This window comes from Neltuma alba, unplaced genomic scaffold (assembly GCF_004799145.2).
Source record: "Neltuma alba isolate B1F8T4 unplaced genomic scaffold, ASM479914v2 tig00010924_pilon, whole genome shotgun sequence".
NCBI classification, from domain to species: Eukaryota; Viridiplantae; Streptophyta; class Magnoliopsida; order Fabales; family Fabaceae; genus Neltuma; species Neltuma alba.
In genome coordinates, this window is record NW_021635700.1 from 1 (window position 1) to 112,171 (window position 112,171).

Sequence of the window (112,171 nt, forward strand, 5' to 3'; positions counted from 1 at the left end):
AAAACTATGTTTAAAATTTGGTTGGGAAAAAAAAAGAGAACTAAAATGGTGTTCCTGTACAATTTCCCTACCAAGAAGTAACATATCATTTACAGAAATGGACAAACAAATCCAATTTTTGCGTGCCACCACATATCAAACCTATATATTCTCATGAAGTATCAACTTATATATGATTTATTATATTATGTAAAGAATAAATAATTACTTTACCAAAAGTAAATATATTGCATAATATTTATAGATAAAAATTTTTAACTAGCTTCAAATTTCATGTAAAGTAGATGAGCCTGCAATTCCATCAGAAGAAACTATATTAACATTCAATATTCTGTACACATGATAGAAATAATATAAGGCCTCACAAGCATTCAACTGAAATTATCTACTAACCAAAAAAATTAATATAGTATTAATTTTAGAAATCAACATTGAAAATATTTTTTATAAAAAAATGAAAATATGATGGTGATGATGATAACACAAAAAAAATTAATAATTTTGAATATTCAAAAGAAGCCGAATTGAGAGAAAAAGAAGTGAAAAAGAATAAATAGGAAACTCCAAAAGCGGAGTAGATTCCGAGCCAGCGAATTGAAAAGAAAGCTTTTGTCTGTGGCCATGTTAATGTCCATACGGTGCCGTTTCTTGTTATAAAGAGTTAAATGCTTCTCGTCCCATTGTGATATAGAAAATATTATTTTTGTTAGGAAAATTAATATTTTCTCCATATAACTTTGGTTGATTATAATTCAGTCCTTTAATTTTGATGCAGAACAATTTTCTCTCTATAATTTTGATTTAATTGAAACTCCATCCTAAATTTTATCTCATTACAATTCAATCCTCATGGTTTAACAATTAAAATTTAACTCACAAACCTCATGAAATATATAATTTTATTTTCTAAAATATGATCATTAATGTTTTAAATGGTTATATTATATAATTAAGTTATAATCAAATCAAAATTCAAAAAGTGAGTTACAATTGAATCAAAAAAAATCAAATTATACCAAATTAAAATTTAAGAACTACGTCGTCTTCATAAACGTCATAGCAGTCCAAATGTTTACTATGTTATTTTTACTAGAGGTGATGACTTTTTAGTTAAAAATGATATTATATATGCAATTTATTTATAAGAATGATATCATTTTTTTACAGCGTTTTTTTTTTAATAATCGACGTGGATTGGGGGCGTTAAAAGCATTCTTTTTTAGTAGTGAGAGGACTAATTTTTCCTATCATTTTTCTCTTTTTTCTTTTTTTATAATTTTGAATGGCTTATTGAGATTGTGAAAAATTTGTGATTGAAAATGCAGCAATGGGACTCAGATCTGGTGGAAGCAAGATACATAAAAGACTTGGAAGACAATCTAAGCATAATTCGTTTGAGATTTGGAGATAACTCAAAGCCTCTCTTTCGCAATAGAGAATTCATTGTTTATGAGCGTCGTGAAACCATGGAAGATGGCACCTTGGTTAGTTCTCTCTCTCTCTCTCTCTTCTTTTTCCTCACATTAATTTCCTCTTCATTCTCATTAATTTCTGTTTCAGAATAACTGTCACAAAAAAATTGAAAAACTCCAAAAAGATACCATTTGAATTCCAAATACCAAAAAAAAAAAAACCACTTGAATTTTAAAATCCCAAATTAGTTTTGTTTCCTATACTTTAATAGTAATTAACTATACTTGAAAATCAAATGACAACATATTTTGTAGGAATTCTTGATTTGAGGTTTTGAAATTTAAGTGGTACTTTTTTAGAATTTTCTCAAAAAACTTATTTGTATATAGATAATAAATATCTTTTTCATATTTTAATATGGTATTAAACACTTTGTTTTCTGTTTTGTACATTAATACATTCATTAGGGATCAATTAGTGATCAAATAAGATTTATTTGAAAAAAAACTTGGAACATTTTAGGAAATAGATATCTACCTTATCAATACATTCATTAGTCATCAATTAGTGAACATTAGTGATCACATGAGAAAATTTTGGCTAACAATTTGAGTTTATCTTTTGGTTGATAGGACTTAAGAGGAATATATATATATGTATATGTAAACTTTACCAAAAATTTACGGTTGATTTAAAAATAAATATAAGTCCATATAATTTTAATAAAATAAATTTGATATTAATTAATGAAAAATAATTATATCCATTAATCATTAAAGTTACATGTAAATATCCCTTTTAGCTTTTCCTAAACTTTCACCTTTCACTTTTCCTTTTGTTTATTCTTTTTACATGGGATGCCATTTCACAACCCTACTCGGACAGCCCATCTTTATCAATGAAACATAGGATCCGGTTGTTACTTGTTACCCAAGGTAGAATAAAATGAGGAAAAAATAAAAACAAAATTAATTTTATAAATATAAAATGTCCTGCTTATCTTTAAATAATACAATAAAAATGATAATGATAAATCAGTAAACCACTCTAGTAACAACATCACTTGTCACATTTGCATGAGATAGACATTGCATATAGTGATTTCAATACAAAAATATTTCTTTCCTACCCCATTTATCCCTATAAATAAAGATAATGCTTTTAAAGAATAAATCTTTTGTTTCATTTCTGTTTTGTCTTTAGTCTCACTACATTGGTTACTCCATGTTCCATTTGCTCATTCTCTCACTTACCCTCTTTCATTAGGTTATTATTATTATTTTTCCATATTTATTGCCTTTAATCGATTTCAACCAAATTATGTTATTTGTGCCTTATAAAAGAGAGGATTGAAATGAAATTGTTGTGGGGCATACCATTGGATCAAAGAGGACCCCAAGCTAAAAGCAGAAAAGAAGAAACTTTTGTGGGCAAATGACAATATATAAACCCTGGCCCTAGGATTCACAAATGCTAAAATGATAAAAACTTATAAAGTCTCTTTTAGTGTCTTTGGACGGACCGACGAAAATACCTTGGATGATCACGTGTATACAAAACTTTCAGTTAATTCTCAACTTCTATCCACGTCTCATCTCACTGTTATAACTTGAAATAGCTTCATATGACTCAAATTGCAAATGTGTTAAAATTAGAATGAACATAATAAAATTAATTAGTTAGGATCAATTTTAAACATAATTTTATTGTGATTGAACCAATACATAAAATTTAAGATAATATTTTCTTGATGCCATTATTAGTGCAATTTTTTTTTAAAAAAAAGATGAATTGAAATGGGAATGAACTATTATAGGTAGTGGCAGTAGCATCACTACCAAAGGAGATAGCAGCAGGGTTGCATCCAAAGCAAAGCAATGCAATTAGAGGATTACTGTTGCAGTCAGGATGGGTTGTGGAGAAGCTTGAAGATGATTCTTGTGTTGTCACTTATGTTGTTCAGGTATCTCAATTTCATGTTATTTCTTTTTCTATTAATGTTATGAAGGAAAAATTATTTTCTAAATCCTTATAGTTTTACCTTACTTTTAATCAAATCGTTACTAAAAAAATTATAAGAACCTGATTAAAGTTAGTGAAAACCATAAGGATTGATAAAACAAATTGTAGGGATTTAATTAAACACAAGTGAAATGATAAGAATATGGTAAATAGGTGAAAAAAAAAACTATAGAGATGTTATTAAAAATCAGGTAATATTATAGTAACTTACATGTGGATTTTTTTTGTATTAAAATGGGTTAAACTTTGGTAGACTGGTTCAGTTAACCACAAAAAAGAAGGTTGGATTTTTTTTTTTGTTGGGGGAGAACCCGAATATGGTGGATCATGGACTGGGTTGACCCATTGCCAAACGTACCTATTCCCAATTATATGCATGTGACGAATCATATTTTAAATTCTGTTATGAGAAGTGTCCATAAATATTGTTATATTAGCTCAAACAGGACTACATTTAATAGGAAAATAGCTATGTGTTGCAAAAGAAAATAATAAATAATATGAAAAATATTTTTTAAAATTAGATCATAGTTTTTTTTTGGTTGAAAAATTGGATCAATATTTGGATCAACTTCATTTTTCACTAATTTTTTTCCAAATTTGGTTTGTGTTGTTTCAGTTGGATCCAGCAGGATGGCTGCCCAAGTGCTTTGTGAATCGACTCACACAAAACTGGTTATGATCATTGAAAACCTTAGGAAATTAGCCCAAGCTTCTCCAACTCATCATGCCCAAATATGATAAATATTTCTTTGTATAAAGTTAAATCAATATCAATATTAATATAAAATATAAAAATTATAAGATGTTTGTACTATCCATAGGTTATGAATAGTGCATTTTCTTTCAAATTCTGCACAACTTTTTTTTAAAAAAAAAAAATTCTCCCCCAACTTCCTCCACAGTTTTTTCACACCATTATTTTAAGTAGAGCACTTTATTTCCAAGAAAGTTTCAGGTTATTATCCCTCATACATTCTCCGATGAGAATAGATATATATATATATATATATATATATAAGGAAAAATATCTTCTTGTGAGAAAAAAAAAGGAAATGCAAAATTTCGAAGGAGATTATTCCATGGGAGTTTTTGGAGCGTACCTGAAAGCATTAGTAACCTTATATGCCCTCGTACAATTCGATCACAGAGGGAGTCGGAATTTTGCTTATACAGCAATGCACCGAGAAAGAAGAAGAGAATTTGTAGTAAAGACATAAAGGGGTAATTTATACCATTGACCCTAAGCTTTTATTTAATTATAATCAGACCCCAAATTTTATGGGCCTGGCTGATCCGCCAAAGGTGGATGAGGTATGATCCAACATTCCAATTATTAATTATTCTTTTTATTTAATAAGCCTTTTCTTTTCTCTTTACTTAAAAGAGAAGAAACAAGAGCTATGCGTAACTAAATTTATAACGTACCAAACCATAATCTCAGACTCATAGCTCCATCTTCCATGATTCACCCATGCTTTAGTGAAACGACCTAGTGGACCATTTTCTTTCTATAATTAGATTTGAGGATTTGCCTTGCAAATTTTATAGTCATTGTGACTATAATTTAATGTAATACCATATGGTACCAAAGACTAAAGAGCCATATATATAGTCTAGCAAAACTGTAGTATGCATCATTCGGTGTTCCACAATTCTATTTGAGACTTAGTATCAAGTTCCAAATTGATATTTGGATTCCAATTCTCATTATCATAACAAACCATTTCAAATCATGATCATCATGCAAAGAAGGGGTGTTTGGATAACCCCATAATCACTTTTTAGAAATATATTTACTTCATATACCTTAAAAGCACTTTTGAAATTATAGTTTTGTTCTTATCCAAAATATCCCCTAAGAGAAATTGTGGGTAAAAACCCAATTACCTCAACACTCCAAAAACGCTGATGTTAAGTTACCTGTTATATTTGGATGAGGTCTTAGGTTTAAGCCCAGCATTGACAGATTTGTGTTTGTATATGTATCTAAATTATATAAAGAAACCAATGAGAGTTGGGTTTATTGGAGTGAGCTAGTTTCTTATAATATGACAAACTAATATTCAAATTTCTATTGAGAAAAGTGCCCACACTTAGTGTATGACAGTGTCTCAGACCTTCAATAAGAGAATACTTATGCATAACAATAAAATTATGTGAAATAAAAGAAATAAGAGAACCAAAGAAAAACTTTTAGAGTGCCACCGCCCAAAAATGGGAAATACCATAGAAAAGTCAACTAAGGATCAAGTACCAATTAAGAAACCGATGAGAGTTGAGTCCAGTAGAAAGGACTAGTCCTTCATAATGTGATGAATTAAAGTTTGAATCCCCACTAAAAGAGTTACCCGATAGTATCTTGAATATGATTGTTTTCAATAGAAGGATATCTATGAGTAGTAAAAAAAAAAAAAACCAACTATGGATCAAATACCAAATCAATGAGTCTAGAGCAATTTCACCAATTACTCCGAAAGAAACGTATTTTAGAAGTAAGAACCTTGGGTAAATTATGATAACTCAAATTAAATTTATATAAGGTGAGATTTCAAAAATCAATTCCATCTCATCTAAAGTTTTAAATGATAAGAGTTTATTTGGATTAGCATTGGCAAAAGTTACTTTTATTCTAAATGACTTTTGCAGTTTAATGAATTTTGTGTGTGGATAAACTTTTGTTAAAAAACCTACTTGACAAACTAAAATAAAAAAAAAAAAACATAAAATGATTACGTTTACGAATCGTATCACCCCATACTTTTCCTCTTTGGACCCAATCTTAACCTATTAAATCCCCAAGCTAGCCTTGTAGATTAACCTCATAGCAGAACTATTCTAACCTCTAACCGTCAAGATGCGCCATATTTCCAATAGTAGTTAATCACTCATAATTAATACTACTATATCTCAAGGCCATAAAACAATTCTTAATGAATGTAGGATATTGCAGACCGCATCATGAATGAATTTGGATAATTTCTTTAGAACTGATAGAATAGATCATGCAAAAAAATATTTATTATTTTTGTTGAAGTATCTCTATTGATTGTCCACATAGATAGACGTAACTAATTGGGATAGTTTTTATATATGATTATGTTAGGAAAACCAACATGCATTATGTAAATTAGTTTACCCAACTCCTACATTTAAGATGGGAAAAAACATAAAACTTGACCTCTAAGAATTGACACAAATATTTATGAGTAAAGTAACATCCAACACTCTGATATTATTCTTCAAGTGCATTCAGTAGCACAATATTATTTTTCTAGTCCATTTAACACCATGATGTTATTTTCTGGTGTAGTCAAAACCCTACTTGTTTATGATGTAGGTGTTAGATGTGCTATAAATAAGATTAGGGTATAAGATGCATAAAAAATAACATCAAGGTATTGGATACACTTGAAAAATAAGATAAGAGTGTTAGATTCTACTTTACCTAAAATTTAATCCTCGTTACCAAAAATTAGCCTCCAAGCGTGTGTAGTAGCCATAAGGAGAGCTTGTCCTGTCTATGAAAAAAATTCCAACCTTCATATGCCTTCTTGAGATTTAGCCAAGCACAAATCATCCCATCATCTCAAAAGATGCAACATTCTAATTTTTTTTCCCAAATTACCATTAAAGGCCCAAAAGAAAGTAGCCATTAGAATTTCCAGCTCATGATATTAACCATTTAGGCATTAAGAAAAGGGACATTGGATAAACCACCGAAAGAGCTAAAGCACAAACTTTAAATATGGGCATGTAATTAAGTCTACCCTCCTAGGATAATGACATGGCTTCTGCTTCTAATTTTTTATCAGTCTCCCCTTAATCAGTCTTGAGGCAAATTTGGCCACAAATATGCATCCATGGAACGCTTTAAGTTTCATTAATTAAATATGTTAAAAATATTATTGAACCTCTAAAAACATATCTTAATTATATGAAATTTTACGCGTATACCTTTTTTTCCCCACAATCCATAATCCATGAACTTATTATGACCTCTATATAGGATTTGAACTCACAATTTCATGCTTAAGAAAATCTTATCTAAACCAATTGCATTGTTTATGATTTATGTATCTATTTATTTAACATTTTTGGTTCAAACATTCATGTTACCACGTTGATTATCATCTTGATTAGTGTCCTCTAATGATAAATTCCGCAAAACTGTAAAAGCTACCACCCTTTATTAATCTCCAAGTTGTCGCCCTTGGTTCCTAATTAAGCCATTTCACTGATTTTCTAAGTTCCCTTGTGAACTACTTCATTTCTAGCATCTCACATTGTAAATTAAAATTATAATCAGAACATTCATTCTCTAAAACATCGTTCAATCTTTCACAATTATTCTCGCAAATCATTCTGTCAGGTTTTATCATCCCTGCTTATTATTATAAGGTGTCATTCAGAAAAGTTTCTTGATTTAAAACATAAAATGTCCATGTTTCTTCTTCCAAAAGAAACTCTTTGTCACCCATCGTACTGTGGGTTTAGTGGTCAAAGGGTCAGACACTCTCACCAAATGAAATGATTTGATTTCTGAGATCGTCGCAGTATTTAAAAAGGCATATTCAAAGCCAAGACTCAACTCGTAACATGTGATGACTCATGTGGAGCTTCTCCCATCCCAGTTTAAGTTATGGTCCTAAAATTTGTACCACCAAGGGGGAAAAAAAGGAACTCTCTTGCCGAAATACTTGGACACTTGGGCGGATAAGAGAAGAAATAAGTGTCTCCTGTATCAAGGCCTCATCATTATTGTGAGGCATCGAATTTCCTCATGGAAAGGCAGATTGTTATCTCACGTTTCGAGACTCACTCTCATCACATTTGTCTTATTTTCAGCCAATATTTATCAACTTTAACGTTTCAAGCTCCCTCAAAAGTATCGCAACCTTGTTGATTCTGCCTACCTTTATTTCTTTTAGGTTACGTTTGGTAGGGAGCATTGAAAATGAGGGATTGAGATTGAGATTACAATTGAAAAAATCTATTAAGAGAGTGTTTAGTATAAGAAATGTTTGATATTGGGATTAGCCAAAGTCATGTATGTGGGATTGGAGAATACCATGGGGGGAAGTGGTATTCTCCAATCCCACTTTATGAGTTTGTCTAATCCCATATAACAAACAATTACTCATGCTAAGATTATTTTAATGATTTTTTTCAATTGCAATCCCAATCCCAATCCCTCATTTTCAATGCTTCATACAAACGGGACCTTAGGGTTTTTCAGGTGATCAAAAGAAAATTCACCTCTCAAACGGGAATGACTTTTTTACCCCAGTGAGGGAAGAGATATTAGGGCAAATTAATTTCTCTCTTTTGGCACAGCAAGTTTGAAGGATTGTGAGTGCATAAGAACATTCTGTTCTTGGTGCTACTATGAAGATCAAGTTCATAGATATGGATTCAAATTCCATCATTAATATTTTAATAAGGCAGATTGTTCTTAAACAATTAAGATAGTCATTAAATTTGTTCTAAGACGGTAGAATTTTCCTATTTTACTTATAAAAATAATAAAATTGTCTTTAATATTATATTTTTATTATCTTTTATTTTTCTCATATATTTATTAGAGGGGAAAGTGAGAAAATTATATTAATGATTTTGCCTAAAATTTCTTCACCTAAACAAAAAGTCACAAAGCCAGAGGCGGATAGCAGTTCGTTGATTCCACGGGGGAAGAGAGTGTGTGATTGCCTCGAGTACTTCAAACCTCAAACTTCAAACTTGAAAGTTCTCGTCTCGCACATCCCCAAGAAGCATCGTTGGTGCAAGCAAGGCAGAGCGAGGCATGGCCAAAGCAGCCCAACTTTCTGGCACTACTGTTCTTCTTCTTCTCTTTTTTCTTTCGCTCTCTTCTCTCTCCTTTTGAATTAAATGCGCTCGAGAGGGGGGGGGGGGAGAGACAGTAATATTCCAATCCCTCCAAATTCAATAACAAAAAAACCCCCAGAATTTAATGCAGCAGCTGAGATTCCCACCCACCCTTTGCCCTCCAAAATCTCTCCCCAATTTCCTCCTCATTCCCCTTCTCCCTCTCCTCTTACTTCTTCTTCACCTTCTCCGTCAAATGGACACTTTCAAAATCTCACTTGGTTCTTCTGGTTCTTCTTCTTATTTGTCTTTTGCTTCCCTTTTGCCCCCATGTCCCTCTTCATCAACATTGGCTTCGGCTATTCCATTGCCATCGCCCTCGCCTTCCTCGTTCTTGCCTCTACGCTCATTCTCTCTTTCTACCTCTGTTGCCGCAACCGCAACCCCAACCCCACTTCGCATTCGAACCCGAATCCGAATATGAACCCATCTGGGGCGAATGTGGAATCCGAGGGTATTGTTCTGCCTCGGGTGATTTTTGTGGCGGAGGAGGAGGATGATAACGAGAGCTCCGTCGTGGGGCTCGACGAGAACGTTATAAACTCGTACCCCAGGTTCCAGTACAGTAGGGGTGCTATGGGTGTTGGAAGCAGTACGATGTGTTCGATCTGTTTGTGTGAGTATAGGGATTCGGAGATGCTGAGGATGATGCCGGAGTGTCGCCATTATTTCCACCTCTTGTGCCTTGACGCTTGGCTTAAACTAAATGGGTCGTGCCCTGTTTGTCGGAACTCGCCGCTCATGACGCCGATTTCGACGCCTCTGCAAGAAGTGGTGCCGCTCTCTCAGTACCCGGCTGACCGGAGGCGACGGAGGTGACCATTTTCCTTCTTGGACTCTTCTGGGTTCGCTTCTCAAGAATGTAAATCTTCTGGGTTATTGAAGATGATCAAGTTTTTGCCTTTTTTTTTTTTTTAAATTGGGTATTTTCTTTTCTTCATTCGGAAGAGAAGAAAATAGAAGAAGAGAGTGAAGGCGTAGAAGTAGTGGTACTCACAGTTAAAGTATCATTTTGTTGGATTAAAATATTGAAATGAGAAATTAACTGATGCTTTATCCTAGCTGTTTGAGTTTGCGTTTCACATGAATTAGCCTCAATGGGTTTGTTCCTCAATTCTCTCTGTATAAAATTTTGTGTCGCTGCCCAGAAATGAATGTTTGACAAGGCATCATTCTCTATAATCCTTATGGTGGATTGCTATCTCTGCATTAAGGTTGTTGATGTTGATTTCCCGTTGGTTACCTTTTTGTTTTCTTCCTTCGTTGACTGGTTACCTACCAAAGTCTGCATCAATTTGACTTCTAGTTGAACATCGTTGTTGATTTGTAATTTAGTATTCATCTTCAACTTCATTCTTTGCACTTTCCCCTCTACTCAGGGAAAAAGAGATTTTTGCTTTTGCTTGCCTTTTTTTAACATTCATGGCTCCACTTAGTTGTCCTCATTGTAGACAGCTAGGATTTGGTCCCTTGTATTGGGACAATGGCTTCTGTTCCTGTCTCCCATAATGCTTGTCACTAGGACCCTTTTGTATTTTAGAGGTTTAGAGATTCTATGCTCTTTTTCCTTTTATTTTGAAGTCCGTTTTGTCCATGTAATTATTATATACACATTGGCTTCTAGTCCCTGCACGGAGTCCTAGAGCAAGCTATCTGTTCTTTTTTATTATCACTTGTGAACAATATGGCTTGCCAAAATTCTTGTTGATACGTAGATAGATATTGATAGATTTTCTTTTCTAATTTTTCTCATTATTTTTATAATAGAACTGTTAAATGTATTCAAAGTCTTCAAGCAGGTCAATGAAATTGAAACTGATAGCCTGATAACATGGAGCCAGGTCAAGAAATTTTTTTTTCCCCTAAAAAAACTGACCATGTGAACTTGAAACGTTACTTTTGTTTAATATGAGGCAGTTTCATTTTTGAAGCAACTACACGATTTTGCTGACAAGTTTGTCTGTATGATGCATGTGGTTCAATCTTGGAGTTAGAGCAGTGTCACAAGTGAATGGAAGACTTAAACATGTGAAAAGCCTTGTTGACCAAATATTATATGCTGATGCTAGAAAATTAAGTTACTTGACCAAATAGTGAATTCTATGGTTGCTTTATCGTGTTTTCTGCTATTAGCTCTCCTTTAGATCTGTAATAATAAACCGTTTATCTTTTAGCAAGTTGTGAATACCTGAATTTAAGATCCACGCGTTGACTTGCTCTCTTTTTGTGATTGACTTTAAGTATTTGCTAAGCTAGCGCTATAGAATGCTTGAATAATCCGTTAGGTCAATTTCCAACTCCATATTATGTCAAGAGATCTTCTAGATCCACCTATTCATATTTTTGATCACCAATTTTCTTTCCAAATAAACGATTACCCCATATCTCCATGATTAGCTTTCCAGTTCTTATCACTGTTTCAGTTCTCATGCTGTGGCTCTATGAACATGTTTCCCTTGAGCTGCAAATGTCAGGTTATTTCTTAGTCTGAAACAGATTATGTTTGTGTGGGTTTTTTTTTTTGCCCCCCTTTCTCTTTTTGTCCTGATGTTTTTGGTTTGAGGATATATGAAAGCACTCAATATCCTCAGTTCAGAAAATACAGAAATGCCAAAACTGAATGGTACTCCTAAATTTGCAATATGGAGAAGGGCTTACTGCACAATCTTTGTATTGGGTGCTCTTGCTCTTCTCTCTGTTGCTACCTTGTCTAAATTCTTTATCTCTAAATCCTTTCTTGACACTGAATCTCTATGCAACCACTTGAATCCTGAGGAGCCAAAGGAAATTCGAAATAGTGTGATTATAACGGCTCAAAATGTAATTCAGAAAATTCAACAAGAGTTGCAGAACTTGAGAGATGCAGAGTCAGATACAGCTTCTGTGATGGAAATGAGTGTCTTTCTTGCTGACATTTTAGGACTCCTGGAATCCATGGAAGCATCTCTTTCAGATTATAAAGGGATTGGTCAGCATAAAACCAGTGCCACAACTTCTCTTCCACTTTTGAAAGAAAAGAAACAGCCTGATGAGCCGGCTGATTACTTCTTCCGGGAGGAGATTCGCAAGTATGTGAAGATCAAGCCTAATAGGTTGGGAAAACAGAATTTCATGGGGGCTAATGGAACCTTCACTAGTATTGGCCATGCTTGCTTTGCCATGAGGGAAGAGCTTGAGGAATACATGGATTATGACATTGGTGAAATGTGCAATGATGACTGGAAACTGGCTCAGAAGCTCATGGTACATGGCTGTGATCCTCTCCCAAGAAGAAGATGCCTTGCAAGAGCACCTCGGCTATATATGCAGCCATTGCCAATCAACGAGTCCATCTGGAAACTTCCAGATGACAGAAATGTCCGGTGGAGTCAATACCGGTGCAAGAACTTCACTTGCCTCGCTGGGAACACCACTCGTAAGGGATTCTTCAAGTGCTCAGATTGCTTCAACCTCACTCATCATGAAATGCCCAGATGGGTAACATTGGATCCCAGTTCTGAAAATCAGACTTCTGATTTCCTCATATCTGATGTGCTTCAAATCAAGCCTGGAGAGATCAGAATAGGATTGGACTTCAGTGTTGGAACTGGTACTTTTGCTGCTAGAATGAAAGAATATAATGTGACTATAGTTTCTGCAACTATCAACCTAGGAGCACCCTTCAATGAAATGATAGCTCTCAGAGGACTTGTTCCTCTATACTTAACCATAAATCAGCGGCTTCCATTCTTTGATAACACCCTCGATTTGATCCACACGACGAGGTTTCTGGACGGGTGGATTGATTTTGTGCTGCTGGATTTTGTGCTGTATGATTGGGATAGAGTTCTGAGGCCTGGTGGGTTGTTGTGGATTGACAGCTTCTTCTGTTTGAAGGAGGATTTGGATGATTACTTGGAAGCTTTCAAGATGCTGAGGTACAAGAGACGCAAGTGGGTGGTTGTTCCAAAGATTGATAAAGGTGATCAAGAAGCGTTCTTTTCTGCTGTCTTAGAGAAGCCTCCTAGACCATTCTGACAATCTCACAGCATGATATGATGTTCTTTTTTGCTCCCCTCAATTTAGGTATAGTTTCAAGTGATTACTAATAATCGAGTTCTCTAATAAGAATGACATGAGATTATTTCTTTACAATTCATGTCTTAATTAAAAACTTCACAGTAAATATATATTTTTTCAGGGAGTGTTTGGATGAAATCTAAACCATAGTTTCAAAAGTGATTTTATGACATACAAAGTAAATATGTAAAGGAGTTTGTCTCACTTTCTCAAATGCCAAACACCTTTTTTTTAAAAAAAAAAAATCAAGTTCAGTCCTAGTTCTAATATTCGTGTGCCTCAAGTTGATGTTGAAGACAAGTTTAGCTTTAATTTCAATACTGTAGAACTTGTGTTATGTTTTGTGTTAAATGAAAGAGATGTCAATAGTGTTTTTCCCCATTAATTTTTGCGGACCGTGTTGGATATTACGTTGTGCGATATATATGCCTATATACATATATGTGTGTGTGTGTGTGTAAATACTATTTTTCGGACAAACTAAAGGTGGCCAAGTTGATCATAATGTTAACTGAAAAATTCGTGTCAACTGGTACCTCTTTCAGTACTTATTAAGATCTAGTTGCTTAATTTAAAAAAATTAGTTTAGTTATTGTTATTTCTCTAGTTTTTAATGTAGGATCTAATTGAAGAGTTAATATTGATTTTATATATAAGACTTATTTTATATGTTTATCAATTTTTTTCTAAACTAACTCTCTTGATATTCTTCCAATAATAATCAAGTAGGAGTAGGAGGAAAAGAGTTAAGGAAGTGCTTAGGTTATTTTAGGAAATAAATATCATATTAACTAATTTAACTAACATTCTTATTTTCATGTATATTGTTTAAAATTACTATTCGATGAAACCTTTGATATGTGCAACTATAATAAGGGTCACTTTGAGAAAAATAAATGAATATGTAAAATAAAATGAATTGAGATCTTTTATTTAGAACTAAATTAAATATCGAATTCGTTTTTATATTAAACACCAAAGGCAGTATTGTTTTTCACATCTTGAAATTATTGGACTTGCATGTGTTCAAATACTGACTACAAAAATAGAAAATATGCGCAGAGTCAGTAATGATACATCTTATATAAGGGCGTGTGTACAAGTTACATTACTAAATATTTTGACATCGTGTAAATATTTTTATAAACGTGTGTACATATTTTCATAAACATCTAATAGTAAGCCCTCATACTTAAATCACCTAAACTCTGCCAAAAAATAATTATATAAATTTTATGATATCACGGATAAAAGTCATTGAAGACAATTATACATTTCTCCACCGATAGATGTCTAAATCACACAGCATTCTCTTTATTATCAAATCAAAATGAATAGAAATATCCTGATTATAACCTACTCCTCCTGTTCTTAATATAAGACTCATTTAACTAATTTGATTAGATTAAAGAAGTTAGGTAAGTTAGTTAATTATAAAAAAAGTAACACATTTTTCCTAAAACACCATAATCATCTTTCTTAATACCCCTCTCTTTTCTACTTGATTATGGTTGAGAGAGTATCCATAAGAGTAATTTAGAAAAAATCGATAAATATGATAAATGAGTCTTATATTTAGGATCAAGATTAACTCAACAATTGAGTTCTATATTAAAGACCGGAGGAGTATAACCAAAGTATTTTTCGAGAATATGAATATACCCACACTGCTTGTTTTATTAGCATTAAATAACATATATAATATTTTAATCAAAATAAGTATATACTAGTTCCGATTTTCGGGCAACTTAATATTGCACTCTATTTTTTGGCCGCTAAAATAACAATGTAATTTAAAATACGTGGGAGAATGTTATATTCACATATAAAAAAAATAAAATAAAATAAGCAACCGTACACATTATCATGGGATTGGACTGTGAATGTTGGGGGTAAACAATTACTTCCAAGATGGGCCAATGATATCTAAGAGAGTATTGGACGTGCTATCCATCCATTTCATTTTTAAAGGGAAGGAAAAAGAAAGTATATTGCAGGGCAAATGTAGCCACATGACAGTATTTTTGAAGCCAATAATGACCCATCACACAAACGATTATCATATCACTTTATATCATTCTGGCAAACTCCGTAATATATACATTTAAATGGTGAGACAGCATTGCATATGCTTGGTACATCAATAAGATTTTCGGAACTCTTTATTGTATGAAATAATCCACAAAAGCCCAAGATGATGGAGAATACCTTTCACTCATTGAAAAGAGAGGAGAGACATTTTGAATGTGAAAGAATAAATTGAACCAGATTGCATTGCCACTAACAAACAATGATCTACACTTTCTACCAATTGCATAGTCCAATGTATAATACTCAGTACCTTGTAGAACTGCTATCTGATGGTGTAAGAGGGACTGTTGAAAACTCAGAGCTAAGACGTTCAGAGCGCGGGAAATATCCGTGTCGCGGAGGGCTGTAATTATGGTTCGGGGATGAATTAATTGATGAAGCAGATGCTGTTCCAGTGGTCAACCTCTGATTTGAAAATGGTGGTACAGTAGCATTTGGACTTCCATGTGAGCCTTCTGTGGGTTTGCCTGCACTACTATTTCCCCCTGAATCCCTCTTCTCTCTTTCTTCTGTTTCCTTGAGCAGAAAATCAACCCACATATCTGCAAATGACTGAAAGAAGTGGAAAAGTACTTAGAGCTAAACAGAAGATACAGAACAAAAACTTGACATCAAAACAAATATATGAAAAACTAAAGTCACATTTAGATTTAGTCATACGACTGACATTCGTGAGAAGGGCAAAGTCAAATCACAGGCAGGCAACAGTTTGGTTCTTCACTTCCCCACTTGTTAAACCCCAGTAGAAAGAACATGTATCTTAACCAAACTCACATGAATTCACATGACCGAATCTCTTCCTCTAAAGTTTCGTACACTATAAGGGGAAGAGGTGGGGCAAATGACAATTAATGGAAAAGACGATAGGTGGCAAATGCAATTAGATAATAACCAATCATGCATTATGGTAATTTATTGCCCAAAGCACACCCTTGGCATGAAGGGTTATGATGCGATGTTTGGGTCAACTGCACCCTTAGTAGTGGTAAAAATGATGTAATTAAATGTTACATGTCTTGATTTTTGTTTTGGAGAAAGGAGATGCCTTTCCCCTTGGCTAACCAAACGGGGTGTAAGTGCACGGAATTTAAGCAATTATGGTACTGAAAGGAAAAAACATAACGGACCACAAGAAACTCACCTGGTTTTCAGATCCCACATTTGCAGCTCCTTCAGTAGGACTACCAGACAAGATACCTCCAACCAGGCGCCCAGGTAACCCAAGAACTCCACGGACGACACCTTTACCAGCACCCTGTTGAGCAACACCTATCCTTTGCTTGTCCTCATCAGAGAATCCTAGCATCCGAACCATGAGATCCAAAACCTGTCCCCAGCGCATCACAATCGTGAAAAAATAATGTAAACATGACTTTATAGAGACCGTAGATATAAGAACAGAAGTAGCAACAGTAGCAGAAGGGAACAGAAAATAATAATTTTCATCATTAAGTAAAACAAAAGGTCAGGTTCCCAACACATCAACCAACTCTACAATTAATGCGCCAATCTCAAGGCCTATTTACCTATTTCTTTTCTCCCTAGAATTGGGCCTCCTGCATCTAACTACATAAGAATAGAATTGGATAGAATGCTAGTCACTATAAGGACGAAACCTATATCAGGTTCCTTATATACCATCAGATTTTCCAATCAAAATATGACAAACACGTGATTCTCCACTAATAACATGACATGATAGTCAAATAAGTAAATAACAACACAGCCAAGTGTATAATTTGACGGAGAAACTAAAACTGTTTGCAAAGAACTGTACGCATTGGGGAACTGGACGATTGATGTAGGAGTGGAAATCTTGACTTTAAGAATGCAGGGATGTATTTTTTAAATTTTTTATACGAAGTAACTCAGAAATACGGAGCACAAAATACAAGTCACTAAATGGTCACCCTCGGATATAGAGATAATAAATAGATAAAGCTGTTAATAGCTGTTAAGTCTATTCCTCCATCCCTATCTCTCTTTTCTATCTCATTAACAACAGTAAAATACGATGGCCTTAGGGACTTTATTCATAGTCCATGGCTTCTTACCTGCCCTTAACGGTTATTAACAGCTTGATTCAATTATTTATTAATACCTCCGATCCTTAATATAAAAACTCATTTGATTTTTATTTTAGTCCTAAATATAAGACCCCAATCTACTTTATCTCTCATATTTACCTATTTTTTTTCAAGATAGTCCTTATAATAATGGTAGTCTAGTAAATACACTTGATGAACAAAGATATCTTAGGAAAAACAACACTTATTTATTACAAATAACTAACTTAACTAGTTTCTTAATTTACTCAAATTAGTCAACTATCTTTTACACTAAGGACTGGAGGTAGTATTTCTAGATCACCTACATGCTATTAATGGAGGGGTAATGAGAAACGTGGGTTCCCTTCCCATCCTTCCAGTTCCACAATGCATAAAAAGAAACTGTGATACATACCTCTTTGCTGTGATTCCTCTGGAAATAAGTTACAAGTAACTTTATGACAATGCGCCTGGCAACAATATAATTCAAATTAGTATGACAATCACCCACAAATAGAAGAAGCTCAACTACTTGCATCCAAAAAAAAAAAAGCAGCAGCAGCTCAACTACAAATTAGAAGTCTAAATTCATATCTAGAGGACTTCAGTGACGAACTTGATAGGTGCAGTAAGAACACAAGTGCCAACTTATGTAGTAGAGAAAACACTGGCGAGGTGGCTCCATGGGAGAAAAATAGAGAATAAACGTAGCATGGCATAATTAAATCTAGGGGGGGCCATATGATTCAAAGTTGGCCCACTGTTTATGCGCCCATCAGATCATTCAGGCATGGAGAAGGTGAACAGACCGGAGAACAGAGATGGCACTTAGGCTGAAACCAAGACTGAGATCCCAACGCACTAGTGCCACCAAAATACACGTAAGGAGACATGGGTGGGGGTGGCAAAATAGCGGAAAATTGGGTGACTATTGGTCCAGAAGAAAACATGGAAGTTAATATACAAAAAAGAAAGAAAAGTGAAAAAGAAGGGAATAATGATGAAGGGCAGGAGGGAAGAGTTAAAAAGCTGAAAGCGAGTGCATAAAGAGAGTATCTGAGAGCATGAAAGGCAAAGAACTTTGAGCCAACCCTCTTGAAACTGGGCAGAACTGTCAGGTTCATGAGGTCCTAGTTCTGGTCCGTTGTAAGTGTGCTTTTATTTAGTAAATCTCAGGTCCTTCAGTTTCTCCTGCTTGCCAGTGTTTTGAATCTGTAATCTGTGTTTTCTCTTTGTCAGCATCATTTCCGTATTTGTGTGGTTCAATATTATGTAGCAGAGATATATATACATGACCTTTGCGTCAATCTTTGTTTGTTTATCTGTAATTTGGGTGTAATATGGGTGTTGGGTTATGGGCTGGCTCTTGTAAGCTGATATAGCGTAATATTTGTTAAAGTGGAACAGTAACAATGTTCCCCGGTTTGTTTGCTTTCTGTTTATAGATGTTTGGGTTTTGAGACTTAAGTGGGTCCTAACGATGAGTAATTCAGAGATTGCTCAAATGCAAATGAAGAAAGAGGACGACATGAGAAAACATGATGAGTATGTTGAGGAGTGGCACATAAAAATTTTGGTGAGTCCCAGCTAGAAAAAGCATGAGATAACCATCCATGTGTTCTAAAAAGGTGTTGTATTAGAAAGGGGAATTAGGCTGTTTGTAGATAGACTAAAACCTAGATGGCTAAATTCCTTCATCTTATTCTTACCCGGTTCCTTATTTGCATTCTGTAACCCCACTGCTATCATACACAGTGCAAGAGTTAAATTCAGCTTTTGTCACAGATGACATATAAACGGAGTAACATTCATCAGAACCTTCTCGTGAAATAAAAGATCAATGTACAAATTTGAAGATAAATACCCTTGCATAAATTTGTTTTGTGTAAAACAATCAACTATAAATATGCACGAAAACCAAATCATAGTCAACCTGATATGCATGTAATTCAAACCCACAAACAGGCTAACCTGTCAACAAGAAAATCTGAATCCACTGACATTCTGTTTAGCCGTGTCATGCTCTGCTCAAGAGCTCGCCTCAGTTTGGCATTGTCTTCTTCAAGCTTGCTTAGTCTACTTCTCCATTCTGATTGAGCTTTCTCAGATTGTGAAAGCTTGGCCAAAATTTCATCCCTTTCACCCTTCAACACTTCTGCTCTCTGATCGGCATCCTGTCAATAGCATGAGCAAATATATTATGGAACTAGAAACTTCATCAATATTTCCCTATCAGTTGTAGTAAAAACAAATATATCAATCCGCTAATATGCTTGAGAAGAATTTTCAAGAGGATAAGAGAGAATGATAACCACAACCCTGTCGAGCTATCCTGGTAGCTAAGCAATAATGAATTAGTTCAAAGTTTTTCGATTCACAGCATTTGTGCCCATGCAAAGCTACCATGGGGGGAAGCTTGATCCTCGACCTACCAGATGCATTTCTTTTGGTTACTCACCCACACAAAAGAAATACAAATGCCATAATCCTACCTCACGCAACACATTCTACACTGCCTGTGATGTTGCCATCTACAAAAATCAACCATTTTTTTTTCCCAAACCACCCATTCATGGAAGCATCAGGAAACACAAGAATGGCTGTTTTGGAGTCCTAACAGCCAAGTAACAATAGTAACACAAGAATACATGATAAAGATAAAGTTCCAAAATTAATAACTAGATAAGAAATAAAAATAAAATAAAACGCACAAGTTCAGCACATATGTGTGAACGAAACAGCCCTCTTACCCCACGATTCCCAATATAAATTCAGTGTAAAGGCTGTGGTGTTAACCTAACAAAATTAAATAAAGTGAAGCTGATTATAGATCACATTTCAAAATAATAAGAAAGTCATACTTTCAATTGTTGAGAAAGTCTAACTGATTCTTCTCTCGCATGAGCCAACTCTTCTTCCAAATGTTCCTAAACAAACAAAAATGTAGATGTCAGATACCCCATGCAACTATGCACAGAAGCACACAAGCTTTGGCACAATAATGAGGCGAAAGCATCAATAACACAACTAAAATATGTCAACTAACAGAATAACTGTCAAGTTTCAATACCTTGGCTTCAATTTCAGCATAATACTGCCCAAGAGCTGTCTGTAGATTTAAAAGCTCAATATTCTTGGCATCTATTATGCTTGTACAGTTTGCAAGCTTCTTGTTCAGATCATCAATGATTTCCCTGGACTTAAAAACTTCACTGCTATTTGCCATCTTCAGTTCCTCATGACTTTCAATTGCCTGTTTTAGACTCTTTTCAAGATGAGAAATTTGAGCCCTTAGAGAGGTATTGCTTTCACGTAGTTCTTCAATGATTTTGCTATCCTCATCCATCTTTTGTGAATCTTCAGATTCCTGGAGAGCAGCAACCAACAAGGAAATCCTCCTTATGTCTATCTTCAAACAGGTTAATATACTGAATCCAATACGAAATTATGCAAACTTAACTCTTCTAAGATCATCATATGTAAGGGGATAATATATTATAGAAGCGGTACATAGTAGTCTGAGAAAGGAAGCTTGTAAATGGCAAATTTTGAGGTCAAGAGCATAGCAAAGAAATGAAGTAGGTCAATACAACATTATTGAACAAAAAAAAAAAAAAAACTCAACCAACTATTATATCAGAATCAAACCAACAGGGCTTGCAATTATATTAAATCGTCCCTCTATTTAGCATTACAGAACTGATTAACTTATCTTTCCATGGTTAATAGGAATCTAATCACATGCTATATCTAAAATTCCAGCTTCGATGGTCCTTCTGGCATATTGTCTTCGATTCCATACATCCCTCCAATATCTAGAATTTGAGTATTCCCAGTTGAGTCATCACTAAGATCAATAGAGGCACATTTCAACATTCTTATTGCCATATTCATGATCGCAGTGAGATTGAGATAACAGGAATTGACAAAAAGCAACTCTCCAAACACTAATCAACAAGATTTTAGCTCTATCTAATTGTACAAACACAACTGTCTATTAGTCTGTTAACGCAGATACGAGCTGGTTTAGGTTCAACTGGAACAAAAACACTACATCTATATTGAGAGATATGTAAAAATGACAGTATCAAGATAAATTTTACTCAGCTGGTCTATAATCTGCCATAATTAACTCTTCCTTAGGGGAAAAATATACAAAAATAAAATAAAACAGAACCAAAAAAAAGTACAAAGAAGGAAACCTTTTCCAACAAATGCTGCTTAAGACGGGTCAACTGCTGTAATGCTTTGTCCCTTTCACGCTGGGTTTCCTTCAAATCATTACTTAGCTTTTGAAAGGATCTTTCCATTTCCTCCTTTTCCGGAAAAGTTTTGGAAGAATCTGGCATCTGTTCCAAAAAGTATATGCCAAAAGGCATGTGTTGTTAACATCAATTTTAACAAGTAACAGTAAAGTAAATAATGCTATGAAGTAAAGGACCACCTCACTCATATTCCTTGAATCCTTCTGAGAAGCTTCTGCTGACATTTTACCAGTGGAAGACTTCTTGCTTGTTTCCAGTTCAGCCTCAAGCTCCTTCTTGTCCACCTAGTAACAATGGATAATAGATCATGTCCGAAAAGCATGACATACAATGGCAAAATTACAGTAATAGAAATAAAGCATAAAAAACTCCCAACCTTAAGTGTGGCGTTTTCCTTCTCTAGGCTTTTGATTAATTTTTTCAAGCTATCCACAGCACCTGCATCTTCATCTTCTTGTCTGCTCAACTCCGTTTGAAGACGTTTTATTTCTGATACTTTCTCATTCAATTCATTATGTATTTTGTTCATCTCCTTTGATGTCTTAAAGCAATAATACAATTATCATGTATTAGACAACCAAAAACTAGGAAAATCAAACCATAAATATAAGCATGGCAAAACTATCAATGATTCTACAATATAGCTCATTCACATAAACCGGGGATAGGTCGAGTTATCCTTCCTCAGATTCAAAAACAACATCTGCAGATAGAGGCTAGATGGAGAATTTGAATTTTGAGGCAGTGGAGAAAGCTATCAATAATTTCAATTCAAATTGGCAACGTTAATTGCAGAAGCAATAAGCTTTATTCCCTTAGATGAAAGGCAAGTAACATGTAAAGGTATTTTGAAAGAAACTAAAGGGTTACATGTCTAGAATGAGTTATTATTACAAGTAAAATCAAGGCAGTCCAAGGGGAAAGACGTTCTGCAGAATGCCTGAAGTGAAAACTGCTAGAAAGGTTCTTGGTCCAAGAAAGCAAAGCAGAACAATAAGGGAAAAAACGATGAATCGACAAAATGTAGATAAACTTTTAATTTTTGTTTGAAACAACCTTCAAATATAATATATATTCTTAAAATGTGTGACATATAAATAGAAGATATGGATAATTGTGCCTTGATAATTGCTGACTCTAGTGGTCCCAACTCTTTTTCTCTGGCTCTTGGTTTGCTTGCATTACAAAAATGCAAAAATCTTAAAAAATATTATCTAATGTGATATTTAAAATACAAACTATCCTATCTTATCCAATATTTTAAATTTAAAACTTCCTTTTTATGCTAGAAAACTCTTATCTAATATTTCAAATTTTAAATTTTCCTATATTCTACTATAAAGCTTTCCTATCTTAGATTTATATTTTAGATATAAAACAGTTTTCTATCTAAACACCTAAACAGGTATTAACAGGGATCAACAGCATCGTCCTCATTTAATGCAAAACAGGAGTGTACAGCAGTGTTATTCCTCAGAAAACAAACCATCAACTGACAACATCAGAGAAGCCCCAAAGGCACTCGCCTTATACCTATCAAAAGGAGCCCAAGGCGTCAAAGGGCAACTGCCATTTGGTGCCTGACGAAAGCTAGCACCTTTCATAATATGACAGGTGCTATGGCTTCACACCTCGCTCTAGGCATAATAATACTTGATAAAATGAATAAAAACCCACAATTTGAAATGGTATTCCAGAAGGACCTACAACTTCTCCAAAATAAAACTGCTTTTGATCTATTGTTTTTTATCATTATGTCATAATATGTAAGGATAGACCTGTTTAAAAGCACCAAGACACTGAGAAAAATTTAACTATGACAACAGAAAGTGAAATCACAGAATGCACAATACGCTGTACCTATCATTTTATAACTTGCATCTATAATTTTATCTCAACTTCCCTCCTTAAGTTAATATTAAGATATCTTAATAAGATAAGCATAAGCTGTGTAGTATCTCAAGAACAAGAAGCTTTGATAGAGTTAATTGATCACGCATTCATGCTACATATAAATATGACAGAGACATAACTCACTTTGTCCATTTCCACCTTCAATACTTTAAGCTCCTCCTGAAGGGACTTGTTTAATGTCACTTCCGCTGTCATTGAAGAAAAACCGATTATGCTTTTAAATACACATTCAAAATTTTGACTAGATATTCCAAATGCAGAATAAAGAGACCTTGGAATTGTAGCTGAATTTTTGCCAATTTATCACGTTCTTGCTCCAGTTCTGTCTTCAATTTTCTAACCTCAGAAGCATGTTGCGCCGCTACTGTTGAGCTATTTCTTCCATCCACCAAATCTGCAACCTCCTAGAAGGCATTCATACATCTGTTGTCAAGTTCACTCATTACTAAAAATAAAAATACAAATATAGAAACCTAGCAAAATAAATGAAAATGACCATACAGAAGAGAATCTGCATATGAAGATGAACAGCCATTCTCCTAGGTTAAAAATAAAATAAAAAAGGAAAAGTCCATGTCAAGAACTTGAGAGAGAGAAAAGGTAAGCTACAAAAGCTATTTTATAAAAAAGTCAACTTTGGCAAGGCTTATAACTAACAGCACCTCAGTTAATCTTTTATGTACGTTGTGTAATTATGAATAAATAGAAACCTAAGGTCATAGTACCTTGTCCTTTCTTCGAAAATCAGAATGATTAGGTTCGATCTCATTTTGAATGGCATCAGAATCCAAAGCAGGAATGATTCCATTGTTCATAGAATCCTTTCTTGAAACAATGCCATTATGCTTTAAATTTCCAGCATGACGATTTTTCCCATGAGATGCAAACTTATGCTGTCGATTGGAAACTTGATCACTACTTCCCTGCAGAAGTATTCCAAAGTAATCAACAAGGATTGACATAATTTGGCAAAGACTAAGTAGTTTACAACCAAATGCTTTCACAAGATTAACAACAAACCCTCTGGAACACCAAAACACTTCCAAGTCCAACCACATATCCTACCATAAACCACTCTATTTCTTTTAACTCTTGTGACTACAAGTTATTTCCCTTGAAGTTCAAACTGTAACAAATAATTATTTAGAAAGCTTGCAGTAGCATTTGAAGTAGACAAAGGCCACAAATAGTGTTGACCTCACACCAATACCAATACCAATCCCAATAACGCTTCTTCTTACCATGACTATGTAATCTTCCTACCCTTTGCCAAATATTAAAAAAGGAAGAATGTTTACCATAAAGCAGTAATCCATCTCAAAATACAAGACATGGCATGACTGCTAATCTCCAAAACTCAAGAAACGCATAAAGAATAAAACCTGAATACTGTAACCATATGAGATAATTTAATGTTATAAGGCATCATATCATTCAAAATGGGTGCATCAAATATCTAAAATTTCACGCATGCATCATAAAATACCGAGACTACAGGTTTAAAAAAGTTGTATAAATAGTATAAAGTATATTAAACGCTCCACAACAATGTTCGCACCAGAATGGAAGTCTACCTTCACTGGATCAGCGCCCTTTGAAGATGCTGCAGAACTATCATTTCCGGAGACACTTAAAGCTTTACTTGTTGTCTCCAAATTTTGCTTTAATGAGCCATTTTCTCTATTCAATCTAATAATTAGGTCCTGTTAAATTGAAATGAATGGATAGTGAGAGATATTAATTATAATCAAAAACCAGCAAAAGACAATAAGGAAATAACAATAATTATATTGTTGAACGAATGTTTATCCATGCATGGATATTAATAGCATTGTGTGATCCATGAAATTAACTTCACTTGGTAGGATAAGGCTTGTTATTGTAGTTGTTGTATTGTTAACCAAATGTTTGGGACATATCATTCTCTAATGTTTTCAAGCGAATAAACTCATGATTTGGGCAAGGGAGGACCATGGACGCATTTAAAACACCAAAGCCGAAAATAATAGCAATACTTATTCCTCCAACGATGCATTCCAGCAGAGTTCACTTTATTTGAACAGACCCAAGGCTACATTTGTCAGGATATCAAAAGCCAAATCACACAAAAACAGTAACAGTGATCTGGAATAAGTAATTGCTCTACCTCTTTTTCTTTTAGCAAAGATGCATAATTAACAGACAGTGCTTTAATTTCTGCCTCAGATGCCTGAAGTCTCTTAATCTCTGATTTGTACTGTTCAATCTGCAATAAGAAGATCAAAATGAAAGAAACTCACCGCATCACTTCATAGAAGAGTCAACGAAAGATAGAAAAGACAAACCCTGAAAGCAACAAAGTACCTAAAAATTGGCACCAAAATTTCAAACAAACATGTGGCCATTATTTCATGTCGAATAACAGCAAATAATCGCAAAAAGATAGAAATGCAAAACTGCTTTTTGTTGGTAAATGAGCAAATTTGCGGAAAAACAAGCAAAGCCATTTCTTCTTGACAGGCAATTTGGGAATTCAGAATCCAGAGTGTTCTTTGATCCCCCATATACTTAGTTCACTTCTTCCTTTATAAACTCCTAGAATAAAAGCAACTATACTTAGTTTGACTTTTTAACAGCAATGATTTAAAATATAATAATCACATAACGCAGAACTTCAGATCTAAAGGGAGAGATCTGTGTTTTAGTTTATACTGATAGTTGGTTTTACTGTAAAACTAACTCAGATAAACTAAAAACAATATTATGATAGCTAACACTAAATAGAAATGCAAAACCTCTAACATTTTAAACAATGTGTAATTTTACCTATTTTCCATCATTAAATTATATATATTTGGAAACACAATGCATTGGTTTATTTAATATTTAATAATTTCACAGCCATAAGTGACTACCTGAACACTTTCCCAACATAAGTTCATTGCAAACAATTATGATTGGAAGTGAATGGACTCCCAATATAAAACTCACATTTTGAATTAATTTTTCCGAAATGCATTCTCTTCAAGATTACTCTCCACCAGTTCTCCAAATAAGTAATAGGATTTTAACAGAATGTTATGCCTAAATGGTTACATCTACTGAAGAAAATGTGACACTGATCAATCAGTTCATGCTATCATGGACAATTTACTTTCACAGTCGATCCTAATAGTAAAGTGGTAGCTATTCTGCATATAAAGGAGAACCAATTTTGAAGCAAAACTCTCAACCTTATTCACTCCAAACCAAAATAAAATATAATAATAAAGCTAATTTATAATTTATAATTTATAAGTTGGGATAATAATAGACAAAATCAAAATAAGTCGGCCTAAAACTTAGTAAAACCTAAGTGAGACTTGATGATCAGTAAACATTAATCACCTACTCATTAGCATGAATATGACCAACTGAATTCATAAGAATAAGTTCATAACTTCATCGATCTTTTTTTGTTTTTTCATATTTTATTTACATATGCACCCGCCGACCCTCTACACAGGAACGAAGTCATACAAGACATCTATGAAACATAATGATCTGTTATTTGCCACTACGGCTCCTACTTCTCAAGCAACAATGGGGAATGAATCAGTGAGCCAGATTGACCACCAACAAACTCCAAACATAAATGAATAATTAAAGTGCGCCGGTTTCAATTCGAAAACACGTCATTCGAGAACACCCTACATCCATTTCATCCCCAGTCGAATGTTGTAGTCTGACGAAGCAGCGGAGGCCCAACGAAATCATCAATGAGCGTCTTGATTTCTTTCTTGATAAGATGTTCCGGTTCCGAAACCTAGTCAGCATTCAAAAACATATCCAATGCTTTCCATAAACAGATTATAGCAAGCAAAGGGGAAAATGACTAAAACCCCAATGTTCAATAGACTGACTCCAGCATATTCATCCAACTTAAATCGGGCAAGCGCCAAAGAGATCCAAAAAGTATAAACATTAGCCAATCTTTTATAAAGTATTCAATAGAATACAAGCTCAAGAAAGAAACCAAGAAAGAAGTGGCACCTCAGAACTAAACGCGGCAGGATCATCCATCCCGTTTGAGAGCGGTGACCTTGGACCCAATTTCGAATGTGCAAAACGGTGAGAATTCCGCCGATCGGAGATGGGAGAATCGACTCCATTGGGCCTGCCATAACTCTCGACCTCATCCCCGTCGTCATCGTCATCTTGATGAACATCAAGAGCGATCTTGTTCAAGTTCTCCTTCAAATTCGCAATATTGCCCCACATGATTCAAGCTCTCAATATCCAATCCGACTACCAAATATAAATAGAAGTGTCGGCACAAGCCCCTCTGGAATTTGCAGGAGATGATAAAATCTTCTACGAAATGCCTCGGAAAACGATCCAAGAAAAAAATTTACTCCGAAAAGCTTTTTAAATTTTCGGGATTGAATTTGTATAACAGTGTTTGCGCGTCGAACGAGTGAATCTTTTGAAGTTGGAAGAGCAATTCCGTAGATCTGAGATTTGGGGAAGGAAGAAGAAGAAACGTCTCTGATTTTCGTTGGAATGAAATTTAATTTTAGTTTCTTATGAATTAATTTTTCCTCTAATAAAAATTAGCCACGTCACCTGATACGTGCAGGAGCTCTAATAGGAAAAACAAAATGACGTGGAAGTGGAGAGTACAACTTAAAGTGCGTTATTTTTTCGTTACCAGAAGTTAAGTGACAATATTTGTGAAATTCGGTTTTTTTTTTTTTCGTTATTCGGACAATAAAGGGATGGCTGCTATTGTTCTGGTGATGGCATGGCTATTGATCCGATTTGACAAATTTTCATAATACTTAATATAAAAATTAGTTGATTAATTTAAATATATTTAAAAAATTAGTTAAGTTAGTTATTTATAATAAATAGGTGTTATTTTTCTTAAAATATACTTGCTAATAATGTGTGTTAATTAAAATTATCATTTGATGAAACTTAAATAAATAAATAAATATAAAAAACAAAATAAATTGGGACATTATATTTAGAACAAATTAAATATCGAACTAACTCTTATATTAAGTACTGTATTGCTCGGTTACTGTATGTTTGGTTGTTTTTTGTGAATGTACTTTGCTTTTATACGTCCTCTCAATGCTAACGATAGCAACTTTCTATTTCGTTAGTCTTGTAATAGGATTAAGGTTTATGCTTTTGATCTGTTTTAAGCTTATTAGCCTTCTACTTCAATCTATTTTGAGCTTTGTACTTCATCTTAATGAAAATGTCATCCTACTTGGGTTAGGACCCCCCCGGGGGGAACAAGTTCATCTTAGGATATCAGGGGTCACAAAAAGCAAGCACTAGTTTTTTCTTCTACTTCAATCAATCTCTAGCTAGCCCAAATAAAACAAAGTCCAGAAAAAATGAGCAAGTGGTAGCTAATTTGCTTTTGGATTAGTTTGTTTCCTTAAATTTTGTTACAAAGCCGTTCCATGAGACAATTTGTTGTTATAATGAAGTTTATCTTCCATTTGACCAAAAAAGTCTCATACCTTGGTAATAATGGGAATCTTGTTCTTTGTTATTATGTGGTCCGCTTTTCTTCTATCAGACGACGAAATTGGGATATCTTGTACTCTCTCGATCCTTAATATATGACTCATTTAACTAATTTGATTATATTAAAAAAGTTAGGTATGTTAGTTAATTATAAGAAAAGTGACACATTTTTCCTAAAACATCATAATCATCTTTCTTAATACCCCCTCTCCCTCTTCTATTTGATTATGGTTAATGGAGTATCTATAGGGGTAATTTAGAGAAAATTAATAAATATGAGAAATGGGTTTTATATTTAGGATCAAAATCAACTCAAAAATTAGGTCCTATATTAAGGACCAAAGGAGTATTAGAAGATCTGATTTTTGGGGGGATAGGGTACAAATAATTATTCAGGATAAAACCAAATTCCAATAATACTATTAAGTTAAAGGGCCATGTTGTTTAAAGGGAAAACCAATATCTCCCTCCTTATAGTTTTTCCTACTTCTGATTTCATTAGGTTTTTACGTCTTTTTTATTGGGTCTTATATGTTTTTTTTTCCTCAGATCCATTAGTCCTTAAAGCATAAAACGGTTGAATAAGGACTAATGGCATTAAAAAATCTGTTAGTTATTGATGATATGGGATCCAATTAGGTATATATATGTTGCTAGGGTGGACCTAATAAGGCATCTAGCCAGGAAATTTGAACCACGTCTGGAAAAGAAAAATTATTCATCGGTCAAGATCATTGTGAATATTGTGTAACTTAATTGATGGTATTTCTTTTGACATACGAGGGATTGTTGTGAATATTATGTGTAAGTGCGTCAAATGAAGAGTCCAGCATTGCTTTGGAGAAAGAGTTCAAGTGCACGTATATAATAACATGTGATATTGGACTAGTAAATGGGCCAAGATAAGGAATAGGCTCACACACACAACAACAAGCTCCCTGAAGCAAACCCAGTTGAAAGTCGATGATCCCCCACACAAGTCATATGCTAACTAAGTATATTTTTTTTAGACCTTTTTTTTGTGAAAAATTCAAAATTAATTTTGTATAAATGAGCTTATCAAGAAATCTTACTTTTAATAGCCTTATTGTGGAATTAGAACATTGCCCGTCATCGGTTACCACCTCATTGTGATTATGGTTGCCTTAATGTTCAAAGAATGTGAGTTTAATTTTTAATGTGATTAATTCACTACCTAACATCTCTAGTATATATGACCTACATAAGGCGAAGTTTGCAGAAGGTCTAGATACACCGCTCTCTAAGTAGGGGTGTGTAAAAACTCAGTGGTCCAGTCCAGTCTAGTCCAACCCGAAGTAGTCTTGTCCGGTCCAATCCAGTCCAAATTAACTATATAATGAAATTAGACTAGACTAGACCAGACTAGTTGGTCAGGCTGGACTGGGTTTCAGACCAAGTGATCATATCACTTAGACTGGTCCAGTCCAGTCTAGGTGAATTTTTTATTTTTCAATAAATTGTAATTTAGATGGTGCCTTTAATTGTTTTTAATGTTTTTAGATATTTTTATGTATTTATGATAAAGTCTTAATATTTTAGGACGAGTTTCATATGATTATAGGTATTTTTTATTATCTTAATTGTACTTATCATGTTGAAATCTTATTTCTCATAAAGAAAAAAATTTAAAAAAAAAAAAGAAAATTGGACAACTGGACTGCCTGGACCAGTCCACCAGTCCGGCAGACCAAGTCCAGTCCAACCCGACCTCGGGTCGTCACTAGACTAGACCAGACCACAGACTATCAAACCCAATCCAACCAAAAAATCAGACTAGACTTGGGGTTGGGCTCTGGTCTAGTCCAGTCTGTCCATTGTGCAGCCCTATCTCTAAGTTTTGAAGTAAATCTCTTTTATCCTCTAATTTTTTGCCTTATTTACTTTTATTTTTCATTGTTCTACTTACCCAACCTTCATTGTGAAATGTGAACATTACCCATCATTTTATCATCTAAATATTTTCTCATTAAACTCTCATTAATTACATCTTAAACATTCTATTGCCGAACATTCAAAAACGCATCTTTAGTTGTGATTGTGATTGCCTTAACGTTCAATGAATGTGAGTTTAACCACAATCGATGTGATCAATATGTTGCTCGACAAAATCCAATCAAGTCTAACCTCAAGCACGCTCCTCCACTTCTAAGGATTCCTTTTCCTTTTTTTTTTGTAGCCTGCCTTGTTTGCCTTTCTTCTTTCTTTTCTCCATTTTAATTTTGATTCTTGTTCCAAGATAGGGCTGTTTGTAAAACCCGAAACCCAATCCTATCTAATCCAACTTAACAAAACCTAATCCACTTTAACCCTAAAAAAAGTAACAAATAAAAAAAAGTTTGACCAAATCGGGTTGGTCATCGAGTTAGATTAGTTCTTAGGCACATTTATTATTTAAAGAAAATTATATTACCCTTTTACCAAAACCCTATCCTTCCTTGTTTCCTAACCCTAACGGCACTTCCTTCTCACCTCCTCCTTCTCACTCACCTCTTCCATCATATGCCCTCTCCTTCTCTAATCCATCTATCGCTTCTTCACTCTACAACTTCAAAGACCTCTCTTAGACTCTCACAATCTTCATAGCTACTTCCTTTGCGTTCCTAGTTTTTGAGATTCTTCCAAAATCTGAAGAGGGAATGTCAAAACTATTTACAAGCCTTGAAGTCCAAATGCCTCCTAGCATTTAGATCTGTGCTTCTTCTTCATTCTCGCCATCAATAAATGCCTATTCTTTCTCCCTTATCCCTAATTTGTTGTTTATATGTTTAATGCTTCATTCTCCTCAATCAATTCTTTATGTGTTGAAGGAGATATAGTTTCTTCATTCTCTTGATTTGTTGTTTAGGTGTTACAACAGAACATAGGCTTGTATTTACTTTGTTTTTGCTTCACGAATTAGGTGCAGCAAATCCAAACTTGGGAAAAAAAAAAAAAAGTCATGCAGTCTAGTAGACCAATCGCCAACCCGAGAGACCAAACCTGATCTGGTCTAATGTTAGGTTAAGGTCGGGTTAGACCAAACCATGGGCCACCTTGCTTGGCCCGAGCCTATTCCCATACCAGACCACAAGTTGGCCATTAGCCTTGCCTGCAATCGTATTTTTTTTAGCCCTATCCCTAGATTAGCAAGTTGCCAAAGATGTCATTGAAGATGGGCTCCTTTTATTATTCTTCCTTGGAAATTATATCTTGCAATGACATTACGGTCTAGTTAATATGGAGTTAGCTCATTACTCATAAGATCATGAGTTTGAATCCCACTATCAATATGAGAATCTTGTTGATAGGCGATCTGTAAATACTTCTGTAAGCATTCTTTAAGTCTAGAGGTATATCTGACTTGGTGAACCCCCAATACTCAACTCAACTAAACTGTTTTATAGAAAAAATAATGATAATAAAAAAAATAACCTCCATGGCAACATGCACAATTGAAGGAATGAAGGCTAGTGATGAGGATTCATCTCAAGAGGGGAATCATTTTCATTCTACAGATAAGATTATCATGCCCTTTTTTATGTTTTCATTCACTTTTGTCTTTTTTCCCCTTTTGCCCTTCTCTTTCCTTTCCTCTGATACTTTATGATGATGTTCTGCATTTAACTGCGCCGTTTTTCAACATCTCCTTTGGCTTGCAGCTTAACCCCGGCTCCTATTTGAAAAGGTGTTTCTCAACAATTAATCTCGATCTGTTGCAAATGTTTTCAATTTCATGTTGAATAGAGTTACCCTGGGATCATATTTTTTTCCATTAAATTCATTTCGGTAGTCACTTGAGGTTTTGATGAAATTTATCCACCAATATGTGGCCAAAAAAATTCTCAGACCTTAATAGATAAATGTTTGGTAATGTTACTGTATAGTTTAATTTTCTTCTTTTTAATGAATTTGGGGTTTAAAATTTTAAGAAAACCAGAAAAATATAGGATGTCCAAAAACTAGTACAAAACATTAATTTTTCCAACAATATTAAGTTATGAGGCTTTGAAAGTTTCATTTTAGAATATAGAATTTCATTGTTGATGAAAAAATAATATATAATTTTAATTGACTCAAAGAATGGTCGACCAGATAACTTTGTGAAAAATAATGATTCTTTAATTTAAATTCATTAATAATGAGTTCATCAATATTGGTTCACAACTTCAGTCTTCAAACCAATCAAAAGCTCTGGCTAGTACGATGCCAAAAAAAAAAAAAAGCTCTGGCTAGTAAAAAGTAATAAGATGTACTATAATAAGATCAAGAGAACTAATTGTAATATATGAGACTTAATTTATTTATGCATTGATTTGAGTTCAAATGGAAAGGATCATGAAAATCCAAAACATTAATTTCCTTTTTTAATGTGCATTGATTTGAATTCAAATGGGAAGGATTTTTCAAAATCCCAAAAATTAATTACCTTTGTTTATGTGCATTGACTTGAATTTAAATGGAAAGGATTTTTAAAATCCAAAACATTAATTAGCTTTATTTATGTGTGTTGATTTGAATTCAAATGGAAAGGATTTTGAAAATCCAAAACATTAATTACCTTTATCATGCATTTGTGTGGTGTTTTTTTTTTGGCGGGGAATGTTCGTTGTGGGATCAAATAAGATTGGAGGTAAATTTTAATTGACTCATTATTTATGAATTCAAGATGAAGAATCATTAATTTTTTAAAATATTTGGTTAATCATGCATTGAGTCAATTAAAATTATTTATTTATTTTATCAACATTAAAATTTTATCTTGTAAAATAAAACTTCCATAGTCTTGTACCTTAATATTACTATGTATACTCTATTTATTTACATTTTTGTTTGAAATTTAAATTCCAAACTCATTGAAAAGAAGAAAACTATACAACACAATGACATTAACAAACATTTATATATTAAGTTATGAGAATTTTTTTGAATAGATAAAGATAAACTTCATCAAAATCTTAAGTTACCACCAAAATGGTACTGTAAATCTGTAATAAACAAAATTTATGAGAAAATCTCATCTAAAGTTAACTCTATTCAACACCAAAACATTTGTAAGAGAATATATTAGAGATTAAAAATAATATGTTTGTTTGTTATTTGGGTTAGAGATTGATGACATCTTATATGCTGAACAAGGTGGTGAAAGCTTGTCATATTTTCTCTGAAAAATTAAAAAAGTAAAAAAAAATATTAAATGTGGACATATATCTGTGTGTTAATATATGTTATCAATTACTTTTAAAAAAAATTTAAAATTTTTACCTGAAAACCTACAGGCCAACTCTCAAGATGAAAATATAAATTTTTATTACAACGAACTAGGTCTGCAGTATTGTTCAAATAACAAAGTCTTCCTCCACTATCATCGTCATCTATCCAAAATGAATTTTTAAACAATGGATCCACGGTATCCCATCATGGACTTCTCTCGCTCCAATAAGTTCACGCTATTCGTTATTAAGATCATTAAAAGCCTTTATATTTCTTCCTATTTGGCTCAAGAAATCACTAGCCATGCATGAAAGTCTCAATGCTCTTTCAGGAATTTAGAATAAAAGATACAATATATCTTCATTCATTGTAATCCTAAAATCATTAAAACACAATTTATTTTATCAGTGAAATTCTATATAATAAAAATACATAGATTTATGTAAGTAAAGAATAGGTAAAAACTTGGCTGTGATATCAGTTAATACAGGATAGGGGAGGTCAAAACAGTTTTTGAAAAGTTTATGCGAAAATAAAAAAGATAGGAAATATGGTTTTAATGCCAATTGATATATGTTAGGAATATTAAAGAGATTGATTTTGAAAGGTTCCAACAAGAGTAGAAGAGAAGCGAAAATTAGACTCTGATATCAATTTATGTAAAACGAAAAATCAAAATGGTGTATAATCATTAACAATTCCTCAGCTAGTATCAAACAAAACTTAGAAAAACAGCAAGCAATCTTTTTTATTTTCTAGAATTCTAAACTTTACGTCTTAAAGAGATCACTACCATGATGATACTAAATAATCCACCATTTATAGAATTCAAATAGAGTCTAATTAATTTCAATTTGCATTATAAATCACATTTATCATACATATTTCTTAACTTTTCCTTTTTAATCCTAGAGTAGTACACTATCTAAGTTTCATATCCTATTCTAAATATAATATATGATGTTTTAGGGAGTATCAATGCTTCCTTCCACGTCTTCTACACAAAAGCAACATCACCTCAAAATGAGAGGCCTATATGAGGATTAATATAAATATAGTCATGAAACTGCTTGGCATTTCACACATGCCCTATTAGAGTTACTATAAGTATAGTGAATAGTTTCAGAAATCTGTGTTTCAAATATTCTACATATGAGTGAAACTTGTCATATTTTTTCTGAAAAATTAAGAAAGTAAAAGAATATCAAATGTGGATATATATGTGTGTGTGTATATATTAATATATATTATTAATTACTTTTAAAAAGATTTAAAATTTTTCTTTGAAAAATCTATACATCAACTCTCAAGATGAAAATATAAACTTTTATTATAACGAACCAGGTTAGCAATATTGTTTAAATAACAAAGTCTTCCTTGACCATTATCATAATCTGTCCAAAACGTATTTTTGAACAATGGATCCATGATATCCCATCATAGACTTCTCTCGACCCTATTAAGATCATTAAAAGCTCAAGAAGTCATTAGTCATACATGAAAATTTCAATATTTTTTCAAGAATCTAGAATAAAGGATGTAATATGCTTTCATTCATTGTAATGTTAAAAATCATTAAAACACAATTTATTTTATCAGTGATATTTTATACAATAAAAATACATGAATTTATTCAAGTAGAAGATTGGTAGAAATTTGACTCTGATACCAGTTAATCTAGGATGTGGGAGGTCAAAACAGTTTTTGAAAGGTTTATACGAAAGTAAAAAAAAAAAATATAGCTTTAATACTAATTGAGGTATGTTGGGGATATTAAAAAAATTAATTTTGAAAGATTTTAACAAAATTAAAAAAAGAAACGAGAATTAACCCCTGATATCAATTTATGCAAGAAAAAAATGTAAAAAGAAAAAAGAAAAAATGAGAACAAAAGACTTATAGAAAAAAATATTTAATGCAGAGGATTGTAAAAATTAGAATTATTTTAAAGGGCCATATATTAAAATATAATTTTAGAAAGACAAAATTGTCTACAACTAATCTTCTTATATTCTCTCATATGATATTTCAAAAATTGATGGTTAGTGAGTTCCTTTAAATATTATTTTAGTCAATGAATTTTTATAATTTTATAATTTAATTAAAAATAAATATATACAATTGTAAAATATTTTTAGCCAACGCATATATATTTAAAATATTTTCACAAGCAAGTTTTAATAAATAAATGAAATTAAACAAAAAGTCAACACCATGATTTAATAAGTCAACACTGTAATGTAATGGTTATGAATAAAAGTTAAATCTCAAAATTAGAAAGAAGGCTTGTGCAATATATATTTTAATTTTAAGGATATTCATATAGATTTTCAAAACAAAAATGAGATCTCTGTAATTTAAATAGAAAGGATATTGATATATTTTACTCTTTTTTTATTCTTAAATGTAAACAAAATCAGAAGAATCACAAAGGCAACAAATAAAGTGGAAAAGGTAATTTGGTATTTTAAAATCTATATTTGAACAGTTGGTTTTTTTAAATAATTCTAATTTTATGGTTCTTCTTACTAAATATTTTTCTCTACAGGTCCTTTGGCTTAATTCTCCCAAAAAATAAATCTATAATATTCTTAAAGATATACTAAAATTTTTTTCTTAAATAGAAAGATATTTAAAAAGATTCAAACTTTTTATTTTTTGCCAATTTAATTAATTTATATTATAAAATATGAAAGTAATGAACTAGTTAAGTATTAAATTAAAAAACTGAAAAAAAATATTAACCAAATAGATCCTTAAAAAATTTCTTCTATCATAATTCGTAGTAAAATTCAAAAGTTACGACTTGCTTATGAAGCTAAAAGTTAGAGGTAAAAAAAATGAAGAGCAACAATTGTTTTGATGGTTCTTTATCCTAAGTAATAATTTTAGTTAATTAAATTTTACTAGAAACATTTCAAAGATGTTTCAAACCGTTTGGAAATAATTTCAGACTAATTAAACAGAGATAAAATTTCAATTGACTCAATAATTTAAGAAAAATAGTTATTCTTAAACTAAACTTGATAAATATTGAGTCAATCAAAATTTATTTTCAATTCAATTATGTTGTGATTTCAAAAGTAACATTATTGCTTATTTATAAATACACAACAATGATAAGTAATGTTTTGGATTTTCATAATCCTTTTCCTTTAATACTAAATCTGATTAAGGAAAGAAACTAAGTCTCATAGTTAATTAATGATTTATATTAAGATTATAATGAATATTATTTTAATTTGACCAGCCAATGAAAATTATGGCTAATGATGTGACTCTCATAAGTATGGGTCTAAGTTCAGACTTAGCTATCAACATGAGGACTTATTGATAGGTATTATTTACGGTCCTAATTATAAAACCTCATTTATAATCTATAAATAAGATCTTATAATTAGAATCAGAAATAATATTTTATAAATAGCTTTATAAAATCTATCTAGCTTAAAACTTGCCCTGATCCAATTAGCTATAGAGACTCAAGAAGCTTTTGCATAATTGATTCAAAATTCAGGAGATTTTGTATAATTTAGGGGGGAAAAACTTTGACTAGTGAAAAAAAAGATGTATTATAAGCTCACGAGATCTATAATGGTTATATAAGACTTAATTTATTTACTTAAGTGCATTGATTACCTTTATCATATATTTGTCTGGGTAGCCAATGTTACTTGTGACTTGTGATAAAAGAAGTTAGATCGGAACTTAATTTTAGTTGACTCAAGATTTATGAAGTTAAGTTGATGAGTCACTAAGTTTTTTTTACTTTTTTCAAAAAAAAAAAAAATCACCATGTTGCAATACACAAGTCACATGTGGTAGAAAAATTTCTTCTTAAATATAAAACACTCGTAAGATAACCAATGACTCTTGCTTTAATAGAGGCAAGTATGGATAATTTTATTAATTTAATGTATTTTTTGATATGTGAGAATGAATTACAATTAACTTATATATAAAAATAGAGTCATATTTGATAAGCTATGGAGTCAATTAAAGTTCTATATTCTTTTTTAACAACATTAAAGCGTTATATTCTAAATTGAATTTTTTAAGTCTTATAACTTAATATGATTGGAAAAATTTCTTGTCCTAGTTATTGGGCATCCTATATTTTTTTCTTTTTCTTTTTTGGAAAATTTTAAATCCCAAAGTCATTAAAAATAAGAATATTAAACTATACAATACTATTAACAAACATTTATATATTAAGGTATGGGAAACTTTTTCGGCTACACAAGGGAGGATAAATTTGGTGCTTTCTTTTGAGATTGTTGATATCTTATATATTGAAAAAGGCTTTGATACTTTCTTTTTAGAGATAAAATTTCAATATGCTTAATAATTTATCAAACAACTTAAGAAAAACAATTGTTCTTAAACTAAACTTGGAAAATATTGAGTCGATCAAAATTTATCTCCAATTCAACTATACTGTGGATGGCCCAAAAAAAAAATTACCTATGTTGGGACTTGTGATTCCACAAAGTAAGGTTCAAATGAAATGGATTCTGAAAATCCAAAACATTAATTCTGATTAATGTGTTTTTGTATATAAATAGGCAAGGTCACTTTGTGAAATCACAAATCCCACCGTAGTTGAATTGTTTTGCCACCCACAGCATAGTCGAACTGGGGATGAGTTTTGACTGACTCAATATTTATCAAGTTTAGTTTAAGAGAAAAATTATTTTTCTTAAATTATTTGATAAATTATTGAGTCAATTGAAATTCTATCTCCAAAACAATTTTATCAATCTCAAAAAAAGCACAAGTTCTTCTTCTGCATCAATCTCCCGGCCAAACGATAGAGGAATAGATTTTTCTAGTCCCCAACATATTCACTTGCAAATGTTTCGGTTCAATAGAGTCTCCTTTGGATAATTATTTTTCTCATTAAATTCTGTTTACAAAACCATTTTGGTAGGCAGTTAAGGTTTTGACGAATATTATAATACGTTAGAAAAAATGATGGAATTTTGTTGGAAAAAATGATTATAAGAATGCATAATAAGAACGCTGGATTTGTTGGCAGACCGCAGACATTGTCGCCAAGGAAGCTTTCAAGTTGACGTCTGATCTTTCATCCCCCCCTCCCTCTTCTTTTATTCCCGAAGAAATTTGCAGAGACGTTGTGTTTTTTTTTAAAAATAAAATATATGTATTTTTTTTTATTTGAGGTATTATCGGTATGAATACATTTTTTAATGAGGATTCAAAGTAAATAATTTAAAAGAAATCAAAGTAAATAATTTATAATGAATGCCATAAAATATTAAAATTATAAAATTTTATGATTTAGATTAAAAGTAATAGATTTTATACCATATTAGAAATTTTAAAAATATACATATTAGAATTATTTTTTATTTTATAAAAAATATTTTTTAGAAAATATAAATGTCTAAATAATTATTAAGTTAAAAAGGGGTATTTTGATGGAAAAATAATTTAAAATTAAACTTAACGGTCAACTAATGGTTTGAGTGGATAGAAATTAAATACTAAATATAAGAAGGAGATTTGTGTAACATATATTTTAATTGTAAAGGAGGTTTATATACGTTTTCAAAATAAAAAAAAGTTTTTATACTTGAGATAAAATAAAAAGATGTTCGGTGTATTTTACTCAAAATTCAACATGAATTATGTTATTACTTATTAGATTAATGAACTAGTCATGTGACTGGTCTAGTTAAGAATTTAGGAATTGAATGTAGACTGTTATTAAGATGTTTTAAAAAGTAATATTTTTTCTATTTTTTCACGCAGTTTGAATTATTCATATTAAATTTTAGTGATTTAAATTTGTTTATATATATTTTATATAAAATAATAATTTTATAAAATACTTTGAAAAAAAAAAAAACAGAAAACCAGAAGAAAGAAGGGAAACAAGTGGGGAGACGGACCAGGCCCAAAAATCCACCTTTATATAAGGAGTCCACTGGCCGCCTCCTAGCGTTCTGGTAGTTAGGGTTTCGAATCATTCATCGCCGGCCTTGCGGCTTTCTCTTTGATTTAGTTGTCTTGGTTCAATTTCAATTCCGGAAAAAGTTTTAGATGTGATGAAGAAGTAAACCATTGATTACTTGGTCGTTTTCGTGGCGATCAGGCAAGATGAAGATGATTCTTTACATATGGTTCGTATTCACTGAGCGTCGATCTGTTTAGTATTACCTTTTTCTCATTTTTATCAACGAAGGACCTATGGAGGAGGCGCTATGATTCAGTGTGCTTTTATCCAAGTTTGCCTTCGGAAATAGCACCGAAATCTGATCGCTCACCAATTCCCTGATTCGTTGGTGAGGTTAATGTTCGTGTCTGATTTTCGCACATTTTTATGCAAATCTCTATTTTTCTTGATGCGAAGGTCCCAGCAGGGGAGCGAATTACTCTTACAGTGAGGCTCCTCTAACTATTTATTTCAAAGCCCTTCGCAGATTTAATAGCCGAATCGTAGGATGCCCAGAATGTTTTGATTTTTGGTGCATCTGGAACCCTCGGCTAAATGTCAACCTCGTTTTAATGTTTCTCTCAAATGTTTTCTGGCCATCTCTCCACATTTTATTGGCGTATGAACTTTGGAATTTTGTTTTACGAGCATCAGTGATGAATACTCTAAATTGTTATCCTTGCACTTTGATTGCCAGTGAAGAATCTTATGGGGAATGATCATTCTGAGATGCCATTTCATTTGTAAAACATTACTCTAAAAAGCTAAGCTTTTGCAGATTATCTGTCATAAGATTATTTGAATTTTCCCAGTGTTTCTATCTCTATTAACATATATAGTTATACGGACTACTACCGTCTATTTATCGATCTTTCTCTGTATCGGTTTATGCTTAAATGTACTCAGCTTTCATTTACTATGGATCCATGATGCTACAATGAAACTGCGTTATCTATCTGAGTTCCGAAAAGGGATTGAAGATAATGATGATATGCTGAGATCTACTGTTAGGGTTTGAGTTACTTTGGCTAAACAAAATGCTATACTTGGTTTCTCCACATATATGAACGCATTGTGGGTATTATTGATCTCCACATTTTTAGTGTTAAGGATTTCTTTTTCTTTTTTTTTTAATATCTTCACAAGAGGAAGACAACTGTTCTTGAGTGTGATGTTGAAGATGCATTTCGTATGAAGATCATATAGGCATCATGGAGATGCATTATGGAAAACTTGAGGCAAAAGTGATTGCAAAGTCCTTTTGTAAATAGTCAATTTTAATTAAGGCTCAACTCATTTTGCATTGTTGATCTTTTTTTCAAGGTACTTGGGATTTTCTATGGTTTTATAATGGTTCTCATGCTAAGGTTTTATATCTATCTATCTGAGTTGAATTGAAGATATTTATAATATGTTGAGATCTTATTGGCATTTTTTTCTCTGATGTTAGATATGACATGGTCCTCCTGTTGAAAACTTAGGACTTGTTTGGGTATCCCAAAACTGTGGTTTCAGAATTACTTTTCCGTAAAACGAGATAATCTCCTCCACATATTTACTTCGTAATTCGTAAAAACATTTCTGAAATCATGGTTTGGTTTCTATCCAAACACACCTTTAATCAGTTAAAAAAGTTGATTGGATATTGAATCAGTGCAGATAGTGGGACGGTAGTCAACACAAGAGTTTGGTCATTTATAATAAAAGAATAAAACAATATTCATAAATGATAATTAGTCAACAAAATACAAAACTACAAAAGTAATTTAAATATTTAATTATATTAAACTAACATAAAAAAAAATACATATCTTCATCACAGCTGAAATAAGAGCACATATCTGAGTGTATATGTACATGAAAAATTAAAAACGACAGCCAAGTCGCACGACCATCTATTAAAATTCAACTCCTGTCATATGGTAAATTCAAGGAAAAATTGAGAAGGACCTATTTTTGGAGAGGGATCTTAAAAATTATAATTAATTTGAAGGACTAAAAATTTAAATATAAATTTACAATTACGAAATTATTCTCAAATTCCTATATTATCTCCAAGATCAATATCAATATTTGACTATCAGTTATCAATTGAAATATAAATTTATAATTACTAAATTGCCCCTCATTAAAATTAAAAACTAAATAGAGCAATTAACAAAAAATAGAGTCTTATTTTTCAGTCATTCATATTTGTATCTACTAGCCTTTTATTCCAATATAGTTGGAATTTCTAGCTTGCACAACTGCGATTTTGCCCCTCATTCCGATGTGGTTGGAAAAATTATTAGTAAAGCTTAGGTTACGAAGAGGTACTATTTACTTATTTTCATATTTTGGTTAACACAAGGAACTATATTTATATTCATCTAAGAAGCTTTGTATAGGTAGTGTGATTGTATTCATATGTATGTATAGTTGGGATTGAATGAAGGCACAACTATATACTTTTATATTCATCCAAAAAGTCTTTATATAGAGGCGATGAGAAAATTAGAAAATATTCAGTACAAATAAATTAAAAGAGGGAAAATAATGTTCAGAATATACATACCGTCCAATAAATAGTCTGCTAGTTGATTCCTTTTAATTTGTCTTCTTTGTTTTGGATTTATAAGAAGACAATTGCTATTGATAAAAACTTTGGGTGCATCAAAAAGAGATACAGAGAGAGAGAGAAATAGAGAAATCAAGTTCAATTGATAATTAACTGTCAAATTGAGATAGGAGGGTGTTGGAGATAATATAGGGATTTGATAAGGGATAATTTGGTAATTGTAAAATTTTATTTTAATTTTTGGTCTTTCAAATTAATTACAATTTTTAAGATCCCTCTTAATAAATACTAATTTTTTAGGTCCTTCTCCCTAATTTTCTCTAAATTCATTTCTATCACTCTCTTGAGTGGACTCGTCCTCTTTTTTCCCCCTTATGTTAACTCCTTATCAACATTTGCTATTTTGTCCCACTCTTACAAGGTAACTCTCGTAGTTGTTTTCATCTCACATGTTTATTATTTGTGATATTATCCAAATTTAGTCTTAAATATCTTGTATGCATCCAATAACTTCTACATCCTTTTTTACTATCTTCTTAAATCTTAAAACGATAAATATTATGTCATTAGTAAGTATACTAAACAACACATTAAAATCCATAGTATTCAATTTCATTTTTTTACATAAACCCTAAACTTATAAATACACTATTGTAAATTTCCTAACTTCACTTATTAGAGGGCAAAATATGAAATTGTTACAATTAAGTTGTAAATGTATTAATTCTTCTTATAAATTGTCTAACTTAAATTGTAACACTCTTAAATATCAAATTTCTTTTTTTTTTTTATGAGATCAAATTTCTATATTCATCAATTTGTAAATGTACAAATTCTTCTTGTAAATTTTCTAACTTTAATTGTTAGACTACTAAATATCAAAATGCGACAATGAATTTCTAAATGCACGTAATCTTTTTTTAAATTCCTTAACTTCAGTTGCTTAACAAAGCTTTAATGTTCTTTTAATGAGTTGTCATCTTCTTGCTTCTATAATAATATATTCGATTCTAATTATAAAATTTCGTTTGCTTAACAAAGCTTCAACCCAAGCCGGATGAGTCTAGTAGAACTAACTATATCTGTAAGTAGTACAACAATAAATTTCCTTTTATACATTTAATTGCATTGACTAATAATTAAGATACTTTTATGATACAAACAGTTATATGAAGGAGTGATGGGCTAGGCTATATGTGACGAGCTCCTAAGCAATTTAGGGAACTAACGCTGCCTTCGACATGGCGTGACCTTGCTCAATAAGAGCCGGATTTAACAGCACAAGATTCTAATTTTGATGTGTTCAACTTAGGTTGTTTGCTTTCATAAGTTTTTATTCAGAACCACTTGATTGGGAAGGGAAGTTGCTTCAAAAAGATATCCTAGAAGGTCAAAGGGAATATTAGATTGGACTCCCAAACAACGATGAGTTTAGAAGCGTGATTGAGGAGATGATAAAATTAAATACTGATACTAGGTATATATGTGATGTGGTTTTGAATTTGTTTGATTTGTATAGAATTTGACCGACAAAATCAATTGTGTTTTAATGGTTTTTGGGATTGCAATGAATGAAAACATATTACATTCCTTATTTTGGAGTCCCGAAAAATCATTGAGGCTTCTATGCGTGGCTAGTGACTTCTTATGCCAAAAAGGAAAAAACATAAAGACTTTTAATGATCATAATAACGAGTGGCGCGAACTTATTAGGGTCGAGAGAGGTCCATGGTGGGATACCAAGGATCCATTGTTCAAGAATTTGTTTTAGACAGATGATAATGATGGTCGAAGAATACTTTGTTATTTGAATAATATTGCTGACCTGGTACGTTATAACAGAAGTTTATATTTTCACCGTAAGAGTTGGCCTATAGATTTTCGGGTAAAAATTTTAAATTATTTTTAAAAATAATGCATAATATATATTAACGCACACATATCCATATCCAATATTCTTTTACTTCTTTAATTTTTCAGAGGAAATATGGCAAGCTTGAATCACGTGTAGAGCACTTGAAAGACAGATTTCTGAAGCTGTTCACTATACTTTTAGCAACTCTAAGAAGGCATGTGTGAAGTGCCAAGCACTTTCATGATTATTTTTACATTAATCCTTATGTAGGCTCCTCATTTTGAGGTGATGTTGCTTTTTCTGAGTAGAAGACATGAAATGGAGTATTGACATTCCCTGAAGTATTATATATTATATTTTGAACGGGATGTGAAACTTAGATAGTGTACTATTCTAGAATTGAAAGGCGCAGGCTGGGGAATACATCTGGTAAATATGATTTATAATGCCAATTAAAATTAATTAGACACTTTTTAACATATATTTTGTGTTAAAATTTTACTACGAATTATGATGGAGAGAATTTTTTTAAAACTATATCAAGTTAATATTTTTTAAGCTTTTTAATTTTATACTTAATTGGTTCAGTACTTTCGTATTTTATAATATTAATTAAGTTGGCAAAAACTGAAAAACTTGAACTTTTTTTAACGTCTTTCTATTTAAGAGAGATTTTAGTATATTTTTAAGAATGTTGCACATTTATTTTTCCTTTGCATCTCCTTTGTCTTGTATTAACTGGTATCAGAGCTTGATTCTCGCTTCTCTTCCACTGTCGCTAAAACCTTTTAAAATTAGTCTCTTTAATATCTCCAACATACATCAATTAGTATCAAAGTCACATTTTCTTTATTTTTTTTTACTTCAACTCTCGCACAAGCATTTCAAAAACTTGTTTTGATCTCATCCATCTTGCATTAGTTGGTATCGGACCGAAATTTCTACTTCTCCTCTACTTGCATAAACATTCTAAAATCAATTTTGTTTGTTTTGAATTCTGAATTCGTGAAATGTTACAATACTGCTATGAGAAGATGAGTATGTTATTGTCAAGATTTGTGATTTTGCAAATCGATATGACAACCCAAGCCGGATGAGTCTAGTAGAACTAACTATATCTGTAAGTAGTACAACAATAAATTTCCTTTTATACATTTAATTGCATTGACTAATAATTAAGATACTTTTATGATACAAACAGTTATATGAAGGAGTGATGGGCTAGGCTATATGTGACGAGCTCCTAAGCAATTTAGGGAACTAACGCTGCCTTCGACATGGCGTGACCTTGCTCAATAAGAGCCGGATTTAACAGCACAAGATTCTAATTTTGATGTGTTCAACTTAGGTTGTTTGCTTTCATAAGTTTTTATTCAGAACCACTTGATTGGGAAGGGAAGTTGCTTCAAAAAGATATCCTAGAAGGTCAAAGGGAATATTAGATTGGACTCCCAAACAACGATGAGTTTAGAAGCGTGATTGAGGAGATGATAAAATTAAATACTGATACTAGGTATATATGTGATGTGGTTTTGAATTTGTTTGATTTGTATAGAATTTGACCGACAAAATCAATTGTGTTTTAATGGTTTTTGGGATTGCAATGAATGAAAACATATTACATTCCTTATTTTGGAGTCCCGAAAAATCATTGAGGCTTCTATGCGTGGCTAGTGACTTCTTATGCCAAAAAGGAAAAAACATAAAGACTTTTAATGATCATAATAACGAGTGGCGCGAACTTATTAGGGTCGAGAGAGGTCCATGGTGGGATACCAAGGATCCATTGTTCAAGAATTTGTTTTAGACAGATGATAATGATGGTCGAAGAATACTTTGTTATTTGAATAATATTGCTGACCTGGTACGTTATAACAGAAGTTTATATTTTCACCGTAAGAGTTGGCCTATAGATTTTCGGGTAAAAATTTTAAATTATTTTTAAAAATAATGCATAATATATATTAACGCACACATATCCATATCCAATATTCTTTTACTTCTTTAATTTTTCAGAGGAAATATGGCAAGCTTGAATCACGTGTAGAGCACTTGAAAGACAGATTTCTGAAGCTGTTCACTATACTTTTAGCAACTCTAAGAAGGCATGTGTGAAGTGCCAAGCACTTTCATGATTATTTTTACATTAATCCTTATGTAGGCTCCTCATTTTGAGGTGATGTTGCTTTTTCTGAGTAGAAGACATGAAATGGAGTATTGACATTCCCTGAAGTATTATATATTATATTTTGAACGGGATGTGAAACTTAGATAGTGTACTATTCTAGAATTGAAAGGCGCAGGCTGGGGAATACATCTGGTAAATATGATTTATAATGCCAATTAAAATTAATTAGACACTTTTTAACATATATTTTGTGTTAAAATTTTACTACGAATTATGATGGAGAGAATTTTTTTAAAACTATATCAAGTTAATATTTTTTAAGCTTTTTAATTTTATACTTAATTGGTTCAGTACTTTCGTATTTTATAATATTAATTAAGTTGGCAAAAACTGAAAAACTTGAACTTTTTTTAACGTCTTTCTATTTAAGAGAGATTTTAGTATATTTTTAAGAATGTTGCACATTTATTTTTCCTTTGCATCTCCTTTGTCTTGTATTAACTGGTATCAGAGCTTGATTCTCGCTTCTCTTCCACTGTCGCTAAAACCTTTTAAAATTAGTCTCTTTAATATCTCCAACATACATCAATTAGTATCAAAGTCACATTTTCTTTATTTTTTTTTACTTCAACTCTCGCACAAGCATTTCAAAAACTTGTTTTGATCTCATCCATCTTGCATTAGTTGGTATCGGACCGAAATTTCTACTTCTCCTCTACTTGCATAAACATTCTAAAATCAATTTTGTTTGTTTTGAATTCTGAATTCGTGAAATGTTACAATACTGCTATGAGAAGATGAGTATGTTATTGTCAAGATTTGTGATTTTGCAAATCGATATGACAACCCAAGCCGGATGAGTCTAGTAGAACTAACTATATCTGTAAGTAGTACAACAATAAATTTCCTTTTATACATTTAATTGCATTGACTAATAATTAAGATACTTTTATGATACAAACAGTTATATGAAGGAGTGATGGGCTAGGCTATATGTGACGAGCTCCTAAGCAATTTAGGGAACTAACGCTGCCTTCGACATGGCGTGACCTTGCTCAATAAGAGCCGGATTTAACAGCACAAGATTCTAATTTTGATGTGTTCAACTTAGGTTGTTTGCTTTCATAAGTTTTTATTCAGAACCACTTGATTGGGAAGGGAAGTTGCTTCAAAAAGATATCCTAGAAGGTCAAAGGGAATATTAGATTGGACTCCCAAACAACGATGAGTTTAGAAGCGTGATTGAGGAGATGATAAAATTAAATACTGATACTAGGTATATATGTGATGTGGTTTTGAATTTGTTTGATTTGTATAGAATTTGACCGACAAAATCAATTGTGTTTTAATGGTTTTTGGGATTGCAATGAATGAAAACATATTACATTCCTTATTTTGGAGTCCCGAAAAATCATTGAGGCTTCTATGCGTGGCTAGTGACTTCTTATGCCAAAAAGGAAAAAACATAAAGACTTTTAATGATCATAATAACGAGTGGCGCGAACTTATTAGGGTCGAGAGAGGTCCATGGTGGGATACCAAGGATCCATTGTTCAAGAATTTGTTTTAGACAGATGATAATGATGGTCGAAGAATACTTTGTTATTTGAATAATATTGCTGACCTGGTACGTTATAACAGAAGTTTATATTTTCACCGTAAGAGTTGGCCTATAGATTTTCGGGTAAAAATTTTAAATTATTTTTAAAAATAATGCATAATATATATTAACGCACACATATCCATATCCAATATTCTTTTACTTCTTTAATTTTTCAGAGGAAATATGGCAAGCTTGAATCACGTGTAGAGCACTTGAAAGACAGATTTCTGAAGCTGTTCACTATACTTTTAGCAACTCTAAGAAGGCATGTGTGAAGTGCCAAGCACTTTCATGATTATTTTTACATTAATCCTTATGTAGGCTCCTCATTTTGAGGTGATGTTGCTTTTTCTGAGTAGAAGACATGAAATGGAGTATTGACATTCCCTGAAGTATTATATATTATATTTTGAACGGGATGTGAAACTTAGATAGTGTACTATTCTAGAATTGAAAGGCGCAGGCTGGGGAATACATCTGGTAAATATGATTTATAATGCCAATTAAAATTAATTAGACACTTTTTAACATATATTTTGTGTTAAAATTTTACTACGAATTATGATGGAGAGAATTTTTTTAAAACTATATCAAGTTAATATTTTTTAAGCTTTTTAATTTTATACTTAATTGGTTCAGTACTTTCGTATTTTATAATATTAATTAAGTTGGCAAAAACTGAAAAACTTGAACTTTTTTTAACGTCTTTCTATTTAAGAGAGATTTTAGTATATTTTTAAGAATGTTGCACATTTATTTTTCCTTTGCATCTCCTTTGTCTTGTATTAACTGGTATCAGAGCTTGATTCTCGCTTCTCTTCCACTGTCGCTAAAACCTTTTAAAATTAGTCTCTTTAATATCTCCAACATACATCAATTAGTATCAAAGTCACATTTTCTTTATTTTTTTTTACTTCAACTCTCGCACAAGCATTTCAAAAACTTGTTTTGATCTCATCCATCTTGCATTAGTTGGTATCGGACCGAAATTTCTACTTCTCCTCTACTTGCATAAACATTCTAAAATCAATTTTGTTTGTTTTGAATTCTGAATTCGTGAAATGTTACAATACTGCTATGAGAAGATGAGTATGTTATTGTCAAGATTTGTGATTTTGCAAATCGATATGACAACCCAAGCCGGATGAGTCTAGTAGAACTAACTATATCTGTAAGTAGTACAACAATAAATTTCCTTTTATACATTTAATTGCATTGACTAATAATTAAGATACTTTTATGATACAAACAGTTATATGAAGGAGTGATGGGCTAGGCTATATGTGACGAGCTCCTAAGCAATTTAGGGAACTAACGCTGCCTTCGACATGGCGTGACCTTGCTCAATAAGAGCCGGATTTAACAGCACAAGATTCTAATTTTGATGTGTTCAACTTAGGTTGTTTGCTTTCATAAGTTTTTATTCAGAACCACTTGATTGGGAAGGGAAGTTGCTTCAAAAAGATATCCTAGAAGGTCAAAGGGAATATTAGATTGGACTCCCAAACAACGATGAGTTTAGAAGCGTGATTGAGGAGATGATAAAATTAAATACTGATACTAGGTATATATGTGATGTGGTTTTGAATTTGTTTGATTTGTATAGAATTTGACCGACAAAATCAATTGTGTTTTAATGGTTTTTGGGATTGCAATGAATGAAAACATATTACATTCCTTATTTTGGAGTCCCGAAAAATCATTGAGGCTTCTATGCGTGGCTAGTGACTTCTTATGCCAAAAAGGAAAAAACATAAAGACTTTTAATGATCATAATAACGAGTGGCGCGAACTTATTAGGGTCGAGAGAGGTCCATGGTGGGATACCAAGGATCCATTGTTCAAGAATTTGTTTTAGACAGATGATAATGATGGTCGAAGAATACTTTGTTATTTGAATAATATTGCTGACCTGGTACGTTATAACAGAAGTTTATATTTTCACCGTAAGAGTTGGCCTATAGATTTTCGGGTAAAAATTTTAAATTATTTTTAAAAATAATGCATAATATATATTAACGCACACATATCCATATCCAATATTCTTTTACTTCTTTAATTTTTCAGAGGAAATATGGCAAGCTTGAATCACGTGTAGAGCACTTGAAAGACAGATTTCTGAAGCTGTTCACTATACTTTTAGCAACTCTAAGAAGGCATGTGTGAAGTGCCAAGCACTTTCATGATTATTTTTACATTAATCCTTATGTAGGCTCCTCATTTTGAGGTGATGTTGCTTTTTCTGAGTAGAAGACATGAAATGGAGTATTGACATTCCCTGAAGTATTATATATTATATTTTGAACGGGATGTGAAACTTAGATAGTGTACTATTCTAGAATTGAAAGGCGCAGGCTGGGGAATACATCTGGTAAATATGATTTATAATGCCAATTAAAATTAATTAGACACTTTTTAACATATATTTTGTGTTAAAATTTTACTACGAATTATGATGGAGAGAATTTTTTTAAAACTATATCAAGTTAATATTTTTTAAGCTTTTTAATTTTATACTTAATTGGTTCAGTACTTTCGTATTTTATAATATTAATTAAGTTGGCAAAAACTGAAAAACTTGAACTTTTTTTAACGTCTTTCTATTTAAGAGAGATTTTAGTATATTTTTAAGAATGTTGCACATTTATTTTTCCTTTGCATCTCCTTTGTCTTGTATTAACTGGTATCAGAGCTTGATTCTCGCTTCTCTTCCACTGTCGCTAAAACCTTTTAAAATTAGTCTCTTTAATATCTCCAACATACATCAATTAGTATCAAAGTCACATTTTCTTTATTTTTTTTTACTTCAACTCTCGCACAAGCATTTCAAAAACTTGTTTTGATCTCATCCATCTTGCATTAGTTGGTATCGGACCGAAATTTCTACTTCTCCTCTACTTGCATAAACATTCTAAAATCAATTTTGTTTGTTTTGAATTCTGAATTCGTGAAATGTTACAATACTGCTATGAGAAGATGAGTATGTTATTGTCAAGATTTGTGATTTTGCAAATCGATATGACAACCCAAGCCGGATGAGTCTAGTAGAACTAACTATATCTGTAAGTAGTACAACAATAAATTTCCTTTTATACATTTAATTGCATTGACTAATAATTAAGATACTTTTATGATACAAACAGTTATATGAAGGAGTGATGGGCTAGGCTATATGTGACGAGCTCCTAAGCAATTTAGGGAACTAACGCTGCCTTCGACATGGCGTGACCTTGCTCAATAAGAGCCGGATTTAACAGCACAAGATTCTAATTTTGATGTGTTCAACTTAGGTTGTTTGCTTTCATAAGTTTTTATTCAGAACCACTTGATTGGGAAGGGAAGTTGCTTCAAAAAGATATCCTAGAAGGTCAAAGGGAATATTAGATTGGACTCCCAAACAACGATGAGTTTAGAAGCGTGATTGAGGAGATGATAAAATTAAATACTGATACTAGGTATATATGTGATGTGGTTTTGAATTTGTTTGATTTGTATAGAATTTGACCGACAAAATCAATTGTGTTTTAATGGTTTTTGGGATTGCAATGAATGAAAACATATTACATTCCTTATTTTGGAGTCCCGAAAAATCATTGAGGCTTCTATGCGTGGCTAGTGACTTCTTATGCCAAAAAGGAAAAAACATAAAGACTTTTAATGATCATAATAACGAGTGGCGCGAACTTATTAGGGTCGAGAGAGGTCCATGGTGGGATACCAAGGATCCATTGTTCAAGAATTTGTTTTAGACAGATGATAATGATGGTCGAAGAATACTTTGTTATTTGAATAATATTGCTGACCTGGTACGTTATAACAGAAGTTTATATTTTCACCGTAAGAGTTGGCCTATAGATTTTCGGGTAAAAATTTTAAATTATTTTTAAAAATAATGCATAATATATATTAACGCACACATATCCATATCCAATATTCTTTTACTTCTTTAATTTTTCAGAGGAAATATGGCAAGCTTGAATCACGTGTAGAGCACTTGAAAGACAGATTTCTGAAGCTGTTCACTATACTTTTAGCAACTCTAAGAAGGCATGTGTGAAGTGCCAAGCACTTTCATGATTATTTTTACATTAATCCTTATGTAGGCTCCTCATTTTGAGGTGATGTTGCTTTTTCTGAGTAGAAGACATGAAATGGAGTATTGACATTCCCTGAAGTATTATATATTATATTTTGAACGGGATGTGAAACTTAGATAGTGTACTATTCTAGAATTGAAAGGCGCAGGCTGGGGAATACATCTGGTAAATATGATTTATAATGCCAATTAAAATTAATTAGACACTTTTTAACATATATTTTGTGTTAAAATTTTACTACGAATTATGATGGAGAGAATTTTTTTAAAACTATATCAAGTTAATATTTTTTAAGCTTTTTAATTTTATACTTAATTGGTTCAGTACTTTCGTATTTTATAATATTAATTAAGTTGGCAAAAACTGAAAAACTTGAACTTTTTTTAACGTCTTTCTATTTAAGAGAGATTTTAGTATATTTTTAAGAATGTTGCACATTTATTTTTCCTTTGCATCTCCTTTGTCTTGTATTAACTGGTATCAGAGCTTGATTCTCGCTTCTCTTCCACTGTCGCTAAAACCTTTTAAAATTAGTCTCTTTAATATCTCCAACATACATCAATTAGTATCAAAGTCACATTTTCTTTATTTTTTTTTACTTCAACTCTCGCACAAGCATTTCAAAAACTTGTTTTGATCTCATCCATCTTGCATTAGTTGGTATCGGACCGAAATTTCTACTTCTCCTCTACTTGCATAAACATTCTAAAATCAATTTTGTTTGTTTTGAATTCTGAATTCGTGAAATGTTACAATACTGCTATGAGAAGATGAGTCTGTTATTGTCAAGATTTGTGATTTTGCAAATCGATATGACAACCCAAGCCATGAGTCAATGTTCTTAGAAAAATAAATTGGCTTTTAATGATTTTTAGAATTACAATGAATGAAGACATATTACATCCCTTATTCTAGATTCCGAAAAAAACATTAAGATGTAAACCCCATTTGAACTTTGTACATGTTGGATTATTTAGTGTCATTAGGGTGGTAATCTCTTATAAGATGTGAAGTTTAGAATTCTAGAAAATACTAAAAATTGCTTGCTGTCTTTTTAAATTTTGTTTGATGTATGATTCAGAAGTTGCTAATGATTGCACACTATTTTGAGCTTAAAATCTTGATTGATTATCAAACTTTAAGCAGTTAGTAATGATTACTTGGTTTAATCAATTAAACTTGTGAAAACCTTTTTTTATATTCACTTGTCTTACCACTGAAAATTCATGGTTATTTGAAATTAAATTTGTTGCTTTCATGTTTGTGCTTAGTGTAGATCTGAAAGTATTTATTGATTACTATTGAATGAATTTGCTTAGACTTTATTATAAGCACTTTTTGCAAAAAAAACTACTTTATGGTAAACAAAAATGTTTTGAATAGTACTGTTACATTTTGTATTGTTGATCTTTCTTTAAGGTGCTTGGGATTCTCTATGGTTCTATAGTAGTTCCCATGCTAAGGATCTATGATGCTAAGTTAAAATTATCTATCTGAGTTTCAGAAAGCAATTGAAGATATTTATAATATTATGAGATCTTATTAGCACTCTTTTTTTTTGATGACGTAACAACTCGTATTAAATATGACATGAGTCCTGCTATCATACAGGATGAATCCAACACACAATAGAAAAAGGTGTAAGTAATAAATGGTGTGGAGAAAATTTTTAATGAATTTGATTTTAAAAAGAAAAATTTGTTTGCAAACTTAATCTGGTAAAAGAATTTAAATTTGAGAGCGTGTAATTATGCATATTAAGCTAATTAAGCTTTGAAGTAAGAATTTTTAACCAAATTTTGTTTTAAAAAAAAATCAGAAAATGGGGTTGTCATTTTTTTTTTTCCGGGTGATGTGGTTATGCAATTTTGATAAAGACAACGTATAAGATAAAAGGTGAAAAATTAATTAAAGATTTTTAACTTCACTTGTTTAGTTTCTAGTTTTTCAAATCAAACTTACTTAAATATGATCTTTATTTTTAAGTTAATTGGATTTTATGTTATTATGTAAAACTAGTTCAATGCCTGTGGATTGCATGGGCATTGAACATAGGGTATGTTCAAGGCAAATAAATTTTTTTACAACTGGCACTTTTTATCTTTTTTTTTTTTACATGTAATAATTGTTGGGAAGAAAAAAAACCTGATAGATGGAAGGATGATAACTCAAATAGAAAATCAGTTTAAGTCCTTGATTTAATAATATTTATATTTTCAGTTAGATCTACACAAAACTAAATGGTCAATTGTAGCTCAACATTTAGCTTTAAGATGTTGAGAAAGACGTGGAATTATGATCAAGCAGGAGACCATGTTGGTAAGTATGAAACTATTTTCTAAGCTCAAGAGCGCCCATTTAGTCACAATCTGAGACCAAAGTAAGCATAGTGATCAAATTAGGAGCATAGAAGTCAGTAAATGTTATTGATTTACCAAACAAATTTGACTCAAACCCCTTGGCAAAAATTCAAATGGCATAGACAAGATATATTTATTACTTGGGAAGCAAATAGACTACTCTTTTCTGACCATATTGAAGCCATTTGAAGACAAGCATTTATTTTCTTCTAACAGCATATCCATAGCAACTTTAAATTTAATTCTTAGCCATTAAAAATTCAATTGTCATGAGCTGAAATACTCCATTCACAAGACAAATCTAACCTGCCCAATATGGCTAGTTTTGTTTTAGTACCTCAAGAGCCAAGTAAGGACTTCTAATTATCTCATTAAATATTTCACCTGTAGAAAATGACAAGCATCAGTAAATGAATCTTGAATAGAGGCAACTGATTGATAAAGGATAGATTTCTTGTAGTTATAAAATCTTACAATGACTGTAGTAGATATAAATTCATAATAAAATCTTACAATGACTGTAGTAGATATAAATTCATAGTACTCTGTCAAAAGCAACTTCCAAAGGATCGTCATCCACTGGGTCCATCCTTTTTTTAATTTTCCAGAATTAAATGTATACCTATGTTTGATTAGTATTTCGAGGTGCATGGTAGAAAAAATTGAAACAGCAAGGGACAAAAGAAGAAACTTTTTAGAATTAAAAATCTACAATACTAATCAAGCAGATACCTGAATGGAAACCAAAGTTGAATTAGCACTTGTCGCACTTCTAAATAGCCTTACGAAGACCCCTCTCTTATAATAATAATAGATAGATAGATAGATTAAATCACACTAAGAAATTAATGCAGAATTGAAAATATGTACTCTACGTCATAATTGGCAGAGTCTCCATATTCACAAATCGAATTTGAAATCCAATATAGTCTTCACGTTCATAAATCGAATTTGAAATTACATAACCACCCAAAATTACTTGCCTTCTAAAATAAATTCCTCTAAGTTATTCTGAAGTGTTATTAATATTTCTCCATTTTATCCCTTTTTTTGCCCAATGTTTTTATCCTTTTTACAAATTATGAAGAAGAGAACTTGATTCTATCAGCTTGAGATGGTTTTTTCTTTAATTATATGATAGCAGAAAAAAGCAAGCCAAAAAAAACATTGTCCACAAGGCGTAACAACACAAGGTGAAACATGATTAGAGCAAATTTAGGTGAAGAGTCTACCCTTTCAAATCCAATCCTACTCGGCGAGCTGGTAATAAGCAGGCCCAGCCTATGAGCCCGGTATTGAGTTGGTAGAACGTCAGCTCGTCAAGGAAGTACCACTTTGGGCCTACTCCACTGGCTCTTTTTTTTAAATAAATCAATCTGCCGGCAAATTTATATTTTCATAGGGAGAAACACAAATCAGGTTAATCATATTTCAAGTCACTCAATCTCTGTATCTGGATTATAAATAAAAGAATGCGTTACATCGAAAAATTTCTTCCATTTTATTATATATAGGCCACACGTTATGGTGACGCCGTCCGATATATAAATCCAAATTATAAATCTTTATTGTTAGGAAAAAAATATATAAATCTATATGACATGATTATCATTTTGCAAATCCTTACAGGATTGTTACATGCAATTTTATGCAATAAAGTGCGCGTGTATTCATGCATCCTTACAGGATTTATAGTGCTTTGTTATAAATTTTATACTTTATATATTTAATTATTTTAAGTGAAAGAGTCTAATGTGTAATTTTTTAGTTAATTATATGACTTCGTTCATGCTGTATAACATAAATGTTTGGCACCAAAAATCCCGTCAAAAGGACATATATAAATACAATACCCGTAATACATTTTTATAGGAAAAAAAAAGAAATACTTTAAATTTATGATTTTTTTTTGCAAAAAAAAAAGAAAAAAAGATACAGGTGGCCATGGGTTGGCCTGTATCTGTATTGCCAGCCTGCTCTATTAGCTCTCCTCGGAACAAGCTACTTTTTTTTTTTTGGATAGAGAGGCTAAATTGCAGGCATGAATATTTGAAAGTTGTACAACATACCAAAGTATACAGAAGAAATATGATTAGAAAACAGTGTGGTAAAAGCTCCTAACGAAATGATACGAATTGGGGATAAAGAAAAGTCATGCAGACAAGAATGAGTTCAGTAGGATCATAAAAAAGATAAAACCTTCTCAATGCCTTTAACGTATCTGTGTACTTACACTAACTCAAATTCCCCCTATTCATTGAGGGACACACTCGTTAGTCTTTTTTTTTTTTTGGGGAAAAATTTTATTAAAGAATCACTATAGCAGCATAATTTTCTTCCACCCCAAATAATTCTGAAATTTTTTGTCTTCCATCTTCATCGCCATTGTTGAAGTTGCGTTAAGCCTGTTACAATTGTGGTCCTTGTTCTCCTGAGCTTCTCAATCTATCATCGTTGCTCACAGCTGCTTTGTGGAATTCTCCGACAACTCCATTGCCCCCCTTTTCACTGCTTACCCCTACTCTCACCCTCTCTCATGGTTTTTCAGTTTTGCCTCTCTTTTTACTCTCACACTGAGCTAGCTTGCCACGGTGATTTTTAATTTAATTAACTTCTCATAATTGTTTGAACATGAAGTATCTAAAATAGTGTTTCCCATGAATCCCTTATTCTTGCATTGGTTATCATGATTTCGCATAGCTGGAAGTCTTTCTCACATTCACCTTTCTGATGGTACTGTTTTCCTTTCACCAGTTTCCAATTGTGCTTTGTTTACATGTCTGCGCATACTTTGTTATCTTCGGTTACTTTCCCCGGGGATGACACAGTAGTTTGAAATATGCTTATTTTGTAAATTTCCCGTTTCTTAATGCTTTCAGATTGTCTGCAACTGGAAAAACTTCTACTTAATCTCTTCCTGTATTTAAGTTTTTTTTTTCCACCTTTCTTTTTCACTTTAACTCTTCATGCATAGGTGCAATGTGGAGAAGATGAACTTGAACAGAAGATAGATGACAAGATTGAGCAGTTCATCAGGTGGGTTGAGAAGCATCCAAACCAAAAAAGTCAGGTTAACAATTTGCTAGTAGCTTTTCTGTACCTTGTCTCATGTTAAAAATCATTCAAGTATACTTGGAACACTGCTGCCACTAGGGAAAAAATAACTATGCTTAGTAATGTTATGGGCCTGCTTACTTTTAGTGCTGTTTTGGGAGGGCTTATTTTAGGCCGAAAGTTACTTATTTTGGTCAGGAGCCCGATTGAAAAATCAAATGCTGTTTGGGAGAGCTTATGGGCTATTGAGCTTGATGGCATAATCTGGACCAACCGTGCGTTTAAAATTAAGCTGTGGAAAGGAGCTTATTTGAAGGGCTTATGTACCGGGTGTGTCGGAATTATTCCCCTTTTTATTTTTCTCTCACTTTGTCGTCTCCTCGCAAGATAATCAAGCGCAAGTCTTCATATATATCGCAAGTCTTCATATTCACTCTCTAGTAAAAATTATATTTACAATAATTTTTTTATTTCTCTAAAGTTTTAAAATTTAATTTACTCATTAAATTTCACTTCTTCATATTAAATTAATTTAAATTCATTATATTATGTAAATTTATTTTTTTTATCATGTTTCACTTTATATGTAAAATATTTTTTTTGTGATTTCTCTAAAATTTTAAAATTTAATTCACTCATTAAATTTCACTTCTTTATATTAAATTAATTTAAATTCATTGTATTATGTAAAATCATTTTTTTAAATCATGTTTCATTATTTATTAAAACTCATACCCATTTTGGTAATTTTACAAACAATTTTTTTTTATTCAATCATAATCTAAATAACCTTTTACCAATCTCACTTTACAAATTAACTTTTTTAAACTCCAATCCAAATGCAATTCACTTTATCCAATTTAACTTTTACCTAATCTTACTTTTCTAGAAGTCAGATTGAAAATAAGCTACTTTTATTTTTTTATCACTAATCCAAACGGACCCTTAGTAGAATGGCCTTGTAATTATCTTTCGTTTTAGGCTTGCTATGACTAAACTTAAGCTTTAGAGTGGTATTTCCCATGTTTCAAGCTGCTCATTTGTTGTCCAATTGCGAATGTTTGGTATTTTGTAATTCAACAGCTTTTCTAACAAAATCATCAGACTTGTGTTAGTGGTTCTATTTTTTGCGGGTTCAAGATATTAATTGAATAAAAATAATGCAAGGTTTTAGCATAGTCTTAATATATCATATATATTCTCCTATTGTATCGCAATAAGTGCTATCTCTATATATACTTATTCTAATAGGCTTATGAATTTTGATGAAGCAGATATGCTTATCTTTCTATGAAGTAAAAAACAAACATGTATTCAGTGGAAGTTGCGTGTTCCACAAAGATGCTGAGTCTTCGTGTGGTTATGCGTCCAAGGAAGGTTGCTCACTAATCTGTCAAGATCTAAGCTAGGACTACACCCCACTGGGGAGTGCAACTCGTGTGAGGGCAAGCAGGAGACTGTTTTACATGTTCTTCGTGACCGCTAGCATAGCATGCAGGTCTGGCATGCTCTCTTGCCTCATGAATGGGGAAATAAATTCTTTTTTGTTTCTGATCTCTCTGCTTGGCTTACGTGGTGCACTCGTAACGGTTTCCAAACTAATGGTTATGACTTCAGGCTCTGGTTTCCTCTAGTCTGTTGTAACTTATGGTTGAGTAGGAATGGTTCGATCTTCAATGATCTAGGCTGGAGAATTGAGACTCTTATTGCACGAGTTCAGGCTTGCCTAGCTTGGGGCAATCAGAACCCACTACAGCAAAAAACAGGGGTGTCTTTATAGCCCATTTGGAAACCGCCCCCTTTAGACGTGGTGAAGATTAATGTGGATGGTTCTCGTCACTTAGATTCTAGCCTTTGTACCTGTGGGGGCATCTTCTGTGACCATAATGGAACTTTCATGCAAGGTTTCATGCACAAGGTCGGTCGGGGTTCAATCATCACAGCTGAGGCTTGGGGTCTTTTGTGGGCTCTAAAGGTTGCATTGGACAGCGCCTTATGTCACCTAATCGTTGAGTGTGACTGCACTGAGTTAATCTCCCTTGTTCATTCTTCCATTCCCTCGGAACACCCGGACCACAGTGTTGTGACTAAAATCCAACAGATGATAGATCAGGACTGAGAGGTTGAAGCGGTTGTTTGTTCGTGAGACATGAACATCATGGCGGATGCTTTGGCTGCACAAGCATGTAATATGGGGATTGATTTTGCTACGTTTCGTAATCCCCCAGATCCCATACGGGACATTCTTCAATGAGAAGCTCTCTAGAGTCTTGTTTTAGTGGGTGCTGATACGTAGTAGTTCCTATTCCCTTTGTCATAAAAAAAAAAAAAAAGTATCTTGATTCAATAGTAAGATTCCCTATGTGTATTGTGAAAACTTGTATTCCTATTATAAATTCATAAATTTCAGTTGTAAATTTATATCGCGTTTAATTTTTTTAATAACTGATTGAAATTGATATATGAATGATATACAAGAATGAATGATATATGACTAACAACAGTACAGAACAATTATTTTATATCTTTCATGTGGGAGGAAAATTTGTGAAGATCCTTAGAGGCAAAATGATATATGATTTCAGAATGTGTTTAAATTTGTATTAAGGCATTTTCATTTGGAAGACTACTATATGTTTTGGTGACATGAACTAATTTGTATATAGAAAATTTGCACATCTTTTATAAGGAAATATATATTATGAGTTTATTATATATGAATTAAGACTAATCTTCTATTTTTTGTCTGCCAATTCTAATTTTCTATTATGAGTTTATAACCAAAGTGTATCACTAGACATGAGAATGGATTTCATTTATAAAATAAAAATAATACCTTCATTGTTAGTTTTATAAACAAATAATTTAAAGTTAAAATTAAAAAGTAAATATAAACCATCCAAATTAAATATGAATGTGGAATATGATACTACTCTGGTCTTAAATATAAGATATATTTTGCAGTATAAATTATACTACAAAATAGATCTTCTATTTAGGACCAGAGTAGTAATTTGCAAATATGGGACCTATAATTCACAACTGGAATACAAAATTTTGCAATAAGGAGATGTAGATTAACAAAAGAAATATATTCATTTGCAAGTGGAGTAAAATAATTCAAAAGTGAAACATAATAATCTACAAGTTTGGATCTATCATTCACAACTGTAATACAACAATTTGCAATGAGAATATGTACATCAACAAGTGGATTAAAGTAATTCACAACTGGAACATAATAATTTACAAGTCTGTGACCCATCATTAACAACTAGAATATGCCAATTTACAACTATGAGACGTAGATTAATAAGAGAAATACATTTATTTGCAAGTGAATTAATTTAATTCACAAGTAGAACATGATAATTTATAAGTCTAATACCTATCATTCACAATTGGAATGGTTGGGAAAGTAGTTATGACAATCCATTTAGATTTTTTGTGTTAATTGGAATCTATTTGTATAGTACTGTGAATAGATAAAAAAATTTCATGATAGTACTTAGTGATAAGCTGTTCTAAGTATTGCACTGAAAATAGTCTATCGACTATGTACATGTATGAACAAATTAATTCACTCACAAAAGGATGTGTTTCTATTGTTAAGCTGTGTATACTTGTTACAAATTGGTAAATTCTAGTTGTGAATAGTCCCTCCTAGATTTGTAAATTATCATGTTCAACTTTTTCAATTAAATTATACTGCTTGTAAATGGACGTAATTTTTGTTGTTAATCTTTGTATTTTTGTTGCAAATTAGCATATTCCAGTTATTAATAGTATCTCCCATTCTTGTAAATGATCAAGTTCAGGTTTTCGAAATAAATTAGGTTACTTACAAATGGACATATTTCTATTATGAATTTATGCATCCTTATTGCAAAATCGTGTATTCTAGTTTTGAATAATAGCTCCAGACTTGCAAATTGGTGAGGGAAAAATAGAATATTAGAATTAATTGACATGTAATAAACTGATAATATATAACTCCTTACACCGAACTTGTGCAAATTCCCATATACACAAATTTGTACACATTTTGAACTAACTAAAATCACATATCAAATTAAAATATAACAATTGATATGTTATCGCTTTCTTTTTGGTTGTGCCTTTATTTGTTCAAGTAGTTTCGCAACAGTAGTTGACTTTGTATTTTTTTTCTGAGTAACAAGCCACCACAAGAGTGACCTCAGTGGAGTTACTCTTATAGCATAACAATAAGTACTGTCATTAGATTCACACATTCGTAACAATGAAAACTCAAAATAATATATGAACTCATAAACATATAATTTAACTCCTATTGTTGTATAATAAGGCATGGTAAATTCTATTCCATCATTCTCTTGAGTGGACTCTTCCTCTTTTTTTCTATGTGGCTCCTTATCAGCATTTGCCAGGTTGTTCTGCTCTTATAAAATAGTATTTGTAATTGCTTTCATCCCACATGTCTAGTATTTTTTACGTTCCCAAAATTTAGCCTTGAATGCCTTACATCCGGTAACTTCTACATCTTTTTTCACCATCTTCTTACGCCTTCAAACAATAATTATTATGTCATTAATAAGTACATTAAACAACGCATCGAAATCCATAGCATGCAATTTCACTTCTTATATAAACCCCAAACTTATAAATACACTACTGTAAATTCTCTAACTTTACTTGTTACAAGGGCAAGATATAATATTGTTACAATTAAGTTGTAAATGTATTAATTCTTCTTATAAATTGTCTGGCTTAAATTGTTACACTACTAAATATCAAATCTCTACAATCAACTTTTAAATGCATTGTTTCTTCTTATAAATTTCCTGACTTTGGCTAATAGACTACAAAATATCAAACTGCTACAATGAATTTGTAAATGCACGTAATCTTTTTGTAAATTCCCTAACTTCAGTTGCTTAACAAAGCATTAATGCTCTTTCAATGAGTTATCATCTTCCTAACTCCCCAATACATTTGAAGTAATTGAATATTCCCTTTATAAATCCACACCACAAAACAATTATTTAAATGATTTAAGAGAATATTTATTCTGATTATGTATATTATTTGCAATAAAGAGAAGCTTTATTAACTCCCTCTGCATTACATGGAATTAAATGGATGATTCCATCATTTTCTACCTTGCATAGATTATTATATCTTATAGCGATATTAATAATGATTGAAATGGTCCAAGATCTTAGCCGTAAATAAATATTATGATATCAAGTTATGGAATAAAATACACTTCTATTTTGAAGAAAGAGCTGTTACCCATTTTAAAGAATTTTATCCGTTGTTTGTGATGAATTTTTCTTGATAGATATTTGACATTTTCCTTTGTAAAGGACAAACTACCCTATTTCTAATTATGGTTGTAGTTGTTTTTTTTTTTAAGCGAATAGGCAAATAAAATTAATGTACACGAGATGTGCATCAGAAAATCTATTGAGCATATTATAGTTAATATTTCATCTCAAAATACTCTGTTGAAAGGTTGAATTAGTAAAAAATGATTAGTTACCAACCTTAATAACCTATTTAAAAACCCTAGTTTATATAAAGGGTTACTTGTCATTATATTGACCCAGAAAGTTTATTACTCACAGTTATTGGTGGCTTGGAATTAAACCCCTCTAGTACAGCATTACCTGTTTTCAGCACATATGCTATCTTGGATATTTTCACTGTGCATTGACTGAGTCTTTTTCTTTAGTTGTAAGCGTTTTTTTTCCTTCTTGTTACAAGATCATTAGAGTTATTGTCATCATTAACAAAACAAATGGATTTCACTCTGAGAGACCAAATTATTAACATAATTACTAGTTTCATGCTAGAATTTTTTAGTGGCCGTATGTTTATGTTTTCTTATCAATTGAGAAAGTGTCTCTTGCTCATCTGTAATAGCTCTGTCATTAGCCATGAAGTATAATCATCTTTTCATGATTTGGAAGATGAGTATTCCTCCAAACATGATATCAGAGCATTGCTGAGTTAGAGCTTCAGAAACACTAAATTATGACTTCTATTTCTGGGACTTGTAGTTCTTGACCACATCAAGGGTGGCGAGTTAGTTGTTATTAGTCATACTATCTCTTCACAAGTAGATGAATAAGATTTTCTTGTGTGAAAATAGCAAACCAAATTTGGCTTCTTTCATTTTCTTGAGATAGGTCACTCATCATCACAATTCAAATCTTTTGAAGATCTTGATGTAGGGATAGTTTTCTTTGAGTATCTCCTCTGTTATAACCAATATTAGTTATTTTTTCTTAGTTTTAGTCTACTATCTATGACTTGATGCTTTCTGAGCTTGTTGATTATTCCACATCCCATGTTTCCGAGAAACATATTTAGAATTTCTTTCATGCACATAGTCATGCAAGAATCTATCAGTTTAAGTTCTCTTTGTTCACCTCCAGTTTCATCACATAATATTTATTTTATAGAATAAGGTTGGGAATGAGGGAAGAAGGGGATAGGATAGAGGAACATAGGAGAATGAGAATAACAGAGTAGGACTAATGAACTAGAGAGACAGGGAGACTGAATGACTTTTCCATAATATCTACAAAACTAAATCGATCCACTGCAGCTAATTTGGGCCTTTTTCTTGAAAGAACGACCCAATTTGACTGCCTATTCTTCAAATCTTCCGAAGATCATGATGCAGGAATAGTTTCCTCTGACTCTCTCCTCTGTTATAAACAATATTAGTCATTTTTTGAGCTTTAGAGGCATATTCAAAATTTCTTTCATGCACACACTCATATCAAGATCCATCAATACAGGAAGGAGCTTCGCAACATTAAGAAGATTGGTCGCATAATTTGAGTTTATTCTTCATGTTGAAGCCTTAGCCGATGCTCTCATTTCGATTAGCTACTCTATTAGTGAATGGGACCAAATTAAAGTGATTTTGGATGGACTTCTTGATGGGTATGAATAAGTTATCTTGTCTGTCAATTCTCAAATCGATCCTTTTCCTTTAAGCAAAATTGAATCTCTTATACTCGCTGATCACCTTAAACTTGTACGTTGCTTGAAGTCTATGATCTGTGAGGGACTCAAGTCTATTTCATATATCGCCCAAGCATTAATGTCGTTGCTTGTCAATCTTCTCAGCCATATTGTCTACCATTTGAATCATATGACTGAGGTGGTAGCGCCTTTGGACGTCACAATCATGAAGGTATTCGGAGTAAATGTTATGACAATGGTAATCAGCCTACCCTATTTTCTCAAATATAATCAAAGCTGTCTTGAGATGGAACATGACACCTCCTTTTTGATATATTATCCTTTTTTTAATTTTATAAATTTCTTTTACTTGTCATTTATTACTTTGAGTATATTCTTTACAATGTCCTTTGTATAGGTTATATGATTTTCTTTTTGGACATTTTGAGCTTATTTATTTTCTATATTTTAAAATTGTAAGAAACTTTTTTCTTTGTCAAAATTCAATTAGTACAAAATTTTTGGCCAATTTTTTTATTTTCCGTACAACCTTTTTATTGTGATTTTTATACTTTATGTACAGTTAATTTTCAAATTAAAAAATTTATAAATCTTTTTTTAAAATATGGGATGTCTTTATATTGTCCAGGTTATGCTGGGATAAAACACCATCGAGATAGGATGGGACATAGGGTGAAAAAATTGTTTTGTTTCAATTACTAAAATAGAGTTGTCTTGATCTTATACCATCACCTCTATTTGTAAGGTAGAAAGAAAATGTTTTTTGTATTACATACAAGGCACATCATTAAATTTTTTTATTTGAATATGTATTTTTATCATTTATTATTGTGTAGATTATGTTCTTATGAGGTATGCTGAATATTAAATAAAGTGAAGTTGGAAGATTGTTAAATTTTTTTTGCTGGCAAAATTTGTTAAATTTTAAGACATAGTTAATGAGGTTTAAAATTTTTGTCTAGTAAAACATGTTGAAAATTAATTATAAACAGGATTAAAAAAAGTACTCCCCAGTCTTAATTAGTTGAAAAATTTGTTTTAGTCATAAATATGAAATCTCAATTTTATATACTCTTTAAATTTGTTTTTTGCTCACAACTTAATTCTTTTTTAGTTTAACCTCATAACTTATTTCTATTAACGCACGTATTAAAGTTATAATTATTCAATGTTGCTGTCAATATAAATAATTAAAAGAAGAAATAGTTTAAAAAAAAATTCACATTTTCTATAAATAATTAATTTTTTTAATTTGTATAGATTAATTATTTAATTCATACATACGTTTTGAATAAGATGGAGAATATGCTTTTGTGAGTTTGGTGAATTTTAGGCTTTGTTTGCTTTCTTATTTTGAAAACACTTTTTGTTTTTTAAAAATTAAAAAATTATTTAATAATTTATTTTTAGTTAAATGTTCCTAAAAAATAAAAAAAAACTGAAATATGTTTTTAAAAACTAAAAATCTAAAATAATTTTTATTTTTTATCTTTTTTTTTGTTTGGAAAATTTGAGAAATTATTTCTTCCCTGCTTTGTGACTTTTCTCTATTTGAGAACTTAAGTTTTTATCAAAACTTTAATCTCTGATGTCAGTATGTTTATTTTCAACTATAATTTTTTAGAATAATTATCTAAACAGATATTTTTATTTTTCCTTTTTAAAACTTGTTTTAAAAGATAATTCTATAAAATTTATTAAGGAAAAAAACAGAAATAAAGCCCTTAAAACTTATGCTTTTTTATGTTAGCAACAATTTATTTTCTCAATCACATACCTTAGCAGTCTGTAGCTATCTTTTTCTCCTCATGACAATTTTATGGACTAATCGTCGATAACGATAAATGATGATACGCATGCGACATGACAAGATCTGATTAGAGAACTTAATCTAAATTTGATTTAATATGTTTTTTTTTCACAAAAAAAAAACTTACATGTTTATAGCCAAAAATAAGATTAGCAAAATATAATTATAAAAATTTTAAACGAAAATGATTTAAAATTTTGAATCAGAAAAATTAAATAGAAAAAAATTTTTAAAAAATGCATTGCAGCGAGGCTGCAGCGATTATAGTCAGCAAGGGCAGTTTTGTCTTTTCAGATCCGTTTACCGTTATAATTATGAGCCTCCAAGTCAAGTACTTCTAACTACCTGCCCAGCCACCGCACACAATGAATGTTGTGTCATTTTCTAACACTAAACCCCAAATTCTCACTTCTCTTCTGTCCTGTATTGCGTCAACTGCACCCTCTCTCTCTCCCCCTCTCCCTCTCTCTCTCTCTCCCCTCCCCCCCCCTCCGAGATTAAATGATTAATTATTACCTCTCTCCCACCAAAACCTAACCCACCAGCAAATTCTCATTCTTTATAATAATCACTGGTCACTGAATTTTTTGCATTTTTAGTTCTTGGGGTTTCAAGTTCAAAAACTATTTCTGAAGTTCATTCTTTTGCTTTTCTGCGTGTTGGGGTTGGATTATTCATGGAATTTATGGAGAATGCGAGGCCTATGAATCCGGCCATGACGTTCGACGAAGTCTCCATGGAGCGAAGCAAGAGCTTCGTCAATGCCTTGCAGGTTCTGGCTTCTTTACTCTATTCCCGGGCTTCTTGTTTGGCTTTTGGGTGTCGCATGTTTGGACCAGATCTGCATTTGTTTTTGTTCTTTTTGATTGAATTTTGGCTGTGGCATTTCGTGTGTTACCATTTTCCGACTAACATTTGCGGTTCTGGGATTGTTTTGCTTGTGCGAATTACTGAGTTTGGGGATTTCATTTTACTACTGTTCTGTTGTATCCTATTTTGGTGGTGGAGAATCTGGGTAAATATGGTTAAGAGTTTCTTTCCGTTAATTTTTAGTTGGATTTTTGGTGGTGGATGCTTTGCTAGTCTGAGACTGCGGCTCTTAGGATTCAAGATTAGGAAGCGTAAGAAATTGCGGTGAGATGCCGTTTTTGATAAAAGGATAATTATCATTCTCTGCCTGCAAGCCTCCCCCCACAAAAAAATGAAGCAACTCCTCAGTTTGGGCCATGCACTGATATTGAGTCATTTGCGTCTACCCCTTCAAAACAACCGCGTGCGTTATTCCTCCTTGCTCACATTCCAGCTGTGATACATGGCCCTGCTGCGATCTGCAATGTGCTTCATCAACAGCAAAAAGACAAATGCCTGCCTCAAGCAACTTTCTCCGCACACACTTCAGGTTCGTATCCAGGAGATCGTCAGCAACCATTTGCACTTGCTGACTAAATTTAGCCTTTAAACTTTGCAAATGCTCCCAGTCACCTTGTCCTTGACCAAATGGATCCTCTATTGACACAGTTGGGTGGAATATCATAAAGATTTGCCCACATTCTCCTGATATCTTATGTGACCTGTCATTAATCTCTTGAAAATTTGAGTCATAGGTTTTGTCCAGCTTTTGCAATGGCAGTCTTCAACGGTTCGAGGCCCTCTTATTTTCATGGCTATAGGGAGAAAGACACTGTCATACCAATTATGATAATATCTTGTCCGTTGCTATGTTCTTACTACCCTCAGATGATGATATACCCATCTTATCTGAAAAAAGACCCAGCAGGAAGATTCATAAATTCCTAGACAACTTGTTGCTAGCACTCATGAGTCGGTGAAGGCACAGGCAGTATGAAAGTTTTATTTCCAGCTAAATTCACTATTTGCTATGTGCTGGAAGAGAGGAATCTTAATTATCGAAGCCCCTGCCTTACAAACAGAAAGTGACACTGCCAAAGTAGCATTGGCTCAAGGCATCTTCTTGCATGATCGCCACCCATTAACTTTTCCATTAAGTTTTTGTGCCATACAATCAATTCCATCATGTAATGCATTTGGTGTATTTTTCTGTTCATTTGAAGTAAATGCGTCAAAATGGCAAAAGCAAAATTTCAGAAAATGAACTCAAAAACCTTCATGGATATTTATATATCCTGGTATAGTTTTGAAAACTGCAATTAATATGTTAGTCCATGAAATTATAAGAAAGAATCCTTTGGCATGCCTATTATCTTTAAGAATCTCAAAGGACTAATGTAATCTGCCATCTCTCAGATGCATAAGAGTGACTTTAGAGCTCTCAATGAAAGCATCCATGTTAGGATTCAGGATCAGGAAGCATAAAAATTTGCAGCCAGATACTCGGTTCTGAGAAAAGGATAAAAGTCCCTTGATTATGAAACTCACCAATCTGTCCTTCTCCGACTTCAAGAATCCACTCACAGTCAAACATATGCAGCAAGAAAGGAAGCTGTAAGATTCTCGTCAATTTGGACCTTGCAATGATATCGGGGCATCACCAAAACTAATTGGGCCACTTTAACAGTGAGCCTTTAGGGCAAAGGCAAATATATTTATCTAGTGACTGATGCTTTGATATTTGTTATCACTTTATGGAGCTCTGGTTTGCATGTAGAATTGACCTTAGCATATTTAGGAGCCGCACCTCAGTTTAGTAATAGCCAATGCCCAGACAGTGTAGTCTAATTAATGTTAAATATAGGAAAAAGCGAAAGAGTAAATGGAGACTTATGGAGACGAGGCATCATGGAGCTAGTCCTAACAGTTTAGGCACTGATTTGTTCCTCAATAGTTACAAAGATAAATAAATCAATTTACGGAGGTTGGGACAGGAACAAAGGAGTGCTTCTCTTCTAGTCATTTTAAGTGACATATTTTATGGAATGCATCTTAATTGCATCACACATAATGGATCTTTGGATTATTTTTCTCCTTCAGTGGCTCACTATCCTTGTGTGAGTGTAATCATATTGTTGTCTGCATAGTTAACATGAGGTGATGATATCATGCTTATTTGTCAAGTTTGGATGTGGGCCAATGTACTTGCCATTGCAAATAACTCTATCTATTTGTTCCATATATATAATCTTTGTTTGGATATTTGCAATTATTTAGTGTCGTTGGGGATTAGGGGTAACTGAAAAGCATCTCATGTATTGCTAAAATCATTTCAATGACCCAAATTGTTGATTGCACTTCACACGAAGGTTGCTACTATTAGCATTTAACATTGGAATCTCATTGTAAGATCAAAAGAAGGCCTATAGATTTCTTCTTACCAATTTAGCTATGTATCTTCTCATGGTATTGCTTGGAATAATTTCCTCATAATAGTACTGGACTCTACTCCTACTGCAACATTTTGAGCTGTAATATTAACTATTGACATTGGAATCTCACTGTAAGATCAAAGAAGGCCCATAGAATTTCGTTCTTCTTGATGCAACTGACCAATTTAGTTGTGTATCTTATGGTATTGCTTTGACTAATTTCGTCATAATAGTAGAGGACTATGCATGGATATTCACCTGATTTGACTATGATTGTCATTTCAGGAACTCAAGAATTTGAGGCCTCAGCTTTATTCTGCTGCAGAGTACTGCGAAAAATCTTATTTTCATAGCGAACAGAAACAAATGTAAGGGTACTGTTTGCCTACAATGGTTTTCCCCCATTGTTATTAAGTCTCTTATGGTAGTTTTACTCCCTTCACTTGATCTTCTTCTCTATCTGTAAGTAGTTGAAGCTTTAACAACAATGTCCAGCAGTTGGTGATTTCATTGTAGTACAGTTTTAGTTGGTGCTAATCAGTGATAATATTCTTCTAAATTTATCCATGTAATACTGTTTAAGGACATTTTAATCAATCCAATTATTTATAGAAAAGCTTTCTAACGGCACAATCAAATATTTTGATATTTTTTCTTCATATAGCGTGAAAAATAAATATGGATTTGGACATGTATATGGGAAAAATTCAAACTATATTATTAGATACAGATATGTTTGAGCCATTAAAAGAAAGCGCTCAACGTGGTCTGGAAGCATCACAAAACATGGATTAAAAATTTGGCAAGATTAGTGTGACTTACTTTGCCCCCAATAATATCTGCGTTAGGACATGTAGGCGGAACCACTGAACAAAGTGATTCTTAACAGCATATATGGTTGCAACATAATTGTGATGTTGCTGATAATGGGGGTGTATGGCATATGGTCATTGTAAATAGAATCCCATAAATTGTGTGTCCTCATGCAGAATAGGTCCCTTGAATGCATCTACCAGAGAAAGCATTTTTGTCTAATTAGTATAAGTACGTCTAAAGACAGCAACGGAGAGGGCACCCTGTATGTGTTTTTTGAAATTTTAGATTGATTTGAATTTTATGCTTGAAGGTTTACACTAGTGGTGAGCGCTTTCATCAAGTGGTCACTGTGACCTCTTAAGCGTCCAAGATTTTGCGTTGAGTTCATTCATGCTCAAATTGCATGGTTATTTTCTTCGTATGAATGCTCTTATGTATTAGGGTGCTTGACAACCTGAAAGATTATGCTGTAAGAGCCTTAGTGAATGCTGTTGATCATCTTGGAACTGTTGCGTTCAAGTTAGGGGACCTACTTGAGCAGCAAACTGTGGATGTCTCAACCATGGACCTGAAAGTGTCTGCTCTTAATCAGGTATACAAGTTTCAGATATCATGTTAATACAACAACAATCATAACAAAGCCTTATCCTACTAGTGGGGTTGGCTATCATGTTAACATGTACATAAATAATTGTCGTTATAGTAACTTGTTTTCTTTTAAGCAGGAACTTCTTACCTGCGGGATTTACATGGACAAAGAAGGTCTTAGGCAACAGCAATTGTTTGCTATAATTCCCAGACATCATAAGCACTACATATTGCCAAGTATGCCCAGCTGCTATTATATGGAGAGAAAAAAATTTACTTGTGATATAGATTTATGACCTTTTTTCTCACTTATGGGTTTCTGTTCTTCTGTTCTTTTACCTGTGCAAGCTAGACTCTGTCAATAAGAAGGTGCACTTCAGTCCACACATACAGACTGATGCAAGGCAAACTCTTTTTCAAGCTAGAAGCCGACCTCATCTTTCAGGTATACGGCTTAAGAAATCCCATCCCTTTAAATATCTGGGCATGAATATTGATATGTTTTCCCTATTTGGCGTTTATTGAACTATTTACTTATCTTGATGTATCATGTCTAGGTACCCCTGCATCAAAAACACTTTCTTGGCATCTAGCTTCAGAAACTAAATCTCCATTGAAAGGCACTTCATATTCTTCAGCTAAGTGAGTTCTACAGAAAATCAATAGTTTAATGCTATACAAAGAGTCCTTTTTCAACAGTGACTTATATGAGAAAATGCTTATTACTTCTTTAACACATCCATTTGTGCAGCACTGAGGAGTCAAAAATTTCTACCACAACTACCGGAGCTTTCCAACTTTTAGGTGGGAAGGATAGAAGTGTTACTTTGATTATATAATCCACCTTCAATTGTCCTGGCTATAATGGCTTCATGCCAAAGAATTGGTAGCTTCTTACAGATTGAAGTTAAATGTTTGTAGATAATGAAGAGAGTACACGGATGAAATCTTCAGCAGCACAAGTTCACTTTCTCCATGGAGGTCTCGCATTTAGTACAGATGTGCAAACTATGGGAATCACGCGTAAGGTATGGTCCTTTCTCTTCACCAGAAGGCACATGCCTATAATGTGCTTGATAATCAGATCATTATTATTGCTCATGCTAGATGTTTGGCCCCCCCACAAACCCCCCCCCCCCCCCAAAAAAAAAAAAATGTCTCTGTTTCCCAATCAATTTGGTTTGGCAAACTCTTGGTAAAAATGCAGAAAATACTGAATTGTTGATCTCATAAAACTGAACGATATCTTCCATGAAATATTTCAATTACTTGGATTAGTCCAATGGTGCACATGGGATCCGCAAACGAATGCTATTAAGCTAATTGTGTGTGCTCACTTAAAATTTTAAGCTTTTGAGTCGTATGTTATGGGCACTGAAGGTCTTTTCAGGGGCTTGATATGCTGTTAGCAAGAACTAAGTGACGGGACAATGGTTAAGGCCCAAGCTGATAATTTTTGAGTGCTAATGAAGCTAAATCAGTATCTGCAAACATGGGTTTGGTTGTGCAATGGGGCTTTAAACTATGCCTGGGCTTGAAATAGCATTGACCACAAAGACAAGAATTTTGCTCTGACTGAAGGTCATGATCATTTTCTTAATGAAGCATTATACCCATACAAATATTCTCGAGTGACCAATGAAATATTACAGGATTTCACTTGCTACTAAACCCATAAGTAGGGCCTAGACATTACAATTAGAACTTGTCATGGAAAAGCTAGTCATTTCCCATGAATTATTATTTTCTTTAGGGGTGGAAGAATGCTTACGGTTTTTGTTCGGATAATTATAAGCAAGTTTCTCATAATCCTTCATTTGCAGGATTCATTGGAGGGTTCCAAACCGATGACAGCATTCAAGTCATTTGACAACCAGAATCGGCGTGAGATTCCCTATGTCCCTGCTCGCAGCAAGAGTGTGCTATCAGCTTTCTTTGCCAAGCCAAAAATTTCCAAGACCAGTTATGTCTCTTGATTATTTCTGCAAAGCAAGCTTCTCTATGTTGTGGGTGGATAGAAGATATATAAAGCGTAACTCAGTTGCTGTCAAGTTCTTCAATAGAATTATAACAAGTGGAATCTTTATTCTTGACGGTTAATAATGCAATGCCAAATGGTAAAAGAAGGGGGAAGGAAAAATTCACATGTTATGTTTCTATTGAAGCATTCAATGGCAGATACTGCAGGGACTTACCTAACCTTGAACAATGATCCAGTGAGATGCTTATTGGTCTTCTATTTGTCCATTCGTCCAGTTGCTCAGAATCGATTTTAAGACCCTTTAAATAATGATTCTGTGTATAGTAGCTGACTAACCAGCCTGTAACGAATAATAATGATATCGATCTTCTGCCCGTTGAGTCTTTTTGTTGTTTCTTGAAATTGTAGTGCTGGATCTGTGACTTTTACTGGTTGTGTTCAGGTACCTGTAGATGAAAAATGTGTTACTGAATACTGATTCTATGGAAAATGTTCTAGTGATTTTTTTTCCCTCTGTCCCGTTAAGTGCTACGGGATGGAAAAGCGTCATTTTAGTTTGATCCCATTTTCATTCTCTTTTTTAATCTTTATGTGACACACACACAAGTATCTGATTCCAGAAACCTTGTAGCTTCTAAAAATCTCTGCAGTTAAGAATTAACCCTTTACATTTCTCCAATGCTAGATTTTGTTTGACTCAGTATTATTACCCCATATTCAATATCATTCTTAATTTTTCACAAAAGAAACTTCTAAGTTGCAAGCGAACATGGCCATCAGAAGCCTCAAATGAAGAACAAGATAGTGAACTTAGTGAAATAAAAAGAAAATTAATGAATTATGATTTGCTTTGTTCTCAATGTTGAACTTGATTTGAATCTTTGTTTTTCCCTGTAAAGAAGCAGCCAAAAGTTCAGTATGCTATTGCAGTAACGAACGTTTCCAAATCAAAATAGGACAAGACAATCCGCTTAAAGTGAAACAAGAGAGAATTATGATTGCTTTGTTCTCTAGGCTGAAGTTTGGCTGTCTTGTCAGTTTTTTTATTATTTTTTTCCCCATGGAAAAAATTGAGAGATATTTTATACTGCTGTAATGAAGATTACAAAGGAAAAAAGATCAAAATGCGTTTGCCGGGAGTCGAACCCGGGTCTATTGCTTGGAAGGCAATTATCCTAACCGTTGGACTACAAACGCTTGCTGGTGGGTGTTGTGTGCAGAGAAATACAGATTCCTTTCTGAAAAGGCAAAAGCGGAAAATAAATGATAACTTTTATTCTATTTAGCTTTTGCAAAAGTAAATTAGTGTGATATGATTTCTATTTGAATTAATTTTTTAATAAAATTCAATTTGCTAAATTAAAATTTGTTTGGATGAATAATGAAAAAGTAAGTTTATAGGTAAAATTATTGAAAAAGTAATGAATTTTATAACGTATATCTCATATATATAATTTCATAAATTTAAGAAAAATAATAAATAAACATAGTTAATACATTATTAAGAAAAAAGGACAATACTCACGTCAAGTTTCTTATTTTCATTATGACAAGTTCTCTGATCACACATGACTATATGTTCTATTTTTGAAATATTTGCATTTAATAGTATTTAATTATAAACTCATGTAAAAAAAAAACACATAACCATGTATAATTAGAAAATTTGACATTTTAAATATAAGTAACTTAATCTAAATATTTTCTTTAAAAAAATTTGTAAGTATTAAGAAAATTATTACTAGAAAAAAAATCAAATTATTGAGTCAATATAAGACCTACTTAAATACCATTCTCTCTTTTCTTCCTTATTTCTTTCTCTCTTCAAAGTACAAACTCAAAATGCTCAAATTTTTAACCCAAACAAGTATAAATATTAAAGTCACCCATCAACTGACTTTTCACATTGCCGATGACACGTTTGCTAGTTTTGACGCCAATCCAAACACATGCTTAATAGCTTTGAGTTTGCTTAACCAGCTCTTATGGCAAAACAGATGCGGAGGACTATAGCCTATGGAGTACACGAGGCTAAGAAATATTTATATTTTTATATATAAAAAATTATATTGCTATGAACATAATATTTTTATAAATATCCATATATCTTTTATTAAAAAATCAATTCAAATAGAAATCATATCACGAGACACAAATCTTCACCACAATTTCAAAACCTCATGTTGATAAATCAATTAATTACTAAAAATACTTTTGTTCCTCTACATACCATCATCATTCCCAAAAAAAAAAAATAATCACATTACCACGATCACCATTATATGTTCCCCTCAGTTTTCATAGGATCATGCTGTAAATCAAAAGAGAACTTTCATATTCATATATTATATGGGATTATGCTCTCTAATCTTTAATACAAAACCTCTTTAACTGATTTTATTAAATCAAACAAATTAGATAGAGTCAATACAAATTTTAGTCCCTTAAACTTGAGCTCATTTTGGTATTGGTCTTTAAAATTTTAAATCTATGATTATGGTCCATAGAATTAGCCCCTGGTAACTTCATGCCGTTAACTTTGTTTGAAATGGCACTAACACCGTTAACTTGATAATGTGGAAAGACAAGCTAGCACACATGTGGCATGATGATGTGGACATATTGTTGAAGAAAGCAAAAAAAAAAAAAAAAAAAGGCAATAGGTCAAAGAAACACTCACAAGGAGACAAGTAGAAAATGGCAGTTGAAGAAAGAATAGAGAAGGGGGAAAGGGTTAGGTCAAGAGAACCGATATTACTGGCAGAGAGTGACATCGTCGTCACCGAAGTGGTGGGTTTATCGGTGGCCGTCATGCCAAGAACGTTTACCTAGCAATTTCATCACCTTCTCAGTTCTGAGTTTGATTATTTTGCTTTGACAGATTATTTTACTTCTGGTTGCCCTGTTCTGAGTTTAAATATTGTGCTTTTGCAGGTTATGTATTCCAGACTGCTTCTAAATCGAAGTCATGCACATTGCTTTTAGTACATCAAATCATCATTATCATCGATATTAGTTAGCTGAAATCCTCATGGAGATCTATTAGTACTAAAATATTTCCGAAATGTTGCAGAGGAGCGTCAATCTTTTGATGAATTTTATGGGCATAAGTTGCTAATACAGTGTTCCCTGACACATGCCACACGAGCTGATATGGTCAGCGAAGTTAGTGTCATTCAAGCAAAAATTAACGACGTGAAACTACTAAGGATTACCGGTTTGAAACGAATAAAATTTCAAGAATTAAAATCATAAGTTTGTTTCAGGAATTAAAATCAAAAGTTGGAAATTTTAAACATCAGTATCAAAATAGATTCAAATTTAAGGAATCAAAATTTATATTATTCTGATTAGATAAGTTAGTTCATTATAATAAATATGATTTATTTTTCTTAAATCATCCTAATCATCCTCCTTAATTTCCTTTCTTACTTGCTTATCATTATACAATAAAAATAATTTTAAAAGATTGATATAAAAGTACAAATTAAGTCTCGGAGGAGTATTTAATTTAGAATTAAAGGAGCTATGAGAGCACGAAAATTCAACATCATTCTATAGATAAAAAGAGGCACATAACTAAGTTTACAACACAAAGTCGGGGTGTGTGTGTGTGTGTTTTATAGCATTTTGCTGCCTAGTTTAAGAGGCACATAGCAAAGTTCATTATTAGACAAAGTATTATATGTGTGTGTACCCTTGCTGCCCTTAAGTGAGGACCCCATAGTCCCAAATGGGGCCCACTATGATCCCAAACAGGGAGTAGCAGTGGATTAGGCAAAGACATTGGAGAGAGAGGGAAGCTTGATCTCGCCAGTGTGAGAGAGAGGAATGGTGAAGTTGCCAATAACAGGAAGGTCAATGGTGAGACCCAAATCAAGCTTATAGTCAATGTCCCAATCGGCCCCTATGTCCTTTGCTAAGTTCATCAATATGCTATAAGCCACTTTCACTGGCACTTCCAGTATTGTCGTGTCGTTCCCCTTCAGTGATCCCGGATCTGGCATCGTTCCCTTCGCTATCTCCCTTCACAATTTCAAAACTCTTCTGTTAATCATTCACATAGTAGCTACGATAAAGATTTACTTTAATACTATCTATTTTGATTGTTAATATAAGAACTATATAATTAAAAATTAGTTAATTATTAGGATTATCTCTTAGTAATATCCTATTAAAAAAAATTTTATATTTAGAACTAAATTCAATTTTAACTATCTCTTAAAAAAGACCCCAAATACCTCTTATATTATATTAAGCACCCCCAAATACCTCTTATACCTCTTAATATCAAGGATAAGGATAAAGACCAGAAGTGACCTTCCCCTTTTTCTTCTTAACTTTTTTCTACCCATATTGATTATATATATATATATCAACAAAAAGATTTTTACAATGAGTTTTTAATAAAAATAATTAAAAATTACATCAAGAAAAAGAATACCAAGAAAATTAGGCCAAGACATTAGTCAAAGACAATAAACAGACAGCTCACGAAAAATTATGCAATTACAAATATCATTTTTTTCCCTTGATATACTCATTACTTGTTAATGTAATTTATAAAATAAATGATGTCAATAGCCTCCTCGAGGTATCCTTGCATTAATTTTATCACTTTAAATTTAAATAAAACCAAAACTACGTATGCAGACTACGGATTATGTGCAAATAATTTATTTATATTAACAATAAATAAATTGTAATTCACTATTTTATTCAAAGTAGAAACCAGCCCCACCCTAGTTAATAGATCTATGAGAATTGGGTTTAGAGGAGCGAGTTACCTTCCAGCGCTCTTGAGCGAGTAGGAGATCTCACAAATAGGAATAGAGGTGCCGTAAGGATTGGAGACGGAGAGCTTGGCCAGGTATTCGACGCACTCCCTGGTGACGCGCTTGAAGTCGACGTCGTCCACACTCGCCTCCGGCTTCTTCACGTTAGCTATCTTCTCTGCCACAAAGTCCTTGGCCTTATTCACCAGCTGCGCCATTCTCACACTCAAAAACAAACCTCACAAAGTCACAAACAAAGCTCGGATTGGGAGAGGGATAAGATCGAGAAGAAGGCTTCTTCGCTGTTATTTATAGCAGAAAATCCAGGCTCTGCGTCGCGCACAAGCAGCCGACACGTACGCATCGTAGCTTCACACGGCATTGACACGTGCCCAGTACGTGTCGGCCGTTTCGCTTTAGCTTCTGTCTCCTCCCTGATTTCTCGATGTCTGATGATGACGCCTCTTGTAATTCAGATTTCATTTTATTTTCACTTGCTAGTTTTCTTTTTAGGAGTCATTTTATATAAAAAGGACAATGTTATCGTTAATTTTAATTTCTCAAATTTAGCTTGTGATTTTAGTTCTTAAAATTTAATCTCATTCTAATTTTAATCTATAAAAAATCACGAGTTTTGATTTCTAAATCGTAAAACAATGTTTATTAAAGACGAAAAATAAAATGAGATTAAATTTCAGAGAAGAAAACTACTAGTTTTAAATTTAAAAACCAAAACTACGGGTTTCTTATTTTACATGCTAAAACCAAAATTGAGATCAAAACTGAAAAACTAAAACTATTGGTTTTAAATTTTAATAACCAAATCAAAATAAAATCAAATTTCAGTAATCAGTTTTAAATTTAAAGAATCAAAATAAAACAGTGAAGTCAGTTTTTTCTTTCACAATTTTCTATAAATTAATGATGTCGCATATGAGGGATATTAACTATGTTATTATGTGACAAAATAAATTAATTAAACATACTATTTCCATCACATTCACATTTATCTCAAAATTCTCCCTGCAACTCTCGCAGAAAATAACAATTGAAATAACCTTTCTGGTCTAATTAATTAAAGCAGCCTTGATGCGGATGCTTCCCTTTCGTGCAAGTGGCTCGGGAGATGTGATTTGAGATCATGAAAATAGATACTTAGATAGATATATGGACTTGTGGTTGGAAACTGAAGACAATACCTTCGGTGATTGCGGGAGTGCTGGGATCATGAATAGACTTCAACTTTGTTGCTCTAAAAGTTATCGAAATAGGGTAAAGTTATGAATTTGTATTGAAAATTCACGTTCAAAAGCCTATTTCAAAAGTTTTTTTTCTTCACTTTAATATTGTTCTGAAATTTTAAAACTGTAATGATATTATTGTCCGTCAATATCACAAGTAAAAGGCAACATTACCATCATTTTAAACTTTTGGGTGATATTAAACTCAAAAATTTTTTTTAGATATCTAACACTCTTAAATAAATATTTCCAAAACAAATTTGTGCATAGTGATTTATTTTGACTGAATGGAAGCCATTAAGGTAATTGCAGGGAGATGTGATGGTAATCACGCATCCAATGACACAATAGATGGGGCTAGAATCGTCATTCACAAGAATTCATGAGAACTGACATGTTTTACAACATACTACCTCTGGTCTTTAATATAAGACCATGTTTAAATTTTATTTTGGTTCTAAATATAAGACCCTAATCTACTTTGCCTCTTATATTTATACATTTTTTTTTTCCAAAGTAGCCTTTCTAACAATGATAGTTCTAGTCAGTACACTTGATTAGCAAAGATATTTTAGGCTAGATAACACCTATTTAGGACAAATAACTAACTCAACTTACTTCCTTAATCTCCTTAAATTAGTCAACTGGCTTTTATAATTACGACCGGGAGTAGTATATTGAGAGAGAATTTTTATATTGTTGCGTACTTAGTCAAATCAAATCATCCCATGATCTGGACAGAGCATTTTTAGTTCTATTAACATTTTTAGTCTCTATCCAAAGGTTAATGATATTGATAGGGCAAAATTAAAGATTTAATTAAGAAAAAAATACATAGGTACCAAGTTGAAAATTAAAAGAAACTATAGGTACTTTCAAAATGGTTTTCTCTAAAATTTAAATCCATCCTTGCCGGGGGCGTATGGGCTTTAGGCCCGTGTTTCAGAGGCCCAAAACATTGTAAAAGGCTATCTAAAACCCTAGCTTCCTCATCTGGCTGGTTCGTTTCCTGGTCGTATCTCCGGAGGCAGCAGGTAGCAGGGAAGCAGAGCGAAGGGGCGTCTTCCTTCTCAAGCTTGGAAATGGGTCGTATGCACAGTCGTGGGTACGTTCTGTTATCTGTTTTAGGTTTATCAAAAACTTTGTTTCACTGTTTCTGATTGAAACAGAGTATTTTCATCTCAAATTGGGGATTATGATAATTTGAGTCAGGACTTTGAGGTTATCTAAATCGGTTTGATTTGTGTCTTTTGTCAGTAAGGGTATCTCTGCTTCAGCTCTTCCTTACAAGAGAACCCCGCCGAGCTGGTTGAAGATCTCAGGTCAAGATGTGAGAAGTTCGAAGCCTTTTTCCCTTTGTTCAAATTTACTACTGTAATCCAAGCATTAACATTTTGGATTGATACATACATTTGTTGGTTATCTTTGTAGAATGTATGATGTTTGATAGTTGCACCTTATTCTCGTGTAAGATTTTTCTGTGTTATCCACTTGTATCTAAAGCTACACGATTTGATAATTTGATTCTCTGTTAAGTCAATTTGTGTGAAAGGATGTAACGTAGGTAAATGAAGTATTCTTTTGTTCCGTTTTAACCCTGTGAGAGGTTTTATGCACTGATTCGAATCCTAAATGCCATATATGAGTGTGAATCATAATTGTCGTTGACCCTGGTAATTAGAATTCTTATTGCAAGTGGATCTAATTTCATTTGCCTGCAGGTTTTTATTTTTATTTTTTCCTTGTATAATATGTTGAATTTGTTTTCCCAGGTTGAAGAGAACATCTGCAAGTTTGCCAAGAAGGGTTTAACGCCTTCCCAAATCGGTGTTATTCTTCGTGACTCTCACGGTATTGCTCAGGTGAAGGGTGTCACTGGCAACAAGATTTTGCGTATTCTGAAGGCCCATGGTATGTTTTACCTCATGTTGCTAGTTAAATCACATACCTCTTGAATTTCTAGAATTTGTCTTTTTGACAGTGAGTATAATTTTTCTTCCTGCTTTTCAGGTCTTGCTCCTGAAATACCGGAGGATCTCTACCACCTCATCAAGAAGGCTGTCTCAATTCGTAAGCATTTGGAGAGGAATAGGAAGGACAAAGACTCCAAGTTTAGGTTAATTTTGGTAGAGAGCAGGATTCATCGCCTTGCTCGATACTATAAGAAAACAAAGAAGCTTCCGCCTGTATGGAAATAGTAAGTACTGCAACTTTATCTTATGCAGAACATCAATATCTTATTCTACTTGCTTGCTTGGTTGATTAATTTGTTAGTCATTACAGAGTTACATAAATAAGCTTGTTCTGTTCTGTGCATTGTTTGAAGCTTTTGGAAAACATGTTCATCCTCCTTTTTGTGACATTCATTATATGTCCTTGAGCTCAACTAACCATATGTGACTGGAGTGGAGGGTGAACCGTTTTGCCTTCTTAAGGCAATATTTTGGCAAATGGAAAATTTGATTTCCCTTGTTGGTAGATACTCATTCATAACATGTTTGAACATCTGTATATATGAAAATAATTGTAATGTATGTCTGATTTATTTTGTGGATAAGATATTATATTTTTTTTCATATGCCAATAAAGAATTTAGGGATTTGGGGTCCTCATATAACAAATGTCGTGATATGATTGGGATTCAGGAGGCCAAAAGATGGTAAAGTAAGGAATCCGTATGAGAAATAAGAGGGTGGGAGCTATTTCCATGATATTTTCTGTTCCCCACATGGGAAAACTTTCACTTCAAAAATCTTTCAGATGGGGGAACTTTGATATGTATTTGAAGAAAGTAGCAGAAATTCTTTAATAATCTCTGTCTGTGTTAATGAGTTTTGAACAGCGAAGATTCCGTTTAAACACTCGCCATCTACATAATCTTTAGAGATAGTTCGAGAGTGCTTGGTTATAAACATGCATTGTCATGGTTTTTTTTTTTTTTTTGGGAATCCCTGTTTTTCTTTTCCTCAAATAGAGGTGTTAAAGGTCAATTTTTCAGTACTCTCCATTACTAAAGAAACATAAAATCCTGATCCCGCCTCTCTATCTGTATATATCTACTCTAATTCTTTTTTGCTATAAAAAAGGTACACCTTTGAAAGCAGATTCTGTTTATTTAGTTGATATACTTATTCGGTTCTATTTTTTTGCAGCGAGTCCACAACTGCCAGCACGCTTGTTGCTTAGCATGTTTTACCTCAGTGAAACTATTGCGGTTCTTATGTTTTTTGCAGCCAATTTCATGTCAAATTACTTAGCATATTTTACCTTCAGTGGAACTATTGAGATTTATGTGATGGAACTCCACTCTTTCTCCCGTTTTTAATTTTGATATTCGGTTTTGTTTGCTTTATAACTAGTTAGTTGTATTCATTTTGCATAATTTCTCTATCGTTCTGGGTTTGTTGACTAATTGAGAACCAAAGCCAAAAAGGATTTTTAAAAAAAAAAAATAGAGGGAAAATTAAACATTTGGTTCCCATGTTTTTGAAAATTTGGAACTTGTGCCCTGTGCTTCACGACAATGTCATGGGTTAGTATTGATTTGTTGATGATATGGTATGGTTGGTACTTGCATCCTTGGGAATTCAGCGAACGACTTGGAGAGAATTCTGCAAATTGCCATTTCGTCATTGAGATGTCGCTTGGGTTGTTCGTCTATGTTTAAAGTTGCAGAAGAAACGGTGCAGGTTACTAATGATATTAAGGGAAAGCTAAGAGTTTGTTTGTTTTGTTGTTTTTGTTCTTTGTTTTCTTGTTTACAAGACAAATTTATAAAATTATTTCTGAAAACAAGTTTTAGAACAAAAAAGGAAAAAAATTGTTTGGACAATAATTTAAAAAGAACATTTGGAAAAAAATTATAAAATCATACTTGGCAGGTGGTGGACTGGTGGTTCTGACTGGTAGTGAGAGGTGAGAAGGAAAGGCTTTTTAATTTTGAAAACAGGTTATTGTTTTTTTTAAAAAAACAATTAACTAAAAATAAATTGTCAAATAAGATTTTTTAAATTTGAAAAATGAAATTTGTTTTCAAAATAAGAAATCAAATAAGTCTTAATTTTCATTTCCTTATTTGAATCAGCTTCTTATCCTTTATGTTCTTTTCACCTTGAAGATTTGCTTCTATATGCGTCCATCCTTCCACTTTATAAGGATCACGGGGATTCTTACGGTGGAGGGGAGCGATCAGCCAATTAAAGTTTTTTTTTTTAAAAAATTTTTGGCCAGAGAATATAGTAATTTCATTAGAACAAAAAGAGACGTACAAAGCTAACAAAGGTGTACGGGAAAAGGAAGCCCAAACACAACAAACAAAAGAAACCTAAAAGAACCTAACTCCTTAGCAAAGATCTCTAGGGAGCCGCCACTGCCACTGTCAAGGATTCTAGAGCCCCTGTCATCTCTTCATTGGAAAACTGCAGAGGAAAAAGCACCGCCACCGACATCAATGCCATTGTAAGGAGTGGGTGTTCGAAGAACCATCCCAAAGGATCCACACCTCTTATTGGCAAGAAATCATCCAAACTGGATGTTGAACAAACTCCATGACACGATCTCACGGACGCAAGACCATTTGCAGTCATTGGCAAAGCAAATGAAGAGGGAGAAGGAAGTAACCTCACCAACAATTGCACGGCAAATAAAAAAGTCGACATAAACACTATTACGCCCCAGCTTACCATTCGGATTCGCCACCAAAAACCACCCGTAGTCCTTTAAAAGGTATAGCCATCGAGAAGAAGGACCATAATCATCGAACCCCAACCCCCAAAAATGCGAATCAAAGCTGGCATGGAAGATTTGCCGCCGTGGAAACCCTCAAATCTGTTTATTGCCGCAAAAACCAACAACACCACCTTAAAAAGCCCAAAGAGACGTAAAGAAAAACAACGATCTATAAAGTATACAGACGTCTTTGCCGTCAGTCGAAGCCCGGGAGGGAGAAGCTGTAGAAGAAGCTTGCTTGATGACGAGAGAGACAGTTCCCACCTGCTCATGAAGATACAAGGGGGGGGAGAGAACGGAAGCTCGATACACACAGGTGATGATTGAAAATTAAAATTGGAACATAGTGTTTCTTATTTCTAACACAATCATCTTTTTCAACTTTGAAGCTTTAGCTTTATTGCCTATTGGATTTGCGAGCAGAAAAAAACTTATTTTTAATTTGATTTTTGATAAAGTTAGATTGAGTAAAAATAAAAATTGTTTTGATTATAATTAAATAAATAAGTTTTAATTTGTTAAATTACTAAAATGGGATAACTTTTATTAAACAAGGAAAAACGCAAGAAAAAAGATTATCAATTTACATGATATAATAATTTTAAATTATTTTAAGAGGAAGAAGTTAAATTTAAATTTAATAAATAAATATATTTATTGGATTTAAAATTTTCACATATCACTTGACAAAAATCTTTTCTCATACTCTTACTAAAATAATCAAAAAATTAATTTGACCCAAACAAACTTATACGTTAGTTATCAAAATGAGGCAAAAATTAATGGTTTAAACTTTACGATGAAAATATTAAAAGTCTACTTTAATAAGTTTTTCTCATTGTTAGCTTCAATGCCCAACTAGCGCGGGCGTTCACTTTCTCCAAACGTTGGTAGAACTCCTCTCTTCTAGCTCGAAGACTATACCCTGTTAGCACAACGGTCATCGACTTCTTCATCTCTCTAAATTTGTGCTTATTGGTTCTTAGATCTCAACTCCATACCCAGTTGGCCTTTAGCTCCTCCCTTGCGTTCTGGTCGCTATGAAAAACCAAAAGATGAACAGCACCCAATGGTTGCTCTCCCACAACCAATCCTGTTGGCCACTAACACAAGAAGGTCCAGTCGGCAAATTCCCCCTCTCCCAGCACGATGAAGATGATGATTAGTGCCTCGAAAGTCGCCTTAAAAGCAAGATTTCATAAGCTATAAGCAAGATCTTGCTTCTTCAATTGGACTTAGAAATCGTAGATTTTGGTCATAAGTGTCATTGGCTGAAAGCTAAACCAAACATTCCATTGAGAGGCTAATCATGATTTCTATGTCACCTTCAGCTTAACAGTTTCAGTCTGGAAAATGTACGGAAATGAAGTGATTCTAGGTGCATGCTATAACTTTCCTTCATGTGGAAATTTAAAAACATAGCGAATGGATATTGATAATGATTGTTAGCATCATTGGTCACAAAGGTAAGTATCATTTCGGGAAAAGAAGACGTGTTTTTTGGGGGCGGGGGGGGGGGGAATTTCCTTGGAAAGCATGGTAATAAATCTGTGGTAAATGGGGGAGCTTTGAGACATGGTAAGGCTTCAAAAATGAAACGGATGATGAGAAATGAAAGTTACTTTTCTCCAAAGTCATAGAAGAAACGGTGTTGATTACTAATTTATATTAGGATTAATAAACTTTCTTCCTTCAAGTTTACTCTAATTTTGGTTTTGGTTCCTTAAGTTTTAAACAATAGATTTTGGTCTTTTAAATTTTTTTAATTTAAAACATTGAGCCTTATAATCTAATAAAAATTTGAACTATTTTGCCTATTAAAAGATTAAAACTTATAGTTTGAAATTTAAAAGGCTGAAACCAAAATGAGGACAAACTTAAGGGATCAAAAAATTATATTAACCCTATATATTAATTTTGATTTGGGTAATATTAGGTTCCTGGTTTTCGCACTACTACCCAAAAAAAAAATTGACGGTTATTTTTTGTCATAGTTGACGGTTAAAAAACTATCAAGTATGCTAGTGTCATATATTTGTGTGGGGAATATTTGATGATTAATAACTGTCAAATATATTTGGTAATATTTGATTATTCTAAAATTAAAACCGTCAAGTATATGTTACAAATTTACTGTTTTGGCTGAGAATACTTGACGGTTATCCAAACAATCGTCAATTAAGAAAAACCGTCAAGTATTAGGAGAATACTTGACGGTTTTAGACTAATAACCGTCAAGTATTTATTTATTCATTTTTTTAAAATACAGGTATTGCTTTTCCAGGAGCCCCCTGCATTATAAAATTTCATACAAAGCAGTATTTTTTAAAAGACAGAACCAGGTCAGCATTCAAACCAATATACAACAAGTAATAATTCAGTCATATGAATCTAATTAACCATATACAAGACAGAAATTTACATTATATACATCTTAATAACGTAACAAACCAAATGTCATACAACTGTGCCAAGTCAAAGCAAAATTTTAATTTGGACAAGCAGAAAAGGCTAAAGCAAAAAACTAATTCCAAAACCAAAATTGGTCAATTGCCAAAAACCACAACAAAATTGAATTTGACTAAAGCAGTCTTCTACTTCCCAGTCTATTTTGTGCCCACTGATGGTACAAAGCCATTGTCAGCTCTTTAATGATTTCTTTCATCTGAGTAGATGAATACACTGTGCAATATGTGTCGGCAAAGTACTGTATGCAAAAGCAAATTGAAGTTAGATATAAATGTAAAGCTATACTAAGTAAAATTCTAAAGTATATAAATTGAACTTTAACAAATGCATATTACCTTTGCAGGAATTATGTCGGAATTGTATATAATTATTTCCTTCATGAATTTCATCACGCAATACCCACAATCAGAGCTTTTTTTTTGGCTAATGTGGGCATTGTAAAGAATTGGGAAAGGAAATTATATTAGTGAATAATATAAATAAACCATATTTAGTAGAATAGTAAATAATGTTAATGAATACCTTTAGTTTCTTCCACGGGAAGGCTTCATCAAATTGGTCGTTTTTAACTAGGGGCACGGTAAGGCTTGATCAGTGCAGTATAGCCATAAAGCCCTAAGCAGACAATAAAATTTTATATTAACGTGTCAAAAATTATATTGAAGCAAGAAAGTGAATTAAATATGAAGAATAGATATAAATTTTACTCATTAAACAATGAAACCATAAAGAGTTGATTGGCCGGATCCCCATAAAGAGAATCAAGATACCAAATCCTTGGCTTTGTGGAATTGACCACAATCAGCATCCAGTGTCTCCTAAGTATAAAAAAGACAATTAGAATAATTACAAAATATTTAAAAATAAAAGAATTTAAGGAAGTTCAGTATACTACTCTTGACAGTAAGGAGCTAAAAACAAAGTCTCCCTAGTCTTTGCTACCCTAGAAATAAAGATATATGTCAAATCTCTGGATAAGTCTTTCCTCTTCATATCAAGGCCATGGCTAGCAAAAGTATAGCGGTTGATAATCTTGAACTTGTTATTGAGGCACACTAGGGATAATAAAATTTTTGTAAAGATACCTAAATCAAGAAACAAATAAATTAATAGAATAAATGTTCAAGTAGTTAAGTATTTAATTAAAGTTTTAAGAAATACTTGATATAAAAGTTACAAGCATTCGTGCTGGCCATTCCATGTATCAGAATTTCCTTCAATACGTTATTTATGATGCAGTCTGACGAGGGTTGATCATAGATCTCTGGCTTAAACTCTAGGAGAATTATTAAGGAATCACCATATTCTAATAAGCGCCCAACTGCATATTCGTTAAGACAGATTCAGAATCTTGATGATATTGCTTGAACAGGCTCAAAGGGCTACTTCTGTGGCAATAATAATGAGTGATCGCCTAATAAGTTCTTCTTCCCTTTAGACTAACAAATAAACTGTTAGTAATTAAAATAGAGTTTATTTTAAATCAATCGAAGGTTTCAAGCTATACATATATACCTTTGAAAGATATCCTAACACAAGAAGACAGTTAGGCCAAGCAATAAAGCTATCTATTGCTTGAGCCACTATATTTGCATTTAGGGTGGGCATCAGAAGGGCATAATTAGGATCAATAGTAGTGTTCAACTGTACCTTCACATGAGTAGCAGGAAGAGGCACATTATGAATCGTGCTATCCCCTGGTAAATTGAGCATACAACCCGTTGCAATCATGTGATGTTTAGGGCTATTTGCCATACACTAAACATTTGCTTCACCGTGAACAAACATAGGGGACAAGTTAGTGTGATATGAAAATAATTGAATGTAATCATATAAACGCAAGAAGTATTATACCTTAAGTAGCAAAGGGAATGTGTAGCTGTCTTTGTCACTTGGGCTAAGATCCAGAGCCAGTTATGGTGCTTGATTCTTGATCAAATGATCGATTGGGAGTGCTTGTGCTTTAACTTGCTCCTTTAACCAGCGTGTTTCTTCATTTGGCTCTACAAACTCAACAGAGGAAGGCATGCATGATGAAGAGGGCTTTTGTCGGTACCCAAAGTAATCCCTCATGGTGACTCCATAACTGACGCCTTTAAGAGGACCAGGATGGTCAGGAGTCCCCAATGCCCTCCTCAATATATCCTGGTCATCTGCAGAATATCTCTTTTGTGAAATTTCCTGGGACAAACTCTCCTGTGGAACAAACATTCTTAGTATTGATACTTTAAGATATTTGATAAGAACATAGGATTATTTAATTTAGAATAAAACTCACTATCCTGGCCATGACCTTCTTGACGCGAGGATTATCAATTTGGCCATCTTTATTTTGCTTGGCCAATGCCCATAGCATCTGATGGGATACAATGACATCTGATCCCTCCTTCTGAGTCACCTCTTCCTCGAGACTTGCATAACCCAAGCGCCTTTTTCAGTAGGGATATTCATTCATCTTTACCCTTTCCTTATTTTGGGTGCTTAATTCCTGAAAAAACAAAGTAGATTCTAGTTAAACAGTATATAGATTAAACAAAATGTACTATTTAATTTAGAAATTACATGAGGATTATTACTTGAAATTGACTATAATGTGTGATGTCACAAAAGCAACCCAATCCTCTAGTTTGACCAATTCCCGTATCAAGCTGGGAGCCTCGGACTCATCGGTTTTGGAAGGATCCTTCAAATACTTGTGTGTCACAATATCAGAAAGAGCACAGTGCCCTCCTAGCCTTCCCCAAAACAAACTCCTTCCTGCTCTTATCTATGTTAAATCTAGACTGCAAAACACATAAAACAACACATTAGTGTGACGTAGCTTGTAAGAAAATAAAATTTGAGTTGTTATAATATCTTACTAGTACATTTGTCCAAATAGCATCCCGCATTGAATGATCAACCCTCCTCCAGTGCTGTATAGTGATAGGCACAGTGCTTTGTGCTACTGTCCCAATATAGCTAGTAAACTTTTGACCGTATAGCTTATCCTTTCTTATTCCACTATGGTTGAAATTTCTTTTCTTTCGTTCTTGCTTTTACCACCTCTTGCATGACACAAAGCCCACTCTGTATGCGTGCTGCCTCTAGTACTGACAATCCCTCTCAGCCCAGGGATGCCTCCGACCAAGAGAGACAGCTGCAAGAAGGCAGCTGTCTCTCTTGGTCGGAGGCATCCCTGGGCTGAGAGGGATTGTCAGTACTAGATCTACTATCGTTTGCCATCTGCAGTGAAATTCAATCAAACAAAATGAATCATAACACATTAAATGAAAATAAAGTCATTAATGAAAAAATTGACTTAAATAAAATTAAAACAAATAAAAATTATCTAAAATAATATTAAGAGAATTTATATGCATGTTTAACTAGATCTTTTCCTTTTTCTACTCTTAGGTTTTTGTATATTCTTCTTGGTTTGAATTCTTTTGATTTTCTTGCGAAACACTTTCTCCCTCTTTGAAATCCATATTCCGTCGTTGTGATCGTACCTGACATACATGGATTCATCTTCATTTAAAAGAGATTCAAGTGATGTCCCTTGAAATAGATCATCTTCAACTGCATTGTCTTCGTATCCCGTCTCCTCATTCATTTTATTGGTCAATAAAACAATAGACCATCCTTTAGTAGCCGGGTTTAGGATAGAGAGAACTTGTGTAGCCTGAGAAGCCAAAATGAAAGGCTTTTCTTTTTATCTTTCCTTATTCAAATTCAATTGTATGAACTCTAAGTCATTAATCCTCAATGCATTGTTATTGTCCACCTACTTGGAATTGATAGATAGGATTTTTATCTTTGGCACTCGATATATGCATGGTATTAGCTACAAGAGTTATGTCACTATTTTGCTGTTTACTCCGATCATCTTACTTTTTAGTATAGAAAGTAACCCATTGATGGGGTAGCTTGTAAAAGAAATCGCATGTTTGCTCGATCCATTTGCCAAAAACTTTAATTTCTTCGATACTGAATCGAGATCAACACTATACTTGCCATGCACATGCTCTCTCAACCATGCTGTAAATTATTTATTGTGTGTTTTGGTGTACCAACTTTCAAGTTTATTGGGATTATCCTTCTTAAACTCATCAATATGCTTGTCCACATAGTCCTCAATCTTTTCAGAGTTGTGCAATACATATAAATGTGCTTGCTCCCACTGTTGGTTTGAAATAGTTACAACTTTCTTTCTCATAATCCCTTCTCCATCCGTCATTCCCTCCTGACGAGACACTAGAACCCCAATATCACTTGTATTTTTTAAGTACTGGGTACAAAATTTAGTAACCTCTTCACAAATATATCATTCTATGATACAATCATCTGGCTGACTCTGATTTTTCACATACCTTTTTAATATTTTCATGTAACGCTCAACTGGATACATCCATCTTAAATACACTGAGCCACATAGTTGGACCTCTCTAACTAAGTGGATGGTTAGGTGGACCATGATGTCAAAAAAGGCCAGAGGAAAATACATTTCAAGTTCGCATAACATAACTATGATTCAAGTTTGCAATCTTGGCAATTTATTGTGATTAATCACTTTGCTGTAAAGAGACTTAAAAAAAGAAACATAACTTTGTGATTATAACTCACACCTTATCAGGTAAAATAACGTATCGTGTCACATCTCAATTTTTAGATCTAAGAGCCCTAGAAGTAGCCTACTAAGCTTTTTTTTAGCAGAAGTCCCAAAAATGAAAAAGGAAGTCAAAGTAATTTCAGGGACTAAACTGCAAAGTAAAAGTTTTCAGGGGTTCAAGTATAATCAAGGCTAGAGGCTCCAGTAAAGTCTCAGGGTTCCAAAAAGAGAGAAAAAAAAAAAATAGAAACAGGCCAAGGAGTAGGTTAGAAACCTCAAAGAAATGGTTGTATGACGTTAAGTCCAAGCAAGGACTAAACTATAAATTCAGAAAGTTATGGCCAATAAGGGTAAAAACGGAAAGTATACAGAAAATTGTAAGAAAATTCCAAAAATGAGAAATAATATTCTAAGACTCTTTTGTGAAAAAAAATGATAAAAATATCCCTCAGGAAACTTAAATGGAATTTATAAAGTTATGGCCAATAAAAAAAGTATATCATGTTAGGTACTTATTTAAAATAGCAAGAAACCTAAAAAATATGAAAAAATGAGGTTAAATGATTGAAAGGTTGAACTAATTTATAAAATTAGTCCGGCAACCAAAAGGTTAGTGAAATGGCTTTAATAAATTAAAAAGCTGATTATGCCGATAAAAGGGGTATTTTAGTAAATTACTTTTATGCAAGGCTTAAATGAAGTGTTATGGCTTGAGAAAATTCATAGATTTTCTCTAAGGTGGAAGGAATTTTTAGAGTAGACAGAATAATTTTCAGAGCTCCAGAAAGCCGGAAAGAAACCCTGAAAAACAAGGACCAAGTAAATAGAGGAAAATATCTAAGGAAAAGACAAATGTCATGGTGGCTCATTAGTGCATCACATAAGGCAATCATGACACATGTGAAGGCATTAATTAGGAGAGAAGAGGTAGTGGAATAAGGCAAAGGTTAGGTGACGAATATATCAGTGCTCTAGGAGACCGAAACTAAGAGAATAGACTGATAAAGTGCACTGATAAAGTGTAAAGGTACACTTGCTTTTTACTTGGCCTAGATTATGCCACTTGTCGAGCTCCCTATGGAGAGGATTTTGACTTTGAACATCAATTTCATTTGAAATTATTTTAAGGATGGAAAATGGTTCAAAGAGCCTTCACAAGTTGACACCTCACCCTTATAATTTGAATGAACTTAAGGGGTATTTTGGTCCATTCAAGCCAAAGTTTTGGCTATAAATACTCCACCTTGGAAGAATATTTTGGCAGCCATTTGTAGAGGGAAAACTCTACCAAAATTTAGTGAGAAAAACGTGGGGGTGAAGGCCAAGAAGAAGGAACAAGATTCAAACTTCAAGATCAAGGTATGTGATGGTTATAGCATTGGCCTTGATGCCTATTTTGAATAAGTTACTCTTTGTATCTGATTCTAAAATTTGGTATGATTAAAGTAAACTCTGTAAGCTTCAAATCCATAGGTAGAACACTTCATTTGGATATGTGTACGATTTATGGTGATTTTTCAAATTTAGAGTTTGAAATCTGGAAACAATGTGTAACCTTTACAAGAGTAGCAAATTCCATACAATTTTGGTACTATTTCGTACAGAATTGGTTCTTGAAATTATTTTTCTTTTAAAGAGAACTTAAGGAGCTTTCAGTGAGACTTGAAATCACTCAGTTTTGATTTTTTTAGAATTAATTACGAATTTTTAGAATTAAGTAAAAATTCTGGAATTTCTGTGTGAATAGTACCTGTGAAGCAAAATTTTCAGATTTGATCTTTTTGAATCTAAGGCCATCTAAAGTGGTCCTAATTGACAAGAAATGGATCTTAAGGATAGGAAATGATGAGATTTATGTTAGAAAAGTTAGAAAGAAAATCCTAAAACCAAGAGAAAGGGTTGAGGTTCAAGAGAGCTAGTCTTGAAAATTATGTTATCTCTTAGTTCTAATAGGTTTAGGACCTTGGAATATCTAAGAGGATGTTTGATGATATTGGCTAAAAGCCCTTATGGTTGGGAAGTCAAGGGAATCAAAGAAAAAGCAAGAGGAAAGCTTGCAGTCTAAAGGTAGTGAACTTACCTATTGTCATTGTTTGATGTTGTATGCTTGTGTGTTGCTGTGTGCATGTTATTTGAATATTATTGTGACATATTTTAGCTACTATAGTTGCTATTCATGATGAGTAGATTATTTTTTCATAGCCATGCATCAAGAAGTTAGCTTTGAGCATGCTAATATGTCACTATGCTAATTAACAAGATTAACAAGAGAATAAACGAGTTGCATGTCATACATTAGCATCCATCTAGCATGATTAATATGGTATTGTTTGTTACTGAGATTCTCCCGAATCTCACCCCCTCCCTAACTAACTATTTAGGTCAATCAATAATAGGCAATAATGGCATGAGAAGCAAGGAGAAGAAGGTGGAGAATTATTGATGTTAATGAATGAGATTAATGTTCAATATATAATTCTCCTATATTGTAAATTATGTTTATGGATGCCTTGATGCAATTTATGTGCATAGAATGCTTATGGCATGTATGAAAATGTATGAGTATGAATGGGAAATAGTAAACCCAAGTTATATATGCCAAAGAAATAAAAAGAATTGAAGCAAGCAAAGGTGAAAGGATAAAACGTAGGTCCTAGAGCAGTTAGTTTTGAGTTTCAGTTTGACCTATCAAACGAATGAGTTAAGTCACGAAAATTGGCAAACCTATAGTAAACATCTCAATCTTTAAAATGAGAGGTATATCACCTCAATTGGATGTGTACACAAGGAGATACGAATTTTCAAAGTTGAGGCACAGAATCTAGAAGTTTCAAATTTTACCAAATAAACAGTAATTTTATTGATTAAACTGTACAAATTGTGAAAAGATAAGGCCCATTGGATATTTTTTCCTTAAATGAAATTAAAATCTATTTTTGTAGAATTTTGGAACACGTCTATAAGATTTTTCTAAAATTAGTTATGATTTTTCAAAGTTGGACCTGTAATCTGAAAATTGCATTAGTGAACAGTAATTTCTGAAAAGTATTGTTCTAAATAAGATTTTTGAGCTCAAGACCATTCAAGGTGGTCTAAAATGATTCTAAATGGACTCTAAGGTAGGGCTGCACATCAAACCCGGTAACCCGGCAAACCCGGTTCTACCCGGTCTAACCCGGTCCAATTTTTTAAAAAGTCCAAAAAGCCTTGTGAAATTCAGGCAAGACCGGGTCTGACCTGAATACCGGGTAGGACCGGGTTTTGGGTAGGCCTGTTGGATTGATAACCCAGTCCTACCCGAAGAATTGCAGATATATATTTTAAAAAAAAAAGCTTATAGGGACTAATAGCCCAAGTTTGATTTCCCTTGGCCCATTTGTGATTTGGCACTAATGCATCACCCATGACCCACCGTCCCACATCAACCATCAGGTGTCCACTATCCACTATCCAAGATCCTCTCAATTTTCATTCCCATTTCGGCATTTCCCAAATTGTCTCCATACTCGAAACCTAGCGTATAGTGAAGTGGCCACCTGCTTCTCCCCCATCGCCGTCCCCGTTTGTGATTTGTGCAATGCAGCGCCGCTAACCCCAGGTCGTAGCAGCTTGCTGTGCTTGCTAGTTGCTATTGCTGCTCACTCTTTGCTCGCCGCGTCTCTCCTTCTCTGTCATCGTCACTACAGATCCAGGTAAGTTTGATGCCTCTTTTGAGTGTTATTATTAGTATTTCATTCCCAAAGAACATCTATATGATATTCTCTTGTTAGATTTGAATAGTTGGCTATTCTCACAATCTTTGCTGTATATAAGAGGCAGATAAAAGTTTTTTCCCCCTTTCTGAAAGGGGCCTGGATTCGTTTTAAGGACCTGGTTGCTTTAAAGATATGAAGTTTCAAACTTTCTATGTTAAATGTCTAGATTTAAATTGCTTTTGTTTGGGTGGGGGTTGGGTGAGGGAGAAGGCTAACATAAATGAGAGCCTATCTAGCGCCATTTTAAGCTCTGACTGCTCTGTGATGGAGTATTTATTTTGAGCTAAATAGAATGTTTTTATTGATTGAAATAATTTGTTTACTTAATTGTTGAACTAACTTGGTCGGGTCCGATTTATATGTCTTTTTTCTACTTAATTGCTGAACTAAATAATTTGTTTACTTAATTGCTGAACTAAGCTCTGCCATAGTTAATTATTGCTCTCAAAGTTGAAAAAAATAAATAGAAAGCAAAAGACTTCATTATTGTCATTCTATTCTCATTTCTGGTTCATTTTATTACAGATATATTATCAATTTATCACTATGAAATGGAGGAGCAAGGTTCCATTTCAAGTCAAAGGGGCTCAATTGGGTTATGTAATGGACTTTCCTTCTGTGGTTCTGCCTATTCGCACTTGCATTTTGCTGAAAAGTACAGCAGCATGCATGAACCAGCAAGCCACAGGCTTTCACAGCTTAGTGTAATGGACTTTATTAGTTTATTGTTTGATATTATATTATGGATTTTAGTTGTTGCTTTGCAGTTTTCTTTTTTCATTGTATTGTTTATAGTTTAATAGTTTATACTTAATTTCAGCTCCTCGGTTTTAGTTTGTAGATTGTTTTAAAGTTATTCTTATTTGGAATTTAGTATTCTCATGATGTTACTTTGTTTAGGACAAATAGATAGGAATTTTTTATGTAATACATTGGCAATTATTGATTAGGAATTAAAAAAAAAAACCGGGGAAAGAATATGGACTTGGACTGGACCAGACTGGATTGGTGGACCTACTAGACTAGTAACCCGGTCCAGTCTGGTCTAGTCTGCCCAACCCGAAGAACAACGGGTTCCTCATCGGGTAGGACCGGTCTTCGGGCTGGGGAGACTAGCCCGAAGACCAAAATGGACCAGACCACGGGTTAATGCCCTGCCCGGCTCGGTCTGGTCCATGTTCAGCCCTACTCTAAGGTATTATATAAGTAAGGTGTGACATGTTGCCACTAGAATAAATTTTTCCATCAAGACATGGTAGTCATGAGATTTTAAACCTTTTAGCTTCAAATCCTTCATTGAAACAAGGTTACTAATGTTAGAAGAGTAACCTTCTAGTACTTTTATTGTAGTGAGAAACTCATAAAAGCTACTTTTCTCTTTTTTAGAAAGCGTGTGAACTGCTAGACGAAGAAATGTATGAGTTCCCTTATCCTCTGGTGCCAATGCCTCCCTTATTCCTATCTCAACCATGTCTAGCCTCGCATTTATGCCATCTTTAGTCTTCCCTGGAATATGGAGTAATGTGCCAAATAGAGTTTCACATACATTTTTCTCAATATGCATAACATCAAGAAAATGTCTCACATTCAGGGTTATCCAATACAGCAATATAAAGAAAATAGACCTCTTCTTTCACACACTTGTCCTAACATGCCTCGTGAAAGATTTTTCAAATTCATAATCTATATATTTCAACTTTTGAAATACGTCCTCCCCAGTTAATGGTGTAGGTGCCTTACTTTCTTTTAAATTTCTATTGAAATATTTTTAAATCACTGGTAAGGATGATCACGATGTAACCATCTACGTTATCTCATATATGAATTTTTTATTCCATGCTTCCACTTTATGGAATCTGTGCTCTCTTGACAAATAGGACAACCAAGTTGCCTTTTAATACTATACCTAGAGAGATTACCATACATAGGGAAGTCGTTAATTGTGCCAAACAACATGGCTATCAACCAGAATGTTTCTTCCTTATATGCATCATGTACATCAACTCCATTTTCTCACAATAGTTTCAAGTCTCCAATAGATGGAGCTAGATATATATATCATTTCCTAGTTGCTTTGGCCCAGAGATTATCATAGATATCATCAAATACTTGTGGTTCATGCATAGCCATGGAGGAAGGTCATATATAAACAAAATCACTAGCTATATACTATGGGTGCTGCTTTGCATCCCATATAGGTTCATCCCGTCAGTGGCTAATGCGAGGTGTAGATTTCTATCTTCTTTCCTGAATTCATAATACTCAATACCAAACTTCTTCCATTATGGAGAATCAGCAGGATGCCGAAACATGCCATCTTTAATCCTTTCATCCGTAAACCACCTTAAATTTCTCGCATCTTCTACATTACTATACAAGCATTTGAATCTTGACACAATAGGAAAATACCATAATGCCTTGTTCAGGCTCTTCCCTTTCTTTTGGTAGTGCGACGTATTACACTTAGAACACTCAGTTAGTGACTTATACTCCTTCCTAAACAAAAATGCAATCATTGGGGCAAGCATGTGTCTTCTCATAGTTGAGGCTGACAGAGCGCAACACTTGCTTTGCGTCATATGTTTTGCTTGGAAGCTCGTTTTTTTTCGGTAGCATTTGTTTAACAAGCAAAAGCAGTTTTGTGAAGCTTGTGTCACTCTACCTGTTTCTTGTCTTCAAATTTTACAGTTTCAACACTGCAGACAATTTTGTAAAATCAGTACAACCTTCATATAGAGGTGTCTCAGTATTACAATTCAATCTGTCAAACATTTCAGGACAATCCTAATGTTCCTGTTCAATCGCATTAGTCATATCCTCAAGACAGTAAGCTTCATATGTACATGTGTCAAAATTAGATGATCCATAGCTTTCATTATGCCCTCGACTATTATTACTCACATCTCTTGTCTCTTCATGCTTTGTCCAGTACTTATAACTTTGATTGATGCCATTGATAATTAAGTGGCTCTTACAATCGAATGGTGAAACCCACTTTAGAAGGCAACACTTAAGATAGGGGCAAATAGTCCTCGTGCTCAATCGTAAACTTAATATAATCTTCTACCCCATCCCAATATTCATTTGATAGATGATTAACAGACATCCATTCCTTGCCCATGGTCCCCAACTAAGATGAATCATTTAGAAAAAAATGTGATCAGCAACTCAAAGATATTGTGAGAATATATTCTAACCCAAATCATATTCTAACCCAAATAAAACAAATTCATCTTTGAAAAATATTGTACTGCTACCAATGTGCTATTCTATTTGGAAAAAATTTGGCAGCATAACGGCTTATAACTTAGCATTTCCGGAGCTTTATGCCCTCTATTTTACTTCAAATAAAGTATTTAGCAGCAAACCATAAGGCAATTTCACTAACAACATGCAAATTAATTAAAATTCAATAATTTATAATTGCATAAAACATAGGCACTCAAGTCATTTCAATAACAAAAATAGAATTTATGCAAAAAGAGCATGAAAAAAGCTATCAACTTGCATCTTAAACAAAATTTACCAACACAATTATCAAACACTTAGACACACTTAATAACTCACTATCACAAAACTCAATCAAGATTAGATTGATAAACATGCTTCAAATACATCGGCCAGGAACCTCCTTATTGAGCAATTCTCTCCACTTCCCTCCATTCCACTAATCAGCTTCTTCCATTCCCCCTAATACTTAACGCAGCAACAACGTTTTATGGGGTTCTAATTTTATCTAAAATAAAGGGAAAAAAACTCAATCAAACATTTTTTCAAATAAAAAAAAGATGAGGCTTCTCATTGCAGTGACACCATTTCCTCTATTACCCAAACACAAGCTTGCTCCATTACCAAAAACACAGTCTTGGGGCTATTTGATTCAAATAAAAAAAAAACATATTCCTCAGCCGAACAATACACAAAAGTGATAATAGAGCAAGATAATGGATTGGAGTCTATCATTCTATCATTCAGCTTATCATTCACATTCAACTAAAACCATTTGGAAGGAATGACAACAATAGATTGGGGATTTAACAGAAGAGCCAACCTGAAGCTATAAACTCTGGAGAAAAAGCTTGGGTGATGACGATGATGGAGGATGACCACACTGTGCGATGATGATTTGCAAGAACCACAAAAGCCAAAGGGAAAGGCAAAAAATGAGGTGGGGATGGTGGATTATAGGTCTACGAGGTCTAGGCAGAGCTTGGGAAGAAGAAGAGCGCCTGAAATTTCAAAACAAGGTCAAGCGAATTGAATAGATTTGAGGGTTTTAAAATCAAATACTTGATGATTTTTCAGTATAACTGACAAATATTCTTCCCAAATATTTGACAGTTTCATGAAAAACCGTCAAGTATTATTAAACTTGACGGTTCTCACAGAAACTGTCAAATATTGTTTAAGAATACTTGACGATTCTAAAAGGAACCATCAAGTATTCTTAAAAAATATATGACAGTTCCTTTTAAAACCGTCAAGTTTTTCTCTTGTAAATTCCGCCTCATATTATTTGACTGTTTTTATTATAACTGTCAAGTATGATGCGTCAAATATTTATAATTCTATAGTAGCGTCGCCCTTTTAGCGTAAATGTATACTAACCTATAATTGACTCAATCCAACGAGTTTTGGTATTCTTAGGCTCTACGAAGTTTATCTATTAACATATGAATTAGAAATATCGGTTACAGATAGATTTTACACATAGAATAATCGTTATACTTTGTTCTGGTGAAATATGTAGCCTCATGTAAGTTAACATTATTTATAAATGAAGTAGCGTCTACTAGCAGCATGCTTCTTCTTCTTCTCTTTTGGAGTGGATTAGGAGTATGCTTCTTTAGAAGGAATTGCTTCAAAAGAGAGCCACAATAACAAATAATTCCTTGGCAATATTTGTACCTCAATCACTTATTCTTATAAAGTACTATTTCTAGTCTTTAATATAAAATCTAGTTGACTAATTTGGAGATATTAAGGAAGTTATTAAATTACTTAATTATGGCATATATTACATGATCTCTTTAAAATACTTATGTATATCATTAGCTTATATATCAAATTATAAGAGTGGCAAATTAGTGTAGATAAAACAATGAATATAAACACTTTAAGATAATTTATTAAATTCGTTATCTCTCTAAATAAGTCAATTAGATTTTTATATTAAGGATCGGATATAGTAATATGGTCCAATCCAGATCTCTTTAAAATACTTACATATATCATTAGCTTATATATCAATTTATAAGAGTTGCAAATTAGTGTAGATAAAACGACAAAAATAAATACTTTAAGATAATTTATTCTCTCCAAATAAGTCAACTAGATCTTACATTAAGGATCGGAGATAGTAATATGGTCCAATCCATATAAGAGTGGCAAATTAGTGTAGATAAAATGATGAATATACATATGTTAAGATAATTTATTAACTTAGTTAATCCTTTCAAATAAATTAAGTGTTATACTTATGACTGAAATTGAAAGTAATAATATGGTCCAATCTAGAGTCATTAAGTATGACTGATTCACAAGGAGCAGGGATTGACGTCCTCACGTGTACCTCAGCATTTGGCTCCATAAATAACTGATTCACAAGGATATGGTTCAGGAGTGTTTGGATGAAAACCAAATTATGGCTTTAAAATTGTTTTTACAGTTTACAAAATAAATGTGAAAAAATTTACCTCATTTTATAAAAAAAAAATACTTTTTAAAAACACTTTGGAGGGTTGCCAAACATCTTTTTGGGAATATTTGGCAATGCTCGAAAGTGGGTCTCTCTTAAAATGGTTACTTGACGTGACCAGACTTGAGAAAAATGTGGACCCATGGAGATAACATATATGGTGCCATTTTTGAATTAAATGTAAGGGCTATTATTATTGCGTCAATACACTTAAGCATCGAAAGGGTCCCACTCCTCTTCCAATTGAGCTACTTGTCCCTTGTTTATTGATTGATATTTTAAATACATGGCAGCTAGTTTGAATTGGGAGAGAATCATCCAAAATAAGCAGCCTAAAAATCTCCTAACTTCCTCTTTAAGTCAACTACAACTGTATCTCCCATTCAGCCCATTTAATCCATTTTTATTCAATTTAATTCATTAATTTCAAAATATATACTTCCTTTCTCCTTAATCCATGGTTGATTTAGTAAATATCTTATATTTTATCCACTTGAGATTTATTTCCCAATTACTTCGCCAAGAATGGATTGATTAATGCATGGAAATAGTAAGTACTATAACGTTTTGTTCTGCAGAACATCAATATCTTATTCAAAGTGCTTACTTGATTGATTAATGTATGAGTCATTACAGAGATACATAAATAAACTTGTTCTGTTCCATGCATTGTTTGAAGTTTTTTGAAAACATGTTCAACCTCCTTTTTGTGACATTCATTATAGCTCAATTATTGATTCTCATTAGATGACTTTGCTGAAGCCTTATGTGAATGGAGGGTGATGGACAGTTTTGGCGTCTAAGGCAATGCTTTGGTAAATAGAAAATTTGATTTCCCTAGTGGTTTCATAACGTGTTCGAATAAAAAAAAAACAATAATGTGTTTTGAATATCAGTATGTATGAAAATAATTGAAATTCATGTATGATTTTGTGAATAAGAGATTATATTTTTCCCTATACCTTAAGAAAGAATTTAGGGGTTTGGAGTCGTCATAACAAATGCAATGACAAGCAACTACTCAATTCCACCTCCATAAATTGTCCAATCTTATGTAATAAGTAATTACTCATGCTGAATATTTTTTTTAACAGTTTTTCTCTATTCTAATCACTATCTATCTATCTATCTATCTATCTATCTATCTATCTATATGCTCTATTTTTTTTTGCCATAAAAAACTAACTTTGAAAGCAAAGTCTGTTTATGTCGTTGGTATTCTTATTTAGTTCTTATTTTTTTCAGCAGTGAGTCCACAACTGCTAGTACGCTTGTTGCTTAAAGTGAGATGAGTGGTTATAGCTTTGATTACCAACCTAAATTATGATTTCTACCAATTTTGATGACAAATTTAGTTTTTGGTACTTAGCATAGTTTACCCTTCAGTGAAACTATTGAGATTTATGTGATGGAACTCCACTCTTTCTCCTGTTGGTAATTTTGATCGTTGGTTTTGTTTGCTATACAACTAGTTAGTTGTATGCATTTTGTGTCATTTCTTTATGATTCTGGGTTTGTTAACTAATTGAGGACCGGGTTAAACTCAGATTCTAGGAAAAATGACAAAAAAAAGTTAAAAATTACTAAATTCCAAACTAAGTTTAGTAACAACACTTTATTCGGTATTTGTAACACTAAATTTGTAAAAGACAACAAATTTTTATTGACATTTCTTATTTGGTATTTACAAATTTCCATCTTCTTGTTTTTTTGTGTGTGGTTATTTTCCCTACATTTCTACGGCAAGCCAACAAGGTAAAAAAAAAAAAAATGGGAAGGAAAAATTAAACATTTGGGTCCTATGTTTTTAAAATTTGAAACTGTGCCCTGCGCTTAACAACGATGTTAGGGTTTAGAATTGATATATCAGCAAACGGCATAAAGAGAATTAATTAAGTCAATTCCGATCAGAAAGGTGGGCCTTAGTTAAAATATCTAAAGGGGTGGTCTTGGTGTCTAGGGTGAAATGGAGTGGAAAAGTTTCCAAATAGACACTTAAGACCCATTTAGAATAGCTTATAATTAAGTAGTTTTTTAATTCTAATTTACGGAATATGAGGTAAGCATACGAGATGTGTTTTATCTCGATTTATGTGAAATGTGCTTATTAGTGCTTATAAATATGATTCTAAATATGCCTTTATAATAATCTTTCTTTCTCGGTTTAAGCTTCAGTGTTTAAATTTTTGCTACCTTAAAATTGGGACACCTTCAGGCTTCGTCCAGAATAACAGGAGCTCGTTTTGCTCTCCCTTAAAATTTTTTTTGGGGGGGGGGGGAGTCATGATGATATAACATGCAAAATTGAATTTTGAATGACTAATGCTTTCAGTTAGTTACAATATCCCCATTGTATGGATGCAATTCAATGCGTGAGTGATAAGAGTTGATAAAGTTTATAATCAGTAATTCATTACCATCTAGTAACATCAATCTAAGGAGTGATAAATTTTCATGAAGCATAATTAATTATACAAAAAAAACAATGTCCAAGAAATTGTAAAAGATAAAACGAAAAAGTGTATAATGGATATAGAAGGCTGTAAATTCTTAATCTTATCATTTGATTCTATGGCCTTCACCTCAACTCTTTGCCTCCATAAAGATATCTTTCATGATAGGGGTATCTTAAATCGTACATGAACATGATATATCTATACACAACAGCTACACAATGGAGGATTCCCCTCGTCTGGGCGTTGTTCCTCATTTTCATATATTTTTTGTGTATGGGTTTGCCTTGGGCACACTTTCTCTAAAAACAAAGGTGATATATAGTGAGTTCGAATTATATCCCTGCTGGTTCTTATGCCTTACTCCGCCAGCTTTGTGGCTCTTCGTTTTATCATTTTCTAAGTCTATTTTACCTCCTTAAATAACAATCCACACGGGGATCCATTTTTGGGACTTTTTCCCATCTGCGTACCTTGTCCATCATGGCCGACTGGGCTCACGTGCCTAGGCATCCCAGTTGATGACGGGTGACCAGTGGTTCTAGTAATTATAATCCTCATTTGAAAAAGTAGCGGTAGCGTACTTGACACCGTTCATCCTTATTTAACGGTTTTTAGCTTTAAGGACCAATAGTGCTAACTGTAAAAAGCTGAAGGACCAATAAAAAAGGGGCAAAGAAAGCTTAAGGACCTAATTCAAAATGAAGCAAAACTATAAGGATCTTCATATTAATTTTTCCAAAAAATAACATCAAGGTATTGGATGTACCATAAAAAAGATCGGATGCTCTACCTTTCTTTTTTTTGCCAGTCTCTTTCTCTTTTAATTTTTAGCTTGATGTTTTCAATATAATGAGTTAATTAATCTTCATCCCAATAGTTTGGTTGAAAAGAAATGCACATATTTTAATTATTATTATTATTTAGAATTCACCCTTATATGTTGGAGATTACAAAATATCTTAAGATTAGAGGGGTGGTCCTTGGATGGACTAAGACAAAATATAATAAACTTCACTTTATCAACCACCAGATTCAACAGCTCCTTACCAAATTTGGGCTCATATTCTGTCACCATATAAGTATTTGTTTTGCTGTTTGATGTATTCTGGTAAGTATGAATAAAAGTGAGCTTGCAATCAAATGATAATTAATTCTAAGATAAATTAGTGGTTGGGTTCCAAGCTCTATTATTTGTTATCCTCCACAATGAATAAATTGATTGTCTTCTAACTGCTTTCTATTTCATCCCAAAATTTCATTGGTTGCTTTCATATAAAGAAACAATATAAGTTATTAATGTCGCATAGCATAGCTAAAGTTACATTTTGGGGAATATTTATGATAAGAACTCTCAATTCAATAGTAGATTTTTTCGCCTTAGTAAATTTACTTTCCCATGAACAAGTCATATGTTAATAACACATTCTATAGTTTATTAAATGATAAAGTGTTTGCTCATCACTTTCATATCTCTCTACATCAAGTTATATATATATATTTATATATATGTATGTATATAATGAAGTGTAAGCTCATGGTCGTTAATGAGTGGGAACATATCAAAATTCTACTAATCACTCTGTTCTGTTTAACGATTTTAGGGAATAGTGCTGCTACAGCTGTTGGTGCTATAAATGTTTGTTAATGGAAAAGGAGATCAAAAGATTATTTCTTTGATGTTCTTGGAAAGTTGAATAATATAAAAGATGCTATGCATAGTGATTGATGAATTATATGACAGCCATAATTGATTTAATAACAATTTGCGTTTTTACAGGCAGCTAATCTGAGTATGACCTTAAAACTCACTTTGGTCAGCTTGAAAAGTTTCAAGTTGCAATAGACAAGTTTGATAACAAAAACATTCCAGGTAGAGGTGCGCTTGATAAGGTTGCTTCTGTGTATTCATTTCGGATAATTCAATTTTGATTCTTATTATTTAAACAGAATCAGACAAATATCAGCTGCAAGAAATTAAACATGTGGCAAACTTCGAATCTAGACTTTGAAGCAATTCTTTAAAGGTTTCATCTAAGGCGCAAAGTAAGCACGGAGCCAAATCTCCAAGCTTTTTATTGCATTATTGGCATATCCTCATTCACTAAATGTTGGATTGAGATATTATTGAAAGAAATGGCTAGTGGAAGGTTGAAAGATAAAAGCCTCTGAGACACTTGTTACATTGATAGTTGAGATTTAGGAGATGGATTCAAGTATGCTAATGCTATTGTGACCAGAAGAGTCATGTCTTGTGCATTTTTCCATGATGGCAAAGGGAGATGTGAGTGTAAAATATCCTTTAGCAAAATGCTTCTTGTACATGTTTTTGATAAAGATAATATCAAATTTCTAGGATGTCTTCTCATAATTGTTCCTGATGTCACTACCCTGAAACTATAAACATCGCATTTTTCAATAACAACTAAGGCTTATGCAGCCTCTGCAATGGGCCAAAAATTAAATAAATTATGTATTTATCCCAAGATAAATAATATACTATAAAAAATTAAATACAACACAAAAGAAGTAGTAGGAGAGAATTAGAAAAGCTCACCTGGAGTAACATAACCATGAGTACCAACTAAAAGAGTTTGATTAGATGTATCTGGATCAATGATTCTAGCGGTGCCAAAGTCAGATGGAAAAGCCTCCATGTTTGAGTTCAACAATATAGTATTGCTTGTTATGTCTTGATGGATAATTGGAGGAGCACAGGCATGATGCATATGAAATAAAGCATTTGTTAATCCTTTGATGGCATTCACCGTCCTACTCCAATCCAACTCTTATCATTATTCAACACATAAAAAAAGCTTCCTTTTTCCATGTATTCATAGATGAGAAATGTACATTGATTATTCAAACAATAATCATGAAACTTTATAATATTTCGATGTTGAATTTCACTCAACATCTTCACTTCATTGTGAAAACTCTTGGCAAAAAATGTGTTTCCATATTCTCTTCTATGGAGGTTTTTCAATACTATGATTTTGCCACTTAGAAGTTGTGCTCTATAAACACTTTTGTAGGCACCAGTTTCAATACAATATTTGATATCAAAGTCCTCTGTTGCTTCAATAATATCTTCATATGCAATTTTTCTGTCATAATTCTATATGGAAAACAAATCCCCATTTTCTGCTTCTCTTGTCTCACTTATGGATTTGTTGTGCTTTTTGAATGATTCAAATAAGATGAAACCCACAACAAATGTGATGACAAGAAAAATTGTCAAAAGAATAATGATTTTTGGCAAAGACTTTGAGCCCTTATGTATCTTTTCTGGCCCAAGTAATTCTTTATTACCATTTAAAATGTCATGATAAAAAGAGCTATAAACTTCACTTGGAACATAGCCGCTAAGAAGATTATATGATAAGTTGATCTAATGTATCCCACCAAGTTTTCTAGGTATGCTACCAAAGATATTATTGTAGCTTAAATCAATGCTATTTGATGGTGCAGCATGACATATACTAGATGGTAATATTCCATTAAATTTGTTGTGACTAAAGTTACCATTAAAATGAAAGTAATCTTTCAAAATGTCTGGTACATTTCCACTCAGATTATTTTTGGAGACATCTACAGAGAGCGATAATTAAAATTTCCTAATTTTTCTGGCATGCTACCACTTAATTGATTTTGAGAAATATCAAAATGTTGTAAATCTCTTAGTTTGAAACTTGAAGAAGGGATATTGATCACCTGTAGTGAATAAATTTGAGTATAAATATAAGTTATTGAGATTTGTCATAAAACCCAAAGTTAAATGAATGACTCCAACTTTTTTTTTTTGGTTTCTACTCAAATCTAGTGATTCTAAATGAGGTTGGGAAGGGTGGAAGGTAGGACACTTGTAAGGTTGTTGCAAGACAAGTCCAAATAATTGAGATTTTGAAAATCTCCTATATGAGTTGAAATGATACCTCTCAATGTTTCATGAAAATTCAAATATAATATTTTTTTTATAATGTAGTGAATAAGTTCATGTACAAATGTAAGCCTTTTATATTTGTCATTATTGACTTGGAAATAATATGAAATATGTTTCTTGTATTATTCACATTGAGAATGAGAAAATATATACACAAGGGAGGAGCCTAGGCATTAATGGCTCATTATTAGGAGATAATATCGTATCATATCTAATCTGATCCTATGCTATCATATCTGATTTCCTATACTAATTACAATGATATTTCATATCTTTACACTCCCCCTCAAGTTGGAGCATAGATGTCAATCATGCCCAACTTGTTACAAAGATAGTTAACCCGAACCCCATTTAAAGCTTTAGTGAGGAGGTCACCCAGCTGATCACTGGATCTCACATGTCCTGTTGAAATGAAGTTTTCCTTGAGCTTATCCCGAACAAAATGACAATCAATCTTGATGTGTTTTGTGCATTCATGGAACACCGAATTAGATGCTATGTGTAAAGCTGCTTTATTGTCACACCATAGTTTTGCTGGTAATGAGGTTTTAAGACCAACCTCCTTCAATAATTGATATATCCAGACTATCTCATACACAGATTGTGCCATAGCTCTATATTCTTCCTCTGCACTTAACCGTGACACCACATTTTGCTTCTTGCTCCTCCAGGATACCAAGTTTCCTCCCATAAAGACGCAATATCCTGTAGTGGATCTTCTAGTGGCTTTTGAACCACCATGATCAGCATCACAAAAACACTCAATATCTGTGTGACCATGATTTTTGTATAATATCCCGCGGCCTGGGGACCCTTTCAAGTAATGAAGTACATGTTCTAAGGCTTCCCATTGTCTGACAGTAGGTGAGACCATAAACTGGCTAAGTACACTGACTGGATAGGTGATATCAGGACGGGTCACAGTCAGATAATTCAATTTTCCAATCAATCTGTGATACCTTTCCGGATTCTCAAACGGTTTGCTCTTAGCAGCATCAATGGGATCCTCAACTGGTATGCTCCCATCAGCATCAAGCAATGGATTATAAACCATAGGAAAACTGTTTGGTGCAGCCCCCAGCTTCCCCGTTTCCTTTAACAGGTCGAGGACATACTTCCTCTGTGTCAATAGTATGCCTTTCTTACTTCTCAAGACCTCAATTCCGAGGAAGTACTTCAATGGACCCAGATCTTTTGTTTGAAAGTGAGAATTAAGAAAGGATTTGAGTGATGAGATTCCTGAGGAATTGCTCCCTATAATCACAATATCGTCTACATACACAACTAATAGAATCATGCCGATGTCTGTTCTCTGATAGAACACAGAGTGATCACACTTGCTTTGACACATGCCAAATTTCTACACAATAGTACTAAACCTGTCGAACCATGCTCGGGGACTCTGTTTCAGGCCATATAAGGATCTCTTAAGATGACATACTTTCCCACGCTCCCCCTGAGCAACAAAGCCTGGCGGTTGCTCCATGTAAACTTCCTCAAGAAGATCACCATGCAAGAAGGCATTTTTGATATCCAACTAATGGAGATCCCAGCCATAAGTGGCTGCCATAGAAATGAAGAGACGAATAGAGGAAAGTTTTGCGACAGGGGAGAAAGTCTCTGAATAATCTACACCATAGGTCTGAGCATAGCCTTTAGCAACCAAGCGAGCTTTAAGGCGATCAAGAGAACTATCAGCACGGGTTTTAGGGGTGAAGACCCATTTACACCCAATAGCCTTCTTCCCAGCTGGTAAATCAACTAAAGTTCAAGTGCCAGCCTGGTCAAGGGCCGCCATCTCCTCCTCCATAGCTGCACGCCAACCCGGGTGGGCCAAGGCTTCATGAAGGGTCTTAGGCACGGAGACAGAATCTAAGGAAGAAACAAAGGCACGAGAAACAGGGGAGAGGTGGTTATATGAAACAAATGAAGAAATAGGATGGGTGCAAGTACGTGTACCTTTGCGAAGAGCAATGGGCAAGTCAAGGGAAGGGTCTGGTTCAGGAACCGGAGGTGTCTCAGGTGTCGGCTCAGGATGCAAGATACTCAACTCAGGATCTGATGACGAAGCAGATAATGGAGGAGCAGAACCTGGTGCAGTAACAAGGGTTTCCTTTGAACGTCTTGTGTAAACATGAGACACAGGTGGTTGTGCAGGAGGCTAAGCAGGAGTTGGAACCGGAGGTGGTGGAGTTGACAGTGGGACAACAGGATATACTAGAAGGTCATCCTCTTCCACAGAGGGAGGAGGTACAGGAGAAGTGGAAGGAGAAAAATATGGAACGGATTCCTGAAAGGTGACATCTACAGAAACAAGATAACAATTAAGAGGAGGAGAGAAACATCGGTAGCCCTTTTGAACCCGAGAGTAACCAAGGAAGACACACTTAAGAGACTTTGGATCTAATTTAGAGACAGAGGGTCGCACATCTTGGACAAAGCAAACGCACCCGAAAATCCTAGGATCAATGGGAAACAAAGGTTTGGAAGGAAAAAGAGTAGTGTAGGGAATGGCACCATCAAGAACGGAAGAAGGCATGCGATTAATGAGGAAGCAAGCGGTGGAGACAGCATCAGCCCAGAAAGGTTTTGGAACCTTCATGTGAAACAAAAGTGCTCGTGCCACCTCGAGGAGGTGACGATTTTTACGTTCGGCAACACCATTTTGAGCTGGTGTATCAACACAAGAGGATTGATGGAGGATGCCATTTTGAAGCATGTAGGACTGGAATGAAGCAGAGAAGTATTCTTTGGCGTTATCACTTCGTAGGGTACCAATGGAAGAATTAAATTGATTCTTAATCTCAGCAGAGAAGGCACAAAAATGAGAAAATAATTCGGAACGATTTTTCATTAAATATAACCAAGTTGTTCGGGAATAATCATCAACAAACGTAACAAAGTATCTGAAACCAACAGTTGACACAGTAGGACACGGACCCCAAACATCAGAATGAACTAACTCAAAAGGGGATGAAACCCGTTTATTGACTCGAGAGACTAACGGAAGACGATGATGTTTAGCAAACTGACACGACTCACAATCTAAAGATGACAAATATTGAAAATGAGGATAAATCCTTTTTAAGGAAGACAAAGACAAGTGACCTAAACGACAATGTGCTTCAAAGGGAGTGACACCACCGGTACAAGCTACTACATGCGAACCCTGCTCGTCAAGGAAATAGTGTCCACCAGATTCATAGCCCCTACCAATAATCTTCTTCGTCAAAAGATCCTGTATCAAGCAATGATCAGGAAAGAGTGAGACCCAACAGTTTAATTGGCGAGTAAGTTTACTAGGGGAAAGCAGGTTAAATGCAAGGTCAGGGACATCTAGCACAGATGACAAGGGAATGGAAGGGGTAGGTTTAATAGTGCCAGATCCAACTACTCGGGAATGGGAGCCATTAGCAATAGTGATAGTTGAAGGATTGGCGTAAGAATTATAAGTGGAGAAGAGATGGCAGTTACCTGTCATGTGGTCAGTAGCACCAGAATCTATGATCCATTTGGAGGAAGAAGAGACAAGAGCAGTAGCCTCATTACCTGTAGCAGCAGGAGCACTCACGGATGATGTGGAGGATTTTAATTGGGCATATTCATCAGCAGAGATCGTGACCGTGTCCTTAGCTAGCGTTGCCACATGTGCAGAATTATTACGTCAGTTAAGTGACCCTGTTTCTCAATGCTTCGCAAGTAGATACGAATAGTCTTACTCCAATCCAGATAATTTGTCCAATTCAATTTGTGTTCAGTAATCTTAACGACTACTGGAACCACTTCAGAAGTAACTGTAGACTTAGTATCACCCATGAGGAATCAACAGAGAGGGTGAACAAAAAGAAAGGTTCAAATAGTGACAAAAAAGAAATGAGAAACCACAAATAGTCACACCAGGGACCAACTAACAATCTCCAAACGTAGCCTTGAAACAGATCAATGACCAGAGGCAAGAAAAACAGATCTGAATCTCAAACAGAATGCAACAACGTTGCCTCACAAGACCCAAACACTCTGGATCAAGACAAAGAGAGCGACCTAGATCTGAGACTCACCAGGGATGTGCCGGAAAATGGGAGACGAAGTTAAAAAACCGCTCAGACGTCGGAAAACAGGGCAGCGCGTGGACGAACAGTGTCGGCGCGTGAGGCTCACACGCTGCTCGGACGGCGGCGATACTTCGGGGTTCGGCCGGTCAGAACCTCGCGATCCTCCCTGGCCGGCGCGTGCTCCGTTCAGAGGCCAAATAAAGAAGCCCTAATGATGGGCACGAATCTGGACGGCAGGAACAGTGTGTGTACGGCGCAGCAATGTTTAAACAGAGGGAAATTACTCTTATACAGACTGCTCTGATACCATATTGACTTGGAAATAATATGAAATATGTTTCTTGTATTATTCACATTGAGAATGAGAAAATATATACACAAGGGAGGAGCCTAGGCATTAATGGCTCATTATTAGGAGATAATATCGTATCATATCTAATCTAATCCTATGCTATCATATCTGATTTCCTATACTAATTACAATGATATTTCATATCTTTACAATCATAAACCTAATGCTGAAGGAACAGCTCCAACTAGATTGTTTCTATTCAAATTGAGTAATCCTAGATAATTAACGTTGGTGGAATGTAAGTAAAATTATTACAAGTGTAAATATTGGATGAATGAATGAAGGGCTCCAATTTAAATTAGAGTTGTACCTATTATCCCCATTGTAGAAAGATCCAAGTACTTTAGTTTTTGTAATGCAATGAAGTCAAGATCTGCTAACTAACAATGCTGCGAATCGATACTTGGTTGGTTAATTGAGATAACTTTTCCTAAGCCATCGCATGATATGCCATCCCCGTCACAATAATGGTAGGAGTCACAATTGCTTATGTTCCACCATTTGCTTTGAAGTAGGACATGCTCATTCCCTACGGTGATGGCAGTAGTGCTATTATAGCCATGTGTTTGAATGACAAAAGCTAACACCATCCATTACAACTAGAAGCTTGTTTATACTTGTTCTTTATTA

General features: G+C 33.3%; 7 protein-coding genes, 2 long non-coding RNA genes and 5 other non-coding genes across 14 annotated transcripts; 11 read left to right on the plus strand and 3 right to left on the minus strand.

Moving 5' to 3' along the window:
• Positions 1–1,325: 1,325 nt before the first annotated feature.
• LOC114759990 (START domain-containing protein 10-like) lies at positions 1,326–4,232 on the plus strand (the record flags this gene model as incomplete). The annotated part of the gene is given in 4 exon segments (XM_028949234.1): positions 1,326–1,484; positions 3,230–3,376; positions 4,055–4,097; positions 4,100–4,232. Coding segments are annotated over 4 exon segments (426 nt in total), but the record flags the coding sequence as incomplete, so codon positions are not given.
• Positions 4,233–9,150: 4,918 nt separating this feature from the next.
• LOC114759975 (RING-H2 finger protein ATL67-like) lies at positions 9,151–10,516 on the plus strand. The gene has a single exon (XM_028949223.1). The coding sequence runs from the start codon at positions 9,325–9,327 to the stop codon at positions 10,138–10,140; it is 816 nt and encodes a 271-aa protein (XP_028805056.1). The 5' UTR covers positions 9,151–9,324; the 3' UTR covers positions 10,141–10,516.
• Positions 10,517–10,581: 65 nt separating this feature from the next.
• Positions 10,582–13,476, plus strand: LOC114759974 (uncharacterized). The gene has a single exon (XM_028949222.1). It carries the CDS (start codon positions 11,890–11,892, stop codon positions 13,336–13,338), a length of 1,449 nt encoding a protein of 482 aa, XP_028805055.1. The 5' UTR covers positions 10,582–11,889; the 3' UTR covers positions 13,339–13,476.
• Positions 13,477–15,401: 1,925 nt separating this feature from the next.
• LOC114759983 (golgin candidate 3) lies at positions 15,402–28,207 on the minus strand. Its single transcript, XM_028949230.1, has 15 exons — positions 27,710–28,207; positions 25,845–25,943; positions 25,273–25,401; positions 24,424–24,621; positions 23,970–24,102; positions 23,822–23,886; positions 22,161–22,325; positions 21,964–22,068; positions 21,722–21,868; positions 20,590–20,886; positions 20,381–20,446; positions 19,491–19,693; positions 17,935–17,989; positions 16,613–16,798; positions 15,402–16,023 (listed from the first exon to the last, which is right to left on the minus strand). Exons 1-15 carry the CDS (start codon positions 27,935–27,937, stop codon positions 15,715–15,717), a joined length of 2,385 nt encoding a protein of 794 aa, XP_028805063.1. The 5' UTR covers positions 27,938–28,207; the 3' UTR covers positions 15,402–15,714.
• Positions 23,818–30,667, plus strand: LOC114759985 (uncharacterized). Its single transcript, XR_003741997.1, has 3 exons — positions 23,818–23,888; positions 27,388–27,393; positions 30,653–30,667. It is a non-coding gene; the product is annotated as an uncharacterized LOC114759985 (long non-coding RNA).
• A 9,717-nt stretch (positions 30,668–40,384) lies between these two features.
• On the plus strand, positions 40,385–62,440 carry LOC114759984 (uncharacterized). Its single transcript, XR_003741996.1, has 3 exons — positions 40,385–40,947; positions 53,760–53,762; positions 62,427–62,440. It is a non-coding gene; the product is annotated as an uncharacterized LOC114759984 (long non-coding RNA).
• LOC114759996 (small nucleolar RNA snoR145) lies at positions 40,783–40,934 on the plus strand. The gene has a single exon (XR_003742002.1). It is a non-coding gene; the product is annotated as a small nucleolar RNA snoR145 (small nucleolar RNA).
• Positions 41,018–41,107, plus strand: LOC114759992 (small nucleolar RNA snoR26). The gene has a single exon (XR_003741999.1). It is a non-coding gene; the product is annotated as a small nucleolar RNA snoR26 (small nucleolar RNA).
• Positions 41,291–41,379, plus strand: LOC114759993 (small nucleolar RNA snoR27). The gene has a single exon (XR_003742000.1). It is a non-coding gene; the product is annotated as a small nucleolar RNA snoR27 (small nucleolar RNA).
• Positions 54,073–54,156, plus strand: LOC114759994 (small nucleolar RNA snoR27). Its single transcript, XR_003742001.1, has one exon. It is a non-coding gene; the product is annotated as a small nucleolar RNA snoR27 (small nucleolar RNA).
• A 4,903-nt stretch (positions 62,441–67,343) lies between the features above and the next one.
• LOC114759991 (protein ABIL1) lies at positions 67,344–74,033 on the plus strand. The gene is made up of 9 exons (XM_028949235.1): positions 67,344–67,590; positions 70,385–70,467; positions 71,357–71,507; positions 71,641–71,740; positions 71,856–71,948; positions 72,061–72,145; positions 72,255–72,307; positions 72,425–72,531; positions 73,327–74,033. The coding sequence occupies exons 1-9, from the start codon at positions 67,495–67,497 to the stop codon at positions 73,477–73,479; spliced, it is 921 nt and encodes a 306-aa protein (XP_028805068.1). The 5' UTR covers positions 67,344–67,494; the 3' UTR covers positions 73,480–74,033.
• Positions 74,034–74,609: 576 nt separating this feature from the next.
• TRNAG-UCC (transfer RNA glycine (anticodon UCC)) lies at positions 74,610–74,681 on the minus strand. Its single transcript has one exon. It is a non-coding gene; the product is annotated as a tRNA-Gly (tRNA).
• Positions 74,682–76,994: 2,313 nt separating this feature from the next.
• LOC114759988 (desiccation protectant protein Lea14 homolog) lies at positions 76,995–78,550 on the minus strand. The gene is made up of 2 exons (XM_028949232.1): positions 78,272–78,550; positions 76,995–77,510 (listed from the first exon to the last, which is right to left on the minus strand). The coding sequence occupies exons 1-2, from the start codon at positions 78,475–78,477 to the stop codon at positions 77,258–77,260; spliced, it is 459 nt and encodes a 152-aa protein (XP_028805065.1). The 5' UTR covers positions 78,478–78,550; the 3' UTR covers positions 76,995–77,257.
• Positions 78,551–80,499: 1,949 nt separating this feature from the next.
• On the plus strand, positions 80,500–82,855 carry LOC114759989 (40S ribosomal protein S13-like). Its single transcript, XM_028949233.1, has 5 exons — positions 80,500–80,605; positions 80,758–80,830; positions 81,273–81,411; positions 81,511–81,697; positions 82,653–82,855. Exons 1-5 carry the CDS (start codon positions 80,583–80,585, stop codon positions 82,684–82,686), a joined length of 456 nt encoding a protein of 151 aa, XP_028805066.1. The 5' UTR covers positions 80,500–80,582; the 3' UTR covers positions 82,687–82,855.
• The last annotated feature ends 29,316 nt before the right edge of the window (positions 82,856–112,171 follow it).

What these genes read in the sequence shown, in the direction of transcription:
- LOC114759975 (XM_028949223.1), top strand. Translation starts at nt 9,325, where the DNA reads ATGCGCTCGAGAGGGGGGGGGGGGAGAGACAGTAATATTCCAATCCCT.
- LOC114759974 (XM_028949222.1), top strand. Translation starts at nt 11,890, where the DNA reads ATGAAAGCACTCAATATCCTCAGTTCAGAAAATACAGAAATGCCAAAA.
- LOC114759983 (XM_028949230.1), bottom strand. Translation starts at nt 27,937, where the DNA reads ATGTGGGGCAATATTGCGAATTTGAAGGAGAACTTGAACAAGATCGCT. An exon ending in GACTTTCTCAACAATTGAAA is followed by an intron (nt 19,694 to 20,380) that starts GTATGACTTTCT and finishes TGCTATTGACAG; the next exon opens with GATGCCGATCAGAGAGCAGA. An exon ending in ATGTGGGATCTGAAAACCAG is followed by an intron (nt 16,024 to 16,612) that starts GTGAGTTTCTTG and finishes CACTTCTTTCAG; the next exon opens with TCATTTGCAGATATGTGGGT.
- LOC114759991 (XM_028949235.1), top strand. Translation starts at nt 67,495, where the DNA reads ATGGAATTTATGGAGAATGCGAGGCCTATGAATCCGGCCATGACGTTC. An exon ending in CATAGCGAACAGAAACAAAT is followed by an intron (nt 70,468 to 71,356) that starts GTAAGGGTACTG and finishes CTTATGTATTAG; the next exon opens with GGTGCTTGACAACCTGAAAG. An exon ending in CTATGGGAATCACGCGTAAG is followed by an intron (nt 72,532 to 73,326) that starts GTATGGTCCTTT and finishes CTTCATTTGCAG; the next exon opens with GATTCATTGGAGGGTTCCAA.
- LOC114759988 (XM_028949232.1), bottom strand. Translation starts at nt 78,477, where the DNA reads ATGGCGCAGCTGGTGAATAAGGCCAAGGACTTTGTGGCAGAGAAGATA. An exon ending in TCGCTCAAGAGCGCTGGAAG is followed by an intron (nt 77,511 to 78,271) that starts GTAACTCGCTCC and finishes GAAATTGTGAAG; the next exon opens with GGAGATAGCGAAGGGAACGA.
- LOC114759989 (XM_028949233.1), top strand. Translation starts at nt 80,583, where the DNA reads ATGGGTCGTATGCACAGTCGTGG. An exon ending in TGAAGATCTCAGGTCAAGAT is followed by an intron (nt 80,831 to 81,272) that starts GTGAGAAGTTCG and finishes TTGTTTTCCCAG; the next exon opens with GTTGAAGAGAACATCTGCAA. An exon ending in CTTCCGCCTGTATGGAAATA is followed by an intron (nt 81,698 to 82,652) that starts GTAAGTACTGCA and finishes ATTTTTTTGCAG; the next exon opens with CGAGTCCACAACTGCCAGCA.